This window comes from Salmo salar, chromosome 12 (genome assembly GCF_965601325.2).
Source record: "Salmo salar chromosome 12, fSalSal1, whole genome shotgun sequence".
NCBI lineage: Eukaryota > Metazoa > Chordata > Actinopteri > Salmoniformes > Salmonidae > Salmo > Salmo salar.
Genome location: NC_138302.1, coordinates 6,237,072 through 6,358,967, shown reverse-complemented (window position 1 = coordinate 6,358,967; position 121,896 = coordinate 6,237,072). Strand labels below are relative to the sequence as shown.

Below are 121,896 nucleotides of genomic sequence, written 5' to 3'. Positions count from 1 at the left end.
TCAGGCCATCAAGCCTACTACTGTTGTGTAGTACAGTATTTAAATTCTCTCATTAAAAAAATCTGCACTAAGCCATCAACACACGGTTCATTTGTACGTTTACATATAATATTACACTTCGATTAAACCCCCCCCCCAAAAAAATTGTTTTATTTTTATTATCACCTGCGTTACCCACTCCAATCAGCAGATGGCGATGTGCATATTTTAGGCGATGCTGCCAGTGTGACGTCTAATGTAGCGGACGGGACACTTCTTCAACAGGAACAACAGTTAGTCGGCCACCTCCGTAGCCGAAAACATTAAATGTTTTTAGGCTGTTTTGATGTACATTAGTCACTGTGTTTTAAACATACTTCTGTTTTGTCTACTTGCTGGTCCATTTAATGTATTATTTACGTTGTTTATCAGGTAGCTGGCTTCCCAAATTAGCTTTGCACTAGGCTAATCGCTAATGCTAAGTAGCTAGCTAGCTAACATCCCCGACCATGAGTTCACTAAACTACTCCACTCCTGCTAAAGAAGAGGGGGCCGTCACAGTTAAACAAGAAGTAGAGGATGAGGCTTATTACAGTGAAAGAAGAAGAGAAAGAAGTTACAGTGACAGAAGAGAAAGAAGCTTTTGAAGTGAAAGAGGAGGAGGATGTTACTGTTAAACAAGAGGAAGAAGGAGTTTTCGGAGTGAAGGAGGAGGGGGAGATTACTGTCACGTTGAAAGAGGAGGAGGAAGGAGAGGAAGAGGGGCAGATTACTTTCACGTTGAAAGAGGAGGGAGGAGGGGAAGAGGAGGGGCAGATTACTTTCACGTTGAAAGAAGAGAAGGAGGAGGAAGAGGGGCAGATTACTTTCACGTTGAAAGAAGAGGAGGAAGAGGAACAGATTACTTTCATGTTGAAAGAAGAGGAAGGAGAGGAAGAGGAGATGGGAGACCTGAGTAACACCAGTAAGTATGGTCTTAAAAACTGGGGCACAAACTCTTCAGTCCTTGAATATTGCTAGGTCACATGTTTGAAAACCAGCTATTGAAATGTAAAAGTTACTAATATTTATTTATAAACGTGGAAGTGCTTTATTGGAAAACCATAGGGTGAACAATCCTATGGGAAAACCTACCATGTGAACGGTTTCTAGATTTCTAGGTCACATTGTGAATGAGCTATTGAAATTAAGTGGTTTGTTAAACATTTTATTATATAAATGAAAATAGTGTGCAACACTGGACAGTTGAAATGAGGTTTCTAAATCATGTGGTGAAAGAGGTGATTCTCATGAAAAGTGTCTGTGGACATATTTCTCATTACCGTAACACTTGTTCAAGTTGCTGTAAAAACGTTTATTCACCCATGATGCACCGTCTAGTGGAGTAGTCCTTAGAGGAGCACACGTTATTTAACATTTTTCACTTATATGCGTTCAGAATGAGTCTTTTCTCAAAAAAAACCTTTATGACACTGAACCTTGTCAATACCAAAATGACAAAAAAGCTCAAATTTTAGAAAAACTTAGAGAACCATTACCTTACCAACATGGAGACATGAATGGGCTTTAGTGATGTGGTAAACACTTAGAGAACCATTACCTTACCAACATGGAGACATGAATGGGCTTTAGTGATGTGGTCAACACTTAGAGAACCATTACCTTACCAACATGGAGACATGAATGGGCTTTAGTGATGTGGTCAACACTTAGAGGACCATTACCTTACCAACATGGAGACATGAATGGGCTTTAGTGATGTGGTAAACACTTAGAGAACCATTACCTTACCAACATGGAGACATGAATGGGCTTTAGTGATGTGGTCAACACTTAGAGAACCATTACCTTACCAACATGGAGACATGAATGGGCTTTAGTGATGTGGTAAACACTTAGAGAACCATTACCTTACCAACATGGAGACATGAATGGGCTTTAGTGATGTGGTAAACACTTAGAGAACCATTACCTTACCAACATGGAGACATGAATGGGCTTTAGTGATGTGGTAAACACTTAGAGAACCATTACCTTACCAACATGGAGACATGAATGGGCTTTAGTGATGTGGTAAACACTTAGAGAACCATTACCTTACCAACATGGAGACATGAATGGGCTTTAGTGATGTGGTAAACACTTAGAGAACCATTACCTTACCAACATGGAGACATGAATGGGCTTTAGTGATGTGGTCAACACTTAGAGGACCATTACCAACATGGAGACATGAATGGGCTTTAGTGATGTGGTAAACACTTAGAGAACCATTACCTTACCAACATGGAGACATGAATGGGCTTTAGTGATGTGGTCAACACTTAGAGACCCATTACCTTACCAACATGGAGACATGAATGGGCTTTAGTGATGTGGTCAACACTTAGAGAACCATTACCTTACCAACATGGAGACATGAATGGGCTTTAGTGATGTGGTAAACACTTAGAGAACCATTACCTTACCAACATGGAGACATGAATGGGCTTTAGTGATGTGGTAAACACTTAGAGAACCATTACCTTACCAACATGGAGACATGAATGGGCTTTAGTGATGTGGTCAACACTTAGAGGACCATTACCTTACCAACATGGAGACATGAATGGGCTTTAGTGATGTGGTAAACACTTAGAGAACCATTACCTTACCAACATGGAGACATGAATGGGCTTTAGTGATGTGGTCAACACTTAGAGAACCATTACCTTACCAACATGGAGACATGAATGGGCTTTAGTGATGTGGTCAACACTTAGAGAACCATTACCTTACCAACATGGAGACATGAATGGGCTTTAGTGATGTGGTAAACACTTAGAGAACCATTACCTAACCAACATGGAGACATGAATGGGCTTTAGTGATGTGGTAAACACTTAGAGAACCATTACCTTACCAACATGGAGACATGAATGGGCTTTAGTGATGTGGTAAACACTTAGAGAACCATTACCTTACCAACATGGAGACATGAATGGGCTTTAGTGATGTGGTAAACACTTAGAGACCCTTTACCTTACCAACATGGAGACATGAATGGGCTTTAGTGATGTGGTCAACACTTAGAGACCCATTACCTTACCAACATGGAGACATGAATGGGCTTTAGTGATGTGGTAAACACTTAGAGGACCATTACCTTACCAACATGGAGACATGAATGGGCTTTAGTGATGTGGTAAACACTTAGAGAACCATTACCTTACCAACATGGAGACATGAATGGGCTTTAGTGATGTGGTAAACACTTAGAGAACCATTACCTTACCAACATGGAGACATGAATGGGCTTTAGTGATGTGGTAAACACTTAGAGACCCATTACCTTACCAACATGGAGACATGAATGGGCTTGAGTGATGTGGTAAACAGTTTGCTGACTCATGTCTGTCTCCTATTACTTCCAGATGAAGCTAAGGGCCTCTCATTACTAAAACACACATTTCTCTTTACCGCATCATTTTTAGGCCCGTTTCGGTAATGACAACCTTCATTTCAGTAATGATAATAAGCTAATTCTAATGTATCGTCAATGGGTGTGCTGTGCTGGTAACTTTCATTATTTACTAGGACCACTGCTTTCACCGATTGTATAGATTATTTTGTAAACCAAGAGTTATCTGATTAAGTAGGGGTTGTCAATAAATATGGGTGTAAAAACCCTATTTAATTAACATAAAGCCACAGTCTGGAGTTTGTGTTTCAGCAAAGAGCAACACTGCCACTTAAAGAAGGATATCCCCCCATTTTGACACGTGCACCTGTTATAACACTTACCTATAGTGTTGTTAGATATCCCACCTGTTATAACACTTACCTATAGTGTTGTTAGATATCCCACCTGTTATAACACTTACCTATAGTGTTGTTAGATATCCCACCTGTTATAACACCTACCTATAGTGTTGTTAGATATCCCACCTGTTATAACACTTACCTATAGTGTTGTTAGATAACCCACCTGTTATAACACCTACCTATAGTGTTGTTAGATATCCCACCTGTTATAACACCTACCTATAGTGTTGTTAGATATCCCACCTGTTGTAACACCTACCTATAGTGTTGTTAGATATCCCACCTGTTATAACACCTACCTATAGTGTTGTTAGATATCCCACCTGTTATAACACCTACCTATAGTGTTGTTAGATATCCCACCTGTTATAACACCTACCTATAGTGTTGTTAGATATCCCAGTTGTTGATCCATATCCCACATATTTAGATACTTAAACGGCATATCATGTTATGCCATTTTCCCTGTGAATCCTTTTCAACATAGAAATACATATACAATACCTTAGAACTACACTTATCCACGTCTGATAGAGATCAGTACAGTTTGATGATGTATTGGGTTACTGAATCTCTGATAGAGATCAGTACAGTTTGATGATGTATTGGGTTACTGAATCTCTGATAGAGATCAGTACAGTTTGATGATGTATTGGGTTACTGAATCTCTGATAGAGATCAGTACAGTTTGATGATGTGTTGGGTTACTGAATCTCTGATAGAGATCAGTACAGTTTGATGATGTATTGGGTTACTGTCACGGTTGTCGAAAGGAGAAGCCGACCAAAGTGCAGTGTGTGTGTGTCGTTCCACATTTTATTTTCACTGTGAAACTATGCGATACATAAACAATAAACTGAAGTAACAAAACAACAAACCGTGACACAGAGGTGAAACATACACTACTCCAAAATAATTTCCCACAAACCCAGGTGGAAAAAAACCCTACTTAAGTATGATCTCCAATTAGAGACAACGAGGACCAGCTGCCTCTAATTGGAGATCATGCCAAACAAAACCAACATAGAAATACAAAACTAGAACATGAACATAGAAATACAAAACATAGAAAAACACCCGCTGTCACGCCCTGACCTACTCTACCATAGAAAATAACATCTTACTAAGGTCAGGACGTGACAGTTACTGAATCTCTGATAGAGATCAGTACAGTTTGATGATGTATTGGGTTACTGAATCTATAATGAGCCTTTAGCTGATCAGTGGGCAATAGCCGGCCCCCTACCAAGATGGGCTGGCCCCCCCTACCAAGATGGGCTGGCCCCCCTACCAAGATGGGCTGGCCCCCCTACCAAGATGGGCCAGCCCAGCCAGCCTGAGTTCATGCAAACTCAGATTCAAAGTCAAACGCAGCATCAGCAAAGAGACCTGTAGACATGACATCATCTATTATTATAGAGCTCTGCTCAGCCTATAAACATGACATTATCTATTATTATAGAGCTCTGCTCAGCCTGTAAACATGACATTATCTATTATTATAGAGCTCTGCTCAGCCTAAAAACATGACATTATCTATTATTATAGAGCTCTGCTCAGCCTATAAACATGACATTATCTATTATTATAGAGCTCTGCTCAGCCTGTAAACATCACAATATCTGTTAATATTGAGCTCTGCTCAGCCAATAAACATGACATTATCTATTATTATAGAGCTCTGCTCAGCCTGTAACATGACATTATCTATTATTATAGAGCTCTGCTCAGCCAATAAACATGACATTATCTATTATTATAGAGCTCTGCTCAGCCTATAAACATGACATTATCTATTATTATAGAGCTCTGCTCAGCCTGTAAACATGACCTTATCTATTATTATTATAGAGCTCTGCTCAGCCTGTAGACATGACATTATCTATTATTATAGAGCTCTGCTCAGCCTAAAGACATGACATGATCTATTATTATAGAGCTCTGCTCAGCCTAAAGACACGACATTATCTATTATTATAGAGCTCTGCTCAGCCTATAAACATGACATTATCTATTATTATAGAGCTCTGCTCAGCCTGTAGACATGACATTATCTATTATTATAGAGCTCTGCTCAGCCTAAAGACATGACATGATCTATTATTATAGAGCTCTGCTCAGCCTAAAGACATGACATTATCTATTATTATAGAGCTCTGCTCAGCCTAAAGACATGACATTATCTATTATTATAGAGCTCTGCTCAGCCTGTAGACATGACATGATCTATTATTATAGAGCTCTGTTCAGCCTATAAACATGACATTATCTATTATTATAGAGCTCTGCTCAGCCTGTAAACATGACATTATCTATTATAGAGCTCTGCTCAGCCTAAAGACATGACATTATCTAGAGAGCTCTGCTCAGCCTAAAGACATGACATTATCTATTATTATAGAGCTCTGCTCAGCCTAAAGACATGGCATTATCTATTATTATAGAGCTCTGCTCTGCATAAAAACATGACATTATCTATTATTATAGAGCTCTGCTCAGCCTAAAGACATGACATGATCTATTATTATAGAGCTCTGCTCAGCCTAAAGACATGACATTATCTATTATTATAGAGCTCTGCTCAGCCTAAAGACATGACATTATCTATAGAGCTCTACTCAGCCTAAAGACATGACATGATCTATTATTATAGAGCTCTGCTCAGCCTAAAGACATGACATTATCTATTATTATAGAGCTCTGCTCAGCCTAAATACATGACATTATCTATTACTATAGAGCTCTGCTCAGCCTAAAGACATGACATGATCTATTATTATAGAGCTCTGTTCAGCCTATAAACATGACATTATCTATTATTATAGAGCTCTGCTCTGCACAAAAACATGACATTATCTATTATTATAGAGCTCTGCTCAGCCTAAAGACATGACATTATCTATAGAGCTCTGCTCAGCCTAAAGACATGACATTATCCATTATTATAGAGCTCTGCTCAGCATAAAAACATGACATTATCTATTATTATAGAGCTCTGCTCAGCCTAAAGACATGGCATTATCTATTATTATAGAGCTCTGCTCTGCATAAAAACATGACATGATCTATTATTATAGAGCTCTGCTCAGCCTAAAGACATGATATTATCTATTATTATAGAGCTCTGCTCAGCCTATAAACATGACATTATCTATTACTATAGAGCTCTGTTCAGCCTAAAGACATGACATTATCTATTATTATAGAGCTCTGTTCAGCCTATAAACATGACATTATCTATTATTATAGAGCTCTGCTCTGCATAAAAACATGACATTATCTATTATTATAGAGCTCTGTTCAGCCTATAAACATGACATTATCTATTATTATAGAGCTCTGCTCAGCCTAAAGACATGACATTATCTATAGAGCTCTGCTCAGCCTAAAGACATGACATTATCTATTATTATAGAGCTCTGCTCAGCCTAAAGACATGACATTATCTATTATTATAGAGCTCTGCTCAGCCTAAAGACATGACATTATCTATTATTATAGAGCTCTGCTCAGCCTAAAGACATGACATTATCTATTATTATAGAGCTCTGCTCAGCCTCTAACCATGAAACAAAAATAGATTTGAAGCTCTACTGTTAGTGGTGATATGTAGCAGTGAAGCAGGGCTCCCTTGTAATAGATTAGATTTGAAGCTCTACTGTTAGTGGTGATAAGTGGCAGTGAAGCAGGGCTCCCTTGTAATAGATTAGATTTGAAGCTCTACTGTTAGTGGTGATATGTAGCAGTGAAGCAGGGCTCCCTTGTAATAGATTAGATTTGAAGCTGTGCTGTTAGTGGTGATAAGTGGCAGTGAAGCAGGGCTCCCTTGTAATAGATTAGATTTGAAGCTTTACTGTTAGTGGTGATAAGTGGCAGTGAAGCAGGGCTCCCTTGTAATAGATTAGATTTGAAGCTCTACTGTTAGTGGTGATATGTAGCAGTGAAGCAGGGCTCCCTTGTAATAGATTAGATTTGAAGCTCTACTGTTAGTGGTGATATGTAGCAGTGAAGCAGGGCTCCCTTGTAATAGATTAGATTTGAAGCTCTACTGTTAGTGGTGATATGTGGCAGTGAAGCAGGGCTCCCTTGTAATAGATTAGATTTGAAGCTCTACTGTTAGTGGTGATATGTAGCAGTGAAGCAGGGCTCCCTTGTAATAGATTAGATTTGAAGCTCTACTGTTAGTGGTGATATGTAGCAGTGAAGCAGGGCTCCCTTGTAATAGATTAGATTTGAAGCTCTACTGTTAGTGGTGATAAGTGGCAGTGAAGCAGGGCTCCCTTGTAATAGATTAGATTTGAAGCTTTACTGTTAGTGGTGATAAGTGGCAGTGAAGCAGGGCTCCCTTGTAATAGATTAGATTTGAAGCTGTGCTGTTAGTGGTTATAAGTGGCAGTGAAGCAGGGCTCCCTTGTAATAGATCTGTATCTCAATGGGTCTCCCCACTAAAATAAAGGTGAAATAAAACAAACAATATGTTTTCTTTATTATTATTTCGCACTTGTTGCAAATATCTCAATGCCCGATTGTTTGAAAAAATTATTCTTCGACAATATTGAAGTACTGTATGTGAACACTACTACTCAAACACCAAAAAAACGGCACAGATTGGCCCATAGGTGGCACTGTAAGAAGCATTCAAAGTAGAAGGTTCAGCCCGCCACCCTGTTTGACGTACAACCTAGAACCTTGGTACAAGTGTTTCTCATCATAGTGAACGTATTTGCCTCATGAGCCTATGACCTCCGCCATATCTTCTCATGAACCAAACATCTGATCGACGCCAAACTCAAAGTCCATTAACCATTAACTCAAATCATGTCCGTCTCTCGTACGTTTGAGTAAAGATAAACAACAAATAAAAAATATCTCTAAAGATTAAATAAAATTCCATCTTTGTTAAAAATAAAAATAATTGTCTTCAATTAAACTGTAATAACTCCACTTCTCTCTATCAACTTGAAAACTTGAAGTGTTTTGATCGTTACATGTCCACAAGGGAGGAGGTATAATATGTATAATACTTCCATGCTGCTGTCTCTTTCAGCCTGGACCTCGCTTTGTTCACGGGGGGCTTTGTCATTCTGAAACAAGGAAAGAGCCTTCATCAAACTGTTGCCACGAAGTTTGAAGCACAGAATTGGCCCAGCATCGTCCGGGTTAGGGGAGGGTTTAGCCAGCCGGGATGTTCTTGTCCCATCGCGCTCTAGCGACTCCTTGTGGTGGGCAGGGCGCATGCACGCTGATGCCGTCGCCAGTTGTACAGTGTTTCCTCTGACACATTGGTGCGGCTGGCTTCCGGGTTAAGCGAGCAGTGTGTCAAGAAGCAGTGTGGCTTGGCAGGGTCATGTTTTCGGAGGACGCATGACTCTCGACCTTCGTCTCTCCTGAGTCCGTACGGGAGTTGCAGCGATGGGACAAGACTGTAACTACCAATTGGAAATCACTAAATACGGGACAAAAAGGGGGTAAAAATATTTATAAATACTATTTCCCTTCAAGGGGCCCGAACCATGAAAAGCAGACCATTATGCCTTCTTCATCAAACCTTACAGTTGGCCCTATGCTTTGGGGCAGGTAGCGTTCTCCTGTCATCTGCCAAACCCAGATTTGTCTGTTGGACTGCCAGATGGTGAAGCGTGATTCATCCCTCCAGAGAACGCATTTCCACTGCTCCAGAGTCCAATGGTGGCGAGCTTTACACCACTCCAGCCGACGGCATTGCGCATGTTGATTTTAGGCTTGTCTGCGGCTGCTCGGCCATGGAAACCCATTTCATGAAGCTTCCAACTAACAGTTCTTGTGCTGATGTTGCTTTCAGAGGCAGTTTGGAACTCAGTAGTGAGTGTTGCAGCTGAGGACAGACTATTTTTACACGCTACGTGCTTCAGCACTCGGCGGTCTCGTTCTGTGAGTTTGTGTGGCCTACCACTTTGCGGCTGAGCCGTTGTTGCTCCTAGACGTTTCCCCTTCACAATAACAGTACTTACAGTTGACCGGGGCAGCTCTAGCAGGGCAGAAATTTGATGAACTGACTTGTTGGAAAGGTGGCATCCTATGACGTTGCCATGTTGAAAGTCACTGAGCTCTTCAGTAAGGCCATTCTACTGCCAATGTTTGTCTATGGAGATTGCATGGCTGTGTGCTCGATTTTATACACCTGCCAGCAACGGGTGTGGCTGAAATAGCTGAATCCACTCATTTGAATGGGTGTCCACATACTGCTGTATATATAATGTATATTTATTATTATGATGAACATAAGTGTTTTTTAAATATTGGAAATATTCTGAAAACTTGACCTCAAATGTTCTGAACTCAGGTTATGGAGGGATCTAGTCTGGCTTAAAACTCATAGGAAGTAGGATTGCATAAATCTGGTAACTTTCCATGAATTCCCTGGTTTTCCAGAAAACCCGGTCAGAAGATTCTCGGATTCAGGAGGGAATAAGTACACATAGTAAGTAGTACTATATAGTCAATATCAGCATACACGTGTAATAGTAGGTATTACTATATAGTACACGTGTAATAGTAGGTATTACTATATAGTACACATGTAATAGTAGGCATTACTATATAGCACACGTGTAATAGTAGGTAGTACTATATAGCACACGTGTAATAGTAGGTAGTACTATATAGCACACGTGTAATAGTAGGTAGTACTATATAGCACACGTGAAATAGTAGGTAGTACTATATAGCACACGTGAAATAGTAGGTATTACTATATTGCACACGTGTAATAGTAGGTATTACTATATTGCACACGTGTAATAGTAGGTATTACTATATAGCACACGTGTAATAGTAGGTATTACTATATAGTACACGTGTAATAGTAGGTATTACTGTGTAGCACACGTGTAATAGTAGGTATTACTATGTAGTACAATCCCATTTTAAAGTTAATAGATGTAGTCAATATCAGCATAGAATATGAAAAAATAAAATAAACTATATTTCCCAAGAGCCCTCCCCAGGTTGCAGCTAATATAAACCTTCCCCTCCCACCAAAAAGAGAATAGGAGTGATTTATATTGTACTTTACAACAATCTCTTTCTCGTAGACTCCATCTGTTCTGCATCCAGCTGCAGGGCTGTGACATGACAAGAACAAATGGCCCATCCACAGGGCTCCCTCTATTCTAATAGACCATCCACAAGGCTCCCTGTATTCTAATGGCCCATCCGCAGGGCTCCCTATATTCTAATAGACCATCCACAAGGCTCCCTGTATTCTAATGGCCCATCCGCAGGGCTCCCTATATTCTAATAGACCATCCACAAGGCTCCCTGTATTCTAATGGCCCATCCGCAGGGCTCCCTATATTCTAACAGACCATCCACAAGGCTCCCTGTATTCTAATGGCCCATCCGCAGGGCTCCCTATATTCTAATGGCCCATCCACAAGGCTCCCTATATTCTAATGGCCCATCCACAGGGCTCCCTCTATTCTTGTCCCATAATCTAAATGTCAAATCTAGTCTACTGGACTAGAAAAGGAGGAAAATAGACCGAACAAAACCAATTATGGTGAAATACAAATAAATACATGTAAAACCTAATAATGTTTGTCCAGTCGCTGTTTGATAGGGACATAGTATAAACAATTCAACAGATCATGATTTGGTCATTACTGTTCAGTTCCCTGGGATATTCTGTTAGTGAGTCTAGGCGGGTCAAAAGAAAATAACAATGACTGATCCCGGCCCACAAACAGACAGGGGTTGGATAGAAATAAGAATTCAGGAGTGAAGGAAGGAAAGAGAGGAAGCTCCTCTCCCTGTAGGCTTTACAGACGCTCCCCACGGACACAGGGGTTCGATAGAAATAAGAATTCAGGAGTGAAGGAAGGAAAGAGAGGAAGCTCCTCTCCCTGTAGGCTTTACAGACGCTCCCCACGGACACAGGGGTTCGATATAAATAAGAATTCAGGAGTGAAGGAAGGAAAGAGAGGAAGCTCCTCTCCCTGTAGGCTTTACAGACGCTCCCCACGGACACAGGGGTTCGATATAAATAAGAATTCAGGAGTGAAGGAAGGAAAGAGAGGAAGCTCCTCTCCCTGTAGGCTTTACAGACGCTCCCCACGGACACAGGGGTTCGATATAAATAAGAATTCAGGAGTGAAGGAAGGAAAGAGAGGAAGCTCCTCTCCCTGTAGGCTTTACAGACGCTCCCCACGGACACAGGGGTTCGATATAAATAAGAATTCAGGAGTGAAGGAAGGAAAGAGAGGAAGCTCCTCTCCCTGTAGGCTTTACAGACGCTCCCCACGGACACAGGGGTTCGATATAAATAAGAATTCAGGAGTGAATGAAGCAGCCATTTGCTATCACATATGAAAATAAATGGTCTTTTGGAGTGAAATAATGTCTTGCTTGGTTCTGTTTATATGCGCTAGTGCATGAGAACGGGCAAGGCACAATCAGAAAGATGGCGTTATGCCCAGGAATGTAACCGAGGGTGGGAAAAGAAACGTTGTAGTCACTCCACAATACTAACCTAAATGACAGAGTGAAAGGGAAGCCTGTACAGAATCAAAATATTCCAAAACATGCATGCTGTTTGCAATAAGGAACTAAAGTAAAGAAAGAAGTTAACTTTATGTTTGGGGAAAATCCAACACAACACATCAATGAGTACCACATATGTTCAAGGTGGTGGCTGCATCATGTTATGGGTATGCTTGTCACCTGCAAGGACTAAGTATAAAAAGAAACCGAATAGTTCTAAGTACAGGCAAAATCCTGGAGGAAAACTGAGAAACAAATTCACCTTTCAGCAGGACAATAACCCAATACACAAGGCCAGATATACAGTGCATTCGTAAAGTATTCAGACCCCTTGACTTTTTCAAAATGTTGTTTTATGTTACTGCCTTATTCTAAAATTGATTCAATAGTTTTTTATCTTGATCTTAACCTCTAGGCTACCTATCGCCCATTAAACCACATAGGAAGGTTTCATTCAGGGCTCTGTTTAGTATTTAACTAAATACTTTGTCTTTAGCAGGAGAGCGACCAGACTCTCACTCTGACAGCGGGGAGAGTCATTCAGGGGAACCAGACCCAGAGACGTCCAAACCAGCGAGACGACACCACTGCTCCCAGTGTGGAAAAAGTTTTAACCGATCACAACACCTAAAATTACATGAGAGAACACACACAGGAGAAAAGCCTTACCACTGTTTCCAGTGTGGAAAGAGTTTTAGTCAGTTAGGGAGCCTGAAAGGTCATAAGAGAACACACACAGGAGAAAAGCCTTACCACTGTTCCCAGTGTGGAAAGAGTTTTAGTCAGTTAGGGAGCCTGAAAAGTCATAAGCGAATACACTCTGGAGAGAAGCCTTACCACTGCTCCAAATGTGGAAAGACATTTACATGGTTAGTGGGCCTGAAAATGCATGAGAGGACACACACAGGAGAGAGGCCTTACCACTGTTCCCACTGTGGAAAGAGTTTTAGGTTGTTAGGGATTCTGAAACTGCATGAAAAAGCACACACACGAGAGAAGTCTTACCCCTGTTCCCATTGTGGAAAGAGTTTTAGGTGGTTAGGGACCCTGAAAACGCATGAACGAATACACACACAAAAAAAGGAAAAGCTCTACCAATGTTCGCTGTGTGGAATGAGTTTTTCCCAGTTAGAAGCCTTGAATAGGCATGACAGGACACACACACGTGAGGATAAGCCCTACCACTGCTCCCAGTGTGGAAAGAGATTTAACTGGTTAAGGCAGCTGAATAAGCATGAAAGAATACATACACAGGAGGAGAAGACATACCACTGCTCTCATTGTGGAAAGACATTTTCCCAATCAGAGGACCTGAAATCACATGAGAGAATAGAGAGGCTGTGTTCTGATTTGTGTTTTTGACTCATAATTTGTGTTTTTGTTTCATCCTCATGAAATCAAATTGTATATATGAAACCAGAATAAGGTTCCTGTTGTTGTTTTTTCATTTAGAGACATGATCATGTCTAATATCAGATGTCTATTGGGTTTTGATGATGAGCTTTGATTGATTGGATACAAGTATAAACCCTCTGTTGTTCATCATATGCTTTTCATATTGCAAAATGTACATAGTTATGTAAGTAAGTAGCTGTCACATAGAGTAGGCCAGAAGGCTAAACTGGAAAACCTAACCTCTATCAAAATAAAAAAGATGGCAGACCCGCAAACGTTCTTCTGTGCTTATTTACATAGTGATTCCGGAAAAGTAACAGTACTGCCATTCAAAGTATACCTGCTAGGGACAGCTAAAAACAATGCTGCCCCCCATCCACAGCTCAATCCAAAATGCCTCTTCAATGAACTGAAAGAGAGGCTCCTTTTGTAGGGGTAGACCCTCCCATCAGAACAATTAACACTCATTAATTAAGCACTTACCTATTCAAACCTATATTTTCCATTCAACCAAACATACTAAAGTATATACATTGCAACACATTTTTTTATGAAACAATATCCCAATATAACATTTACAAAATCATAACACTACTGACATGGTGTCTTTTAATATGCCCCTTTACATTAACGAGCCATTCGGGACAGGCACTACAAAGTCAGCCCGATTCCCTTAGCTCGGGTCCTTATCCAGCATACCCGGAAGCTACAGCGTTGGAGAGAGAGAGAGGAACAGAACAAACAAACAAACAAACAACGTGCTCATCCCTAACATCGATTTGTATAATAAACGTTGCTTCAATTAAACATGAATGCTTATCTGTATACTCTTTATACCATAACCGGTTACCGACGGGAGGTAAGTGTAAAATGTATGTACTAAGATAGGGACGTTAACTGGTGTGTCGACCCACATTATTAACGTAGCTGATAACGGAGCAGGGAGGCGCGCTGAGTGTGTGTGTGTGTGTGTGTGTGTGTGTGTGTGTGTGTTCGTGTACCAAATGCTGCCTGCGGCCAGTGATGGACTTCTCCGTCACAGTAGCCTTGCACAAGCCTTTGTATTTGTATTTATTATGGATCCCCACTACTCTTCCTGGGGTCCAGCAAAATTAAGGCAGTTCTACATGTTTAAAACATTACAATACATTTATAACAGATGTCTTAACATATTAAGTGTGTGCCCTCAGGCCCCTACCCCACTACTACATATCTATAACACAAAATCCATGTGTACATGTGTATATGTAACCGATGTGAAATGGCTGGTTAGTTAGCGGTGGTGCGCGCTAATAGCGTTCCAATCGGTGACGTCACTCGCTCTGCGACCTTAAGTAGTTGTTCCCCTTGTGCGACAAGTGCCGCGGCTTTTGTGGCGCGATGGGTAACGATGCTTCGTGAGTGTCAGTTGTTGATGTGTGCAAGGGTCCCTGGTTCGAGCCCAGGTTGTGGCGAAGAGAGGGACGGAACCAACACTGTTACATATAGTGTATGTTATTGTGTGTTTGTATGCATGGGTCTATGTTTGTGTTGCTTTACAGTCCCCGCTGTTTCATAAGGTCTTTTTTTAATCTGTTTTTTAATCGAATTTGACTGATTACATCAGTTATTACCTGATGTGGAATAGAGTTCCATGTAGTCATGGCTCTATGTAGTACTGTGCGTCTCCCATAGTCTGTTCTGGACTTGGGGACTGTGAAGAGACCTCTGGTGTCATGTCTTGTGCAATAGATGTCCGAGCTGTGTGCCTGTAGTTTAGACAGACAGCTCGGCGCATTCAACAAGTCAATACCTCTCATAAATACAAGTAGTGATGTAGTCAATCTCTCCTCCACTTTGAGCCAGGAGAGATTTACATGTATATTATTAATGTTAGCTCTCTGTGTACATCCAAGGGCCAGCCGTGCTGCCCTGTTCTGAGACAACTGTAATTTCCTGATTCCCTCCTCTTTGTGGCACCTGACCACACGACTGAACAGTCGTCCAGGTGCGACAAAACTAGGGCCTGTAGGACCTGCCTTGTTGATAGTGTTGTTAAGAAGGCAGAGTAACGCTTTATTATGGACAGACTTCTCCCCATCTTAGCTACTGTTGTATCAATATGTTTTGACCATGACAGTTTACAATCCAGGGTTACTCCAAGCAGTTTAGTCACCTCAACCTGCTCAATTTCAACATTATTCATTACAAGGTTTAGTTGAGGTTTAGGGTTTAGTGAATGATTTGTCCCAAATAAAATGCTTTTAGTTTTAGAAATATTTAGGACTAACTTATTCCACCCATTCTGAAACTAACTGCAGCTCTTTGTTAAGTGTTGCTGTCATTTCAGTCGCTGTAGTAGCTGACATGTAGAGTGTTGAGTCATCCTCATACATAGACACACTGGCTTTACTCAAAGCCATAAAACATATGTTTTTCCAGCAACAGACTATGATCGATAATGTCAAAATCCGTACTGAAGTCTAACAAAACAGCTCCCCCCCCCAATCTTTTTATCATCAATTTCTCTCAGCCAATCATCAGTCATTTGTGTACATGCTGTGCTTGTTGAATGTTTTTCCCTATAAGCGTGCTGAAAGTCTGTTGTCTATTTGTTAACAGGAAAATAGCATTGTATCTGGTCAAACACAATTTTTTCCAAAACTTTACTAAGGGTTGGTAACAGGCTGATTGGTTGGCTACTTCAGCCTGTTAAGGGGGCTTTACTATTCTTAGGTAGGGTAATAACGTTTGCTTCCCTCCAGGCCTGAGGGAACACACTTTCTAGTAGGCTTAAAATGAAGACAAGGCAAATAGGAGTGCAATATTGTCCGCTATTATCCCCCTGGCTTGTCTGACCCAGAACGGCTCATAGGAGCAGAAGCCTATCTCCTGTTTCTGTAGTGTGAGGCAGCTTGATGTACAAGTTCTTCCCCTGGACAGGATGCTAGTCTATTAACTTATTATATAGATTCATCAAATTTAGCCTTTGTTGAGTCTTACCTTAACCTCTTCCTAGGGAGTTTTTCCTAGCCACCGTGCTAGGAACATCTGCGTTGCTTGCTGTTTGGGGATTTAGGCTGGGATTCTGTATAACACTTTGTGACATCAGTTGACGTAAAAAGGGCTTTATAAATAAATGTGATTGATTGATTGAATAGTATTTTGTAAATGACTTGGAGATTGGGAAATGAATTTGATAAAATTTGATTGGATACCTAATTTGCATGTTGTTAATTTAATTTGATTACGTGATTTGAATATTGCTAATTGAATTTTACTACATAATTTCAATATTGCTAATTTAATTTGATTACGTGATTTGAATATTGCTAATTTAATTTGATTACGTGATTTGAATATTGCTAATTTAATTTGATTACGTTATTTGAATATCGCTAATTTAATTTGACCACATGATTTGGATATTGCTAATTGAATTTGACTACCTAATTTGAATATTACTAAATGTGAATGATTAAATGGATGAATAGTAGCATTTCTTGATTCTAAGCTTAACGTCTCTATTTGTTCCCTCAACATGGTGGGATCGTCTGTTTCTGTCTTTAGTCTACCCTCGTCTGTTGCTGTCTCTGTCTTGTCTGTTTCTGTCTCTCTCCATCTACCTTCTTCTGTTGCTGTCTCTGTCTTGTCTGTTTCTGTCTCTCTCCATCTACCCTTTTCTGTTGCTGTCGCTGATCAACCCATCTCTTTTCTCTCTCCATCTACCCTCTTCTGTCACTTTCTCTGTCTTGTCTGTTGCTGTCTCAGGCTCTCGTTTGTTACTGTCTCCTTCTGTTATGACCTGTTCTGTTCTCCTGGTGTCTCTCTCCGTCATATCTAATTCTTCTGTTGCTGTCTTGTCTGGTGTCTCTCTCCATCCCCTATTCTTCTCTCTGTCTTGTCTGATGTCTCTCTCCACCCCGTATTCTTCTGTTGCTGTACCTGCGTCTGCATTCAGAAAGTATTCAGACTCCTTCACTTTTCCCACATTTGTTACAGCCTTATTCATTTTTTTATTGTTTATTTTACCCACTTTTTCTCCCCAATTTCGTGATATCCAATTACTATCTTGTTTCATCGCTGCAACTCCCAAATGGGCTCGAGAGAGGCGAAGGTCCTCCGAAACATGACCCGCCAAACCGCGCTCCTTAACACCCGCCTGCTTAACCCGGAAGCCAGCTGCACCAATGTGTCGGAGGAAACACTGTTCAACTGACAACCGTAGTCAGCCTGTAGGAGCCCAGCCCGCCACAAGGAGTGGGATGAGCCAAGTAATGCACCCCCGGTCAAACCCTCCCCTTTGTGCTCCGCCCTATGTTACTCCCTGTCACGGCCAGTTGTGACACAGCCTGGGAACGAACCCGGGTCTGTAGTGACGCCTCAAGCACTGTGATGCAGTCCCATAGACCGCTGCGCCACTCAGGAGGCCCACAGCCTTACTCTAAAATTGATTAAATCGTTTTTCCCCCCTCATCAATCTACACACAATAACCCATAATGACAAAGCAAAAACAGGTTTTTAGAAATGGTTACAAATGTATATATACACAAAAAAAATGAAATATGACAGTATTCAGACCCTTTACTCAGCACTTTGTTGAAGCCCCTTTGGCAGCGATTACAGCCTCGAGTCTTCTTGGGTATGACGCTACAAGCTTGGCACACCTGTATTTGGGGAGTTTCTCCCATTGTTCTCTGCAGATCCTCTCAAGCTTTGTCAGGTTGGATGGGGAGCATCGCTGCACAGCTATTTTCAGGTCTCTCCAGAGACGTTTGATTGGGTTCAAGCCCAGGCTCTGGCTGGGCCACTCAAGGACATTCAGACTTCTCCTGAAGCCACTCCTGCTTTGTCTTGGCTGTGTGCTTAGGGTCGTTGTCCTGTTGGATGGTGAACCTTCACCTTAGTCTGAGGTCCTGAGTGCTCTGGAGCAGGTTTTCATCAAGGATCTCTCTGTACTTTGCTCCGTTCATCTTTCCCTCGATCCTGACTAGTCTCCCAATCCCTGCCGCTGAAAACATCCCCCTCGGCATGATGCTGCCACCACCATGCTTCACTGTAGGGATCGTATTGGCCAGGTGATGAGTGGTGCCTGGTTTTCTCCAGATGTGACACTTGGCATTCAGGCCACAGAGTTCAATCTTGGTTTCATTAGAATCAGAGAATCTTGTTTCTCATGTTCTGAGAGTCCTTTTGGAGCCTTTTGGCAATCTCCAAGCGGGCTGTCATGTGCCTTTTACTGAGGATTGGCTTCCGTCTGGTCACTCTACCATAAAAGCCTGATTATTGGAGTGCTGCAGAGATGGTTGTCCTTCTGGAAGGTTCTCCCATCTCCACAGAGGAACTCTGGAGCTCTGTCAGAGTGACCATCAGGTTCTTGGCCACCTCCCTGACTAAGGCCCTTCTCCCCATTGCCGGGCAGCCAGCTCTAGGAAGACTTGGTGGTTCCAAACTTCTTCCATTTAAGAGGGATGGAAGCCACTGTGTTCTTGGGGACCTTCAATGCTGCAGAAAGGTTTTTGTACCTTCCCCAGATCTGTGCCTCTACATAATCCTGTCTCTGGGCTCTACGGACAATTCCCTCGACCTCATGGCTTGGTTTTTGCTCTGACATGCACTGTCAACTGTGGGACCTTATACAGACAGGTGTGTGCTTTTCCAAATCATGTCCAATCAATTGAATTTACCACAGGTGGACTCCAACCAAGTTGTAGAAACATCTCAAGGATGATCAGCAGTGTAACAGGGGTCGTATAAAGGGGACCAAGGCGCGGCGTGTAGAGTGCTCATACTTATCATTAAAGTTAACACTTAAACAAAACAACAAAACGACAGCCAACAGTTTCGTCAGGTGATACTCACAAAACGGAAAACAACTACCCACAAAACCCCATAGACGAACCCCAACTTAAATATTATCTCCAATTAGAGACAACACGAACCAGCTGCCTCTAATTGGACATCATCCAAAACTCAACCTAGAAATAGAAAAACAAGAACAAAACATAGAAACAAAAAAACAGACTGCCCACCCATATCACACCCTGACCTAACTAACCAGAGAAAAAACAGCTCTCATAGGTCAGAGCGTGACAAGCAGCTTGTGCTAGGGACAATAAAAAGCCACTCTAAAATGTGCAGTTTTGTCTCACAACACAATGCCACATGCCTCAAGTTTTGAGGGAGTGTGCAATTGGCATGCTGACTGCAGGAATGTCCACTGGAGCTGTTGCCAGAGAATGTAATGTTAATTTCTCTACCATTTCTTGTTTTAAATAATTTGGCAGTACGTCCAATCGGCCTCATAACCACAGACCACGTGTAACCACGCCAGCCCAGGACCTCCACATCCAGCTTCTTCACCTGCGGGATTGTCTGAGACCAGCCACCCGGACAGTTGATGAAACTGAGGAGTATTTCTGTCCGTAATGAAGCCCTTTTTTGGGGAAAAACTCATTCTGAATGGGTGGGCCTATGCCCTCCCAGGCCCACCCATGGCTGCGCCCCTGCCCAGTTATGTGAAATCTATAGATTAGGTCCTAATTAATTTATTTGCATTGACTGATTTCCTTATTTGAACTTTAACTCAGTACAATTGTTGCATGTTGCGTTTATATTTTTGTTCAGTATAGAAGTGTTCAGAAACATCTTCTATTCTCACAATAAAATTACAATAAAAGTGACTCCAATATGTTATTCACCATTTTTAAGGCCTATTGGGCAAAATATACTGCTCAAAAAAATAAAGGGAACACTTAAACAACACATCCTAGATCTGAATGAAATAAATAATCTTATTAAATACTTTTTTCTTTACATAGTTGAATGTGCTGACAATAAAATCACACAAAAATAATCAATGGAAATCCAATTTATCAACCCATGGAAGTCTGGATTTGGAGTCGCACTCAAAATTAAAGTGGAAAACCACACTACAGGCTGATCCAACTTTGATGTAATGTCCTTAAAACAAGTCAAAATGAGGCTCAGTAGTGTGTGTGGCCTCCACGTGCCTGTATGACCTCCCTACAACGCCTGGGCATGCTCCTGATGAGGTGGCGGATGGTCTCCTGAGGGATCTCCTCCCAGACCTGGACTAAAGCATCCGCCAACTCCTGGACAGTCTGTGGTGCAACGTGGCGTTGGTGGATGGAGCGAGACATGATGTCCCAGATGTGCTCAATTGGATTCAGGTCTGGGGAACGGGCGGGCCAGTCCATAGCATCAATGCCTTCCTCTTGCAGGAACTGCTGACACACTCCAGCCACATGAGGTCTAGCATTGTCTTGCATTAGGAGGAACCCAGGGCCGACCGCACCAGCATATGGTCTCACAAGGGGTCTGAGGATCTCATCTCGGTACCTAATGGCAGTCAGGCTACCTCTGGCGAGCACATGGAGGGCTGTGCGGCCCCCCAAAGAAATGCCACCCCACACCATGACTGACCCACCGCCAAACCGGTCATGCTGGAGGATGTTGCAGGCAGCAGAACGTTCTCCACGGCTTCTCCAGACTCTGTCACGTCTGTCACGTGCTCAGTCTGAACCTGCTTTCATCTGTGAAGAGCACAGGGCGCCAGTGGCGAATTTGCCAATCTTGGTTTTCTCTGGCAAATGCCAAACGTCCTGCACGGTTTTGGGCTGTAAGCACAACCCCCACCTGTGGACGTCGGGCCCTCATACCACCCTCATGGAGTCTGTTTCTGACAGTTTGAGCAGACACATGCACATTTGTGGCCTGCTGGAGGTCATTTTGCAGGGCTCTGGCAGTGCTTCTCCTGCTCCTCCTTGCACAAAGGCGGAGGTAGCGGTCCTGCTGCTGGGTTGTTGACCTCCTACGGCCTCCTCCACGTCTCCTGATGTACTGGCCTGTCTCCTGGTAGCGCCTCCATGCTCTGGACACCGCTGACAGACACAGCAAACCTTCTTGCCACAGCTCGCATTGATGTGCCATCCTGGATGAGCTGCACTACCTGAGCCACTTGTGTGGGTTGTAGACTCCGTCTCATGCTACCACTAGAGTGAAAGCACCGCCAGCATTCAAAAGTGACCAAAACATCAGCCAGGAAGCATAGGAACTGAGAAGTGGTCTGTGGTCCCCACCTTCAGAACCACTCCTTTATTGGGGGTGTCTTGCTAATTGCCTATAATTTCCACCTGTTGTCTATTCCATTTGCACAACAGCATGTGAAATTTATTGTCAATCAGTGTTGCTTCCTAAGTGGACAGTTTGATTTCACAGAAGTGTGATTGACTTGGAGTTACATTGTGTTGTTTAAGTGTTCCCTTTATTTTTTTGAGCAGTGTATAATCCAAAACACAACCAAAACAAACTGCAAATACATCCAACACGTTTTTTTTTTACTCAAATGCTTGATGTGGTCAGTGACAGAGGAATATGGTACCAGACATGAATACATCATAAATGAATTTGTCCTCATGACTTCACATGGACTAGATCCATAGAATGCCCTCATTTTATTTTAAACGGTAAAACAGATAAACATTCTTTAAATAAAAGGTGCCATTCTGTAATTTAGCTTCCCTGTCGAAATACACATGGAGGTGAATGTATCAAACTCTGGCGGTTTGCGTATGTGTTAATCAAGTGCTATTTGCATTTGCTCTGTTTACATTTGCATATGTTACCTTACATAATGTGGCTTTTTTAGAGGAGTATCAATAAGATGGCTAACTTTGATAAAGGACCCCAAATAACTACTGATTTTCTGGTTCATTACTAAACGTTTTTGGTTGAGTCAATTTCAAACTTGTATTTTTATTTTTTCCCCCTCAGAATATTTAGGCAAGTAAGCTGGCTAAATCATTGACCCTGCTTTGTTCTGTATGCCTCAGGTCTAAGTGTGTTAACTTTATTAGGATCCCCATTAGCTATTGCAGCAGCAACTCATCCTGGGATACACATAAAACAAATAAATACATGAGAGTTTACACAAGTTATAGACAACAACAACATAAGATATTACATTACAAATAAAAAATGATGTGATTGCGTAGAGAAAAGTACTGGTAAGAAGTAAGAGAACATGCTATCTGGTTGTTTTGCAATGACTTACGACAGAATAAAAAATGTAGTGAATATTTGTCTTATCTTCGTTTCTCACTCCAGTCAGCAGATGGCGACTTAAGTCTTTCAGTTGAGGCCTCTTGCGTGACGTCTAATCTAGTGGACGGGAAAGGACACTTCAATAACAACACGGTTACTGATTCAACCATCTCGCTAGCCAACATAAAACCGACGTATTTACGTTTCTTTGGCAATTCTTTCGTATATGAATCTCGGTGTTTTAAACACAATTATGTTTACGTATCTACTGGTTTACTTCAAAGTAATTTGCTTGTTAACTCTGCAAAAAACGTGTTAAGTTTGATACTGAGCCTAGCACTAGGCTTGTCGCTAATGCTAACGTCCCTGACCATGAGCTCTCTAAGCTACTCCCCTCCTGCTAAAGAAGAGGAGTTCTGCTGGTCGGAGAAAGAAGCTCTGGGGCTGAACATTGTCGTGAAAGAAGAGGAGAATATTACAGTGAAAGAAGAGAAAGAACCCTTTGCAGTGAAAGTGGAAGAGGAGGCTATCTCAAAAGAGGAGGAGGAGACAGAAGACCTGGTTAACATCAGTGAGTACTGGTTTAAAAACGGGGCAAAAACTCAACACTTGTTGAACTAATCTGTGTGTTTTATAAAATCCGCAGATGGAACCATTGAATTCAGACATTAAAACCAGGGACGTAGCGGACCGTAAGCACTGTTTCAACCCCTTTTTATTTGCGAAATTGCGTTTTACATACCTTTTTTATTTTGTTAACTGGCGTTTACCCACTTATTGCGTTCCCAGTGTTGATCAGAGCTCAGAACGTTTATATTCTTGATCTGAGTTCTTATCGCGTCTGCCTCTTAGCCATTGAGTGGAATCATGAACAGTTGTTTGTTCGTTATGTTTGACTACGCCCCCCCCGGATTTGCCTTGTTAGCAGCATGTTGCGTTTCTTTTACGCCTGCTACGTTCGTTTTTGCAGGGATGGGTATAATTTGTGGTACATTCCAACAGGAATCTGTTCCAAAAACGTTGTAAATAACAAGGTTGCCAAAAAAACAGCTCATACAAAGTTGTATAGTGGCAGAATAGGATACCGGGTAAGGAGTTTATTCCGAAAAATGTCTGTCCTCACTCTTGTAGCCTACGGACAAACATTAAGAATAAACTACGTGGTGAGTTGATGCCTATTCGGCAGCTAGTTAGTTAGCTAGGTGAATTATTCATGCTACTTTGTATGTGGCGTTTGTTGGCAACCTTGTACTTTACGAAGTTTTTGGAACATATTCCTGTTGTGACGTTCCACAAATTATACCCACCCGTTTAGATCTCGCCTGTCCTGGGACAATTCGAGGGCCACTGAGATGTGAAACAAACTACCCCAGCTCGGAGTCGGGCTCAGCAGACCAACGGCATGTGGCTATACAAGTAGGCAACTAGACACCGCTGCTGACAGACTAGTGGGTTTCCGAGATTCTGGATATAAAGTACTTTTTTTTCTATTGGACACAAAATAATCTGAAACACAACCAAAACAAACAGCAAATGCATCCAACAAGTTTGTAGAATCACAAGCTTAATGTAGTCATTGCGTGCTAGGAATATGGGAACAAATACTTATTAAAATAAGTAGGTGCCAGGCACACCGGTTTGTGTCAAGAACTGCAACGCGGCTGGGTTTTTCACTCTCAGCAGTTTCCAGTGTGTATCAAGAATGGTACAACACCCAAAGGACATTCAGCCAACTTGACACAACTGTGGGAAACATTGGCGTCAACATGGACCGGCATCCCTGTGGAACGCTTTTGACACCTTGCAGAGTCCCATGCCCCGACAAATTGAAGCTGTTCTGGGGGCAGAAGTGGGTGCAACTCAATATTAGGAAGGTGTTCTTAATGTTTTGTACACTCAGTGTATGTTGCCCTAAGAGTTGTGAGAAGTTGGTAGAATCTTATTCCAAGTGATTCACAGCTGTAATGGCCCCCAAAGGTGCATCTACCAAGTATTAACTCAGGGGGGTGGAGAATAAAATCCAATTGTGATATTAGAATGTTTTAATTTTTTAATTTTCAATCAGCAACATGTTAAAAAGGTTAAAGAGGATGTAGCCCTGTAATACTGTTGAGATTGTCTAGCAGATTTAAGTCAAAACTGTAACTATGGAACATTCACTGTCTTCTTGGTTAGCAACTCCAGTGAAGATTTGGGCTTTAGTGTTGTAGGATATTGTCCTGCTGAAAGGTGAATTCCTCTCCCTGTCTCTGGTGTAAAGCAGACTGAAGCAGGTTTTCCTCTAGGAGTTTGTCTGTGCTTAGCTCGATCCCCATTTATTTTCATCCTGAAAAATCCAGAAAAACTCCCTAGTCTTTGCCAGGTGTCAGACATACACATAGCATGATGCAGCCACCACCATGCTTGAAAAATAATGAGGCGGTGGTTACTCAGTGATGTGCTGTTGGATTTTACCCAAACATAAGGCTTTGTATTTAGGCCAAAAAGTGTAACTTATTATGTGATTTGTTAAGCTACATTGTACTTATAAACAAACGGACTGAATACTTATGCAACAACTATTTCTAGAATGTTCTTTTCACTTTGACATTATGGAGTATCTGTGTAGATCAATGACAAAACAAATTGCAATTGCATCTGTTTCAATCCCACTTTGTTGCGCAAGAAAATTTGGAAAAAGACATTCGAAGGGGTGTAGATTTTCTATAGGCACTGTAAAATGGGCCACCAGCAAAACAATATCAAGGAAACAAAATGCAGCCTATAACATGACTGAATTTTATGAAATGTTGCAAAGACTGGCCTGAGGTGAGTGAGGGATCTAGTCCAGATTAAACCTAATAGGAAGACAGTTTTATTTAATGGAGGTTTCATTCAGGTCTCTGTTTAACCAAATACTCTGTCTTTGGCAGGAGAGAGACCAGACTCTGACAGCGAGAAGAGTCCTTTAGGGGAACCAGACCCAGAGACGCCCAAACCAGCAGGACCACACCACTGCTCTCAATGTGGAAACAGTTTTTCTACGTTAGGGAACCTAAAACGTCATGAGATGGCACACACAGGAGAGAAGCCTTTCCAATGTTCCCAGTGTGATAAGAGTTTTACCCAGATAGGGAGCCTGAAAAGGCATGAAGGAATACACAAAGAAGGGAGGAAGACCTACCACTGCTCTCAGTGTGGAAAGAGATTTACTCAGTTAGGGAGCCTGAAAACACACAAGACAATACACACAGGAGAGAAGCCTTTTCAATGTTCCCAGTGTGATCATAGTTTTACCCAGATAGGAAACCTGAATAGGCATGAAGGAATACACACAGGAAAAAAGCCCTACCAATGCTCCAAGTGTGACAAGAGATTTTTACGATCACAGTACCTAAAATCACATGAGATGACACACACACAGGAAAAGTCTTTCCACTGCTCCCACTGTGGAAAGAGTTTTACTCAGTTACGGAGCTTGAAAAGACATGAGGACACACAAATGAGAGAAGCCCTACCACTGATCCCACTGTGGAAATAGTTTTACTCAGTTAGGGAGCCTGAAAATGCATAAGAGAAGACACTCTGGAGGAAAGACATACCACTGCTCTCATTGTGGAAAGACATTTTCCCAGTCAGAGGACCAGAAGTCACATGAGAGAATAGAGAGGCTGTGTTCTGACTTATGTTTTTGACTGAGAATTTGTGTTTTTGGTTATGCCACATTAAATCCTATTGTTTATAATAAATCAGAGTCTATTCCCTTATGCAATTTATGTTCCTTTAACTCCCCTGAGTGCCTCTGTCAATTCAACAGCTATTGTATGCAGCAATCATGTGCCTATAAACCAGAATTATACTATTAACACTGAGACGGTTTGCCCTCGTAGGAAGTCCACTGTGTGCATATCACCCTGCACTAACATTAATAACATGAGCATGTCTACTTCTCAAATCAAATTTTATTTGTCACATACACGTGTTTAGTAGATGTTATTGCGGTTGAAATTGGCGAAATGCTTGTAACAATTCGAATCTGAGAAAAGTGCTAGAAATAGTCCACGTTAACACGTGTAGCCTTAGAAACAAGGGTCATGAAATCAGTAAGTCACTAGTAACAGATAACATTCATATACTATCTCTGAAACTCACTTAGAGCATAGCTTTGATGAACCAATGGTAGCAATACATGATTACAACCTCTATAGAAGAGACAGAAATTCCAATGTTTATACTCAGTCATATTCCTGTTAAGCTCAGAGAGGATCGGATGTCAAATGCTGTGGAAGTACTATGGCTCCAGGTTCACCTGCCTCACCTAAAGCCCATTCTTGTGGGAAGTTGTTATAGACCACCAAGTGCTAACAGTCAGTATCTGGATAACGTGTGAAATGCTTGGTAATGTATGTGATGTCAACAGAGGTATATTTTCTGGGTGGCTAAATATTTACTGGTTTTCATCAAGCTGTTCACTCAAGAAAACGCTTCCAACTGTAACTAGTGCCTGCATCCTGGTTCAGGTTATCAGTCAACCTGCCAGGGTATTTACAAACAGCACAGTAATGAAATCATCCACATGTATTGATCACATCTTTACTAATGCTGCAGAAATCTGCTTTAAAGCAGTATCCAAATCCATCGGATGTAGTGATCAAAATATAGGAGCCATATGTAGGAAAACTAGAGGCTGGGCCTAACATAGTGTATAAGAGGTAATACAAGAGGTTTTGTAGTGATTCCTATGTTGATGATGTAAATAATATTTGTTGGTCCGTGGTGTGTAATGAGGAGCAACCAGACGCTGCCCTTGACACATTTATGACATTTCATATCCCAGTTACTAATAAGCATGCACCCATTAAGAAAACGACTGTAAAAACTGTCCAAACCTTGTGGATTGATGAGGAATTGAAAAATGGTATGATTGAGAAGGATGATGCAAAAGGAATGGAAAATAAGTCTGGCTGCACAGCCAATTGGCAAACCTATTGTAAATTGAGAAGTCATGTGACTAAAACTGTACTATGTACTACTGTACTACTGTGAAGAAACTGTACTATGAAACAAAGATAAATGGGTCCCGTTTTAAATGACCTACAGCTTATAAAGGGTTCATAAATCCTTCATAAACACTACATGAATGTGTCACAAAGCATCTAGAACCTTATTTCATGCTTTATAAAGGGTTCATAAATGTGGCATAACTGTGTGACATAACCACCAATGTCAAAATGTGACATAACCCACTATGTGAAATATGACATAAACCAATGCTTTATAAATGTCGGCATTAAGCACCAATTAATAAAGGCTTTATAAATCATATTAAATTGAGGCTTCATAAAGCATGTATAACCCTTGTCATGCATCTTGGTAGAGCATTGCAACACCAGGATAGTGGGTTAGATTTCCGGGACCACCCATATGTAAAAATGTATGCACGCATGACAGTAAATCGCTTTGGATTAAACCATCTGCTAAATTGTATATACAGTGGGGGAAAAAAGTATTTGATCCCCTGCTGATTTTGTACGTTTGCCCACTGACAAAGAAATGATCAGTCTATAATTTTAATGGTAGGTTTATTTGCACAGTGAGAGACAGAATAACAACAAAAAAATCCAGAAAAACGCATGTTAGAAATGTTAGAAATTGATTTGCATTTTAATGAGGGAAATAAGTATTTGACCCCCTCTCAATCAGAAAGATTTCTGGCTCCCAGGTGTCTTTTATACAGGTAACGAGCTGAGATTAGGAGCACACTCTTAAAGGGAGTGTAAGATCCATGCAAGATCTCACCTTGTGGAGTTGCACTGATCATGAGAACGGTGAGGAATCAGCCCAGAACTACACGGGAGTGTCTTGTCAATGATCTCAAGGCAGCTGGGACCATAGTCACCAAGAAAACAATTGGTAACACACAACGCCGTGAAGGACTGAAATCCTGCAGCGCCCGCAAGGTCCCCCTGCTCCAGAAAGCACATATACATGCCCGTCTGAAGTTTGACAATGAACATCTGAATGATTCAGAGGACAACTGGGTGAAAGTGTTGTGGTCAGATGACTACAACACAAATGGAGCTCTTTGACATCAACTCAACTCGCCGTGTTTGGAGGAGGAGGAATGCTGCCTATGACCCCAATAACACCATCTCCACCGTCAAACATGGAGATGGAAACATTATGCTTTGGGGGTCAAATACTTATTTCCCTCATTAAAATGCAAATCAATTTATGACATTTTTGACATGCGTTGTTCTGGATTTTTTTGTTGTTATTCCGTCTCTCACTGTTCAAATAAACCTACCATTAAAATTATAGACTGATCATTTCTTTGTCAGTGGGCAAACATACAAAATAAGCAGGGGCTCAAATACTTTTTTCCCTCACTGTATGTACATTATGAATTAATGCTAGAATAGTAATTGTTTACACAGCACACTTTATAGAGACAAAATAAGACAGAAAGCAAAATCAAATACTGTGAAACCAGAGAAATCTGTCTCTCTGTGCTTGATTTCTCTGTTTTCACTGTATTTGACCTGTCAGGTGGATGGATTATCTTGGCAAAGGAGAAAATGTTTTTTTATGACATTGTTGGCCAGAATAAACAATGCAGTGAATATTTTTCTAAACTGCGTTACCCACTCCAATCAGCAGATGACGTTGAGAGATTCAGGTGACTGCTTCTTGGGTGACGCATAATCTAGTGGACGGGACTTCAACAACAAAGCTGCTTATTTAACCACTTCGGTATCTTGCTAGCCAACAGAAAAGCGAAACATTGAAGCGCTTTAGCCCATTTTGGATATATTACTCTGTGTTTTAAACACAATTCTGTTTACGTATCTAGTAACGTTAGTTAACCTAAACGTATTTGACAATTTGTTGAAATTGATAGTCAAACTAGCACTAAGCTAGTCGCTAATGCTAACTAGCTAGCTAGCTAGCTAGCTAGCTAACATCCCCGAACATGAGCTCAGTAAGCTTCTCCTCTGGTAAAGAAGAGGAGGTCTGTTGGACGGAGAAAGAAGCTCTGGGGCTGAACATTGTCGTGAAAGAGGAAGAGGGGGATATTACAGTGAAAGGAGAGGAAGGGGCTTTCAAAATGATAAAAGAGGAAGAAGAGGAGGAGGATGTTACAGTGAAAGAGGAGAAAGAAACGTTTGGCGTGAAAGAGGAAGAGTGGATAGAGACTGTTATTGTGGAAGAGGAGGATGTAGAAGCTTTCAGAATTAAAAAGGAGGAAGAGGAGGATATCACATTGAAAGAACCGTTTGGAGTGAAAGAAGAGGAGGAGGTAGAAGCTTTCAGGATCAAAAAGGAAGAAGAGGAGGAGGATATTATATTGAAAAAAGAGGAAGAGCCTTCTAGAGTGAAAGAGGATGAGGAAAGAGAGGAGGAGGAGACTGAACAAGATCTGATGATCACCAGTGAGTATATCTGCTTTTATCAAAATAAAAGTCCTGCACTTGTGCCATATGTGCACAAAAAAGTAATAACTTTTATTTTGAAAGCAGAGAGAAAGTGGGTCTGGAACGTTTGGAAAGTCTGTTTTAATAATACGTTCCGTTAGCTATTTTGTCTCAAATTCTTCCCGTTTGAAAGACCAATCGTCCAGCTCACCAACTCAGTAAGTTAAAATGTAATTTTATTTCACTTCTGGCTTCTGACTGTTCAGTTTTTTTGTGCAACGCAATTGCGAGCAACGCTGGTGTAAATACACCAGCATTGCTAAAAGCAGCTACAGTGAGAACCGTCTTTAAAACAGGGGCACCAACACTGCAGTTGTTCAACTAATGTGTCGTTTTGAAGAGTTATTCAACTGAAATCCTACACTTGAATGTGTTGTTCAGTACTGTAAAAAAAATGTTAAAGGGGCAATCTGCCTTTGGTACATGCTTTTTTAAAACTTTTACATTAACGAAGTGGCTGCGTTTCCAGATTCTCTTGGAGCCTCTTACAGATAGCTAGAACAACCAAATCTTCTGCTTCTACTCTTCAGTAGAGTAGAGTTCCGTAGAGTTCAGTTCAGTAGAGTAGAGCTCAGTAGAGTAGAGTTCAGTAGAGTTCAGTAGAGTAGAGCTCAGTAGAGTAGAGTTCAGTAGAGTTCAGTAGAGTAGAGCTCAGTAGAGTTCAGTAGAGTAGAGTAGAGCTCAGTAGAGTAGAGTAGAGTTCAGTAGAGTAGAGCTCAGTAGAGTTTAGTATAGTGCAGTAAAGTACAGTGAAGTAAAATACAGTAAATTAAACAGGTACTCTAGTGTGCTCTGCTATACTGTATTTCAACGTCCATGGATGTCTGGTGTCCGTCGGTGCTCAGTGGGTGAGAGGGCTGGTTACAGTAAATGGAAATAAAAGGCTTGATTTTTTTTTTTTTGGTAACAGAATGATAACTTTTATTCACTAAATAATTCATAAACACAATCGAATATCAGTTAAAACACTATGTTATTGTTTGGTCTACTTTTACTTGTTACTTATGTGAACTTATATTATCCACCCTCCTCAAAATATTTTAATGATATGTTTGTTTTTAGTGACAAAATGACAAGGCACTGCCACTACTTTCTTAAAGACGTGCTCCGGAACTTTGGTGACTACTAAGCGTTTTCTAAACCTTCCTCTTTGAGCCGGATGTGTCGATGTGTAGTTCATACATGCATAATCTATGAGAAGAATCAATATCTTACCTCAATTAGCCACGAAAATTCCTAGTTTAAAATTGACAGTTGTGCTGCGCCATTTTCCCTACATTTCCCCCCACGTGGGCCAGCCCCCTAGCAATTCAAGTTCAACAAATGAGCTTCAGCCCCCCACCATATGAGTGATGGCTAGCAAGAGGCTCATCATGCACCCACAGCAGAGCAAAAAGAGAGTAATATCGTGGTGCACAAATCTACATGTGACGTAGTACGTGATTTTCATGGACCACTTTTGGCTAGTGAGCACTACTTTAAGAAAAAAGTATTCAAAAGTAAAGGAGAATATCTTTAAACGTACATAAGGAAAATAAAGTATCTGAAACTAAGTATAATAGTTGGCAGGGGAATTTACTTCAACATGATTGTTTTGATGCAGCCTGTTTCCAATACCTTTTCAGGCTGTTTCCAATCCCTTTTCAACTTGTTTCCAATCCCTTTTCAACTTGTTTCCAATCCCTTTTCAACTTGTTTCCAATCCCTTTTCAGCTAGTTTCCAATCCCTTTTCAGACTGTTTCTAATCCCTTTTCAGACTGTTTCTAATCCCTTTTCAGACTGTTTCTAATCCCTTTTCAGACTGTTTCCAATCCATTTTCAGACTCTTTCTAAGACCCCTTCTACATCTGTTTATTTCTGGTAGATATTTTTGAAGACTGTTTTGATGCAGGCCTATTTCTAATACCGTTTCAAACTAATTCTGGTAGATGTTTTATAAGGCTGTTTGACCAGAAATGTTTCCTTATGCCACAAATGATTTGCATAACAACAGTGAAGTTCAATAGTGTTTTCAATTAGTGTTTATTCAGGTCTCTCTGTTTAAATAAACCTTCCGTTTGTCTTTGGCAGGAGAAAGATCAGACTCAGAGGAACCAGAGCCAGAGACGTCCAAACCAGCAAAACGACACGACTGCTCCCACTGCGGGAAGAGTTTTACCAAGTTAGGGAACCTGAAAAGACATGAGAGAACGCACACTGGAGCAAAGCCTCATCACTGCTCCCAGTGTGGGAAGAGTTTTACCCAGTTAGGGAACCTAAAAATACATGAGAGAATACACACAGGAGAGAAGCCTTACGAATGCTCTCAGTGTGGAATGAGTTTTACCAAGTTAGGGTACCTGAAATCACATGAGAGAACACACACAGGAGAGAAGCCTTTCCACTGCTCACTGTGCGGAAAGAGTTTCACAGAGTTAGGCAACATGAAAAGGCATGAGCGGACACACACAGGCGAGAAGCCTCATCACTGTTCTCAGTGTGGAAAGACTTTTACCGAGTTAGGGAGCCTGAAAATACACAAGAGAATACACACAGGGGAGAAGCCTTTCCACTGCTCCCTTTGTGGAAAGAGTTTTACCGAGTTAAGCAACCTGAAAAAACATGAGCGGACACACACGGGAGATAAGCCTTTCCACTGCTCCCTGTGTGGAAAGAGTTTTACAGAGTTAGGGAGTCTAAAAATGCACAAGAGAATACACACAGGTGAGAAGCCTCATCACTGTTCTCAGTGTGGAAAGAGTTTTACCAAGTTAGGGAACCTGAAAATGCATGAGAGAATACACACAGGAGAGAAGCCTTACCAATGCTCCCTGTGCGTAAAGAGTTTTACCTCATTAAGGCAATTGAAAGAACATGAAAGAATCCACACCATAGAGAAACGTTAGCAATGCTCCTAGTGTGAAGTCATATTTATTTACTCAGTTTTATGTACTTTTTGTGCTCCCTGAAAATTGAGACCTGCCACTTTGCCACATTGTTAATTCCTTGCCTTTTCTCGGTGATATAATGACACTGTATTTTAAACCTACAATATGTAACTTTTTGGGCAAACCTGACACACATTCACACAGAAATATGAGTTATAGATCTGTTAGTCTCATTGAAAGAAAGTCCAAGAAGCTGTAGATCTGTTCCATGTGCGCAATTTCTATGCTTCCCTGTTCTGAAGTTTAGTTTTTGTTTCTTTTACTTTAGGTTTTGTACACCAGCTTCAAAACAGCTGAACAATATTGGGTTGTGTAAAATATATTTCACAGTGGTTTAGATAGTACAATGACTCTCTACACAATGACTGCTTGTTTTGTCACAAGCTGAAATTAGGTGAACTGCTAGAATTTAGGAGCCAGGAAATGGTGGAGCGATTTCTGCATAGTTTATCTTTAAGTTGATATGAGTGTGAATACATTGAAGCAGCATATCAACTTGACATCATGTTTTAGGTTACACTGGGGAGTAGAAGAATATTTTACCGTGGCTAATTATGTATATAACTTATTATTTCACATGGGGGAGATTTGGGAAGCTAAAAGACTAGCTTGCTTGCTGTCAACTAGCTGCTGTCAGAATAACCCACAGCCTACTGGCACAAAACGAGGTAAGAACAAAACAAACCATTCATTACAAATAACTATTATTTAAATATGCAGTTGGTTTTCTTTCAAATTAGCTTCCAGTGGTGAATGATGGGCTTCTGAGTGGCGCAGTAGAATAAGGCACTGCATCTCAGTGCTAGAGGCGTCACTACAGACATCCTGGTTCGATTCCAGGCTGTATCACAGCGGTCTAAGGCACTGCATCTCAGTGCTAGAGGTGTCACAACAGACACCCTGGTTCGATTCCAGGCTGTATCACAGAGCTCTAAGCCACTGCATCTCAGTGCTAGAGGCTTCACTACAATCCCTGGTTCCATTCCAGGCTGTATCACAGTGGTCTAAGTCACTGCATCTCAGCGCTAGAGGCGTCACTACAGACCATGGTTCGATTCCAGTCTGTATCACAACCGGCCGTGATTGGGAATCCCTTAGGGCGGCACACAAATGGCCCAGCGTCGTCCAGGTTTGGTCGGTGTGGGCCGTCGTTGTAAATAAGAATTTGTTCTTCACTGACTTGCCTAGTTAAATAAAGGTTAAATATAAAAAATTATGGCTCAAGTGATTCTTCTTTTCCTCAAAAGGTGAAGACAACAACATGGAAATCTCTGCTGTCGCCCTCTAGTGAGTCTAGAAATGCGTTGACCGGTGTGTTACAGTATCATTACCAAAAGGTTGTTGGTCTGTTGCTCCAAAAATTCAACTCCAACCAAGCACATGCACTTAGATCTTGGCACGTGAAGCTTGTAGCTTTAGTGACTACCCCGGCTCATACCTGGCTGGAAACATGGGACCCGCTTCGCAAAACACACGTGACCGTCCTCCCTCAAGCGTCTTTACCGGTCGCACCACTCAAAAAGCAATTGCTGCGCAAACATGGACACTTAAGGCTGTGATACATACTCTCTGTAAAGAAATGATAATTTTCCAACTCTGGCTTTGTGTGTGCGTGTGAGTGTGTCATTCCTCGAGCACTACAGATAATCAAGTGCTATCTGTTATTTTCTGCATTGGTGGCTCACTGATTATTTGTATCTTGCAGAGTGACTTTAAGGCAATAGTATGTTCACATCTAACAGTGTGACTTTAAAGGGGAAATTTGCTACATCCAACTTCAAACTTTTAAATGAATGATATATTACCCTTTGACTCGTTATGCCTAATGAGCTTAGTTCAACTGTCGTACCCCATCAGAACCCAACATATAAGCCTGTTTAACTCCAGTTTTTTTTACCAAAACAGGGGTGGGGTACGCCTTGTTATTGTTTGAACAGCAGATTGCCCCTGTAAAGTAATAGTATGCTCTCATCTAGATAAAAACTCTGGAGGTGAAAAAGAACAAAAAACAGAGGATGTTTTAACACATTACCTTTTATAAAAGGGTTTATTAATAACAGGGTTTATTATAACAGGGTTTATCACAACAGGGTTTATTAATAACAGGGTTTATTATAACAGGGTTTATCACAACAGGGTTTACTATGACAGGGTTTATCACTAACAGGGTTTATTATAACAGGGTTTATCACAACAGGGTTTACTATGACAGGGTTTATTATAACATGGTTTATCATAACAGGGTTTACTATGACAGGGTTTATTATAACCCATTATGATAACCCTTATCATAATGTACATATTCATATTCAGCTTCTACATCTGCGTAGAGGAAATTATCTGTAAGAAGTAACAGAAAACTGGTTATTTACCAATTACTTGTTTACATTGTTTTGCCAGAATGTTTTGTTCAACTGCGTTACCCACTCCAGTCAGCAGATGGCGATGTGAGGGTTTCAGGTGATTCCTCATGCGTGACGTATAATCTAGTGGACGGGACGTTTCTTCAGCAACAATTTAGTCACCTCGGTAGCCAAAATTAAAAACGAAACATCGAAGCTCTTTATGCCATTTTTGTGTATATTAACCTGTGTTTTAAACACACTGTTTGTGTATTTACTAGTTACTCCATTTACGTTATTAGCTAGCTGGATAAATAACACTAAGCTAGTCGCTAATGCTAACTAGCTAGCTAGCTAAGGTCTTCGACCATGAGTTCACGAAGCTACTCTCCTCCTGCTACAGAAGAGGAGGTCTGCTGGACGGAGAAAGAATCTCTCGTGAAAGAGGAGAATGAAGAAGAGGCTGTCACAGTTAAAAAAGAAGTAGAGGTTAAGGCTGTTACAGTGAAAGAGGAGGAAGACGTTACAGTGAAAGAAGAGGAAGAAGCACTCAGAGTGAAACAGGAGGATGTTACTGTGAAAGAAGAGTGCAAGAAAGAGGAGGAGATGACTGTCACGGTGAAAGAAAAAGAAGACGTTTTTGTAGTGAAGGAGGAGGCAGATAATACTGTCACATTAGAAGAAGAGAAGACAGGAGATCTGGTTAATACTAGTAAGTAGTATTTTAAAAACGGCACAAAGTCTGCAGTTGTTGAACTATGTGGTGTTAAAGGGTCATTCTCCTGAAGCTATGTATTTCAATATGTTGTTTTGTGCCATTTTGTCACCAACAAAACGTCACAATGGATCAAATGTATCCTATTATATTAGATTTACTTTTCAGACTTTTCTACACTAGACTTGGTTTCCAGCTGTTGTACAGCTTGTATTGGTGTCAGGTTATTAAGAGAACTGATCTGGATTAAACCTCATAGGGAGACTATTTTATAATGTGGAGGTTTCGTTCAGGGTGATATTCATTAGTGCACACTGTAGCAAAAGGGTTTTGCATCGGGAATCAAAAACAAGGTTTTCTTATGGGACAAGTTCCACTAAGGGAACGGGGGAGACCTAGTCAGTTGTACAACTGAATGCATTCAACTGCAATGTGTCTTCCGCATTTTTTTGATTTTTTATAAAATATATTTCACCTTTATTTAACCAGGTAGGCAAGTTGAGAACAAGTTCTCATTTACAATTGCGACCTGGCCAAGATAAAGCAAAGCAGTTCGACACATATAACAACACAGAGTTACACATGGAGTAAAACAAACATACAGTCAATAATACAGTAGAAAAATAAGTCTATATACAAAGTGAGCAAATGAGGTGAGATAAGGGAGGTAAAGGCAAAAAAAAGGCCATGGTGGCGAAGTAAATACAATATAGCAAGTAAAACACTGGAATGGTAGATTTACAGTGGAAGAAAGTGCAAGTAGAAATAGAAATAATGGGGTGCAAAGGTGCAAATAAACAAATAAATACAGTAGGGGAAGAGGTAGTTGTTTTGGCTAAATTATAGATGGGCTATGTACAGGTGCAGTAATCTGTGAGCTGCTCTGACAGCTGGTGCTTAAAGCTAGTGAGGGAGATAAGTGTTTCCACTTTCAGAGATTTTTGTAGTTCGTTCCAGTCATTGGCAGCAGAGAACTGGAAGGAGAGGCGGCCGAAGGAGGAATTGGCTTTGGGGGTGACCAGACAGATATACCTGCTGGAACGATTGCTATAGGTGGGTGCTGCTATGGTGACCAGCGAGCTGAGATAAGGGGGGACTTTACCTAGCAGGGTCTTGTAGATGACCTGGAGCCAGTGGGTTTGGCGACAGGTATGAAGCGAGGTCCAGCCAACGAGAGCGTACAGGTTGCAGTGGTGGGTAGTATATGGGGCTTTGGTGACAAAACGGATGGCACTGTGATAGACTGCATCCAATTTATTGAGTAGGGTATTGGAGGCTATTTTGTAAATGACATCGCCGAAGTCGAGGATCGGTAGGATGGTCAGGTTTACAAGGGTATGTTAGGCAGCATGAGTGAAGGATGCTTTGTTGCGAAATAGGAAGCCAATTCTAGATTTAACTTTGGATTGGAGATGTTTGATGTGAGTCTGGAAGGAGAGTTTACAGTCTAGCCAGACACCTATGTATTTATAGTTGTCCACATATTCTAAGTCAGAACTGTCCAGAGTAGTGATGCTGGACGGGCGGGCGGGTGCGGGCAGCGATAGGTTGAAGAGCATACATTTCGTTTTACTAGCGTTTAAGAGCAGTTGGAGGCCACGGAAGGAGTGTTGTATGGCATTGAAGCTTGTTTGGAGGTTTGTTAACACAATGTCCAAAGAAGGGCCAGATGTATGCAGAATGGTGTCGTCTGCGTAGAGGTGGATCAGAGACTCACCAGCAGCAAGAGCGACATCATTGATGTATACAGAGAAGAGAGTCGGCCCAAGAATTGAACCCTGTGGCACCCCCATAGAGACTGACAGATTTTTACCTTGTCAGCTCGAGGATTTTCAATCCAGCAACCTTTCGGATACTGGCCCAACACTTCTACCCGCCAAGCTACCTGCTAGTCGTCTCTCTTCATTTTGGCCTGTTTTCTCGTGCTAGTGAAGAGAAGTTACATGCAGCTATGTAGGCAAGCCTGTACAGCGTATCAAACAAGCTATATGTAGCCTGTACAGCGTATCAAACAAGCGTGTCCTAGACAGGCAGTTAATAGAGATTTAATGCATTTTCAAGTTCATAACTTTGCATTCTCCTCAAACAATAGCATGGTACTCTTTCACTGTAATAGTTACTGTAAATTGGACAGTGCAGTTAGATTAACAAGAATTTAAGCTTTCTGCCAATATCAGATATGTCTATGTCCTGGGAAATGTTCTTGTTACTTAGAACCTCATGCTAATCACATTAGCCTACGTTAGTTCAACCGTCCAGAGGGGGGGATACTGATCCCGTAGAGGTTAATGTTCTTTTTTCATCATCATTGCAAACAGGAGGTAGACTCCTGGCTAAATGGCAGCTAGACTCCTGGCTAAATGGCAGCTAGACTCCTGGCTAAATGGCAGCTAGACTCCTGGCTAAATGGCAGCTAGACTCCTGGCTAAATGGCAGCTAGACTCCTGGCTAAATGGCAGCTAGACTCCTGGCTAACTGCTAGCTAGACTCCTGGCTAACTGCTAGCTAGACTCCTGGCTAAATGGCAGCTAGACTCCTGGCTAAATGGCAGCTAGACTCCTGGCTAAATGGCAGCTAGACTCCTGGCTAAATGGCAGCATAACTATAAAGATTACATCATCACACAAAACGCAGATTATTTTTTGACCCAATGCATTATGTACACTGCGTCTTGCTTGTGCTACGTCAATATCAAATCAAATGTATTTATATAGCCCTTCTCACATCAGCTGATATCTCAAAGTGCTGTACAGAAACCCAGCCTAAAACCCCAAACAGCAAGCAATGCAGGTGTAGAAGCACGGTGGCTAGGAAAAACTCCCTAGAAAGGCCAAAACCTAGGAAGAAACCTATAGAGGAACCAGGCTATGAGGGGTGGCCAGTCCTCTTCTGGCTGTGCCGGGTGGAGATTATAACAGAACATGGCCAAGATGTTCAAATGTTCATAAATGACCAGCATGGTCAAATAATAATAATCACAGTAGTTGTCGAGGGTGCAACAAGTCAGCACCTCAAGAGTAAATGTCAGTTGGCTTTTCATAGCCGATCATTGAGAGTATCTCTACCGCTCCTGCTGTCTCTAGAGAGTTGAAAACAGCAGGTCTGGGACAGGTAGCACGTCCGGTGAACAGGTCAGGGTTCCATAGCCGCAGGCAGAAGAGTTGAAACTGGAGCAGCAGCACGGCCAGGTGGACTGGGGACAGCAAGGAGTCATCATGCCAGGTAGTCCTGAGGCATGGGCCTAGGGCACAGGTCCTCAGAGAGAGAGAAAGAAAGAGAGAAAGAGAGAATTAGAGAGAGCATACTTAAATTCACAAAGGACACCGGATAAGACAGGAGAAATACTCCAGATATAACAGACTGACCCTAGCCCCCCGACACATAAACTACTTCAGCATAAATACTGGAGGCTGAGACAGGAGGGGTCAGGAGACACTGTGGCCCCATCCGATGATACCCCCGGACAGGGCCAAACAGGAAGGATATAACCCCACCCACTTTGCCAAAGCACAGCCCCCACACCACTACAGGGATATCTTCAACCACCAACTTACCATCCTGAGACAAGGCCGAGTATAGCCCACAAAGATCTCCGCCACGGCACAACTCAAGAGAGAGAAAGACAGGCGCCAACCCAGACAGGAAGACCACGTCAGTGACTCAACCCACTCAAGTGACGCACCCCTCCTAGGGACGGCATGGAAGAACACCAATAAGCCAGTGACTCAGCCCCTGTAATAGGGTTAGAGGCAGAGAATCCCAGTGGAGAGAGGGGAACCGGCCAGGCACAGACAGCAAGGGCGGTTCGTTGCTCCAGAGCCTTTCCGTTCACCTTCACACTCCTGGGCCAGACTACACTCAATCATAGGACCTACTGAAGAGATGAGTCTTCAGTAAAGACTTAAAGGTTGAGACCGAGTCTGCATCTCTCACATGGGTAGGCAGACCATTCCATAAAAATGGAGCTCTATAGGAGAAAGCCCTGCCTCCAGCTGTTTGCTTAGAAATTCTAGGGACAATTAGGAGGCCTGCATCTTGTGACCGTAGCGTACGTGTAGGTATGTACGGCAGCACCAAATCGGAAAGATAGGCAGGAGCAAGCCCATGTAATGTTTTGTAGGTTAGCAGTAAAATCTTGAAATCAGCCCTTGCCTTAACAGGAAGCCAGTGTAGGGAGGCTAGCACTGGAGTAATATGATCACATTTTTTGGTTCTAGTCAGGATTCTAGCAGCCGTATTTAGCACTAACTGAAGTTTATTTAGTAGAGTTTAGGAAAGTAGAGCATTGCAGTAGTCCAACCTAGAAGTAACAAAAGCATGGATTCATTTTTCTGCATAATTTTTGGACAGAAAGTTTCTGATTTTTTCAATGTTACGTAGATGGAAAAAAGCTGTGCTTGAAACAGTCTTGATATGTTCTTCAAAAGAAAATATCCGTTACAACAGACAGATTAGGTTGTAGCTTCCAAAATATATATATATTTTTGGAATGTTTGTTCAAATCGCACGAGGGTTTTTATTTCAGCTGTTCAGAAAATACAGTATCAGGTAGAAACATAATTAAAAAAAATATTTAACCTTTATTTAACTAGGCAAGTCAGTTAAGAACACATTTTTATTTACATTGACGGCCTAGGAACAGTTGGTTAACTGCCTTGTTCATGGGCAGAACGACAGATTTTTACCTTGTCAGCTCGGGGATTCGATCTAGCAACCTTTCGGTTACTGGCTCAATGCTCTAACCACTAGGCTACCTGCCGATCATCATATTGATCAAATTGGTTGAGAGTTCAGAAGAGGGTAAAGAGAGAAACATGAATGTGTGTTATTTATAACATGGGCAGAACGTGATTTGGATCCTTAGTTTTAACAAGTGCATTTTCAGCGGGGCGGGGCGGCGGTGAAAACTCTGTATTTGTAGCCTCTGCCTAAACTAAATACTCTGTTTGTCTTTGGCAGGAGAGAGACCAGACTCAGAGGAAACAGAGCCAGAGACGTCCAAACCAGCAAGACGAAACCCCTGTTCCCACCTCAGGAAGAGTTTTACCAAGTTAGGGAACCTAAAGATACATAAGAGAATACACTCTGGAGAGAAGCCTCACCACTGCTCCCACTGCGGGAAGAGTTTTACCCAGTTAGGGAGTCTGAAAAGACATAAGAAAACATACACAGGGGAGAAGCCATATCACTGCTCTCAATGTGTCTTTGGAGTGAAAGAGGAGGGGGAGGTGACTGTCACAGTGAAAGAAGAGGAAGATGTTTTTGGAGTTGAGGAAGGAGAGATTACTGTCACATTAGAAGAAGAGGAAGAGACTGGAGATCTGATTAACACCAGTGAGTTCTATCTTAAACAGGGGCACAAACTCTGCTGTTGTTGAACCGATGTCTCTGAATATCTCTGTCTGTAGTGCTTTAACCAATCTAAATACTGGAGAGAGCAAAAAAATTATAATTACATGATTTGAGCTCTACATGACGTGATAAAACATGATTCGTTTTTCAAATCTCAATGGTGTCTTTACGTCCTTAGTTTTTTAGTTATAAGGTAAGACAGACTGATCTGATTGAAATCTCAATGGTGTTGTTAGCTCCTTCATATTTTAGCTATAAGGTAAGACAGACTGATCTGATTTAAAATATCTATGATACCACATCATATAACCTGTTATTACCACCAACTCATGTCTGATTTCAGGACATTTGGGTGAAATCTTGTCTTTCACTTTCTTTTCAAAATGATAAAGGGGAATCAAGACAACGAAGGATCATTTTTATTTGGATTAAAGGACCAGTGCAGTCAAAAACATGATTTGTCTGTGTTTTTATCTTTATTTCCACACGGAGGTGAGAATAATATTGTGAAATGGTGAAAAGGATGATAATGCCATGTGTGTAAGAGCTGTTTGAAAAGACTGCCTGAAATTTCAGCCTGTTTTAGTGGGCTTGAGTTTTAGCCTGCCTGGTGACATCAGGGATGTAATATGTGAGAGTTTTGTTTGTTTTGATTCATCTTGTTGGTCTCCATTGGACAGTTTAGCTTGAGTTGAAGGGAGGTGATATGTGAGAGTTGTTAGCTTTGATTCACCTTGTTGTGTTGGCTTTGATTCATCTTGTTGTGTTAGCTTTGATTCATTTTGATGTGTTAGCTTTGATTCATCTTGTTGTGTTGGCTTTGATTCATCTTGTTGTGTTGGCTGTGATTCATCTTGTTGTGTTGGCTTTGATTCATCTTGTTGTGTTGGCTTTGATTCATCTTGTTGTGTTGGCTTTGACTCATCTTGTGTGTATTGTATTAATATTATTATCTTACATTGTTGTATTAAATTGTGTTCATGTTCAACAGGGCTCCCTTGTAAATGAGTTGACACCTGGTCTTAATGGTGACCCACCCTTTTATTAATAAAAACAAATATGAGTTAATTGACCAATAAGAAAGATTTCTAAACGTCTCTGCCAATAACAGCTAGTTTTCCATTTTCCCCACCCCGCTCAGACCACTCCCAGACACTCATAGATACACTCTTGTTTGAGAAATTGCTCTTTTGCTAAGAAGCAAATGTTTTTAAAAAATTTTTTACATTTTAATTTAAAACAATCACAGTAAGGTACTCACTGTTACCCAGAAATGATTTGATATTGAGATAAAACAGCTGCATTGGACCTTTAAACAATCTAAAAAACTAACATCAGGTTATGAGTGATCTAGTCTGGATTAAACCAGAGAGATGGCCAGTTTTATCATGTGGAGGTTTCATTTAGGGTCGTATTTCTCCAAATATTTCGCAGCAATCCTGTTCTCTGTTTAACGAGATACTCTGTTTGTCTTTGGCAGGAGAGAGACCAGACTCTCCCTCTGACAACGGGGAGAGTCCTTCAGGGGAACCAGACCAGGAGACCCCAAAACCAGTGAGACCACACCAGTGTTCCCACTGTGGAAAGAGTTTTAAGTGGGTATATTACCTGAAAGAACATGAAAGAATACACACAGGAGAAAAGCCGTTCCAATATTCCCAGTGTGGAAAGAAATCTACCCAGTTAAGGAGCCAGAAAATACATGAGAGAATACACTCTGGAGAGGAGCCTCACAAATGCACTCAATGTGGAAAGACATTTAACCGGTTAGGTAACCTGAAGTCACATGAGCGAACACACACTAGAGAGAAGCCTTACAACTGTTCCCAGTGTGAAAATGTATTTTTCTCATCAGGAGACCTGATAAAGCATGAAAGAACACACTCAAAAAAGAGGCCCAACCAATGTTCCCAGTGTGGAAAAAGATTTACTCAGCTAGGGAACCTGAAATCACACGAGAGAGCACATTCTTTAGAGAGGGCTTACCAATGCTCTCAGTGTGGAAAGAGGTTTATCAAATCATCACATCTGAAAGATCATAAGAGAATACACACAGGAGAGAAACCATTCCAATGCTTCCAGTGTGTAAAGAGTTTTAGCCAGGTAGGGAACCTGAACATTCATGAGAGGACACACACTGGAGAAAAACCTTTCCAATGCTGTCAGTGTGGGAAAAGCTTTACCCACTTAGGTCACCTTAAAACACATGAGAGGACACACACAGGAAAGAAGCCTTTCCAATGCTCACAGTGTGAAAAGAGTTTTAGCCAGTTAGGGAACCTGAAAAGGCATGAGATGTCACACACTGGAGAAAAACCATTCCAATGCTTCCAGTGTTGCAAGAGTTTTACTCGTTTAGGGACCCTGAAAATTCATAAGAGAATACACTCTGGAGAGAAGCTTTACCATTGCTCCCACTGTGGATTTAAATTTACCTGGTTAAGGCAACTAAAAGAGCATGAAAGAATCCACACCTGAGAGAAACATTATAAAATCACATTTTATTTGTCACGTTCTACAGGTGTAGTAGATCTTCCCATGAAATACTGACTTACCAGCCCTTAACCAACAATGCACAGTAAGAAAATGTTGCTAAATAAACTAAAGGAAAAATAATAACACAAAATAACAAGGCTATATACAAGAGTACCAGTACTGAGTCAATATGCAGGGGTACAAGGAAGTTGAGGTAATTGTGGTAATATGTACATATAGGTAGAGGTAAAGTGACAGTGGATAGATAGATAGATAAACAGAGTAGCAGCAGCATGTGTGAAGGAATGTGTGTGTGTGGCATCAATATACACGTGTTTTGTTTGTGTCCATGTGTGTTGGAGTGTCAGTGCAGTACAGTGGGGGAAAAAAGTATTTGATCCCCTGCTGATTTTGTACGTTTGCCCACTGACAAAGAAAGGATCAGTCTATAATTTTAATGGTAGGTTTATTTGAACAGTGAGAGACAGAATAACAACAAAAATATCCAGAAAAATGAATGTCAGAAATGTTTATAAATTGATTTGCATTTTAATGAGGGAAATAAGTATTTGACCCCCTCTCAATCAGAAAGATTTCTGGCTCCCAGGTGTCTTTTATACAGGTAACGAGCTGAGATCAGGAGCACACTCTTAAAGGGAGTGCTCCTAACCGCAGCTTGTTACCTGTAACAAAAAGACGCCTGTCCACAGAAGCAATCAATCAATCAGATTCCAAACTCTCCACCATGGCCAAGACCAAAGAGCTCTCCAAGGATGTCAGGGACACGATTGTAGACCTACACAAGGCTGGAATGGGCTACAAGACCATCGCCAAGCAGCTTGGTGAGAAGGTGACAACAGTTGGTGTGATTATTCGCAAATGGAAGAAACACAAAATAACTGTCAATATTCCTCGGCCTGGGGCTCCATGCAAGATCTCACCTCGTGGAGTTGCAATGATCATGAGAATGGTGAGGAATCAGCCCAGAATTACACGGGGGGATCTTATCAATGATCTCAAGGCAGCTGGGACCATAGTCACCAAGAAAACAATTGGTAACACACTATGCCGCGAAGGACTGAAATCCTGCAGCGCCCGCAAGGTCCCTCTGCTCAAGAATACATATACATGCCCGTCTGAAGTTTGCCAATGAACATCTGAATGATTCAGAGGACAACTGGTGAAAGTGTTGTGGTCAGATGAGACCAAAATGGAGCTCTTTGACATCAACTCAACTCGTCGTGTTTGGAGGAGGAGGAATGCTGCCTATGACCCCAAGAACACCATCCCCACCGTCAAACATGGAGGTGGAAACATGCTTTGGGGGTGTTTTTCTGCTAAGGGGACAGGACAACTTCACCGCATCAAAGGGACGATGGACGGGGGCCATGTACCGTGAAATCTTGAGTGAGAACCTCCTTCCCTCAGCCAGGGCACTGAAAATGGGTCGTGGATGGGTATTCCAGCATGACAATGACCCAAAACACACGGCCAAGGCAACAAAGGAGTGGCTCAAGAAGAAGCACATTAAGGTCCTGGAGTGGCCTAGCCAGTCTCCAGACCTTAATCCCATAGACAATCTGTGGAGGGAGCTGAAGGTTCGAGTTGCCAAACGTCAGCCTCGAAACCTTAATGACTTGGAGAAGATCTGCAAAGAGGAGTGGGACAAAATCCCTCCTGAGATGTGCGGAAACCTGATAGCCAACTACAAGAAACGTCTGATCTCTGTGATTGCCAACAAGGGTTTTGCCACCAAGTAATAAGTCATGTTTTGCAGAGGGGTCAAATACTTATTTCCCTCATTAAAATGCTAATCATTTTATAACATTTTTGACATGCGTTTTTCTGGATTTTTTTGTTGTTATTCTGTCTCTCACTGTTCAAATAAACCTGCTATTAAAATTATAGACTGATCATTTCTTTGTAAGTGGGCAAACGTACAAAATCAGCAGGGGATCATATACTTTTTTCCCTCATTGTATGTGTGAGTGTGTGGTTAGAGTCCAGTGTGTGGTTAGAGTCCAGTGTGTGGTTAGAGTCCAGTGTGTGGGTAGAGTCCAGTGTGTGGTTTAGAGTCCAGTGTGTGGTTTAGAGTCCAGTGTGTGAGTAGAGTCCAGTGTGTGGGTAGAGTACATCCAGCCTGTGGAAGAGAGTCAGTGTAGAGTAATATGACTAAAATAGGAGGGTCAATGCCAGTAGTAATTTGATTAAACTCCCAGACTCAAAATTCAATGTGCATGTTTTTATTTTATTTCAACACATGGACTGAATATAGAGTATGACAGGTTTAATGTATACGCTCTGTGATTAAATGGTCCTTTTTTAAACTCTGGCTGTGTCTGTACATGTGTATCTGTATGTCATAGGAGGTTGGTGGCACCTTAATTGAGGAGGAGGGGCTTATAGTAATGACTGGAGTGGAATCGGTGGAATGGTATCAAATACAGCCAACACATGGTTTCCAGGTGTTTGATGCCGTTCCATTTGCTCCGTTCCAGACATTATTATGAGCCGTCCTCCCATCAGCAGCCTCCTGTGCTTTGTGTGTCATTCCTGGAGCACTACAGAGGGGTGATGGAACACATAGAGGAGTGATGGAGCACATAGAGGAGTTTGGAACCTCCTGGAACACTACAGAGGGGTGATGGAACACATAGAGGAGTTTAGAAGTTCCTGGAGCACTACAGAGGGGTGATGGAGCACTACAGAGGGGTGATGGAACACAGAGGAGTTTGGAATCTCCTGGAACACTACAGAGGGGTGATGGAGCACATAGAGGCGTTTGGAAGCTCCTGGAACACTACAGAGGGGTGATGGAGCACATAGAGGAGTTTGGAAGCTCCTGGAGCACTACATAGGGGTGATGGAACACTACAGAGGGGTGATGGAGCACATAGGTGAGTTTGGATGCTCCTGGAACACTACAGAGGGGTGATGGAACACAGAGGAGTTTAGAAGCTCCTGGAACACTACAGAGGGATGATGGAGCACATAGAGGAGTTTGGAACCTCCTGGAACACTACAGAGGGGTGATGGAACACTACAGAGGGGTTTGGAACACAGAGGAGTTTGGAAGCTCACTCTGGTCAACTGAGTTGAAGTCGCGGTAACCATTAACACAAAGGTGGCTCAACTTTAAACTATCGCGTGCACTGGTCAGTTAAGCAAGAGGTGGGGAGTATGGGATATAGGAGAGAGGAAGTTGTTTAGAGTAGATACGGTTTGGTCATACGGGTCTGAGCGCAGTAGATATGGTTTGGTCATACAGGTCTGAACGCAGTAGATACGGTTTGGTCATACGGGTCTGAACGCAGTAGATACGGTTTGGTTATACGGGTCTGAACGCAGTAGATACGGTTTGGTTATACGGGTCTGAACGCAGTAGATACGGTTTGGTTATACGGGTCTGAACGCAGTAGATACGGTTTGGTTATACGGGTCTGAACGCAGTGGATACGGTTTGGTTATACGGGTCTGAACGCAGTGGATACGGTTTGGTTATACGGGTCTGAACGCAGTAGATACGGTTTGGTTATACGGGTCTGAACGCAGTAGATATGGTTTGGTTATACGGGTCTGAACGCCACGTTGTGGATGATAGGGAGACAGGAAACAGGTCTGTGGGGATGAGAGTTTAGTGGAGGAAAACGGTGGCGTGTGTGTTGATATTTTGTGAACTGTGATGTAGATAGGAAGAGACTGGACGGGTTGGGGTGGTGTAGTGGAGGGAGGGAAAGTGGTGTCTAGGGCTTTAGAGGGTTAGAGAGGCTAGTTGGGGTTTGGGTGGTGTAGTGGAGGGAGGGAAGTGGTGTCTAGGGCTTTATTAGAGAGGCTAGTTGGGGTTTGGGTGGTGTAGTGGATGGAGGGAAGTGGTGTCTATCCCTCATTAACATTGAGGAATATACAGTATATATATTCTACAAACCCTACTGAGTATTCTCTACAATACTTTTGCTGCGGCACCCGCAATATGTTTTGCTTTATAAAGACAGTACGAAATATGGCCATTTATGTGTGGCCATTTATTTGACCTTGGAACATGGTTTAAAATGTTACAAATGTTACAAATATAAATAATTGTTAATGTTAAGACAATTACTTATCATATGTAATTAATAAATACAGGTCATTGACACCTTTCCACTATTACGTGTGGGACATTTATTTAGAAAATCTTCCAAAATTCCGTGACCCGGAAGTACTTTTTTGTGTTGCTGACGGGACGCTGATCTTGTTATCAACCACGGTAGCTTGCTAGCCAATATAGCTAAAACGTTAAAGCACAGACACTTTCGGTGTGTATTAGCCACTGTTTTAAACACACTTGTGTCGTATAGCTAGCTAATTGTCGCATTTAATTTAATTTTACGTTGCTAGTAGTCAGCTAGCTGGCTGGTTAAATTAGCAGTAGCACTTGACTTGTCATTAATGCTAACTAGCTAGCTAACATCCCCGACCATGAGTTCACTAAGCTACTCTCCCCCTGCTGAAGAAGAGGTCTGCTGGACGGTGAAAGAGGAGATGGAAGAGGAGGCTGTCACCGTCAAAAGAGAAGTAGCGGGTGAGGCTGTTACAGTGAAAGAAGAGGAAGAAGCTTTCAGAGTGAAACAGGAGGAAGCGAAAGAGCAGGATGCAGATGTTGGAGTGGAGGGGGAGATCACTGTCACATTGGATGAGGAAGACGTTTTTGGAGTGAAGGAAGAGAAGACTGGAAATCTGATTAACACCAGTGAGTACCATCTTAAAAACAATTCTGCAGTTGTTGAACTAATGTCTGGTTTTTAAAAGAGCATTCTACACTTGAATATGTTGCTCTGTACTTTAGGAATTCTTAAAGCTACAAAAAGAATGGGGTCAACCAACAAAACGTTAATGGATTAAATTACATTACATTATATTGTTCCAAATCTCTTTCTGTAGTGCTTTGCTCTGTCTTTACTCTATACTCGACAACCCATGAGTAAATTATATATTTTTTAAAACATGTTTTGAAGCGCTACAATCATTAGTGTTTTTATAATCTCAATGGGGTCATTAGGTCCTTCATTGTTTTAATATAAGGTAAGATTTAAAATATCTATGATACCACATCATATAACCTGTTATTACCACCAACTCATGTCTGATTTGCAAATGATGAAGAAAACAGAATCAAGATGAGGATTATTTTGATCTGGATGAAATGTTGTAAAAGGAACTGGCCACCAGTTATTTAATTGAAGCAACAAGGCACGACAACCTGTGGATTATCGTGAGTAACACTAAGGGCTGTTCTTAGGCATGTTGCGAAGCGGAGTGCCGGGAAACAGCCCTAAACACCGTGTTATTCATGATCATTTACAGGTTTGAGTAAAATGGTTATTATTATCTTGCATGGGATAAGAATGTCTATTTTTTTTCTTCTAGTGGAGATACAGTTGATGAATTACCTGGCTGGGCTGTGGGACAGTGGAGATACAGTTGATGCATTACCTGGCTGGGCTGTGGGACAGTGGAGATACAGTTGATGCATTACCTGGCTGGGCTGTGGGACAGTGGAGATACAGTTGATGCATTACCTGGCTGGGCTGTGGGACAGTGGAGATACAGTTGATGCATTACCTGGCTGGGCTGTGGGACAGTGGAGATACAGTTGATCCATTACCTGGCTGGGCTGTGGGACAGTGGAGATACAGTTGATGCATTACCTGGCTGGTAGGGTTGCACATTTTGGGGAAAATTCAGAGGGGGAAACTTTCCGTGGGAATTAACGGGAATTAACTGGAATATATGAAAATTAATATTAATACCATTTAAATGTAGATGTCTTTTTGCATTTGATATAGTTACCATATCATATGGAGACAGAAACATAAACCTTTTACCTTATCATAAGTAGACATAATTGCAAATTATTAAATCCTTCCAAAAGAAATTTAAAAAACAATTTAGTTACGAATTGAACTTTAAGTAAATGAGTTGACTCTTCACATGGGATGATTTCACTGAACAACAAAAGAAAGGGAATATTGAATGATCCCCAATGATCCATCGCATCTCCCAAAAACGTTTTCAACAATCATCTGTAAAATTATAGTCTAGAAACTAAAGCTTTGGTTGTCTTCCTCTCAGGCTTCCGTGTCTTCTCCCTGGACCTCCTCAATGTCCACCTCTTGAACATCAGACTCTGAGGCCTCATCTTCACTGTCACTTTCCAACCTTGTTGAGGATGACTCGTTGTCAGGCTCAAAAAGCCTAAAATTTGCCCGGATGGCCACCAATTTTTCAACCCTTGTATTGGTCGGCCTGTTGCATGCTTTGGTGTGTGTTCCCAAACAAGGACCAGTTGCGCTCTGAGGCGGCTGATGTTGGTGGGATTTGGAGGGTGGTGGAGGCAACAGGGGAAAGAGTCTCAGATCCACAAAGTCCCTTCCACCAGGTGGCTGATGAGATATGTTGGCACGACTGCCATATTGCATCTCCATCCCAAAGCCCTTGCTTAGAAGTGTACTTCGCCAGACTGCCAAGAACCTTGTCTTCATCCAGGCCAAGGTGATGAGACACGGTAGTGATGACACCATAGGCCTTGTTGATCTCTGCACCAGACAGGATGCTCTTGCCAGCATACTTGGGGTCCGAAATGTACGCTGCGGCGTGTATGGGCTTCTGGCAGAAGTCTTCACGTTTTTTAATGTATTTCAGAACTGCAGTTTCCTCTGCTTGGAGCAACAGTGAAGTGGGCAGGGCAGTACAGATTTCTTCTCTTACATCTGCAAGCAGTCTGAACATCAGACAGGATGGCATTGTCTCCCTCAGTCTGTGCAATGGCTACTGCTATAGGTTTCAGGAGTTTCAGGCTGCTTACCACTCTCCCAAAATACATAATCCAGGAGGATCCTCTTGATGGGGCTGTCCATATCGGCAGACTGTGATATGGCCATTTCTTGGAGAGACTCCTTCCCCTCCAGGAGACTGTCAAACATGATGACAACACCAACCCAACGGGTGTTGCTAGGCAGCTTCAATGTGGTGCTCTTATTCTTCCCACTTTGCTTGTTGAGGTAGATTGCTGCTATAACTTGATGACACTTCACATTTTTTCATTTTAGTCATTTAGCAGACGCTCTTATCCAGAGCGACTTACAGTAGTGAATGCATACATTTCATACATTCTTTTTTTTTAATGTGCTGGCCCCCCGTGGGAATCGAACCCACAACCCTGGCGTTGCAAACACCATGCGTTGCAAACACCATGCTCTACCAACTGAGCTACAGGGAAGGCTATATACAATTCACATACCTAACCATTTCCTTGGCTCTCTTGTAGAGTGTATCCATTGTTTTCAGTGCCATGATGTCTTTGAGGAGCAGATTCAATGCATGAGTAGCACAGTCAATGGGTGTGATGTGAGGGTAGGACTCCTCCACTTTAGACCAAGCAGCCTTTGTGTTCACAGCATTGTCTGTCACCAGTGCAAATACCTTCTGTGGTCCAAGGTCATTGATGACTGCCTTCAGCTCATCTGCAATGTAGAGACCGGTGTGTCTGTTGTCCCTTGTGTCTGTGCTCTTGTAGAATACTGGTTGCGTGGTGGAGATGATGTAGTTAATTATTCCTTGCCCACAAACATTCAACCACCCATCAGAGATGATTGCAATACAGTCTGCTTTCTCTATCATTTGCTTGACCTTCACTTGAACTCTGCATCCAGTAAATGAGTAGAAAAGGCATGGCTGGTTGGAGGGGTGTATGCTGGGCGAAGAACATTCAGAAATCTCTTCCTATACACATTGCCTGTGTGCATCAGAGAACCAGTTGCATACACAGCTTGAGCAAGACATTCATCGGCATTTCTCTGACTACATTCCTACATTGAGTCAAAAAACTTCTGATTCCAGGAGGACCATGAGCTGTTGCTACCGATAAGGTGTCTGATTAATCATTTTCACCTCGAATAGAAGTAGAGGGACTTTTGTCAGAGGTTGCTTGTTGTGAGCGCTGAGGGAACTTCATGCACTTGGCCAGATGATTTTGCATCATTGCTGCATTCTTCACATATGATTTGGCGCAGTATTTGCAAATGTACACAGCCTTTCCTTCTACATTAGCTGCAGTGAATTGTCTGCACACATCAGATGGTGCCCGTGACATTTTCCTGTATAGATTAGAAAAAAAGAGTAAAAATAAATATATATATATATATATTATATATATATATATATATATATATATATATATACACAATTCCATGTATATATATACACACACAATTCCATGTATATATATATACACACAATTCCATGTACAGATAAATAGTTAAGCAGTTAGATTAAACAACTCCTTTGTAAGATAAATGTTTTAAAATGAAACATGTATGGAAACAGGTGAGTTAACACTCCTCAGTTAGCTCAAGCAAGCTAAAACCCACATGGTAGCAAAAACTAACTAGCAGAAATTAACAAGTTATAAATGATTTAAACACACTTTGCTGTAGGCTACTATTTACTAGTTAACAAAAAAATCATGTATGTCATATACAATATATTCACCCCACCCAGTATTGTAATCAATACTTACCAGAAAGCATGTAGTCCTTGGCTCAGACAGTGTAGTAGTGTTGGTTCAATAGCATCTCATTAGTGTGCAAGATCTTGAGAATCAGCTGTACATGTGGTGGAAGAATGCTGTGCATGCAGAGGGTTGCAATTCCATTGAATTAGGGATAGTTTAACCAAAATATGCCACAAGACCTAGAATTGCCTTATGTGTATCCCACAAAAAAGGTTCACTGTTATAAGCTAACTTTTTTGATGAATTTAAGCAAAATTCCCAGGCTTAACTACCCATGGAAAATTTCTGGAAAGTTTCCGACCCTTTGCAACCCTACTGGCTGGGCTGTGGGACAGTGGAGATAAAGTTGATGAATTACCTTGCTGGGCTGTGGGACAGTGGATGTACATGGATAATTCAAATGGAACTGTTATTATTGTAAATAACTAACACCTGTCAACCAATCAGCCCCCAGGATCCAAACTAATGATTTTATGTTGAAGGATCTAGTCTGGATTAAACCTCATAGGAAGACAGTTTAATCATGTGGAGATTTTATTCAGGTCTCGCTGTTTAACCAAATACTCCGTTTTTTCTTTGACAGGAGCGATATCAGACTGTCACTCTGACAGAGGAAAGAGTCCTTCAGGAGAACCAGATCCAGAGACATCCAAACCAGTGAGGCGACACCACTGCTCACAGTGTGGAAAGATATTTTTCAGGTTAAAGCACCTGAAAGAACATAAGAGAACGCACACAGGGGAGAAGCCTTATCATTGCTCCCAGTGTGGAATGGGTTTTGGACACTTAGGGTATCTAAAAGTGCATGAAAGAACACACTCTGTAGAGAGGCCTTTTCAATGCTCTCTGTGTGGCCAGAGATTTGTCCAGTCATCACATCTGAAAGAGCATGAGAGAACACACACCGGAGATAAGCCTTTCCAATGTTCTCAGTGTAAAAAGAGTTATAACAAGTTAGGCAACCTGAAAATGCATGCGAGAATACACACAGGAGAGAAGCCTTTCCACTGCTCCCTGTGTGAAAAGAGTTTTACCTATTTAGGGATACTGAAAAAGCATGAAATGACACACACACGAGAGAAGCCTTTCCAATGCTCCCAATGTGGAAAGAGTTTGACAGAACACACACAGGAGGGGAGAAGACCTAACGTTGTTAAGACCAGTTAAGTCCCCGGAATAACCACCTCCAAAATTATTAACACCCTTGATAAAGATGTGTTTAAGATCAACAATACAAGTACTGAGCTGAATATTTTATGCTGACATTTTTGGGGGGAAATTGTGTTTTATACAAATACAATTGCTCAGAGAAAAATATTTTTTTTAACAAAAAAATAATAATTTAGCTTTCATTTATTGGCACCCGTAAAGATTCTTGTTTATTAAATAAAATAAAAAATAAAATCTATATTAACATTGTGATGGGACATTTTTCTCTCTGTGTAGATTAATGCTGCTCTGTAATTACATGTCTTGGTTTGGTTCATGCGAGTGACTGACTGTAGATGGGAGTAAACCATAAGAAATTTAGCAGTACGGCCCAGAACATTGTTCTGTGGGACAAAAGGAGTATCTCAGCCTCATGAGGTATCAGTAAGTCACATGCAGGAACCAACATTAATAATGAATAATGTAAATCATGCTGATATGACTTGATTGTGTAGCAGTATATAAGGACTGAAAGGGAATGCCCTTTTCATCAAGCTTGGATTGAGTTTGTGAACCTCTCCGGGCCGTGATAATAAAGAGTGATTCGTTTAAAATTGACTTCAGGCATCCCTAGTGTTGAATTTCCACCACAACATTAAACTTTTTTTTTTATAGTTCATGTCTTCCTGTGTCACTGGGGTATAAAAGTTATGTAACACATGTAAAAATTAATCTGCCATCACATTGACGTGAGTCATTTAGCAGATGCTTTTATCCAGAGCCACTTACAGTAGTGAGTGCATGGGGAAGGACAAATAGCTAAAACGAAAAGAGACAAATGTTTGTTGACCTTCATAAATCAGGCAATGTGCAAAAAAACAATAGCTAGGGCAATAATGAAGAAGTTTAAAACCACTGGAACAGTGGTAAACTTGCCTGGTAGAGGACACAAGTGTATCTTATCTCCACACACACTGAGGAGTATGGTTCAGGAAGGGCCACAGTTGAAGAATTCCAGAACTTGGTCATCTCGGGGTCACCAAGTCTCTGAATCTCCCATTAGAATTAGAATTCCAGAATTTGGTCATCTTGGGGTCACAAAGTCTCAATCTCCCATTAGAATTAGAATTCCAGAACTTGGTCATCTTGGTGTCACCAAGTCTCTGAATCTCCAATTAGAATTACAGAACTTGGTCATCTTGGGGTCATCAAGTCTCAATCTCCAATTAGAATTAGAATTCCAGAACTTGGTCATCTCGGGGTCACCAAGTCTCTGAATCTCCCATTAGAATTAGAATTCCAGAACTTGGTCATCTTGGGGTCTCTGAATCTCCAATTAGATGCCACCTACATGCCAGTAGGCTCTTGAGGAGTTGCCAGAAAAAAACTGCATTTAGTGAGAGTAACCAACACATGTAAACACCTGGAGCTAAACAGCGTTGGGTTTGGCCCTTGGATTGAAAAAAGGTAATATGGTGATATGAAACAAAGATGGAGGTCTTTGGCTAGACACACTAGCGGTAGGTTTGCATCGAAAGATAGATGAACGAGCAGTAAAGAACCTCAAATCTACTGTAAAATATGGTAGGGGATATTTGATGTTACGGGGCTGTTCCGCTTCCACTGGTCCTAAGGCCTTTGTTACGGTCAACAGCATCATGAATTCTACCAAGTACCAGGAAATGTTTGGCCAAAATCTGGTTTCCTCTGACAGGAGGCTGAAACTTGGCTTCAAATGGATCATCCAGATAGACAATTTTTATTTTATTTAACTAGGCAAGTCAGTTAAGAACAAATTCTTATTTATAATGACGGCTTAGGAACAGTGGGTTAACTGCCTTGTTCAGGGGCAGAACGACCGATTTTTATCTTGTCAGCTCGGGGATTCGATCTAGCAACGCTCTAACCGCTAGGCTGCCTGCCGCTCCAAGCACACATCAAAATCCACATAGATAGAAATGGTTCATTGACTACAAACCAACATTTTGCAATGGCCATCTCAGTCTCCGGAACGAACCCCATTGAGAACCTGTGGTTTGAATTGAAGAGGGCAGTCCATAGGCGCAGACCGACGGATATCAAGGTTCTGGTTGACGTCTGTATGGAGGCATGGTCTAAGATCCATCTACAATCTCATGAAACATTTATTATAATTCAAAGAAAATGGCTTAGTGCCGTTATTCTCGCAAGGGGAGGTGCCCATAATATTGATGATGATGGTTGTCATTAGCATCATCGCTAACAGCTACACATAGTGGTAGAAAAAACGCACACACTCATGATGGGCATTTCTGTGGCATTTCCTCTTCAGAAAGTTGAAGGAAAATACTAAATAATTTAGGTAAATTTAACGACGACTTGCGGGAAGTGGGTTCAGCACAAATGTTGAACAAAACATTTATAGAAATTATACCACCACCCAAAAGGGCACTTTAGAGACTAGAAGGGTAAAGGGGCATGTGCTCTACACAGGTAGAGTCCTATCTGTCCATGTTGCCTTATGCAAAGTGGACACTGCTTCATGTGGCAACACCAACACTCACCTAAATAGCCCATATGCCACTGGGTGAGAGAAGTTTTCATTGTTTTTGGGCAGCATTATGTGAGGGTTTATTATTATAAGGCAAATACTTTTTCACGCCACTGTCCAAATAGTTTAATATCATTGCAGTGTTAGAGAGCAGGGCACTGTCCATATAAACTCAGCAAAAAATAAAATGTCCTCTCACTGTCAACTGCATTTATTTTCACCAAACTTAACATGTGTAAATATTTGTATAAACATAACAAGATTCAACAACTGAGACATAAACTGAACAGAAATGGAATAATGTGTCCCTGAACAAAGGGGGGGTCAAAATCAAAAGTAGCAGTCAGTATCTGGTGTGGCCACCAGCTGCATTAAGTACTGGAGTGCATCTCCTCCTCATGGACTGCACCAGATTTGCCAGTTCTTGCTGTGAGATGTTACCCCACATTTCCACCAAGGCACCTGCAAGTTCCTGGACATTTCTGGTGGGAATGGCCCTAGCCCTCACCCTCCGATGCAACAGGTCCCAGACCTGCTCAATGGGATTGAGATCCGGGCTCTTCGCTGGCCATGGCAGAACACTGACATTCCTGTCTTGCAAGAAATCACGCACAGAATGAGTAGTATGGCTGGTGGCATTGTCATGCTGGAGGGTCATGTCAAGATGAGCCTGCAGGAAGGGTACCACATGAGGGAGGAGGATGTCTTCCCTGTAACGCACAGCGTTGGGATTGCCTGCAATGACAACAAGCTCAGTCCGATGATGCTGTGACACACCGCCCCAGACCATGACGGACCCTCCACCTCCAAATCGATCCCGCTCCAGAGTACAGGCCTCGGTGTAACACTCATTCCTTCGACGATAAACGCGAATCCGACCATCACCCCTGGTGAGACAAAACCGCTACTCGTCAGTGAAGAGCACTTTTTGCCAGTCCTGTCTGGTCCAGCGATGGTGGGTTTGTGCCCATAGGCGACGTTGTTGCCGGTGATATCTGGTGAGGACCTGCCTTACAACAGGCCTACAAGCCCTCAGTCCAACCTCTCTCAGCCTATTGCGGACAGTCTGAGCACTGATGGAGGGATTGTAAGTTCCTGGTGTAACTCGGGCAGTTGTTGTTGCCATCCTGTACCTGTCCCGCACGTGTGATGTTCGGATGTACCGATCTTGTGCAGGTGTTGTTACACATGGTCTGCCACTGCAAGGATGATCAGCTGTCCATCCTGTCTCCCTGTAGCGCTGTCTTAGGGGTCTCACAGTACAGACATTGCAATTTATTGCCCTGGCCACATCTGCAGTCCTCATGCCTCCTTGCAGCATGCCTAAGGCACGTTCACGCAGATGAGCACGGACCCTGGGCATCTTTCTTTTGGTGTTTTTCAGTCAGTAGAAAGGCCTCTTTAGTGTCCTAAGTTTTCATAACTGTGACCTTAATTGCCTACCGTCTGTAAGCTGTTAGTGTCTTAACGACCGTTCCACAGGTGCATGTTCATTAATTGTTTGTTTATGGTTTATTGAACAAGCATGGGAAACAGTGTTTAAACCCTTTACAATGAAGATCTGTGAAGTTATTTGGATTTTTACGAATTATCTTTCAAAGACTGGGTCCTGAAAAGGGGACGTTTCTTTTTTTGCTGAGTTTAGATATATATAATGAACAGACTAGGTCTACACTGCTCCTACATGGTGTAACAATACATCATGTAGATGTATATAATGAACAGACTAGATCTATACTGCTCCTACATGGTGTAACAATACATCATGTAGATGTATTTAATGAACAGACTAGGTCTATACTGCTCCTACATGGTGTAACAATACATCATGTAGATGTATATAATGAAAAGACTAGGTCTATACTGCTCCTACATGGTGTAACAATACATCATGTAGATGTATATAATGAACAGACTAGGTCTATACTGCTCCAACATGGTGTAACAATACATCATGTAGATGTATATAATGAACAGACTAGGTCTATACTGCTCCAACATGGTGTAACAATACATCATGTAGATGTATATAATGAACAGACTAGGTCTATACTGCTCCTACATGGTGTAACAATACATCATGTACACTACCAGTCAAAAGTTTGGACACACCTACTCATTCCAAGGTTTTTCTTTACAGGGTTTTTCAAATCTATGAAATCACACATATGGAATCATGTATTAACCAAAAATGTGCTAAACAAATCTAAATATATTTTATATTTGAGATTCTTCAAAGTAGCCACCCTTCACCTTGATGACAGCTTTGCACACTCTTATATAGAGCAAATGTGTAAAAACTCACTCCTCAGCCTGAACTGGTCCCCTCTTGAGCCAAGGAATTGCTAGCTTTGCTTTGCGGTCGACTGGTAAGATGACTCAGGAGGGTGGTCACGTGTGCTATCAAGGCAGAGAAGTCCTGGGTTTGATCCTCGGTGTGAGCCAAATCAGGACGAAGTGGTGCGCTACTCGCTAAGCAAGCAGCGTGGCGACCATTACATTTACACATTTCACTTACACATCCACAAATTTACTGAATGAAAGAAAACGACTAAATTCAACTATAGAATCAAGAAATGCAAGTTATACTAATCTATTGAATACTTTACATTACATATCCAAATCATATAACGAGCAGGTTTATACCTGTATCAGATCAAAGGTAATAATTAAAACAAAATACATTCTGATTTGAGGTAAAATAAAAATAGGCACATTTTTTGGGCAAGCATATATACACTGAGAATACAAAACATTAAGAACACCTGAGATAGACTGACCAGGTGAATCCAGGTGAAAACTTTGATCCCTTATTGAGCTCACTTGTTAAATCCACTTCAATCAGTTTAGATGAAATGGAGGAGACAGGTTAACGAAAACATTTTAAACCTGGTTTGTGTGTGTGTGCCATTCAGAGGGTGAATGGGCAAGACAAAATATTTAATTGCCTTTGAACTGGGTATAGTAGTAGGTGCCAGGCTGGGTTTTTCAAGCTCAACAGTATCCCATGTGTATCAAATAATGGTCCACTACCCAAAGGACATCCAGCCAACTTGACACAACTATGGGAAGCATTGGACTCAACATAGGCCAGCATCCCTGTAGAAGGCTTTCAACATCTTGTAGTCCATGCCCCGATGAATGGAGGCTGTTCTGAGGGCAAAATGGGGGGGGGGGGGGGGGGGGTGCAACTCAATATTAGGAAGGTGATCCTAATGTTTGGTGTACTCAGTGTACAATATGATTTCATGTGGCTTGAAGAAAAAACACATTCTAAGTCAAAAACACAAGTCGGAACACAGCCTCTCTATTCTCTCATGTGATTTCAGGTCCTCTGACTGGGAAAATGTCTTTCCGCAATTAGAGCAGTGGTATGTCTTCTCCTCCTCCTCCTTCCCCTCCTGTGTATTTGTATGTTTATCTCGATGTATTCTCACATGCAATTTCAGGTTCTTTGAACCAGTAAATCTCTTTCCACACTGGGAGCACTGGAAGGGCTTTTCTCCCGTGTGTATTCTCTCATGTGATTTCAGGTTCCCTAACTGGTTATAAGTCATTCCACATTGGGAGCATTGGTAAGGCTTCTCTCCGGAGTGTATTCTCTTGTGTGTTTTCAGGTACCCCAACGTAGTAAATCTCTTTCCACACTGAGAGCATTGGCAGGTCTTCCTCCCTACTAGGTGTATTTCCTCATGCTTATTCAGGTACCTTAACCATGTAAAACTCTTTCCACACTTGGAACATTTGAAAGGCCTTTCTGCAGTGTGTGTCCTCTCATGCTGTTTCAGGTTCCCTAACATGGTAAATCTCTTTCCACACTGGGAGCATTGGTAGGGCTTCTCCCCTGTGTGTGTTCTCTTATGGTGTCTAAGGTGCCCTAACCACCAAAAACTCTTTCCACAGTGGGAGCAGTGATGTTGTCTTGCTGGTTTGGGCGTCTCGGAGTCTGGTGCCACTGAAGAACTCTTCCCACTGTCAGAGTTAGAATCTGGTCTCTCTCCTGCCAAAGACAAACAGAGTATTTAGCTAAATACTAAACAGAGACCTGAATAAGACCTCCACATGGTAAAACGGTCTTCCTATAAGGTTTAATCTAGACTAGATCCCTCAATAAAATACTGAGTATTTAGTTAAACAGAGACCTGAATGAAACCTCCACATGAAAAAATGGTCTTCCTATGAGGTTTAATCCAGACTGGTAATAACCTGAGGCCAGTTTTCATTTATTTATTTTTTACTTGGTGGCCAATATAATACAAATAATAATAACACTCTAGAACCTTACTTTCAAAAGGCAGGTTTTTAGCTGATTGACCTTTGACCATGTGATCTCTGTTCTAGGACCACTACCCATGTTTTAGTACTTAGAAATGAAATTATTGTGAACCGAAAACATTATTATATTGAAATTGTTACATGATTTGTCATTTAGAAGACACTCTAATCCAGATAAAGTAGGGTTAAGTACCTTGCTCAAGGTCACATTGACATATTTTTCACCTAATTGGCTCGGGGATTCGAACCAGCAACCTTTCGGTTACTAGCCCAACACTCTTAACCTGAAGCGAATGATGGACAAGACTCTATCCAGGACGCTATATGTAATGTTCCACTCCATCCACAGCGACTGATGGACAAGACTCTGTCCAGGACTCTATATTTAATGTTCCACTCCATCCACAGCGACTGATGGACAAGACTCTGTCCAGGACTCTATATTTAATGTTCCCCTACATCCACAGCAACTGATGTAGCAGACTCTGCCAGGACTCTATATTTAATGTTCCACTCCATCCACAGTGACTGATGGACAAGACTCTGTCCTGGACTCTATATTTAATGTTCCACTCCATCCACAGCGACTGATGGACAAGACTCTGTCCAGGACTCTATATTTAATGTTCCACTCCATCCACAGCGACTGATGGACAAGACTCTGTCCTGGACTCTATATTTAATGTTCCACTCCATCCACAGCAACTGATGGACAAGACTCTGTTCAGGACTCTATATATAGGCCATATATCATTCATTTAAAAGTCAAAAGACGCATGTATCAAACCCATTTTGTTGGTGGCCTCCACTCTTTGCATCTTTAACAATCTCTACAGTACCATCAATACTTTGTCATGACGTTGGCCTCTTTTGGTACAGGGAGGACAGTTGACCCCCTCCCCTTTTGCACCATCCCCCAACCTACCTTCCCCCACCCAGTCCCTGTGTGAAGGAGTGGTAAAATTCCAGGAGAGTCTCTGGCCACATGGCCCATAGAGAGACACAGGAAATTCTTCCAACTCACAGAATTGGGGAGCCAAGCGACATTTGTGTTCTGGAGAAGGTATGGAAGATTGGTGAAGAATCCAGCTACGAACTGGTCCGCTTGGTACAATTTTGTGATACTCAGAAGAGACAATATAGCCATATTACCATAAAACTGTTTATATAATAGCCTCAGCTTGAGACTTGCATCATAATGGTTGTATAAAATGTATTAATAAGGATAAAGCTATTTGTAATACATTGAGATGCTATGTACTGATGTTAATGTGATAGAATTGGATTTCTGTACCAAGCTTCACTCAGCCATCGGCACGCCCCCAAGGGACACAGACAGGACCAGGCGTCATTTGACAAGCCTGTTCAAGGGTGACTATAAAACTATACCCTGAGCTACATTTCTCCAGACCAGGCCTCCACTCCATGGCCAATAGGTTTTACCATCCAATTCCTCTACTGAAAGTGAACTATACCACATGGTTAACTTTTAGACTATTGATACTGACAGAATAAGAACAAGTCTTTGATATTAATTATTAGTCTGCAGCTAAGTAAATTATATCATCGAACGCGAAGACCAACGAAACATCCATCCTATAACGACATTAATGAATGTCGCTTTGAAAGATCCATTCTAACCGAGAGAGAGAGAGAGAGAGAGAGAGAGAGAGAGAACTCTCCATCAGAACGACGCTCGAACAAGGATCCCGACGACACATGAGCGTAAATATATATTGATTGCAATTGTTCCCGAATGAGCGAGCCTTCAATTGTTAATATTAATGAACTCTGTGTACCTTCTCAGCTGACCGTTTATGACCCATTGTCTAACAGACCAGCCATGCCTGTTAGCCATTAGGGCACATTACTATACCAATCCTTTGTGACGATAATTACTGTTTGTATGTTTTCTGTTAATTACTTAGTGTAGTAAATAAATGATTTTAAGACAATTGATGTATGGATGATTTTAGTAAAGACTGGGTTCGTGCAGATACAACAATTTACGACGTTTGGAATGAGACTGGACTCGAGGTAAAATACACCATTAAACCAGAAGATAATCGGCCTATATTCTAATATAGGAAAATTATAACTTTGTAATCTGAATATTCTCCTTGGTGCCCCGATCTCCTAGTTAATTACAATTAAACGATTAATCAGTTTAATCGCGTGATAATAATTACAGGGAGTTAATTGATAAACATGTCTTCAGTTTAATGGTACCCCAAAGACACGACAACTTTAAACTATTTATTTGAAGTTTTTCTATACATTGTAATATTTGTAGCTACTTTTTAAGTAAATACCTGCAGTCAACAATGTGTTAGGAGATAAAGCAGATCACGTACCTCATGTCACCTGTCACGTTTTTTTACATTATGAAGCTTAGTTCCTCAGAACAGTTGAGCCAGTCAGGTGTTTGTTTGTAAATACCAAGGGAGAAACCTGGGACTGGTGTGTCCAGCTGTGTATTGACAGGGGTCCCATTTAATATATAGAATGATCAGGGACGTGCAACTATAGTGCAACACATTTGGCGGAAAATAGCTTAATTTCCATCAGATGACAACAGTTCGTACTATTTGGCTGGCAGCCACACAAGTAAATGAGCTTACAATGAAAAAGCAAGGTAGTTTTAGCAAAACGATACGTGGCCATCATATTTCTAATGTTTAGCATAGAGAGAATGTAGCCAGCTACATTTCCTAATGTTTTGCTTGAAGTTAATCTGGCATTTGACCTGAGAAAAGTCGCTCCACATCAGTCAGCCGTCTGCTGATAGATGAGAATTCAGGAACTGGCGTTCTGAGTGGAGAAGTGCAACTGAAGCACCAAATGTGTCTGATGCCAAAATGACAATAACAAGCATTTTAGATCTGTGTTCACAAAACGCAGCAAGATAATAATTCTTATGCTTTCTCTTTTTCTGTGTGGAAAATGAAGAATTCTGCGTTAACGCAAAACCCCTAAGTTTAACTTGCTAGTTATCTAAGTACGTTACTTAATTAATAAGGTGATGGGGCATCATATTGTGTAAGCTTTCTGCCGTGTTTGAGAAATCAAAGCCATTTGAATTAGTTATCTGTATAGCTGCCACTAGCATCTTTTGATTTCCTTGCATTTTTTTCCCTCCTCTCCGTTCTAAGCCCGTCTGCTCCTCCCCCATCTTCTCAGAGCAGGGGGGCCCGTTGCCCTAGCGACTCCAGACTCCACACAGACACTGTGTGTACACATGCTGCTTCAGAGCCAGTAATGTTCTTCCTTCAGACAAGCATGCATCAAAACATTGTTCATTTGGACATTGCCTCTCGTTCACGTTCACTTGTAAATGTCCAAACACAATTCTGTAGCTCCTATCTATATCAAGTATAACTTCATGAGCTAGATTGCCTGTGTAACAGTATCGCTTCCGTCCCTCTCCTCGCCCCTACCTGGGCTCGAACCAGGGACCCTCTGCACACATCGACAACAGCCACCCTCGAAGCATCGTTACCCATCGCTCCACAAAAGCCGCGGCCCTTGCAGAGCAAGGGGAACAACTACTTCAAGGTCTCAGAGCGAGTGACGTCACCGATTGAAATGCTATTAGCGCGCACCCCTCTAACTAGCTAGGCATTTCACATCGGTTACACTTGTCTTTGCAATTTGTTTATTTCTGTTTGCACTCGTTAGCATATTTAGCTAGCAGCCTCCATGGAAATTCGCTATTACTTGTGCTACATTTGTTAGCATTCTGGTAGAAGACATTCAATGGTATTTTTTGCGTTTTTTGGCACCCCCTTGCGTACTATGCCAGTAATACTGTAAATCCTAGGATGAGAGAAGGACGGTTTGACGGGATGAGAATCAGGATACTAACCCTAAAGAATGTATTACTATTTATTTAACTTTTATTTAACTAGGCAAGTCAGTTAAGAACAAATTCTTATTTACAATGACGACCTACCCTGACCAAACCCGAACGACGCTGGGCCAATTGTGCGCCACCCTATTAGGACCCCCAATCACGGCCAGTTGTGATACAGCCTGGAATCGAACCATGGTATCTGTAGTGACACCTCTACCACTGAGATGCAGTGCCTTAGACCGCTGTGCCACTCGGGAGCCCCCAAATGAATAGCCAAGTGAGTACAGGAAACAGTTTAATAGATTAAACAACAGGGTCGTTCCATATGACTGAAGTGATTTTTTAAGTGCACCCCTCTAGATTTGAATGGAACCTTCCAACCGTTTGTCCCCCATGGTAGAAGAGGTCAGGAAGTTATTTTTTTGACCTGAATGCCAAAATATTCAGGAGATCGAAGTGCTCAAAGTTGCAGCATTTTGCATACACAACCCCACCCGTGAGACATCCATGTCTTCATCACTGAAAAATATAAAAGGTTGAGTTTGATATCATGGTATGTGTAGAACCTCACTAGAATGCCTGCCCCTTTAAAACTACACTTTGGTTCAATAACTGCAGACAAGAGCTTGTGCCCCTGTTTTTAAGATCGTACTTACTGGTATCAATCAGATCTTCAGTCTCAAGCTCCTCCTCCACTCCCAAGACATCTTCCTCTTTTATTGAGATATCCTCCTCTTCCTCATCCACTCTAAAAGGTTCTTCCTCTTCTTTCACTATAACTTCTTCTTTCAATGTAATAGCCTCCTCTTCCTCCTTCATTATTTTGAAATCTTCCTCCTCTTCTTTCACTGTGACAGCCTCCTTCTCCTTCTTCACTCCAAACACGGCATCTTCTTCTTCACCTTCCTGTCCTTTCACTGTAAAATCCTCCTCTTCTTCTTCTTCTTTTACGATAATGTTCAGCCCCAGAGCTTCTTTATCCGGCCAGCTGACCTCTTCTTCTTTAGAAGTGAGGGAGTAGCTTAGTGAGGTCATGGTCGGGGATGTTAGCTAGGTAGATAGCATTAGCAACTAACCTAAGGTTAATTCTAACTTAGCAAGCCACCTACCCGACAAACAACGTAACAGCTTCCTCTTCCTTCTCTTTCACGGGAGCTTCTTTCTCCGTCCAACAGACCTCCTCTTCTTTAGAAGGTGGGGGAGTAGCTTAGTGAGCTCATGGTCGGGGATGTTAGCTAGCTAGATAGCATTAGATGTTTAGCATTAGCTAAGATAGCTAGCTAACTATGTGGAATAAAACAGGTTAACACGTAGACATGCGCGTGTGTTAAAAAAAACTGTGTCTAATATATACAGAACGTTTCTCGAATTCGACAATGTTTAGCAAGTTGCCCAAGTTCACCCTTACCAGGCTTGTTTTGAACAAAAAAGCGTACCGTCCGTCCACTGGTTTATACGTCACACAGCATCCCCCGACATAACATACACACGTTGCCATCTGCTGACTGGAGTGGGTAATGCAGCTGAGGTAAAAAAATATTCACTATTCAACCAAACCAAATAATACATAGATTCGACCCATTTAAAACAAGCAGATATGCTTTCCAAACATGCCAGAAGGCATCTAAAACGATGTAGTTAGAAGCTCTGGTTGGGTGCTATCAACTACTGTCTGTGATGAACTGGTACTCTCTTTTCTTAAAATCACAAGCAGTTTCCTTTACACACTTTAATTAATACTTTGCCATCCTCTGGGAATATATTACATATTGTTGTATTAGGTTTTCACCCAAATAAATTCAATTCAATTCAAAGCTGAGTGATGGCGAGGCATAAATGTTGGGTCCAGTGTACATTTATGAATGTATCTGCAACATACAGTATGTCGTATAATATTACCTAGGTCTACCTTTATAAATGTTTAGTCCAGTGTACCTGTAAAATGTCATATCATATTACCTAGGTCTACCTTTATAAACGTTTAGTCCAGTGTACCTGTAACATGTCATATTACCTAGGTCTACCTTTATAAACGTTTAGTCCAGTGTACCTGTAACATGTCATATCATATTACCTAGGTCTACCTTTATAAACGTTTAGTCCAGTGTACCTGTAACATGTCATATCATATTACCTAGGTCTACCTTTATAAATGTTTAGTCCAGTGTACCTGTAACATGTCATATTACCTTGGTCTACCTTTATAAACGTTTAGTCCAGTGTACCTGTAACATATCATATTACCTAGGTCTACCTTTATAAATGTTTAGTCCAGTGTACCTGTAACATATCATATTACCTAGGTCTACCTTTATAAACATTTAGTCCAGTGTACCTGTAACATGTCATATCATATTACCTAGGTCTACCTTTATAAACGTTTAGTCCAGTGTACCTGTAACATATCATATTACCTAGGTCTACCTTTATAAACATTTAGTCCAGTGTACCTGTAACATGTCATATAAAGTTACCTAGGTCTACCTTTATAAATGTTTAGTCCAGTGTACCTGTAACATGTCATATCATATTACCTAGGTCTACCTTTATAAACGTTTAGTCCAGTGTACCTGTAACATATCATATTACCTAGGTCTACCTTTATAAATGTTTAGTCCAGTGTACCTGTAACATGTCAGATAATATTACCTAGGTCTACCTTTATAAACGTTTAGTCCAGTGTAGCTGTAACATGTCAGATAATATTACCTAGGTCAAGCGTCACATCTGGAGGAAACCTGGCACCATCCCTACGGTGAAGCATGGTGGTGGCAGCATCATGCTGTGGGGGTGTTTTTCAGCAGCAGGGACTGGGAGACTAGTCAGGATCTAGGCAAAGCTGAACGGAGCAAAGTACAGAGAGATCCTTGATGAAAACCTGCTCCAGAGCGCTCAGGGCCTCAGACTTCGCTACACCAGCAATAACATCTGATAAACACGTGTATGTGACCAATTCAATTTGATTTGATTTGAAAGTACTGAATAAAGGGTCTGAATACTTATGTAAATGTGATATGTTTTTTATTTTTTATAAATTCGCAAAAATTTCTAAAATCCTGCTTTTGCTTTGTTATTATGGTATGGAGTGTAGATTGATGAGGGGGAAAAAACAACTTAATACATTTTTGGAAAAGGCTGTAACCTAACAAAATGTGGAAAAAGTCAAAGGGTCTGAATACTTTCCGAAGGCCCTGTATTTAACATTATTAATATGACCAGTGATTCCATGTCTATGTATATAGATAGGGCAGCAGCCTCTAAGGTGCAGGGTTGAGTAACCAGGTGGTTGCCGGCTAGTATATGTATGTATATAACATGTCTCCGATCCATTGGCCTAAATAGCGCCCTATCAAATAAATATGTGCTTTGATGTATGACACTACATACCAAAAACAGGACACGTCAAAGTAAAATGGACAATATGGAATGAAGGCTACCTACTGTTCGGTAGTTTCACTCCGTGGACTAAATTGTCATGATAATCAGTGTTTTCAAGTTTGTATTCGTACATTTTGGACGAGCTGATCCTAGCGAGGTAGAAGGAAATATTTCTGTATTTCCCGCTACGTTGTTTTTTCTTTTTTGCGAACAGGCTCAAGATAACTACTTATGAACTTGGGGAATGGATCTTCAGAGCTTAAATAACCCCCAAAACCATCTTAAGCTTTTGTCAGGATCTGAGGGGTATAATATGAAGCAAGCTAGATCTACTCAGGCTTACTGTATAAAACTAGCCAGCTTCAGTTAGCTTCACATTCTAGCTCAGGCTATATCCGTATTATGAAGGTGGATATTGATAGTGCACCAGCTGCTTACTCAAGCCTGTTGTAGCTTGTAAGTGATAGTGCACTCGCTGCTTACTCAAGCCTGTCAGAATCCTGATCTGTTTCACCTGTCCTTGTGCTTGTCAGCACCCCCCTCCAGAAATCACCCATCTTCCCATTTATCCCCTGTGTATTTATACCTGTGTTCTCTGTCTGTTTGTTGCCAGTTCGTCTTGTTCGTTCAAGCTTACCAGCATTTTTCCTGTCATCTCCTATCAATTTCCAGCCTCTCTTTCTCATCCTCTTGGTTTTTGACCTTTGCCTGTCCTGACCCTGTACCCGCCCGCCTGACCATGAGCCTGCCTGCCGTCCTGTACCTTTGCTCCACCTCTGGATTACTGAACTCTGCCTGTCCCTGACCCTGAGTCTGCCTGCCGTCCTGTACCTTCACCTTACCCTGGATTATCGACCCCTGCCTGCCTTGACCTGTCTTTGCCTGCCCCTGTTGTTACAATAAACATTGTTACGTTGACAGTCTGCATCTGGGTCTTACCTTGATTCCTGATAAAGCCTGTTGTAGCTTATAAGTGATGGTGCACCCGCTGCTTATTCAAGCCTGTTCTAGCTAGGCTTGTAAGTGTTTATGTCGCACATGGCTAGTGGAACACCGACAGACAATGCCGAACCATCAATCCATGGAGGAGTCCCCCTTACGAAAAAATATTGCAGTAAGAGTACATTATAATTGCAGTATGCAGCAAATAATGCATCCAAAATAACACAGTGGACTGCCAATTACTGCAGTTTCCAAACTGCAACCTTTGTTTGTCAGGGCAGTACCACATATTAATTTGTGCTGAAATCCAAATGAAGGAAAAGTTATCTTGCAAACTCAGCAGGCTGCTGTGAAGTAGGCATCTTTATTTTATTACATTGTTACTTGTCATTAATGTGATCTTTGGTGTGCTTATCAATGCACAAGCACCTTTTTCACCACTCCTATCAATAAAATAGTTATTTATTCATACTAAAGTTTTACTGTGTGTGAAAACATGTAATGTGATCAGTATTTTAATATTTAAAAAATAAGCAATTTGATCTATAAAATATTTAAATCAGTCTTCCTCAAATTAAATGGGACAAGGACGCAATCTTTGCGAGAGGGAGGAAATCCGATTTTCATTGGTCCTCAACTCGCAGCTCAGACACTTGATTCAGCATAAGTGGAGTTAGTCCTGAGGTAGCCTGCCCCAGACCAGGTTAGTTCTGAAGGATTCCTTACAATAGCAATCTACCTGGTTTAAAGGTGAGCCACATTCGTGTGACTGGTTATCCCGAGTTGAACTCTGAGTTAACCACTAAGTTACCTCGCTAACTCCTCAAACCTAATTCATAGTATAGGTTTCAGGAGTAAAAACTCCAATATAACTGCATGTTTTACAGAATAATAAGAATTATTTTTTTAATCGATTGAGATATAGCTTATATGAAGTCTAGCTACTTCTGAAGCACATGCTGTGCCCTAGAAATTAGTTTATTAGAAATACAAAAAATATTGAGGCAAATAAGTAATTTGTGTAATATTACGTTTAAACATGATGTAAAAGCACTATTTTCCTATTGAGATGCATGGAACATTGAACACGGTCTCTTTAAGAACGTTTGTGACGACCACACGCTAGAGATGTCATTCACTGCTATGATCTCCCGAAGAAGTTATCCCGTTTCCAATCTTTCTGTGCCCCCAAATGTTTTAATGTACTAATAAAGTTAACAGGTTGCTACCTACCTAGCTAATGAGGTAAGAAACATGACTAAACAACATGTAAAAGAAAATGGTTAACAGCCCGCAAGTAGTTTTAGAACAGCAAACGACATGGTTTATGAATGGAAAATGCGCCCCCCAATACGTGAAATGAGCAGTTTTCGCTGTAGTAATGGTTCAAGCATGACGCTAATGAATCTGTACTCAGGAAACAAGAGTACAGCAAAGCCTTATCATTACAAAAAGTATTTATCTGGGTGATATTTTTTTCTAGGCGCACTGGTGCTCCCGTATTAAAATTCCAGGTCGCACAGGAAAATATTAAGGAGCATGTGCGACTGAAACGGTGGGGGTGGGGGTGATATTTATTGTCTCTTTTAGGGTGGTGGAACACTAGGACCTGGCCTGTTTTCCTCTACGCAGACTTACACCCGAGGGGTATACAACAACAGCAGGATCAATGAGTTAGCCAGCTATCTTTTCTTTTTTTGAAAAGAGAAGCTTGAAATGGGCATGGTCTGAAAAACGCATATCTAAGTTGAGATTTTTGAAAGAACCAGGAAATCCATAGTTATTTCTGGTTCTTTATAAAAGTTAGATGGCTACCTTATTGATCCTGCCTTGCAGTACACACATCTCAATATGAATATGTACATTATGGATAAATACTGTTGGAATAAGAATTGTACGTTTTTCTCAGTCTGTACATTTGTTTATTTTTCACATACATATACAATGCAAACACAAGAGGAAATATATCACATTTAAATAGCACTTGATTAACACAGAGAATATACACAAATCCAGAGTTCTAAAAAGTTATAATTTAATTAAAAAGCATTACAACTGACCTACTCTATATTGAAACAGATATACTCAATTCATGTTAAAAAACATTGAGTTCACTTTGTACAATTTGATTTCATGTGGCATACACAAAAATATGAGACAAGTGTTGGAGCACTGTATCTGTTAACTCATTAATTAACTGATGTATTTATGTTAAATATCTCTTTCCACACTGGGAGCAGTGGTAAGGCATTTCCCCTGTGTCTGTTACCTCGTGGTCTTTCAGGTTCCCTAACTGGGTAAATATCTTTCCAAGATATATTTCTCTGCAATGTGGATTCTTTCAAGGCTTCTCTGCGGAGTGTGTCAGCTCATGTTTTTTCAGGTATCTTGACTGTGTGAAACTCTTTCCACACTGGGAACAGGGGTGAGGCTTCTCTTTTATGTGCGTCCACTCATGTGTTTTCAGGCCCCATAACTGGATAAAACTCTTTCCACACAGGGAGCAGTGGAAATGCTTCTCTCCTTTGTGTAATATCTTATGTTTTGTCAGGCCCCCTAACTGAGTAAAACTCTTTCCACACAGGGAGCAGTGGAAGGGCTTTTCTCCTGTGTGAATTCTCTCATGTGTTTTCAGGTGCCCCAACCGGGTAAAACTCTTTCCACAATGTGAGCAGTGGAAGGGCTTTTCTCCTCTATGCATGCTCTCATGTCCTTTCAGGCTCCCTAAATGGGTAAAACGCTTTCCACAAAGTGAACAGTTGAAGGGCTTTTCTCCTGTGTGCATTCTCTCATGTTCTTTCAGGCTCCCTAATTGGGTAAAACTCTTTCCACAATCGGAGCAGCAGAAAGGCTTCTCTCCTCTGTGCCTTCTCTCATCCATTTGCAGGTGCCATAACCGGGTAAAACTCTTTCCACACTGGGAGCAGTGGAAAGGCTTTTCTCCTGTGTGTATCATCTCATGTCTTTTCAGGCTAAATAACCTGGTAAAACTCTTTCCACACTGGGAGCAGTGGTAAGTCTCCTCTCCTGCGTGTATTCCTTCATGCCTTTTCAAGGACCCTAACCGGGTAAAACTCTTTCCACACTGGGAGCAGTGGTGTTGTCTTCCTGGTTTGGACATCTCTGGCCCCTCTGAGTCTGGTCTTTCACCTGCCAAAGAAAAATAGAATGTGTATTTAAAAGAGAGACCTGAATGAAACCTCCATATGATACAACTGTCTTCCTATAAGGTTGAATCCTAATCACATCCCTCAATAACCTGTGGCCAGTTTTCAAACAATTCATAATTTAAAAAAAAGTCTTATAGCAGAGCACTATAATCATAGATATTGAGGCCTACTGTATTTAAATCAATGTCATAAGCTGCATTTGATCCACTGGTAATACTGTTTTGTTGGTGACCCACTCTTTGATGGTAAACACATCTTACATTGTAGCTTTAAAGGGACACTGCGAGATTCTGGCAACGTGTTAGGGCAATGACTGGAAGTCTACAGGTATGCTAGCGGATGCTAGTTAGCATTGGCTAGTGAAACTACCTCTAACTTCCTTCATACTGCACGGCAAAGACATACAAATTATATCCACGAGTTCATCTGACGCTGGGTATGTACAGTGCCTTCAGAGAGTATTCATACCCCTTGACTTATTCCACATTTTGTTGTGTTACAGCCTGAATACAAAATTGATTAAATAAAACATTGTAATTCATCTACACACGATACCCCATAATGACATCACAATACCCCATAATGCCCCCACAATACCCCATATTAACATCACAATACCCCATAATGACAATGTGAAAACATGTTAAAAAAAAATAAAAAAAAAATAAAAAAAAACTAAGTTAGATTATAAATATTGCACTTGTTTTTGCATGGATTCTGCAAATATTTCTTGTCCCGGAATCCTGCTTAAAGGGGAAGTTGACCCACAAACACTTCTGGGTCCTTTACAACACGTGCCTGGCTGTTTGTCAGGATCCCAGGCAGTTTTTAGGTACATTGTTTGAGTATGTAGATCTCTTAATTCCATTTTTGTACTTTAGATGTGTGTATTGTTTTGAATTGTTTGATCTATTTTTTATTTAACCTTTATTTATACAGGTTTTTCTCATTGAGATAAAATCTATTTTTCAAGAGAGACCCGGTCCAATAGCAGCAAGGGGAACAAAGTTTCAGACAAAACAACTTACATACACTAACACAACATTAAACAAAACTATAGACACACATACAGTACAACAATTACATATTACGTCAAAAAAACACAAATGTCTTGACTAAAAAAACAGCGGTCCTAAAGACAGTTACACTCTTCTATGATATTTACATCGATCAAGTGTTTAAACTCCACCAACGAGACTAGATCATCACATTTTAAAATGTTCAGGAGAGAATTCCAGGACCACGGAGCTGAGCAACAAACTATTTCCACCATGACCTGTCCTAATTCTTGGTACTGTTAATCGCAAATGAGAATGGGACCGTAATTGATATTTAATTACCAGCCTGATTAAAAAAAGAACAGCGTTAAAATGGCATTTTACCCCGTATGGCCTTATAAATCAGTGTATACCAGAGTTAAAGTCTACGCAGGGTCAATGACGACCAGTTAACAGCGCTGTAGAGATCACAATGATGTGTTAGACGTTTTTGATTTGTAATGAACCTGAGGGCCACATGATACACTGAATCAAGTGCTCTCAGGGTAGTGGTTGAGGTCTACATATAAATAACATCGCTAAAATCTAAAACCGCCAGTAATGTACATCGTACCAGCTCCTTCCTGGCCTCCAGAGAAAAACAAGCCTTATGCCGGTAATAAAAACCTATTCTCAGCTTGAGCTTCCTTATCAAGTTCTCCACATGAACAGAACATTTTGGGGCGGCAGGTAGCCTAGTGGTTAGAGCGTTGGGCCAGTAACTGAAAGGTTGCTAGATCGAATCCCCAAGCTGACAAGGTAAAAATCTGTCGTTCTGCCCCTGAACAAGGCAGTTAACCCACACACTAAAATATTTGTACACTGACTTGTAGCAATGTAGCAATGACAAGATTAGTAACATGCCTGGCATTTGAAAATACTATGCATTTTGTTTTACCCGAATTCAGAACCTGACTGTCTAGAACCCCATTGGTCGAGCAGGCTGTAATGCGGCGGGAAGATAAAACAGGTCAAAGACCCAAACTTCAAAGTTGACCCACCAGACCTACCTCCCAACATCACCCCGGGGGACACCAACCACCAGACCAACATCTCCCCGGGTGACACCAGACCTACCTCCCAACATCACCCCGGGGACACCAGACCAACATTACCCCGGGGGACACCAGACATACCTCCCAACATCGCTCCCCGGGGGACACCAGACCTACCTCCCAACATCACCCCGGGGGACACCAACCACCAGACCAACATCTCCCCAGGTGACACCAGACCTACCTCCCAACATCACCCCGGGGACACCAGACCAACATTACCACGGGGGACACCAGACATACCTCCCAACATCACTCCCCGGAGGACACCAGACCTACCTCCCAACATCGCTCCCCGGGGGACACCAGACCTACCCCCCAACATCACCCCGGGGACACCAGACCAACATCACCCCGGGGGACACCAGACATACCTCCCAACATCGCCCCGAGGGACACCAGACCTACCTCCCAACATCGCCCCGAGGGACACCAGACCTACCTCCCAACATCGCCCCGAGGGACACCAGACCTACCTCCCAACATCGCCCCGAGGGACACCAGACCTACCTCCCAACATCGCCCCGGGGGACACCAGACCTACCTCCCAACATCGCCCCGGGGGACACCAGACCTACCTCCCAACATCGGCCCGGGGGACACCAGACCTACCTCCCAACATCGCCCCGCGGGACACCAGACCTACCTCCCAACATCACCCCGCCTCATGGCCATAGACATCAGAATGGATAGAATGGGATTGGAACCTCTAACCCTGGTCAACTCATGGGTACACTTGCAATGGCTGCCTGGTGTTGTCATCAAATCAAAGTTTATTTGTCACATGCTTCATAAACAACAGGTGTAGATTAACAGTGAAACGCTTCCTTTCAGGCCCTTCCCGACAATGAGAAGAGAAAGAAAATAGAGAAGTAAAACACATAATAATAAATACACAACGAGTAACGATAACATGGCTGTATACACAGAGTACCAGTACTGAGTTGATGTGTAGGGGTACTAGGTAATAACATGGCTGTAAACACAGAGTACCAGTACTGAGTTGATGTGTAGGGGTACTAGGTAATAACATGGCTGTAAACACAGGGGTACCAGTACTGAGTTGATGTGTAGGGGTACTAGGTAATAACATGGCTGTATACACAGAGTACCAGTACTGAGTTGATGTGTAGGGGTACTAGGTAATAACATGGCTGTAAACACAGGGGTAACAGTACTGAGTTGATGTGTAGGGGTACTAGGTAATAACATGGCTGTAAACACAGGGGTACCAGTACTGAGTTGATGTGTAGGGGTACTAGGTAATAACATGGCTGTAAACACAGGGGTAACAGTACTGAGTTGATGTGTAGGGGTACTAGGTAATAACATGGCTGTATACACAGAGTACCAGTACTGAGTTGATGTGTAGGGGTACTAGGTAATAACATGGCTGTATACACAGAGTACCAGTACTGAGTTGATGTGTAGGGGTACTAGGTAATAACATGGCTGTATACACAGAGTACCAGTACTGAGTTGATGTGTAGGGGTACTAGGTAATAACATGGCTGTAACACAGAGTACCAGTACTGAGTTGTGTGTAGGGGTACTAGGTAATAACATGGCTGTAACACAGGTACCAGTACTGAGTTGATGTGTAGGGGTACTAGGTAATAACATGGCTGTATACACAGAGTACCAGTACTGAGTTGATGTGTAGGGGTACTAGGTAATAACATGGCTGTAAACACAGGGGTAACAGTACTGAGTTGATGTGTAGGGGTACTAGGTAATAACATGGCTGTAAACACAGGGGTAACAGTACTGAGTTGATGTGTAGGGGTACTAGGTAATAACATGGCTGTATACACAGAGTACCAGTACTGAGTTGATGTGTAGGGGTACTAGGTAATAACATGGCTGTAAACACAGAGTACCAGTACTGAGTTGATGTGTAGGGGTACTAGGTAATAACATGGCTGACCAGTACTGAGTTGATGTGTAGGGGTACTAGGTAATAACATGGCTGTATACACAGAGGGTACACAGTACTGAGTTGATGTGTAGGGGTACTAGGTAATAACATGGCTGTATACACAGAGTACCAGTACTGAGTTGATGTGTAGGGGTACTAGGTAATAACATGGCTGTATACACAGGGGTACACAGTACTGAGTTGATGTGTAGGGGTACTAGGTAATAACATGGCTGTAAACACAGGGGTAACAGTACTGAGTTGATGTGTAGGGGTACTAGGTAATAACATGGCTGTATACACAGAGTACCAGTACTGAGTTGATGTGTAGGGGTACTAGGTAATAACATGGCTGTAAACACAGGGGTAACAGTACTGACGTTGATGTGTAGGGGTACTAGGTAATAACATGGCTGTATACACAGAGTACCAGTACTGAGTTGATGTGTAGGGGTACTAGGTAATAACATGGCTGTAAACACAGGGGTAACAGTACTGAGTTGATGTGTAGGGGTACTAGGTAATAACATGGCTGTAAACACAGGGGTAACAGTACTGAGTTGATGTGTAGGGGTACTAGGTAATAACATGGATGTAAACACAGGGGTAACAGTAGTGAGTTGATGTGTAGGGGTACTAGGTAATAACATGGCTGTATACACAGAGTACCAGTACTGAGTTGATGTGTAGGGGTACTAGGTAATAACATGGCTGTATACACAGGGGTAACAGTACTGAGTTGATGTGTAGGGGTACTAGGTAATAACATGGCTGTATACACAGAGTACCAGTACTGAGTTGATGCGTAGGGGTACTAGGTAATGGAGGTAGATATGTACATATTACTAGGAATAAAGTGACAGATAATAAACAATAGCAGCAGTGTGTGTGATGCGAGTCAAAGTTAATGCAGATAGTCCAGGTAGCCATCTGGTTAATTATTTAGCAGTCTTATGGCTTGGGGGTAGAAGCTGTTCAGGGTCCTTTTGGTTCCAGACTTCACACATCGGTACCTCTTGCCGTACGTGATACAATCATTTCCATGGTAATGTAGAATGTTCATTCAAATGATGCTAACAGATGTGGCTCTTGAAATGGAATGTCGTTTTTGTAATGTCAGTTGAGTTGATTCAACAAATCACAGCACAGACTGATGGGAACACTTCCTGCTTTTACTTCCTGCTTTGCTCTAATGGGAACACCCGTTCTGTTCAATGAGGGGATTTGATTTATCTGGCGCCCAGTGAGGCTTGTTTTACAACCTGGTGAAGTTCTGGAACTGGGCTGCCTCCCAGGTCTGAGCCAGCACATGGAGCAATGAGGAGGATTCTGTGGGAAGATCTCAATTGCATACTCCTCACGTCGCCTCTGCTCATCTCCTTCTCAAAACACACATTGGATGAGAGACAGAGGTCCTCTGGATTTCACATCCAATGGGTTTTGAGAAGGAGAGAGGACACAAAGACTATGCAATTGGGATCTTCCCTGCGTTTTACATAAACCCCACAGTTCTCAAACATTGTACCTAGAGATCTACCGTCCTGTAGGTTCTCAATCCAACCCTAATCAAGCCCAGCTGTTGGAGTCAAAATCTACCAGATGGTTGCTCTCTAGGTACATGTTTGTAAATCCCTGGTCTAACTAATGCTGTGTGACACTGTGAATTGCTTAGTAACTGTGTAATTGTTGTTTTATAATAACATTCAATTGTTCATATTTTTTTTAACTACAATGTTATTTCTTGAAAATGTTATTCGTGTAAGACGGTATGAGCCTCAGCTTCCTGGAATCCAATGTAGCTGCTGTTGTGGTCAGGGTAGTTAGATATAACTGCTGCCACCAAAAGCTGGGATGACCCATCGTTGGCCTTGACCTAGATGTTCTCCCCTCAGCATCCACTCCAGGGTGAGGACCGGTCGTTGGCCTTGACCTAAATATTCTCCCCTCAGCATCCACTCCAGGGTGAGGACCGGTCGTTGGCCTTGACCTAAATGTTCTCCCCTCAGCATCCACTCCAGGGTGAGGACCGGTCGTTGGCCTTGAGCTAAATGTTCTCCCCTCAGCATCCACTCCAGGGTGAGGACCGGTCGTTGGCCTTGACCTAGATGTTCTCCCCTCAGCATCCACTCCAGGGTGAGGACCGGTCGTTGGCCTTGACCTAGATGTTCTCCCCTCAGCATCCACTCCAGGGTGAGGACCCGTCGTTGGCCTTGACCTAGATGTTCTGCTGCATCGTCAGTCTGATATTCTACCTCCTCCATTATCGTAATAAACTGGTCCCATTGTTGGTAGAGGTAGACATCTCGTGCAACTGCACCACCAGTCACCGTGCGTTCTGTGTGGCGTAAAGGTGGTCTAGAGTTTTCCCCCTCTGGTTGCACATTTAACATGCTGGTAGAAATTAGGTGAAACGGATTTAAGTTTCCCTACATTAAAGTCCCCGCCCACTAGGATCGCCGTCTCTGGATGAGCTTTTTCCTGTTTTCTTATGGCCTTATACAGTTTGTTGCACCATCCCTTCGGTGAAGCATGGTGGTTAGACCTGAAAATAACTGCCAGCAACGCTCCCCATTCAACCTGACAGAGCTTGAGAGGATCTGCAGAGAAGAATGGGAGAAACAAGTGTGCCAAGCTTGTCGCGTCATACCCACTTAGACTCGAGGCTGTAATCGCTGCCAAAGGTGCTTCAACAAAGTACTGAGTAAAGGGTCTGAAAAGTTATGTAAATGTAATATTAGTTTATTTTTAAAACATTTGCAAAAATTTCTAAAAACCTGTTTTTGCTTTGTAATTATGGGGTATTGTGTGTAGATTGAGGGGGGAAAAAAACAATTACATTTTAGAATAAGGCTGTAATGTAACAAAATGTGCATAAAGTCAAGGGGTCTGAATATTTACTTTCCGAATGCACTGTACATGTTTAGCTTAGATGTGCTCCATTTAAACAGCGGACCAAATTATTCAACTCAGTTTCTCCTTCAAGCACCATCTCTCAATCCGTCCTGTGTGTCGTGCGGCAGCATCACAGTAGTGGAAACCAAGATTGTTCTCAGGGCAGGCCTGGTTGTAGCTAAATATGTCCGAGTCGCATCGGGACAGTTTTAGCATTTTAGCTAACCTAATTCTACTAACCTGCCACGTTAATTATCCTAACCTTAACCTAATTCTACTAACCTGCCACGTTATTTGCACAAACCTACCATGTTAATTATCCTAATTCTACTAACGTGCCACGTTATTTGCGCTATCCTGCAACGTGAATTATCCTAACCTGCTACGAAGGTCACTTATGCTAGTCAAAACCGGCAGACGTGCCATAAGAACAGTCTTGGTTTCCACTAATGCGCCACAGCGCTCTAGGCAGAGACCCCGTTTATAGCTCAGTGGCAGAGACACTGCAAATTGAACTCGGTGAAATACTCCTAAATTGATAGTGCAGTTTCTTTAGTCAATTTTACAGCAGCTACTTCACATGCAAGGGACAGAGCGCAGGCTTTTTTTGCGCCTTTCTCAAATCATCAATAACCTCTAGTCGCATCATGCAGCCCATATATCTTCGGATTTCTAAGACATTCTAAGGTTTGTGTCATTCACAAATAGTTGAGAAATGACTGGAAATCTAGCATCTATGACCTGTTTCAAATGATCCCTTTTACACTCAACATAGTCACTTCATATGCACACTCTCGCTCCGGAATGGGAAAAATATCCTTTCTATTTAGCCAAGTTAAATTATATCCTTCTTATTATAAAATAGTAACAGGAAACAGAGGTTTGGGCACCGCTGACCTAGAATCACTTGGAGTCAGGTTACCGATGTCACTAATACATGAAACAGACATTACAATTCCCGTTTTAAAGTTCCCTGATTTTAAAATGAGTATTTCTGTTAATCATTTAAAAATGTCATTGATTCTTATCCACATGTGGTATAGACATTGTTACCTTCCCACAAGACAAACTGAAAATGTCTCTCACAAACAAGGGAACTAACAAAGAAACTCACTGGGACAACCAAAACCAAAGAGGTGGGGTTGTAGAAGGGGTTCTGAAAGACATCCATGAAAGTTGACACGCAACTAGAAAATGTGCCATAAACAATTCCCACCATGGATGCCCACTGAGGAGAGCCAAACGAAAAGACAAGCCCCCACCAACTTAAGATAGGGAGTAAACAGAAAGCAGAGCTATATGAAACAGGGAAGACACCGGATAAAAGGCTTGGTTTCAGAACTTAAACAGGGAGAGCCAACAAAAGTCATTACTCTCTCAACATCTCTCATGCCAACTGATGAACAGGCCAGCAGGTCTTAAGTATCACCTGGACCAGCACAGGTGAAACACCTTCCGACTAGCGAGATGACAAGCCAGTACGGGTGAAACGCCTTCTGACTAATGAGATGACAAGCCAGCACGGGTGAAACGCCTTCTGACTAATGAGATGACAAGCCAGTACGGGTGAAACGCCTTCCGACTAGCGAGATGACAAGCCAGTACGGGTGAAACGCCTTCTGACTAATGAGATGACAAGCCAGTACGGGTGAAACGCCTTCTGACTAGCGAGATGACAAGCCAGTACGGGTGAAACGCCTTCTGACTAGCGAGATGACAAGCCAGTACGGGTGAAACGCCTTCTGACTAGCGAGATGACAAGCCAGTACGGGTGAAACGCCTTCTCACTAGCAAGATGACAAGCCAGTACGGGTGAAACGCCTTCCGACTAGCGAGATGACAAGCCAGTACGGGTGAAACGCCTTCCGACTAGCGAGATGACAAGCCAGTACGGGTGAAACGCCTTCTGACTAGCGAGATGACAAGCCAGTACGGGTGAAACGCCATCTGACTAGCGAGATGACAAGCCAGCACGGGTGAAACGCCTTCTGACTAATGAGATGACAAGCCAGTACGGGTGAAACGCCTTCTGACTAGCGAGATGACAAGCCAGTACGGGTGAAACGCCTTCTGACTAATGCGATGGATGACAAGCCAGTACGGGTGAAACGCCTTCTGACTAGCGAGATGACAAGCCAGTACGGGTGAAACGCCTTCTGACTAGCGAGATGACAAGCCAGTACGGGTGAAACGCCATCTGACTAGCGAGATGACAAGCCAGTACGGGTGAAACGCCTTCTGACTAGCGAGATGACAAGCCAGTACGGGTGAAACGCCTTCTGACTAGCGAGATGACAAGCCAGTACGGGTGAAACGCCTTCTGACTAATGCGATGACAAGCCAGTATGGGTGAAACGCCTTCCGACTAGCGAGATGACAAGCCAGCACTGTTGAAACTAGAGGTCGACCGATTAATCGGAATGGCCGATTAATTAGGTCGATTTCAAGTGTTCATAACAAATCGGTAATCGGTATTTTTGGACACCAATTATGCAGCAGTTTGGGCCGCCTGACTCGTTGCGAACTGTGTTTAGACTATTTCTTCCTAACAAAGACAGCCAACTTCGCCAAACGGGGGATGATTTAACAAAAGTGCATTTGCGAAAAAAGCACAATCGTTGCACGACTGTACCTAACCATAAACATCAATGCCTTTCTTAAAATCAATACACAGAAGTATATATCTTTAAACCTGCATATTTAGCTAAAAGAAATCCAGGTTACCAGGTGAAATTGTGTGACTTCTCTTGCGTTCATTGCACGCAGAGTCAGGGTATATGCAACAGTTTGGGCTGCCTGGCTCGTTGCGAACTAATTTGCCTGGATTTTACGTAATTATGACATAACATTGAAGGTTGTGCAATGTAACAGGAATATTTAGACTTAGGGATGCCACCCGTTAGATAAAATACGGAACGGTTCCGTATTTCACTGAAATAATAAACGTTTTGTTTTCGAGATGATAGTTTCCGGATTTTACCATATTAATGACCTAAGGCTCGTATATCTGTGTGTTTATTATATTATAATTAAGTCTAAGTCTAACACCTGACTAGCGAGATGACAAGCCAGTACGGGTGAAACGCCTTCTGACTAACGAGATGCCACCAATCAGTGCACAATCACTTTAGCAAAAAGCAGTTTGTGAGTAGTTTCAAAACTAATGAGCTGCTATACAACAGTGAATACACTGACCACAGAACTGTAACAGAAGCAGATTGTAGTCTAATCCACACACCACTGTTCTTACTTGAATCTGAATCTCCCTCTTCTTCTCCTCTCACAGTTCCACTCAGACCCGGTGTTTTCCTGCAGTCGACCAGCTGCACAGACACCCTCTTCAGACCCCACAGTAAGGCAGCAGTGGGAGAGGCACGACCTGGGGACCCTGGGAGAGGGAAAGACATGTCCTGGAAACCACAAAAATAAACAATCAATTTAGGGTGGGAAACACTCTCCTACCTTGATTCCTCTCCTTCTCTGGACTATAAATGCATTGAAGGAGAAAGTCCATGAGGAACCTCAGATCAGAAACACTCCTACCTTGATTCCTTGGTTCCTCATTCTCTGGACCTCCTGCTATAAATGCATTAGAGGAGAAAGTCCAATCAGAATCACCTGTATTTGCCAGAAACATTCACATATATCAGTATTTGAATGAACCTCAAATATTCTCCTCCAATGCATTAATAGAAGGAGGTCCAGGAACCAAGGAAGGACTGTTGAGAACCAGAAACACTTTGTGACTGGGATGTACTCACACCACACCCCCTCTGCTCTGGGGTGTGGCACTCTGGAGCCGACTCTGCTTTCAGCCTGTTGCTAGGAAACCAATCCTTGTCTTTCACGTCCCATTCGTTGTCGCAGTGAATAGAATCCTCATCACCACCAAACTGTCTGGGATTCACGGGTACCACAGTAGATACATCCTGTACCTTTCTGATGTCCTCCTCCACTGTAGAGCCCTGGGAGGGCCAGAAAACTGCATATTGCCTCGTTTTTGGATCTGTAAAAGGGAAGAGGTTTGACTACCGGTAAAAACAAAGGGTGTAGCTTGCTCTCTACCATCATGATTTCAGACATATCACTCATCCTAGGATCTTCCCTCTGGAGAGCAATAGACAAGCGAACTCTGAATACAAACTAAAGGAAAATAAGTAAATAAGCTTTTAAAAAAAGTACAAAAAAATTATGAGGTCAATAGAATAAGCCCAATAATGACAACAACAACAACAAACTAAACAAAAAAAAACACGTCTTAATACGCTGTGATCAAAATAAATACAAAATAATCATGTTTTTGAAAGCTTATTTAAGACTGCACCCCAGACATGTATGTGGGGTGTATTGAATGTTATAATGGCAGGATGAAATTGGAGTTGATGCTTGAAGTCAATGTTTTCTACTGGTTATGCTCTTTTCAGTCTACCGACACATGTATATATTTTTTTTTACAATTTAAAACCAGCAACGCATAGTTTTCCCCCTGTTTTTTTAAGACAATACTCACCAGTGTTAATCGGATCTTCTGTCTCCTCCTCTTTCACTCCAAAAGGTTCTCTTCTTTCAATGTTATGGACTCCTCCTTCCCTCCAAAAGGCTCTTCTTTCAATGTGATAGAGGAAGCCATCTCCTTTTTCATTCTGAAAGCTTCTACCCTCTTCCACTGTGACAGCCTGTATTCCCTCTTCCTCTTTCACAACAAACGGTATTTCCCCTCCTATCCCCGTGATAGCCTCCTCTTCCTCCTTTTTAATTCGAAATGCTTCTTCCATTCCTATCACTGTAATATCCTCCTCTTCTTCTTCTTTCACAACAATGTTCATCCCCAGAGCTGCTTTCTCCGTCCAGCAGACCTCTTCATTAGCAGGAGGAGAGTAGCTTTGTGAGCTCATTGTCAGGGATGTTAGCTAGCTAGCTATCATTAGCGACTACCCTAGTGCTAGGCTCGGTAACACATTTGCAAATTTAACACGCAAATTACGTTTAAATGAAATAGTAGATACTTTAACAGAACTGTGTTTAAATCACTGGGATGGATTTGTGTAGCTACACAAACATGGTGTACAGAGCTTCAATGTTTCTATTTCTTGTCGGTTAGCAAGCTACCGAGGTGGTTGAGCGGTGTTGTTGAAGAAGCGTCCAAAGCAGTCGGTCGTCACTAGTTACCACAGCCACAAAGTCATAAACCCCAAACATTTCTACAATTTATCTTCTTCAAATTTGATTTCAACCTTAACCCTAACCACATTGCTAACCTTATGCCGAACCCTAAATGAACACCAAAAATAAAATGTTTGATTTCATGAATTTTTCGATATAGCCAATTTTGACTTTGTGGCTGTGGTAACTAGTGGAAACCCGTGTGTCCACTACATCGTACGTCACGCGAGAAGCATCACCTGAAAAACTCACTTCGCCATCTGCTGACTGGAGTGGGTAACGCAGTTTATAAAAAGATTCACTACATCGTTTTTTTCTGGCAAACATTATCATTACAAATAACTCCAAATAAGGAAATGTGTCTTCCTCTTTTTGAACCTGTTGGACTGTATATGTTGAGGGTTTCCTTCATGTGTTCATCTCCCAGTAATCGAAAGGTTGCAAGTTCAAATCCCCGAGCTGACAAGGTAAAAATCTGTCGTTCTGCCCCTGAACAAGGCAGTTAACCCACTGTTCCTAGGCCGCCATTGAATATAAGAATTTGTTCTTAACTGACCTACTTAAAAAAGACACAGATGACAGACAGGTAGGATCCAGGTGAGGTGGTTTAATGCTGATTCACACAGAGCAGGAACAGCACAGTGATGGGCTAAGGTGGTTTAATGCTGATTCACACAGAGCAGGAACAGCACAGTGATGGGCTAAGGTGGTTTAATGCTGATTCACACAGAGCAGGAACAGCACAGTGATGGGCTAAGGTGGTTTAATGCTGATTCACACAGAGCAGGAACAGCACAGTGATGGGCTAAGGTGGTTTAATGCTGATTCACACAGAGCAGGAACAGCACAGTGATGGGCTAAGGTGGTTTAATGCTGATTCACATGGAATAGCACAGTGATGGGCTAAGGTGGTTTAATGCTGATTCACACAGAGCAGGAACAGCACAGTGATGGGCTAAGGTGGTTTAATGCTGATTCACACAGAGCAGGAACAGCACAGTGATGGGCTAAGGTGGTTTAATGCTGATTCACATGGAGCAGGAACAGCACAGTGATGGGCTAAGGTGGTTTAATGCTGATTCACATGGAGCACGGAGGGCAGGGGGCTGACCGGGCACAGTGATGGGCTAAGGTGGTTTAATGCTGATTCACATGGAGCAGGACCAGCACAGTGATAGGCTAAGGTGGTTTAATGCTGATTCACACAGAGCAGGAACAGCACAGTGATGGGCTAAGGTGGTTTAATGCTGATTCACACAGAGCAGGAACAGCACAGTGTATGGGCTAAGGCACTAATGGCTTGACAATTGTTTTAACCAAGAGTATGTATGGTTCTGAAAGTAAAATGGGACTTCACTAGTTTGGACAATACAGCCTGACAACGTGGCTGTGACTACACTAGTTTGGAAGATACAGCCTGACAACATGGCTGTGACTTCACTAGTTTGGAAGATACAGCCTGACAACATGGCTGTGACTACACTAGTTTGGACGATACAGCCTGACAACATGGCTGTGACTACACTAGTTTGGACAATACAGCCTGACAACATGGCTGTGACGTTACTAATGAAAGATTAACGAGATGCTGCCACACAGCAGTAGAAGCAGCAGTCATCTTCACCCAACTGAATAAACATCAAGGGTTTTTCTTTATTTTTTATATTGTAGAATAATAGTGAAGACATCAAAACTATGAAATAACACATTTGGAATCATGAAGTAACCAAAAAAGTATCATCACAGCGCTTGATGGTTTTTGCGACTAAACTTGAAGAAACTTTCAAAGTTCTTGACATTTCCCGGATTGACTGACCTTTATGTCTTAAAGTAATGATGGACTGTTGTTTCTCTTTGCTAATTTGAGCTGTTCTTGCCATAATACGGACTTGGTCTTTTACCAAATAGGGCCATCTTCTGTATACCACCCCTACCTTGCCACAACACAACTGATTGGCTCAAACGCTATAAGAAGGAAAGAAATTCCACAAATTAACTTTTAATTGAAATGCATTCCAGGTGACTAGCTCATGAAGCTGGTTGAGAGAATGCCAAAAGCGTGCAAAGTTGTCAATCAAGGCAAAGGATGGCTACTTTGAAGAATCTGAGATATATTTTGATTTGTTAAACACTTCTTTGGTTAATACATGATTCCATGTGTGTTATTTCATAGTTTTGAAGTCTTCACTATTATTCTACAATGTAGAAAATAGTAAAAATAAAGAAAAACCCTGGAATGACTGGTACTGTACATATTAAAATATTTGGGGGATTGGAAATTATGCAGACAATTACATTGATTGAAGCTTCAATCTATCTGCAATATTAAAGCTGATCTACCACCCCCCAAAAAATGTATACAAAAATAAACATAAATCATCAGTGGGTCACCAACTTAAATGTAAAGAATGGAGCCAATGCATCACATGTAAATATCACTTGATTATCAGAGGGGTGTATTATGACATCAGATAGAACTACTCAGACATTCCAAATATCACTTGATTATCAGAGGGATGTGTTATGACATCAGATAGAACTACTCAGACATTCCAAATCAGGCTTCATCCATATCATGAAGGTGGATATTGATCAAACACCTGCTGCTAATTCAAACCAGGCCACTGGGCACAGACGTCAGTTCAACATCTAGTTTCTATTTACATTTGTTTGAGTTGTCAACTAAAGTGAATTCAACATGAAAACAACAAAAACGTCACTCGCTATTGGATTTAGTTTGCAAAGTAGGTGAAAAAAAGACCTTATGTTGATGGCTTTTTGGAAATTCAGTTTTCCACATTGATCTAACGTCATCTCATGGATTTTTTTATTGTTGTTGAAATGTGGAAACAACGTTCATATAACCAGTTTTGCCCCGTGGGAGGCTTGTAAATACCCCAGGGAAGTCTAATGATGAACTCTTCATTGAGACAATGATGTTTGCTGCTTGCCTATGGCATAAACAAAAAACATTCTCAATCAAAAATGTAAGAGGAGCACACAATGCATGTTTTGTCAGATTCTCATGACTTTTAATTGACTGTGATGAGGAATGTCTTCCCACAGTCTGAGCATTGGTAAGGCTTCTCCCCTGTAAGTATGTCTTCCCACAGTCTGAGCATTGGTAAGGCTTCTCCCCTGTAAGTATTTGCTCATGAGCTTTCAGGTTTCCTAACAAGGCAAAACTCTTTCCACACTGGAAGCAGTAATGAAGCTCATGTCCTATGTGTGTCCTCTCATGTGTTTTCATGTTCTTTAACTGGGTAAAACTCTATCCACACTAGGAGCAGTGGTAAGACTTCTATCCTGTGTGTCCCCTCTCATGTCTGTTCAGGCCCCCTAACCGGTTAAAACTATTTCCACACTGAGAGCAGTGATGAGGTTTCACCCCTGTGTGTGAAATGACTTTTCAGGTTAGATAACCGGTAAAACTCTTTCCACACTGTGAGCAGTGGTAAGGCTTTTCTCCTGTATGTATTCTCTCATGTTCTTTTCGGGATCCTAACCGGTTAAAACTCTTTCCACACTGGGAGCAGTGGAGTTGTCTTTGTGCTTTGGATATTTCTGGCTTTGGTTTCTCCGAATCTGGCCTTTTCCTGCCAAATAAAAAAGTATTTATTTCAAGAGAGACCTCAACAAAATCTCCACATGGTACAAGCTTCTTGCTATGAGTTTGAATCCTAATCAGTTCCCTCAATAACCTGAGGCTAGTTTCAACATTTCATCATATAAAAAAAAAAAGATTTTAAAAACAAGTGACGTTGTAGAGCTCCAACTCTAATCTTGCTGTTTTTAGGCTGAGCAGAGCTCTATAATAATAGATCATGTCATGTTTATAGGCTGAGCAGAGCTCTATAATAATAGATCATGTCATGTTTATAGGCTGAGCAGAGCTCTATAATAATAGATAATGTCATGTTTTTAGGCTGAGCAGAGCTTTATAATAATAGATAATGAGAACTACAGTATTTCAATCAATGACATTGGCTACATTTGATACATTGTTAATAATGTTTTGGTGGCCCACTGATGGTAAACATCTTACAGTGTGGCTTTAAAACCTCAAGACTACAGTGCCCAAATTCAGGCACTAGATTTCATGGTAATTAGTGATATGTTTACATGACTTATTTTATTAATTTCCCATTAATTCATTTTACATTAATACTTATGTAAATGTATCAGTACTTTTATTTTGTATACATTTGCAACAATGTCTAAATACCTGTTTTTGCGGTCATTATGGGGTATTGTGTGTAGATTGCTGAGGGAAAAAATGATTAAATCAATTTTAGAATAAGGCTGTAACGTAACAAAATGTGGAAAAAGTGAAGGGGTTTGAATACTTTCTGAAGCCACTGTATAGGTGCTCTACAGTAGGGTTGGGCAATATGGCTAAAATATCATATCACTGTATTTTTTTGAATTTTTGACGTATGACGGTATTTTATGTATATGAATAATACAAATTCGAAATGTTCTTTATGAGTAGTGTGTGACCCTGGGGTAGCAACACATTTATTCTAAGTGATTTCAAATGGGTCTTTATCCATTCTGATAGTTTTATACTGTTCAATTAGAACATCAATTTCTGCATTTCCTGCACTCATTTGAGATCATGCCACGTAGGGCTGCACATTGCTGGCAAACATTCTAGGACTTATTTTTAACTAAATGTTGCAATTGCGATTTAACTTGCTATTTAGATCAAAACACTTGGGTGAACTGTTGGAATTATGGAAATAGAATGATTATATTTAGAATACAATAGTGGGCAATACAGTGATGGTAAAATAATGATTATTCTAATTCTGCACTTTGAATACAATTCTGTTTGACATGACAACGAATGAAAATGCCAGGGAGGAGCTTTTGTGACAGGGTAGGAACCTAAGTGTTGGTCAGTGTTTTCTAGGGGACCCTATAATCTACATTAAATGTTTTCTCTTAGCTACTTCATGTAGCTAACATATTAATCGTTGGCTATTCTTCTTTGATTTAGAAGCTACTGTTGCACAAACATGATGATTTAGGTCTACACCATCACTGGTATCAAGCTGTATAGCTAGCTACGTTTACTCTGACTCAGTACATTCATTGGCTAGCTGGCTAACTAGCGAATAGCGGCTAACACGATTTACTGACGACTTGCCAAGACAAGACAAACTAGCTGTTTGCAGATGTAACACAAACTAATAGTGTAATTATAGAACGCTAGTGGATTTGTATTAAGAAGCAAAGTGGAAACAGCATCGTTGTCATCAATATTGTTGCATGTGCTGCATTGACCAGGCAGACTGAACTCAAGCGTCTCGTGGTCGAGGAACAACAAATGTGTGCCTTGAGTGACTGGGCGGGGCTAGGTCTGTGTGGAAAGTGGCATGGAGAGAGAGATTTTTGTAGATGACTCAAGTAACGGAAGTAAATTATAGAAATGGACGCTTCTATTCAGCCACAAGAGCTTTAGTGAGGTCGGCCACTGATGTTGGGCGATTAGGCCTGCCTTTGCAGTAGTGGTTGAGAGCAGGGCTCTGTGCAGGCCAGTCAAGTTCTTCCACACCGATTTTGACAAACCATTTCTGTATGGACCTCGCTTTGTGCATAGGGACATTGTCATGCTGAAACCAGAAAGGGCTGTTGCCACAAAACTGAAATCACAAAATTATCTAGAATGTCATTGTATGCTGTAGCGTTAAGATTTCCCTTCCCTGGAACTAAGGGGCCCAGCCCGAACCATGAAAAACAGCCCCAGACCATTATTCCTCCTCCACCTAACTTTAAAGTTGGTACTATGCATTGGGGCAGGTAGCATTCTCCTGTCATCCGCCAAACCAAGATTTTCCCATCGTACTCCCAGATGGTGAAGCGTGATTCATCACTCCAGAGAATGCGTCTCCACCGCTCTGGAGTCCAAAGGAGGCAAGCTTTCCACCAATCCAGCCGACGCTTAGCATTGCGCATGGTGAACTTAGGCTTGGCTGCGGCTGCTCGACCATTGAAACCCATTTCACAAAGCTCCCAGACAAACAGTTCTTGTGCTGACGTTGCTTCTAGAGGCAGTTTGGAACTCAGTAGTGAGTGTTGCAGCCGAGGACAGAGGATTTTTACGAGTTATGCGCTTCAGCACTGTTGTTGCTCCTAGACGTTTCCCCTTCACAATAACAGCACTTACAGTCAACATTTTACAAACTGACTTGTTGGAAAGGTGGCATCCTATGACGTTGAAAGTCACTGAACTCTTCAGTAAGGCCATTCTACTGCCATTGTTTGTCTATGGAGATTGCATAGCTGTGTACTCGATTTTATAAAACTGTCAGCAACGGGTGTGGCTGAAATAGCCGAATCCACTAATTTGAAGGGGCGTCCACATACTTTTGTTGAGAGAGGACTAATGACTTGTAAAGGGCATAGGGCTAGACCCACTCCTTTCAGGTTGATGAAGTGAAAAAATCCATATCCACTCATTTGAAGGGGCGTCCACATACTTTTGTATATCTACAGTATTTGTAGGATGCTTACTTTGAATAACTAATGTGTAATATAAAAATATATACAGTTGAAGTCGGAAGTTTACATACACTTATGTTGGTGTCATTAAACCTTGTTTTTCAACCACTCCACACATTTCTTGTTAACAAACTATAGTTTTGGCAAGTCGGTTAGGACATCTACTTTGTGCATGACACAAGTAATTTTTTAAACAATTGTTTACAGAGAGATTATTTCACTTATAATTCACTGTATCACAATTCCAGTGGGTCAGAAGTTTACATACACTAAGTTGACTGAGCCTTTAAACAGCTTGGAAAATTACAGAAAATTATGTCATGGCTTTAGAAGCTTCTGAAAGGCTAATTGACAACATTTGAGTCACCTGTGAATGTATTTGAGGCCTACCTTCAAACTCAGTGCCTATTTGCTTGACATCATGGGAAAATCAAAGGAAATCAGCCAAGACCTGAGAAAAATTATTGTAGACCTCCACAAGTCTGGTTCATCCTTGGGAGCAATTTCCAAACGACTGAAGGTACCACGTTCATTCTGTACAAACAATAGTACGCAAGTATAAACACCACGGGACCACGCAGCCATCATACCGCTCAGGAAGGAGACACATTCTGTCTCCTAAAGATGAACGTACTTTGGTGCGAAAAGTGCAAATCAATCCCAGAACAAGAGCAAAGGACCTTGTGAAGATGCTGGAGGAAACAGGTACAAAAGTATCTATATCCACAGTAACACGAGTCCCCTATATCGACATAACCTGAAAGGCCGCTCAGCAAGGAAGAAGCCACTGCTCCAAAACCACCATAAAAAAGCCAGACTACGGTTTGCAACTGCACATGGGGACAAAGACCGTACTTTTTGGAGAAATGTCCTCTGGTCTGATGAAACAAAAATAGAACTGTTTGGCCATAATGACCATTGTTATGTTTGGAGGAAAAAGGGGGAGGCTTGCAAGCCAAAGAACACCATCCCAACCATGAAGCACGGGGGTGGCAGCATCATGTCGTGGGGGTGCTTTGCTGCGGAAGGGACTGGTGCACTTCACAAAATATATGGCATCATGAGGATGGAAAATTACGTGGATATATTGAAGCAACATCTCAAGACATCAGTCAGGAAGTTAAAGCTTGGTCGCAAATGAGTCTTCCAAATGGACAATGACCCCAAGCATACTTCCAAAGTTGTGGAAAAATGGCTTAAGGACAACAAAGTCAAGGTATTGGAGTGGCCATCACAAAGTCCTGACCTCAATCCTACCGAAAAATTTGTGGGCAGAACTGAAAAAGCGTGTGCGAGCAAGGAGACCTACATCCTGACTCAGTTACACCAGCTCTGTCAGGAGGAATGGGCCAAAATTCACCCAACTTATTGTGGGAAGCTTGTGGAAGGCTACCCGAAACGTTTGACCCAAGTTAAACAATTTAAAGGCAATGCTAGCAAATACTAATTGAGTGTATGTAAACTTCTGACCCACTGGGAATGTGATGAAATAAATAAAAGCTGAAATAAATCATTCTCTCTACTATTATTCTGACATTTCACATTCTTAAAATAAAGTGGTGATCCTAACTGACCTAAGACAGGGAATTTTTACTAGGATTAAATGTCAGGAATTGTGAAAAACTGAGTTTAAATGTGTATGTAAACATCCGACTTCAACTGTACATATATATATATATATATATATATATATATATTTAAAGCATCAGTGAGGAAATGTGTAACATTTTGGCCTTACCCAGTCCTCCTTTAAGAAATTGTTGTGTTTAATCTATAGATGCTACAGTCCTCCTCTAAGACTCCATAATGTTTCATCATTCGATACTACAGTCCTCCTTTAAGACTCCATCATGTTTCATCATTAGATGCTACAGTCCTCCTTTAAGACTCCATAATGTTTCATCATTAGATGCTACAGTCCTCCTTTAAGACTCCATAATGTTTCATCATTAGATGCTACAGTCCTCCTTTAAGACTCCATAATGTTTCATCATTAGATGCTACAGTCCTTCTTCAAGACTATATAGACCTTAACATGATGCATTACAGATCTCTTGAACAGAGATGCCTTTGAACAATGTCCATGATGTAGCCATGCCTCTGGTGGAGTGAGTCATCAAGCGTTCGGGAGGTGGCAGACCCTTGCTATTATAAGCTACAATAGCCTCCACTACCGAATGGGATAAACACGGGTGAGAAATGGGCCTCCCTGAGTGGGGAGGTGCCCAACAGACAAAGAGCTTGATTGCTCTATTAGAGCTCTGGTCCTGTCCATGTAAACTCAGCAAAAAAATTCAACGTCCTCTCACTGCGTTTATTTTCAGCAAACTTAACATGTGTAAATATTTGTATAAACATAAGATTCAACAACTGAGACATAAACTGAACAAGTTCCACAGACATGTGACTAACAGAAATTTAATAATGTGTCCCTGAACAAAGGGGGGGGTCAAAATCAAAAGTAGCATTCAGTATCTGCTGTGGCCACCAGCTGCATTAAGTACTGCAGTGCATCTCCTCCTCATGGACTGCACCAGATTTGCCAGTTCTTGCTGTGAGATGTTACCCCACTCTTCCAGCAAGGCACCTGCAAGTTCCCGGGAATTTCTGGGGGGGATGGTCCTAGCCCTCACCCTCCGATCCAACAGGTCCCAGACGTGCTCAATGGGATTGAGATCCGGGCTCTTCGCTGACCATGGCAGAACCCTGACATTCCTGTCTTGCAGGAAATCACGCACAGAACGAGCAGTATGGCTGGTGGCATTGTCATGCTGGAGGGTCATGTCAGGATGAGACTGCAGGAAGGGTACCACATGAGGGAGGAGGATGTCTTCCCTGTAACGCACAGCGTTGAGATTGCCTGCAATGACAACGAGCTCAGTCCGATGATGCTGTGACACACCGCCCAAGACCATGACGTACCCTCCACCGGAGTAAAGCTCATTCTTTTTGGCGATAAACACGAATCTGACCATCACCCCTGGTGAGACTCGTCAGTGAAGAGCACTTTTTGCCAATCCTTTCTGGTCCAGCGAAGGTGGGTTTGTGCCCACAGGAGACATTGTTGCCGGTGATGTCTGGTGAGGACCTGCTTTACAACAGGCCGACAAGCCCTCAGTCCAGCTTCTCTCAGCCTATTGCAGACAGCCTGAGCACTGATGGAGGGATTGTGCATTCCTGGTGTAACTCGGGCACTTGTTGTTGCCATCCTGTACCTGTCCCGCAGGTGTGATGCTCGGATGTACCGATCCTGTGCAGATGTTGTTACATGTGGCCTGCCACTACGAGGACGATCAGCTGTCCGTCCTGTCTCCCTGTAGCGTTGTCTTAGGCGTCTCACAGTACGGACATTACAATTTATTGCCCTGGCCACATCTGCAGTCCTCATGCCTCCTTGCTGCATGCCTAAGGCACAGTCACGCAGATGAGCAGGGACCCTGGGCATCTTTCTTTTGGTGTTTTTCAGTGTCAGTAGAAAGGCCTCTTAAGTGTCCTAAGTTTTCTTAACTGTGACCTTAATTGCCTACCGTCTGTAAGCTGTTAGTGTCTTAACGACCGTTCCACAGGTGCATGTTCATTAATTGTTTGTGGTTCATTGAACAAGCATGGGAAACAGTGTTTAAACCCTTTACAATGAAGATCTGTGAAGTTATTTGGATTTTTACAAATTATCTTTGAAAGACAGGGTCCTGAAAAAGGGACGTTTCTTTTTTTGCTGAGTTTAGTAACCAAAAAAGTGTTAAACAAATCAAAATATATTTTATATTTGAGATTCTTCAAAGTAGCCACCCTTTGCACACTCTTGGCTTGTGGATGATTCCCCAGTAGCTTGTGAAGGATTCCCCAGTAGCTTGTGAAGGATTCCCCAGTAGCTTGTGAAGGATTCCCCAGTAGCTTGTGGAGGATTCCCCAGTAGCTTGTGGAGGATTCCCCAGTAGCTTGTGGATGATTCCTCAGTAGCTTGTGAAGGATTCCCCGGTAGCTTGTGGAAGATTCCCCAGTAGCTTGTGAAGGATTCCCCGGTAGCTTGTGGATGATTCCTCAGTAGCTTGTGGAGGATTCCCCAGTAGCTTGTGGAGGATTCCCCAGTAGCTTCTCTTCTCTCCCTCTCTATTTCTCTCTCCTCTCTTTTCTTCTCTCACTCTCTCTATTGTCGAGAACTTTTCTGTAATTCAATATGATTTTTGTTTGTCTATCTTGTGTCTTTGTCTACATGTTTACAACAAGCAATGAGAAGATATCAGAACAGAAACGTTGGGGAATAATAACAATGTACGGGGTACATTTGTATTGTAGTGAAGCCGTCTCTATAGTAATGCAAGGTCTCTTTCATAATCATGTGAAACGTCAATTACTGTGGAAATGCTGGGATGTGTTTTTCTATGAAAATGAAGTTTAATGTAACTATGATGTTGATACGGATTACAATCATCATCCTGAATATTAAGGCTACACTCCATGTTACACACACAGACACTCAACCCTGCAAACTGGCTGGGTTATTCTTTATTTAGACATCACACATTATAGTCTTACTCTAATCCAGACATCGTACACACTCTCACTAAATCACATCCAGTATCATACACATCAACCTACACAGATCTACTACACACATAATATCTTGACTCAATTTTCTAACATCTGTGGCACAGGCAAACAAAACCAAACAAATGTTGCTCGAACCTGTTTCTTGACTTCTAAACATCAGACATTTGAAATCTCTATTTTTGACCATCATAATACCCTTTATGGCAGTAACTTTACAAGCACTAATTATGGTCCATTTAGACTGAGTATAGTATATAGTTACAGTAAGGGCTACAATAAGTATAGCCAGTTATAACTGTAACGGCTTAAGAGATTATAGGAAAAGATCAGTCTTTACATGGCTGAAAGAAAAGGAATATAACATATACTATTTACAGGAAACTCAATCTACATCCTGAGATGAAGTTGCGTGGCAAAAGAAACGGGGTGGTGAAAAAATGTTCTGTCATGGACAAAGGAACTCAAAAGGTGTGATGATATTAATTATCAAAAATGTCGATCCGAATGTGTAAACAGTCAAGAATGATTCGCAAGGAAGGTGGCTCCTTTTGAATATGAAAGTGGATGAAAAAAAGAGATTTGGCTCATTAATCTATATGGTCCAAATCAGGATGATCCATACTTCTTCAAAAATATTTATACCAATTTATTGAACTTACAGGCAACAAACGATCCAATCATTATGGTGGGACACTATAACACAGTGTTAAGTACCTCAATTGACCGTAAAGGAAATCACTCTACAAACTATCATCCCCGTGCCGTTACGAAGATCACAAATATTATGAACTCCTTAGAAATAGTGGATATTTAGAGACTATAAATCCCTGACCTATTGCGATATACATGGAGACTTAAACAAGCTAGTCGTCATAGAGAATGCTGCAGCAATTTCGAATCACACATTAGGAATGTGACAAATATAGCTTTTTACCACCTGAGGAACATTGCCAAGGTGCGGCCATTTCTTTCTTAGGCTGATACAGAGAGATTCATCCATGCTTTTATTACAAGCAGGCTTGACTACTGTAATGCTCTCCTGTCTGATCTACCCAAGAAAGCCATTGGTCAACTGCAAAACATACAGAATGTTGCAGCACGGGTACTGACTAGACCAGTCAATCTTTCGTTTTTTATCCTCTTATGTTTGTTGTGTAGTAAATATTTCAGTTTTTGTTTTCATAGTTTTTTCCTGTGAAGCCCATTGTGTTGCATTCCATTACTGAAATGTATAAAATGTATAAATATAGCTTGGTTTGATTATGTGAATTTAGGTAATGTGATCGGGAAAATATAGTTCCACAATGGGAAGAGGTTCTCTAACTGCGTAAAAAAAATTCCCCACTGGGACCAATTGTGTGGTTTATCCCCTGTGTGTGTAATTGTATGTTTTCTTCTCCTGTGTGTTTCCTTTTATGTAATTTTAGGTCATGCGATCGTGAATATCTCTTTCCACACAGGGCACAATGGTAAAGCTTCTCCCCTGTGTGTGTCCTCTCATGCTCCTTCATGTTATCTAACGACCTAAAGAATTTTCCACAGTGGGAACAGGGGTAAGGCTTCTCTCCAGTGTGTATTTTCTTATGTTTGTTCAGGTTCCCTAAATACAAAAAACACTTTCCACACTGGGAGCAACTATGTGGTTTTTCTCCTGTGTGTGTCAGCTCGTGCGATTTTAGGTCATGTGATCGTAAAAAACTATTTCCACATTGAGAGCAATGGTACGATTTCTCCCTTGTGTGTGTCCTCTGGTGCTTTTTTAGGTCAGATGATGTTGAAAATCTCTTTCCACAATTGGAGCAGTGGTAAGGCTTTTCTCCTGCGTGTGTCCTCTCGTGCGTTTTAAGGTTTGGTGATCTTGAAAATCTCTCTCCACACTGGGAGCAGTGGTAAGGCTTTTCTCCTGTGTGTTTCCTCTCATGCTCTTTTAGGTTCCCTAACTTGGTAAAATCCTTTCCACACAGGGCACAATGGTAAGGTTTCTCCCCTGTGTGTGTCCTTTCATGCGCTTTCAGGTTATCTGAAGACCTAAAATTCTTTCCACAATGGGAACAGGGGTAAGGCTTCTCTCCAGAGTGTATTCTCTTATGTTTGTTCAGGTTCCCTATATGGGAAAAACTCTTTCCACACTGGGAGCATTCGTAAGGCTTTTCTCCTGTGTGTTTCCTCTCATGCTCTTTTAGGTTCCTTAACTTGGTAAAATCCTTCCCACATAGAGTGCAATGGTAAGGTTTCTCCCCTGTGTGTGTCCTTTCATGCGCTTTCAGGTTATCTGAAGACCTAAAATTCTTTCCACAATGGGAACAGGGGTAAGGCTTCTCTCCAGAGTGTATTCTCTTATGTTTGTTCAGGTTCCCTAAATGGGAAAAAAGCTTTCCACACTGGGAACAATTGTGTGGTTTTTCCCCTGTGTGTGTCCTCTCATGTGATTTTAGGTCATGTGCTCGTGAGAATCTATTTCCACACTGGGAGCATTGGAAGGGCTTTTCTCCTGTGTGTTTCCTTTCATGCTCTTTCAGCTTCCATAACCACTTAAAACTCATATTACACTGGAAGCAGTGGTGTCGCATCGCTGGCTTGGGCGTCTCAGTGTCTGGTTCCCCTGAAGGACTCTTTCTGCTGTCAGATTGAGAGTCTGGTCTCTCCCCTGTCAAAGACAAACAAAGTATTTAGTTAAACAGAGAGACCTGAATGAAACCTCCATTATAAAACTGTTTTCCTATGAGGTTTAATCCAGACTAGAGCCCTCATTATGAAACGCAACATTTGGATCCTGAATGCTGATTGGTTGATAGCTGTTAGTTATTCACGTTAATCCCGGGTAATGCCTGTTAACAGTTCCATTTGAATTATTCCTACACATACACTGTCCCACAGCCCTGCCAGGACATTTATAAACTAATCTCCACTGTCTCACAGCCCTGCCAGGCCATTTATAAACTAATCTCCACTGTCCCACAGCCCTGCCAGGCAATTCATCAACTAATGTCCACTACAAAGACTCATTTAGACATTATTACCCCATTCTTACAGACTAGCATTTGGTTTACAACAGAAGGGATTTGTAAAAATCGTGCTATTTGCCTCTCCAACCTCGGCAATTGTTACACATTTTGTATGTAAAAGAAAATATGTATAGAACTTATTTTGGTGACTCATTATTAAACAGCAATGTATGGAACATGTTTATATATTTATGTGTAATCTCTTTAATTACTATAATGACACCTAGTGGCTAATTGTTGGTTTGCTACTAGAATGGTACATAAGGGGTTAACCACTTATGTACCATTCTATCCCCATCTTCACCCCTTATGTACCATTCTATCCCCATCTTCACCCCTTATGTACCATTCTAACCACATCTTAACCACTTATGTACCATTCTAACCACATCTTAACCACTTATGTACCATTCTAGCCCCATTTTAACTTAGCCCGTTATGTACCATTCTTGCCCCATCTTAACTTAACCACCCTAGTCCCTTATGTACCAATCTAGCCCCTTCTTACCATCAATATAAATTGGAACCTGTTTCACTATCAATAACAACTGGGACCTGTTTTACCATCAATATCAACTACAACCTGTTTTACCATCAACTTCAATTACAACCTGTTTTACCATCAATATCAATTACAACCTGTTTTACCATCAACATCAATTACAACCTGTTTTACCATCAATATCAATTACAACCTGTTTTACCATCAATATCAATTACAACCTGTTTTACCATCAATATCAACTACAACCTGTTTTACCATCAACTTCAATTACAACCTGTTTTACCATCAATATCAATTACAACCTGTTTTACCATCAACATCAATTACAACCTGTTTTACCATCAACATCAATTACAACCTGTTTTACCATCAATATCAATTACAACCTGTTTTACCATCAATATCAATTACAACCTGTTTTACCATCAATATCAATTACAACCTGTTTTACCATCAACTTCAATTACAACCTGTTTTACCATCAACTTCAATTACAACCTGTTTTACCATCAACATCAATTACAACCTGTTTTACCATCAATATCAATTACAACCTGTTTTACCATCAATATCAATTACAACCTGTTTTACCATCAATATCAACTGGAACCTGTTTTACCATCAATATCAATTACAACCTGTTTTACCATCAATATCAATTACAACCTGTTTTACCATCAATATCAACTGGGACCGGTCTGTTTACTATCAATATATATATTTTTTTATTTAAAAAAAAATTATTTCACCTTTTTTTTTTAAAGTCAGTTAAGAACAAATTCTGATTTACAATGACGGCCTAGGAACAGTAGGTTAACTGCCTTGCTCAGGAGCCTTTACCTTGTCAGCTCAGGGACTCGATCAAGCAAGCTTTCGGTTACTGGCCCAACACTCTAACCACTAGGCTAACTGTCACTCCTACAATATCAACTGGGACTGGTCTGTGTTTACCATCATTATCAACTGGGACCGGTCTGTGTTTACCATCATTATCAACTGGAACCGGTCTGTGTTTACCATCATTATCAACTGGGACCGGTCTGTGTTTACCATCATTATCAACTGGGACCGGTCTGTGTTTACCATCATTATCAACTGGGATCGGTCTGTGTTTACCATCATTATCAACTGGGACCGGTCTGTGTTTACCATCATTATCAACTGGGACCGGTCTGTGTTTACCATCATTATCAACTGGGACCGGTCTGTGTTTACCATCATTATCAACTGGAACCGGTCTGTGTTTACCATCATTATCAACTGGGACCGGTCTGTGTTTACCATTATTACCAACTGGGACCGGTCTGTGTTTACCATTATTATCAACTGGGACCGGTCTGTGTTTAGCATTATTACCAACTGGGACCGGTCTGTGTTTACCATCATTATCAACTGGAACCGGTCTGTGTTTACCATCATTATCATTATCACTGGGACCGGTCTGTGTTTACCATCATTATCATCTGGAACCGGTCTGTGTTTACCATCATTATCATTATCAACTGGGACCGGTCTGTGTTTACCATCATTATCAACTGGAACCGGTCTGTGTTTACCATCATTATCAATACTGGGACCGGTCTGTGTTTACCATCATTATCAACTGGAACCGGTCTGTGTTTACACATCATTATCAACTGGGACCGGTCTGTGTTTACCATCATTATCAACTGGGACCGGTCTGTGTTTACCATCATTATCAACTGGGACCGGTCTGTGTTTACACATCATTATCAACTGGGACCGGTCTGTGTTTACCATCATTATCAACTGGGACCGGTCTGTGTTTACACAGTCATTATCAACTGGGACCGGTCTGTGTTTACCATCATTATCAACTGGGACCGGTCTGTGTTTACCATCATTTCATTATCAACTGGGACCGGTCTGTGTTTACCATCATTATCAACTGGGACCGGTCTGTGTTTACCAATCATTATCAACTGGGACCGGTCTGTGTTTACCATCATTATCAACTGGGACCGGTCTGTGTTTACCATCATTATCAACTGGGACCGGTCTGTGTTTACCATCATTATCAACTGGGACCGGTCTGTGTTTACCATCATTATCAACTGGGACCGGTCTGTGTTTACCATCATTATCAACTGGGACCGGTCTGTGTTTACCATCATTATCATCTGGGACCGGTCTGTGTTTACCATCATTATCAACTGGGACCGGTCTGTGTTTACCATCATTATCATTATCATCTGGGACCGGTCTGTGTTTACCATCATTATCAACAGCTGGGACCGGTCTGTGTTTACCATCAGGTATACATCTGTTGTACCATTCGGCGAATGTGACTAATACATTGATCTTTAGCCATGTCAACACATAACGCGGATCTCTGCCCTGCCATAGGGATCGTGAACGAATGACCGAGCCAGTGAGACAAACTTTTTTAAACCAGCCTAGTGAAATCAAGCATCAGCACTATTAGGAATATAATTATTATACAAGCAATTAATAGAGCAACAGTAAATAACAATAGTGAGATATATACAGTGTAACCAGTACAGAGTCGATGTGCCGGGTAGCTTTAGTGTAGGTTATGTACAGCGGCAGAGTTGATCAGTGACTATAGCATTTAGTTGATAACAACAAGGGTAGAAGAATGTTCGCAGCTGATAACAACCGATGTTGGCTGTGTAGAATGAACAACCAGTGTGATTGGCTAGAAACTATAGAATGAACAACCAGTATGATTGGCTAGAAACTATAGAATGAACAACCAGTGTGATTGGCTAGAAACTATAGAATGAACAACCAGTGTGATTGGCTAGAAACTATAGAATGAACAACCAGTGTGATTGGCTAGAAACTATAGAATGAACAACCAGTGTGATTGGCTAGAAACTATAGAATGAACAACCAGTGTGATTGTCTCTTAAACTCAGAAATAGAACTAACAACTGGTTAGAGCCATTCTCATATCAGAAAGAACATTTATTAGTAGATCTTTGGTTGTTGTTATTGAATAGAATGTTGAATAGAATGTATTTAAAGTATATACAATTAATATATAACTGCTTATTGTGTATAACATTGAATGGAAACAGAATATCCCTTTATTTGTCATGACTGACTTCAAGCTTTTTATTATTGTCATATAGCAATAACCCCCACCTGTGAGGTCTAAGTCCATAAAATGGACTGCTCTCAACAGCCTCTTTCCACATGCTACCAACCCAACAGATGTGTCTTGGACAGCCTCTTTCCACATGCTACCAACCCAACAGATGTGTCTTGGACAGCCTCTTTCCACATGCTACCAACCCAACAGATGTGTCTTGGACAGCCTCTTTCCACATGCTACCAACCCAACAGATGGGTTTTGGACAGCCTCTTTCCACATGCTACCAACCCAACATATGGGTTTTGGACAGCCTCTTTCCACATGCTACCAACCCAACAGATGTGTCTTGGACAGCCTCTTTCCACATGCTACCAACCCAACAGATGTGTCTTGGACAGCCTCTTTCCACATGCTACCAACCCAACATATGGGTTTTGGACAGCCTCTTTCCACATGCTACCAACCCAACAGATGTGTATTGGACAGCCTCTTTCCACATGCTACCAACTAGAGGTCGGACCGATTATGATTTTTCAACGCCGGATACCGATTATTGGATGACCAAAAAAGCCGATACCGATTAATCAGCCGATTTGTATTTATTTATTTATTTGTAATAATGACAATTACAACAATACTGAATGAACACTTATTTTAACTTAATATAATACATAAATAACAATCTATTTAGTCTCAAATAAATAATGAAACATGTTCAATTTGGTTTAAATAATGCAAAAACAAAGTGTTGGAGAAGAAAGTAAAAGTGCAATATGTGCCATGTAAAAAAGCTAACGTTTAAGTTCCTTGCTCAGAACATGAGAACATATGAAAGCTGGTGGTTCCTTTTAACATGAGTCTTCAATATTCCCAGGTAAGATGTTTTAGGTTGTAGTTATTATAGGAATTATAGGACTATTTCTCTCTATACCATTTGTATTTCATACACCTTTGACTATTGGATGTTCTTATAGGCACTTTAGCATTGCCAGTGTAACAGTATAGCTTTTGTCCCTCTCCTCATTCCTACCTTCCTGCTTGAACCAGGAACACATCGACAACAGCGCACCCTCGAAGCATTGTCACCCATCGCTCCACAAAAGCCCCGCGGCTTGCAGAGCAAGGGGAACAACTACTTCAAGGTCTCAGAGCGAGTGACGTCACCGATTGAAAAGCTATTAGCGCGCACCCGGCTAACTAGCTAGCCATTTCACATAAGTTACACCAGACTAATCTCGGGAGTTGATAGGCTTGAAGTCATAAACAGCTCAATGCTTGAAGCACAGCGAAGAGCTGCTGGCAAATGCACAAAAGTGTTGTTTGAATGAAGGCTTACGAGCCTGCTGCTGCCTACCACCTCTCAGTCAGACTGCTCTATCAAATATCAAATCATAAACTTAATTATAACATAATAACACACAGAAATACGAGCCTTAGGTCATTAATATGGTCAAATCCGGAAACGATCATTTCGAAAACAAAACGTTTATTCTTTCAGTGAAATACGGAACCGTTCCGTATTTTATCTAACGGGTGGCATCCCTAAGTCTAAATATTGCTGTTACATTGTACAACCTTCAATGTTATGTCATAGAATTATGTACAATTCTGGCAAATTAATTACGGTCTTTGTTAGGAATAAATGGACTTCACACAGTTCGCAACGAGGCAGGCGGCCCAAACTGCTGCATATACCCTGACTGCTTGCACGGAACGCAAGAGAAGTGACACAATTTCCCTAGTTAAAAGAAATTCATGTTAGCAGGCAATATTAACTAAATATGCATGTTTAAAAATATATACTTGTGTATTGATTTTAAAGAAAGGCATTGATGTTTATGGTTAGGTACATTGGTGCAACGACAGTGCTTTTTTCGCGAATGCGCTTGTTAAATCATCACCCGTTTGGCGAAGTAGGCTGTGATTCGATGAGAAATGAACAGGCACCGCATCCATTATATGCAACGCAGGACACGCTAGATAAACTAGTAATATCATCAACCATGTGTAGTTAACTAGTGATTATGTTAAGATTGATTGTTTTTTATAAATGTAATGCTAGCTAGCAACTAACCTTGGCTTCTTGCTGCACTCGCGTAACAGGTAGTCAGCCTGCCACGCAGGAGGCTCCTCGTGGAGTGCAATGTAAGGCAGGTGGTTAGAGCGTTGGACTAGTAACCGGAAGGTTGAAAGATCGAATCCCCGAGCTGACAAGGTAAAAATCTGTCGTTCTGCCCCTGAACAAGGCAGTTAACCCACGGTTCCTAGGCCGTCATTGAAAATAAGAATTTGTTCTTAACTGACTTGCCTAAAAAGGTAAAAAAATATAAAAAATGTAATAAAAAAAAAATCGGCCACAATCGGTGTCCAAAAATGCCAATTACCGATTGTTATGAAAACTTGAAATCGGCCATTCCGACCTCTACTACCAACCCAACATATGGGTTTTGGACAGCCTCTTTTGAAATGCTACCAACCCAACAGATGGGTCTTTCAGGGGTCGATAGGGGACTAAAACTAGTCCTTGTGCATAGAGTTGTATGTGTTGCTAAGCTTTTAAATCAATGGTTTCTGTAAGATTGATGCACGAGTGCGTCAAAATACTATTAAGGATTTTAAATAACCTGTGGTAATGATTTTTTTTAATACATTTCATCCAGATCAAAATGATCCTTCCTTGTCTTGAGTCTGTCCTCTTCATCATTTGAAGTCACACATGAGTTGATTTTTGCTTTTATGTGACGCCAAGAAAGGCACTACAGAAAGAGATACTCAGATGTTTACAAATGTTAACGTTTTGTTGGCCGCCCCCATCTCTATTATTAAAGTGTAAAACTTCAGTAGAATGCCCCTTTAAAACCACACATCAGTTCAACAACTGCAGAGTTTGTACCCCTGTTTTTAAGATATTACTCACTGTTGTTAATCAGATCTCCTGTCTCCTCCTCTTCTTCTTCTTCCAATGTGACAGTAATCTCCCCCACTTCCTTCATTCCAAAAATGTCTTCCTCTTCTTTCACTGTGACAGTCACCTCCTCTTTCTCTTCCTCCTCTTTTACTGTAACATCCTCCTCTTTCACTCTGAACGCGTCTTCCTCTTCTTTCACTGAAACGTCTTTCTCTTCTTCTTTCACTGTAACAGCCTCAATCTCTGCTTCTTTTTTTACTGTGACATCCTCCTCTTCCTTCTCCTCTTTCACGACAATGTTCAGCCCCAGAGTTTCTTTCTCCGTCCAGCAGATCCCCTCTTTAGAAGTGGGGGAGTCGTTTAGTGAGCTCATGGTCGGGATGTTAGCTAGATCGCTAGTTAGCATTAGTGACAAGACTAGCACTACTGCTAATTTACTCAGCCAGTTAGCTAACAACAACGTAAATATTAAATTAAATTGGGTAACTAGCAAGGAGATACGACAAGTTTGTTTAAAACACTGTGGCTAATATACACCGAAAGCGTTTAAAGAGCTTGAATGTTTTCGGCTATGTTGGCTAGAAGCTACCGAGGTGGACAACTCGCCGATTTGTTGTTGAAGCGTCCCGTCCATTAGATTATACGTCACACTGGCAGCATTGCCTGAAACAGGCACGTCGCCATCTGCTGGTTGGGAGGGTAACAGTCAATGGAAATGTTTATTTTATTTTGAGACAAAAAGTAGATTTTTCATTTATTTATTTCATTATATAATAGAGAAGCATGTGTTGATTAGTGAATATCTTTAATGAGTGAGAATTTAAAACACCCTACCATACTACTGTACATCTGCATTTAGGAAATCAATCAAACAAACAGATAATATCCCAATAAGGTAGCTAGGTCCAAACTGTTCCTACACGGTGTAACAGTACTGAGTAGGTCCAAACTGCTCCTACACGGTGTAACAGTACTGAGTAGGTCCAAACTGCTCCTACACGGTGTAACAGTACTGAGTAGGTCCAAACTGCTCCTACACGGTGTAACAGTACTGAGTAGGTCCAAACTGCTCCTACACAGTGTAACAGTACTGAGTAGGTCCAAACAGTTCCTACACGGTGTAACAGTACTGAGTAGGTCCAAACTGCTCCTACACGGTGTAACAGTACTGAGTAGGTCCAAACTGCTCCTACATGGTGTAACAATACATCATGTAAACTCAGCAAAAAAAGAAATGTCCCTTTTTCAGGACCCTGTCTTTCAAAGATAATTCATAAAAATCCAAATAACTTCACAGATCTTCATTGTAAAGGGTTTAAACATTGTTTCCCATGCTTGTTCAATGAACCATAAACAATTAATGAACATGCACCTGTGGAACAGTCGTTAAGACACTAACAGCTTACAATTACAAGGCAATTAAGGTCACAGTTATGAAAACTTAGGACACAAAAGAGGCCTTTCTACGGACTCTGAAAAACACCAGAATAAAGATGCCCAAGGTCCCTGCTCATCTGGGTGAATGTGCCTTAGGAATGCTGCAAGGAGGGCAATAAATTGCAATGTCCGTACTGTGAGACACCTAAGACAGCTCTACAGGGAGACAGGATGGACAGCTGATCGTCCTCGCAGTGGCAGACCACGTGTAACAACACCTGCACAGGATCGGTACATCCGAACATCACACCTGCGGGACAGGTATAGGATGGAAACAACAAGTGCCCGAGTTACACCAGGAAGGCACAATCCCCCCATCAGTGCTCCGACTATCCGCAATAGCCTGAGAGAGGTTGGACTGAGTGCTTGCAGGCCTGTTGTAAAGGCAGGTCCTCACCAGACATCACCAGCAACAACGTCGCCTATGGGTACAAACCCATTGTCGCTGGACCAGACAGGACTGGCAAAAAGTGCTCTTCACTGATGAGTCACGGTTTTGTCTCACCAGGGGTGATGGTCGGATTCGCGTTTATCGTCGAAGGAATGAGTGTTACACCGAGGCCTGTACTCTGGAGCGGGATTGATTTGGAGGTGGAGGGTCTGTCATGGTCTGGGGCGGTTTGTCACAGCGTCATCGGACTGAGCTTGTTGTAATTGCAGGCAATCCCAACGCTGTGCGTTACAGGGAAGACATCCTCCTCCCTCATGTGGTACTCTTCCTGCAGTCTCATCCTGACATGACCCTCATGACAATGCCACCAGCCATACTGCTCGTTCTGTGCTTGATTTCCCGCAAGACAGGAATGTCAGTGTTCTGCCATGGCCAGTGAAGAGCCCGGATCTCAATCCCATTGAGCATGTCTGGGACCTGTTGGATCGGAGGGTGAGGGCTAGGACCATCCCCCCCAGAAATGCCCGGGAACTTCCAGGTGCCTTGGTGGAAGAGTGGGGTAACATATCACAGCAAGAACTGGCAAATCTGGTGCAGTCCATGAGGAGGAGATGCACTGCAGTACTTATTGCAGCTGGTGGCCACACCAGATACTGACTGTTACTTTTGATTTTGACCCCCCCTTTGTTCAGGGACACATTATTCCATTTCTGTTAGTCACATGTCTGTGGAACTTGTTCAGTTTATGTCTCAGTTGTTGAATCGTGTCATGATCACAGAAACACATTGAATAACACATTCATAAAATGGCTGAACAAACAGTCCAAAAATAAACCATAATTCCATTTGTTTTTGAAACCGTTTCCTGGTTACCTTCAAACGCTAGAGACCGAAGTTGGCACATTGGTGGTATCATCTTCGGTAGAGCAAGACGGGAAACACCATCGTGTTTGTGAGAGTCTCATCCTTCCACAGAGTGGTCATATTAGTTTGTAGGCCTAACCGTTCGCTAAAGATGTTTTCTATGAGAAGATAGAAAAATCGATCTTATACAGATGGATTTTGATGTCAATCAACTCTTAAAAATCAAGAAATGCTAAAGTGATTCCATACTATGAAACTAGTCCAGTGGAGTTTAACCTCTCTCCCTCTCTCTCCCTGTAGTTCTGTACTGAAACAGCTGCAAAAACGTGACTCGCGACGTTGCTGGATGCAGGCCTAGCTCTGCTACTTCGCCAGCTAATTCATGATTCAGAAATCCGCGAAGTGTGGACAAATTCGTTGTTTTATTGAAAGCGTGTGGCAGACTGAGTTATTTTTTTGTCCAAAGTACTATTGGTTTTGAGTCAGGAAATGTGAACTTTTCCACCTAAAACATTTGCGGTTATTTTATATCGTTATTTTATGTAGCCGACTGCTACAGCAGTGGAGATGGGGATCAACTGTGCACTCTTGAGGGGAATCCCTGCTACGTAGAAAACATTACCTCCTTATTCATAGAGAAGTGAAGCCAGCATTACCCTGAGCTCTCGAGTGGCACAGTAGTCTGAGGCACTGCATTTCAGTGCAAGAGGGGTCACTACAGTACCTGGTTATGAATCCAGGCTGTATTACATCCGGCCGTGATTGGGAGTCCAATAGGGCGGACGCACAATTGTCCCAGCGTCGTTCTGTTCTTAAAGGTTAAATATATATATATTTTAAAATACACATTAGTTATACAGAGTAAACAACCTACAAGTTCAGTAGATATACAAAAGTATGTGGACGCCCCTTCAAATTAGTGGATTTTGATTTTTTTTCACCTCATCAACCTGAAAGGGGTGGGTCTAGCCCTTTAAATGCCCTTTACAAGTCATTAGTTCTCTCTCAACAAAAGTATGTGGACGCCCCTTCAAATTAGTCGATTCGGCTATTTCAGCCACACCCGTTGCTGACAGTTATATAACCATGCAATCTCCATAGACAAGCAATGACAGTAGAATGGCCTTACTGAAAAGCTCAGTGACTTTCAACGTCATTGGATACCACCTTTCCAACAAGTCAGTTCGTAAAATGTCTGCCCTGCTAGAGCTGCCCCGGTCAACTGTAAGTGCTGTTATTGTGAAGTGGAAACTTGTAGGAGCAACAACAGCTCAGCTGTGAAGTGGTAGGCCACACAATCTCACAGAACAGGACCGCCAAGTGCGTAAAAATCCTCTGTCCTCGGCTGCAACACTCACTACTGAGTTCCAAACTACCTCTAGAAGCAACGTCAGCACAATAACTATTTGTCTGAGAGCTTTGTGAAATGGGTTTCCATGGCCGAGCAGCTGCAGCCAAGCCTAAGATCACCATGCGCAATGCTAAGCGTCGGCTGGAATGGTGGAAAGCTCGCCTCCTTTGGACTACAGAGCAGTGGAAATGCGTTCTCTGGAGTGATGAATCACGCTTCACCATCTGGCAGCACAATGGACAAATCTGGGTTTGGCCAGAATGCTACCTGCTCGAAGGCATAATGCCAACTGTAAAGTTTGGTGGAGGAGCAATAATGGTCTGGGGCTGTTTTTTATGGTTCGGGCTGGGCCCCTTAGTTCCAGTGAAGGGAAATCTTAACGCTACTGCATACAATGACATTCTAGATGATTTTGTGATTTCAATTTTGTAGCAACAGTTTGGGGAATGCCCTTTCCTGTTTCAGCATGACAATGTCCCTGTGCACAAAGCGAGGTCCATAGAGAAATGGTTTGTCGAGATCGGTGTGGAAAAACTTGACTGACCTGCACAGAGCCCTGCCCTCAACCCCATCGAACACCTTTGGGATGAATTGGAATGCCTGCTGTGAGCCAGGCCTAATCGCCCAACATCAGTGGCTGACCTCACTAAAGCTCTTGTGGCTGAATAGAAGCAAGCCCCCACCCCCCCAGCAATGTTCCAACATCTAGTGGAAAGTCTTCCCAGAAGGGTGGAGGTTGTTATAGCAGCAATTCCATATTAATGCCATTGATTTTGGAATGAGATGTTGGACAAGCAGGTGTCCACATACAACCTCTATGAGTGGGACCGTTAGGGGGTTTGTTTTCACATTTGCCCAAAACAGTTGATTACTGCTGCTTCTACTGCTGTGTGGCAGCATCTCGTTGATCTTTCATTGGTGACGTCACAGCCATGTTGTCAGGCTGTATCTTCCAAACTAGTGAAGTCACAGCCATGTTGTCAGGCTGTATCTTCCAAACTAGTGAAGTCCCATTTTACTTTCAGAACCATACATACTCTTGGTTAAAACAATTGTCAAGCCATTAGTGCCTTAGCCCATACACTGTGCTGTTTCTGCTCTGTGTGAATCAGCATTAAACCACCTTAGCCCATCACTGCTGTTCCTGCTCTGTGTGAATCAGCATTAAACCACCTTAGCCCATCACTGTGCTGGTCCTGCTCCATGTGAATCAGCATTAAACCACCTTAGCCCATCACTGTGCTGTTCCTGTTCCATGTGAATCAGCATTAAACCACCTTAGCCCATCACTGTGCTGGTCCTGCTCCATGTGAATCAGCATTAAACCACCTTAGCCCATCACTGTGCTGTTCCTGCTCTGTGTGAATCAGCATTAAACCACCTTAGCCCATCACTGTGCTGTTCCATGTGAATCAGCATTAAACCACCTTAGCCCATCACTGTGCTGTTCTTGCTCTGTGTGAATCAGCATTAAACCACCTTAGCCCATCACTGTGCTGTTCCTGCTCTGTGTGAATCAGCATTAAACCACCTTAGCCCATCACTGTGCTATTCCATGTGAATCAGCATTAAACCACCTTAGCCCATCACTGTGCTGTTCCTGCTCTGTGTGAATCAGCATTAAACCACCTTAGCCCATCACTGTGCTGTTCCTGCTCCATGTGAAACAGCATTAAACCACTTTAGCCCATCACTGTGCTGTTCCTGCTCTGTGTGAATCAGCATTAAACCACCTTAGCCCATCACTGTGCTGTTCCATGTGAAACAGCATTAAACCACCTTAGCCCATCACTGTGCTGGTCCTGCTCCATGTGAATCAGCATTAAACCACCTTAGCCCATCACTGTGCTGTTCCTGCTCTGTGTGAATCAGCATTAAACCACCTTAGCCCATAACTGCTGTTCCTGCTCTGTGTGAATCAGCATTAAACCACCTTAGCCCATCACTGTGCTGGTCCTGCTCCATGTGAATCAGCATTAAACCACCTTAGCCCATCACTGTGCTGTTCCTGTTCCATGTGAATCAGCATTAAACCACATTAGCCCATCACTGTGCTGGTCCTGCTCCATGTGAATCAGCATTAAACCACCTTAGCCCATCACTGTGCTGGTCCTGCTCCATGTGAATCAGCATTAAACCACCTTAGCCCATCACTTTGCTGTTCCTGCTCTGTGTGAATCAGCATTAAACCACCTTAGCCCATAACTGCTGTTCCTGCTCTGTGTGAATCAGCATTAAACCACCTTAGCCCATCACTGTGCTGTTCCATGTGAATCAGCATTAAACCACCTTAGCCCATCACTGTGCTGTTCCTGCTCTGTGTGAATCAGCATTAAACCACCTTAGCCCATCACTGTGCTGTTCCTTGTGAATCAGCATTAAACCACCTTAGCCCATCACTGTGCTGTTCCTGCTCTCTGTGAATCAGCATTAAACCACCTTAGCCCATCACTGTGCTGTTCCATGTGAATCAGCATTAAACCACCTTAGCCCATCACTGTGCTGTTCCTGCTCTGTGTGAATCAGCATTAAACCACCTTAGCCCATCACTGTGCTGTTCCTGCTCTGTGTGAATCAGCATTAAACCACCTTAGCCCATCACTGTGCTGTTCCATGTGAATCAGCATTAAACCACCTTAGCCCATCACTGTGCTGTTCCTGCTCTCTGTGAATCAGCATTAAACCACCTTAGCCCATCACTGTGCTGTTCCATGTGAATCAGCATTAAACCACCCCCAACTGGATCCTACCTGTCTGTCATCTGTGTCCTTACAAGCACCTGGGAGATGAGCACATGAAGGAAACCCTCAACATATACAGTCCAACAGGTCGTCCACTTCAAAAAGAGAAAACATCATATTTGCTTATTTGGAATGACGTAAAGTAGTCAGAGATTGTAACAAACTCTGTTTCACGTTAACATGACTTACTCGGGATATGTTGTCAGAGTCAGTACAGCCACCCGGTTTCTTAATGCATCGCGCTGACAGAAACAAACATCTCTCTGGTAAGAAGAAGTGTGGGGGTGTATGCCTTATGATTAACGACTCATGGTGTAATCATAACAACATACAGAAACTCAAGTCCTTTTGTTCACCTGACCTAGAATTCCTTACAATTGTATTTATTTATTTCACCTTTATTTAACCAGGTAGGCAAGTTGAGAACAAGTTCTCATTTACAATTGCGACCTGGCCAAGATAAAGCAAAGCAGTTTGACACATACAACAACACAGAGTTACACGTGGAGTAAAACAAACATACAGTCAATAATATCATAGAAAAATAAGTCTATATACAAAGTGAGCAAATGAGGTGAGATAAGGGAGGTAAAGGCAAAAAAGGCCATGGTGACAAGGTAAATACAATATAGCAAGTAAAACACTGGAATGGTAGATTTGCAGTGGAAGAAAGTGCAAAGTAGAAATATAAATAATGGAGTGCAAAGGAGCAAAAAATAAATAACAATATGGGGATGAGGATGTTGGGTGGACTATTTACAGATGGGCTATGTACAGGTGCAATGATCTGTAAGCTGCTCTGACAGCTGATGCTTAAAGTTAGTGGAGGAGATATGAGTCTCCAACTTCAGTGATTTTTTTTCAATTCGTCCCAGTCATTGGCAGCAGAGAACTGGAAGGAAAGGCGGCCAAATGAGGAATTGGCTTTGGGGGTGACCAGTGAATTATACCTGCTGGAGCACGTGCTACGGGTGGATGCTGCTATGGTGACCAGTGAGCTGAGATAAGGTGGGGCTTTACCTAGCAAAGACTTATAGATGACCTGGAGCCAGTGGGTTTGGCAACGAAAATGAAGCTAGGGCCAGCCAACGAGAGCATACAGGTCGCAGTGGTGGGTAGTATATGGGGCTTTGGTGACAAAACGGCTGGCACTGTGATAGACTGCATCCAATTTGCTGAGTAGAGTGTTGGTGGCTATTTTGTAAATGACATCACCGAAGTTGAAGATCGGTAGGATAGTCAGTTTTACGAGGGTATGTTTGGCAGCATTAGTGAAGGATGCTTTGTTGCGAAATAGGAAGCTGATTCTAGATGTAATTTTGGATTGGAGATGCTTAATGTAAGTCTGGAAGGAGAGTTTACAGTCTAACCAGATACCTAGGTATTTGTAGTTGTCCACATATTCTAAGTCAGAACCGTCCAGAGTAGTGATGCTGGACAGGCGGGCAGGTGCAGGCAGCGATCGGTTGAAGAGCATGCATTTAGTTTTACTTGCATTTAAGAGCAGTTAGAGACCATGGAAGGGGAGTTGTATGGCATTGAAGCTCGTCTGGAGGTTAGTTAACACAATGTCCAAAGAAGGGCCAGAAGTATACAGAATGGTGTCGTCTGCGTAGAGGTGGATCAGAGAATCACCAGCAGCAAGAGCGACATAATTGATGTATACAGAGAAAAGAGTCGGCCTGAGAATTGAACTCTGTGGCACCCCCATAGAGACTGCCAGAGGTCTCGACAACAGGCCCTCCGATTTGACACACTGAAATCTGTCTGAGAAGTAGTTGTTGAAACAGGCGAGCCAGTCATTTGAGAAACCAAGGCTGTTGAGTCTGCCGATAAGAATGCGGTGATTGACAGAGTCGAAAGCCTTGGCCAGGTCAATGAATACGGCTGCACAGTAATGTATTTTATCGATGGGGGTTATGATATCGTTTAGGACCTTGAGCATGGCTGAGATGCATCCATGACCAGCTCGGAAACCAGATTGCATAGCGAAGAAGGTAAGGTAGGATTCGAAATGGTCGGTGATCTGTTTGTTAACTTGGCTTTCGAAGACCTTAGAAAGGCATGGTAGGATAGATATAGGTTTGTAACAGTTTGGGTCTAGAGTGCCTCCCCCTTTGAAGAGAGGGATGACCCAGCTTCCAATCTTTGGGGATCTCAGACGATACGAGAGGTTGAACAGGCTAGTAATAGGGGTTACAACAATTGTGTCGGATAATTTTAGAAAGAGAGGGTCCAGATTGTCTAGCCCAGCTGATTTGTAGGGGTCCAGATTTTGCTATCTGGATTTGGGTGAAGGAGAAATGGGGGAGGCTTGGGCAAGTTGCTGCGGGGTGCAGAGCTGTTGACCAGGGTAGGGATAGCCAGGTCGAAAGCATGGCCAGCCGTAGAAAAATGCTTATTGAAATTCTCAATTATCGTGGATTTATTGGTGGTGACAGTGTTTCATAGCCTCAGTGCAGTGGGCAGCTGGGAGGAGGTGCTCTTATTCTCCATGGACTTTATAGTGTCCCAGAACTTTTTGGAGTTTGTGCTACAGGATTCAAATTTCTGTTTGAAAAAGCTAGCCTTTGATTTCCTAACTGCCTGTGAATATTAGTTCCTAACTGTGCTGGTCAAGGGCAGTCAGGTCTGGAGTGAACCAAGGGCTATATCATTTTTTGAATGGGGCATGCTTATTTAAGATGGTGAGGAAAGCACGTTTAAAGAATAACCAGGCATCCTCTACTGATGGAATGAGGTCAATATCCTTCCAGGATACCCGGGCCAGGTCGATTAGGAAGGCCTGCTCGCTGAAGTGTTTTAGGGAGCGTTTGACAGTGATGAGGGGTGGTTGTTTGACCGCGGACCCATTACGAACGCAGGCAATGGGGCAGTGACCGCTGAGATCCTGGTTGAAGATAGCAGAGGTGTATTCAGAGGACAGGTTGGTCAGGATGATATCTATGAGGGTGCCCGAGTTTACAGATTTGGGGTTGTACCTGGTAGGTTCCATGATCATTTGCGTGAGATTGAGGGCATCTAGCTTAGATTGTAGGACGTCCGGGGTGTTAATCATATCCCAGTTTAGGTCACCTAACAGTACAAACTCTGAGGATAAATGGGGGGCAATTAATTCACATATGGTGTCCAGGGCATAGCTGGGGGCTGAGGGGGTCTGTAACAAGTGGCAACAGTGAGAGACTTATTTCTGGAAAGGTGTATTTTTAAAAGTAGAAGCTGGCAAGATGGCAGCATTCACGCAAAACTGAAAGCGCGAACCACTGCTTGTAATCATGGCAAGGCGACTGGAAACATGACCGAATACAAACAGTGCAGCTATTCCCTCCGCAAGGCAACCAAACAAGCAAAGCGTCAGTATAGAGACAAAGTAGAGTAGCAATTCAACAGCTCAAACATGAGACGTATGTGGCGGGGTCTACAGTCAATCATGGATTACAAAAAGAAAACCAGCCCCGTCGCAGACATCGACGTCTTGCTCCCAGACAAATTAAACAACTTCTTTGCTCGCTTTGAGGACAATACAGTGCCACTGACACGGCCCGCTACCAAAGCCTGTGGGCTCTCCTTCTCCGTGGCCAATGTGAGTAAAACATTTAAACGTGTTAACCCTCTCAAGGCTGCCAACCCAGATAGCATCCCTAGCCGCGTCCTCAGAGCATGCGCAGACCAGCTGGCTGGTGTGTTTACGGACATATTCAATCAATCCCTATCCCAGTCTGTTGCCCCCACATGCTTCAAGATGGCCACTATTGTTCTTGTTCCCAAGAAAGCTAAGGTAACTGAACTAAATGACTATCGCCAAGTTGCACTCACTTCTGTCATCATGAAAAGCTTTGAGAGACTAGTCAAGGAGCATATCACCTCCACCCTACCTGATACCCTAGACCCATATCAATTTGCTTACCACCCCAATAGGTCCACTGACAATGCAATCGCCATCACACTGCCCTATCCCATCTGGACAAGAGGAATACCTATGTAAGAATGCTGGTCATTGACTACAACTCAGCATTTTTTACCACAGTACCCTCCAAACTCGTCAATAAGCTCGAGTCCCTGGGTCTCAACCCTGGCCTATGCATCTGGGTCCTGGACTTTCTGATGGCCGCCCCCAGGTGGTGAAGGTAGGAAACAACATCTCCACCCCCGCTGACACTGGGGCCCTACAAGGGTGTGTTCTCCACCCTCTCCTGTACTCCCTGTTCACCCATGACTGCGTGGCCATGCACGCTTCCAACTCAATCATCAAGTTTGCAGACGACACTACAGTGGTAGGCTTGATTACCAACAACAATGAGACGGCCTACAGGGAGGAGGCGAGGGCCCTTGGAGTGTGGTGTCAGGAAAATGACCTCTCACTCAACGTCAACAAAACAAAGGAGATGATCTTGGACTTCAGGAAACAGCATAGGGAGCCCCCAACCCCCCCCCCCCCCCTCCACATTGACGGGACAGTAGTGGAAAAGGGGGAATGTTTTAAGTTCCTCGGCATACACATCATGGACAAACTGAAATGGTCCACCCACATAGACAGCGTGGTGAAGAAGGCGCAATAGCGCCTCTTCAACCTCAGGAGGCAGAAGAAATTTGGCTTGTCATCTAAAACACTCACAAACTTTTACAGATGCACAATCGAGAGCATCCTGTCGGGCTGGTATCACCGCCTGGTACGGCAACTGCACCGCCCTTAACCGCAAGGCTCTCCAGAGGGTAGTGCGGTCTGCACAACACATCACCGGAGGCAAACTACCTGCCCTCCAGGACACCTACACCACCCGATGTCACAGGGAGGTCAAAAAGATCATCAAGGACAACAACCACCCGAGCCACTGCCTGTTCACCCCGCTATCATGCAGAAGGCGAGGTCAGTACAGGTGCATCAAAGCTGGGACCGAGAGACAGAAAAACAGCTTCTATCTCAAGGCCATCAGACTGTTAAACAGCCATCACTAATATAGAGAGGCTGCTGTCAACAACAGTCTCTGGCCACTTCAATAAATGGACTTAATGGAGGTATCATTAGTCACTTTAAATAACGCCACTTTAATAATGTTTACATATCCTACATCACTCATCTCATATGTATATTTATTTTTTTAAATTTTTTTATTTCACCTTTATTTAACCAGGTAGGCAAGTTGAGAACAAGTTCTCATTTACAATTGCGACCTGGCCAAAGATAAAGCAAAGCAGTTCGACAACATACAAAAACACAGAGTTACACATGGAGTAAAACAACATACAATCAATGATGCAGTAGAAGAAAAATAAATAAAAAATAAATAAATAAAAAAAAAAAAATAATAATAATAATAATAAAATAAGACTATATACAATGTGAGCAAATGATGTGAGATAAGGGAGGTAAAGGCAAAAAAATGCCATGGTGGCAAAATAAATAAAGTATAGCAAGAAAAACACTGGAATGGTAGATTTGTAGTTTGAAGAAAGTTCAGAGATAAAATATAAATAATATGGTGCAAAGGAGCAAAATAAATAAAATAAATAAATACACTAGGGGAAGAGGTAGTAGTTTGGGCAAAATTATAGATGGGCTATGTACAGGTGCAGTGATCTGTGAGCTGCTCTGACAGCTGGTGCTTAAAGCTAGTGAGGGAGATAAGTGTTTCCAGTTTCAGAGATTTTTGTAGTTCGTTCCAGTCATTGGCAGCAGAGAACTGGAAGGAGAGACGACCAAAGGAGGAGTTGGCTTTAGGGGTGACCAGAGAGATATACCTGCTGGAGCGCGTGCTACAGGTGGGTGCTGCTATGGTGACCAGTGAGCGGAGATAAGGGGGGACTTTACCTAGCAGGGTCTTGTAGATGACCTGGAGCCAATGTGTTTGGCAACGATTATGAAGCGAAGGCCAGCCAACGAGAGCGTACAGGTCGCAGTGGTGGGTAGTATATGGGGCTTTGGTGACAAAACGGATGGCACTGTGATAGACTGCATCCAGCTTGTTGAGTAGGGTATTGGAAGCTATTTTGTAAATGACATCGCCGAAGTCGAGGATTGGTAGGATGGTCAGTTTTACGAGGGTATGTTTGGCAGCATGAGTGAAGGATGCTTTGTTGCGAAATAGGAAGCCAATTTGAGATTTCACTTTGGATTGGAGATGATTGATGTGAGTCTGGAAGGAGAGTTTACAGTCTAACCAGACACCTAGGTATTTGTAGTTGTCCACAAATTCTAAGTTAGAACCGTCCAGAGAAGTGATGCTGGACAGGCGGGCAGGTGCAGGCAGCGATCGGTTGAAGAGCATGCATTTAGTTTTACTTGTGTTTAGGAGCAGTTGGAGACCACGGAAGGAGAGTTGAATGGCATTGAAGCTCGTCTGGAGGGTTGTTAACACAGTGTCCAAAGAAGGGCCAGAAGTGTACAGAATGGTGTCGTCTGCGTAGAGGTGGATCAGAGATTCACCAGCAGCAAGAGCGACATCATTTATGTATACAGAGAAAAGAGTTGGCCCAAGAATTGAACCCTGTGGTACCCCCATAGAGACTGCCAGAGGTCCAGACAGTAGGCCCTCCGATTTGACACACTGAACTCTGTCAGAGAAGTAGTTGGTGAACCAGGCGACGCAATCGTTTGAGAAACCAAGGCTACTGAGTCTGCCGATGAGGATGTGGTGATTAACAGAGTCAAAAGCTTTGGCCAGGTCAATGAATACGGCAGCACAGTATTGTTTCTTATCGATGGCGGTTACGATGTCGTTTAGGACCTTGAGCGTGGCTGAGGTGCACCCATGACCAGCTCTGAAACCAGATTGCATAGCGGAGAGGGTGCGGTGGGATTCGAAATGGTCGGTAATCTGTTTGTTGACTTGGCTTTCGAAGATCTTAGAAAGGCAGGGTAGGATGGATATAGGTCTGTAGCAATTTGGGTCAAGAGTGTCACCTCCTTTGAAGAGGGGGATGACAGCAGCTGCTTTCCAATCTATGGGAATCTCAGACGACACGAAAGAGAGGTTGAACAGGCTAGCAATAGGGGTTGCAATAATTTCGGCAGATAATTTTAGAAAGAAAGGGTCCAGATTGTCAAGCCCAGCTGATTTGTAGGGGTCCAGATTTTTTCAGCTCTTTCAGAACATCAGCTGAATGGATTTGGGAGAAGGAGAAATGGGGGAGGCTTGGGCGAGTAGCTGTGGGGGGTGCAGTGCTGTTGAATGCAGTAGGGGTAGTTAGGTGGAAAGCATGGCCAGCCGTAGAAAAATGCTTATTGAAATTCTCAATTATAGTGGGCTTATCGGTGGTGACAGAGTTTCCTATCATCAGTGCAGTGGGCAGTTGGGAGGAGGTGTTCTTATTCTCCATGGACTTTACAATGTCCCAGAACTTTTTAGAGTTGGAGTTGCACGAAGCGAATTTCTGTTTGAAAAAGCTAGCCTTGGCGTTTCTAACTGCCTGTGTGTATTGGTTTCTAACTTCCCTAAAAAGTTGCATATCGCGGGGGCAGTTCGATGCTAATGCAGAACGCCACAGGATATTTTTGTGTTGGTTAAGGGCAGTCAGGTCTGGGGAGAACCAAGGGCTATATCTGTTCCTGGTTCTAAATTTCTTGAAAGGGGCATGCTTATTTAAGATGGAGAGGAAGGCATTTTTAAAAAATAACCAGGCATCCTCTACTGACGGGATGAGGTCAATATCCTTCCAGGATACCAGGGCCAGGTCGAATAGAAAGGCTTGCTCGTTGAAATGTTTCAGGGAGCGTTTGACAGTGATGAGTGGAGGTCGTTTGTCCGCTGACCCATTACGGGTGCAGGCAATGAGGCAGTGATCGCTGAGATCTTGGTTGAAAACAGCAGAGGTGTATTTAGAGGGCACGTTGGTTAGGATGATATCTACGAGGGTACCAGTGTTTGCGGCTTTGGGGTTGTACCTGGTGGGTTCATTAATAATTTGTGTGAGATTGAGGGCATCAAGCTTGGATTGTAGGATGGCTGGGGTGTTAAGCATGTCCCAGTTTAGGTCACCTAGTAGCACGAGCTCTGAAGATAGATGGGGGGCAATCAGTTCACATATGGTGTCCAGAGCACAACTAGGGGCCGAGGGGGGTCTATAGCAGGCGGCAACGGTGAGAGACTTGTTTTTGGAGAGGTGGATTTTTAAAAGTAGAAGTTCAAATTGTTTGGGTACAGACCTGGATAGCAGGACAGAACTCTGCAGGCTATCTCTGCAGTAGATTGCAACACCGCCCCCTTTGGTCGTTCTATCTTGTCTGAAAACGTTGTAGTTAGGGATGAAGATTTCAGAGTTTTTGGTGGACTTCCTAAGCCAAGATTCAGACACAGCTAGGACATCCGGGTTGGCAGAGTGTGCTAAAGCAGTGAATAAAACAAACTTAGGGAGGAGGCTTCTAATGTTAACATGCATGAAACCAAGGTTATTACGGTTACAGAAGTCATCAAAAGAGAGCGCCTGGGGAGTAGGAGTGGAGCCAGGCACTGCAGGGCCTGGATTCACCTCTACATCCCCAGAGGAGCAGAGAAGAATAAGTATGAGGGTACGGCTAAAAGCTATAAGAATTGGTCGTCTGTGACGTCCAGAAGAGAGAGAAAAAGGAGCAGGTATATACTGCTCTATACCATCTACTGCATCTTGCCTATGCCACACGGCCAACGCTCATCCATATATTTATATGTACATATTCTTCTTCATCCCTTACATTTGTGTGTAAAAGGTAGTTGTTGTGAATTTGTTACATTGTTTGTTAGATATTACTGCATTGTCGGAACTAGAAGCACAAGCATTTCTCTACACTCGCATTAACATCTGCTAACCATGTGTATGTGACCAATAACATCTGCTAACCATGTGTATGTGACCATTAAACAGCTGCTAACCATGTGTATGTGACCAATAACATCTGCTAACCATGTGTATGTGACCATTAACAGCTGCTAACCATGTGTATGTGACCAATACAATTTGATTTGATGTAGTGAATCTTTTTATAAACTGCGTTACCCACGCCAGTCAGCAGATGGCGAAGTGAGTTTTTCAGGTGATGCTTCTCCCGTTTCCACTAGTTACCACAGCCACAAAGTCAAAATTGGCTATATCGAAAAATGTATGAAAAGAAAACATTTTCTTTTTGGTCTTCATTTAGGGTTCGGCATAAGGTTACCAGTGTGTTTAGGGTTAAGGTTGAAATCAAATTTGAAGAAGATAAATTGTTGAAATGGGTGGGGTTTTTGACTTTGTGGCTGTGGTAACTAGTGACGACCGACTGCTTTGGACGCTTCTGGAACGACACGGTTCAACCACCTCGGTAGCTTGCTAACCGACAAGAAATACAAACATAAGCTCTGTACACCATGTTTGTGTAGCTACACAAATCCATCCCAGTGATTTAAACACAGTTCTGTTAAAGTATCTACTATTTCATTTAAACGTAATTTGCGTGTTAAATTTGCAAATGTGTTACCGAGCCTAGCACTAGGGTAGTCGCTAATGATAGCTAGCTAGCTAACATCCCTGACAATGAGCTCACAAAGCTACTCTCCTCCTGCTAATGAAGAGGTCTGCTGGACGGAGAAAGCAGCTCTGGGGATGAACATTGTTGTGAAAGAAGAAGAAGAGGAGGATATTACAGTGATAGGAATGGAAGAAGCGTTTCGAATTAAAAAGGAGGAAGAGGAGGAGGGGATAGAGGCTTTTCACAGTGAAAGAGGAAGAGGGGATAGAGGTTGTCATAGTGGAAGAAGGGGAGGTAGATGCTTTCAGAATTAAAAATGAGATAGAGGAGGATATCACATTGAAAGAAGAAGAACCTTTTGTAGTGAAAGAGGAGGAGACTGAAGATCCGATTAACACCAGTGAGTATTGTCTTAACGGGACACGCTATGCAGTGAGTATGTCTTAACGGGACACGCTATGCAGTTGAACCAGGGTGTGGTTTTAAAGGGCCATTCTACTGACCTCGTAAACAAACAAAAAAGAGTACTTTTTAAAATGTGGATTTATGTTTTTGGTTTAGTTTGTATTCAGAGTTCGCTCGTCTATTGCTCTCCAACTGAAGGTCCTAGGATGATAAGTGATATGTTTGGAATCAGATGAGAGAGAGCAAGCTATAACCTTTGTTTTTACCGGTAGTCAAACTCTCTTCCCTTTTACAGATCCAAAAACGAGGCAATATGCAGTTTTCTGGCCCTCCCAGGGCTCTACAGTGGAGGAGGACATCAGAAAGGTACAGGATGTATCTACTGTGGTACCCGTGAATCCCAGACAGTTTGGTGGTGATGAGGATTCTATTCACTGCGACAACGAATGGGACGTGAAAGACAAGGATTGGTTTCCTAGCAACAGGCTGAAAGCAGAGTCGGCTCCAGAGTGCCACACCCCAGAGCAGAGGGGGTGTGGTGTGAGTACATCCCAGTCACAAAGTGTTTCTGGTTCTCAACAGTCCTTCCTTGGTTCCTGGACCTCCTTCTATTAATGCATTGGAGGAGAATATTTGAGGTTCATTCAAATACTGATATATGTGAATGTTTCTGGCAAATACAGGTGATTCTGATTGGACTTTCTCCTCTAATGCATTTATAGCAGGAGGTCCAGAGAATGAGGAACCAAGGAATCAAGGTAGGAGTGTTTCTGATCTGAGGTTCCTCATCGGGACTTTCTCCTTC

The 121,896-nt window shown here is 42.1% G+C and overlaps 9 protein-coding genes across 12 annotated transcripts in view; 6 read left to right on the top strand and 3 right to left on the bottom strand.

The window, feature by feature from the left end:
- Positions 1–242: 242 nt before the first annotated feature.
- On the top strand, positions 243–13,973 carry LOC123725379 (uncharacterized). 2 transcript variants are annotated; one of them, XM_045690535.2, is made up of 2 exons: positions 243–943; positions 12,803–13,973. In XM_045690535.2, exons 1-2 carry the CDS (start codon positions 559–561, stop codon positions 13,663–13,665), a joined length of 1,248 nt encoding a protein of 415 aa, XP_045546491.2. In that variant the 5' UTR covers positions 243–558; the 3' UTR covers positions 13,666–13,973. The 2 variants fall into 2 exon arrangements, with proteins under 2 accessions (XP_045546491.2, XP_045546490.2); XM_045690534.2 differs by having other exon boundaries at positions 12,800–13,973.
- Positions 13,974–29,448: 15,475 nt separating this feature from the next.
- Positions 29,449–34,478, top strand: LOC106564487 (uncharacterized). Its single transcript, XM_014130604.3, has 2 exons — positions 29,449–30,156; positions 32,270–34,478. The coding sequence occupies exons 1-2, from the start codon at positions 29,697–29,699 to the stop codon at positions 33,082–33,084; spliced, it is 1,275 nt and encodes a 424-aa protein (XP_013986079.1). The 5' UTR covers positions 29,449–29,696; the 3' UTR covers positions 33,085–34,478.
- Positions 34,479–35,610: 1,132 nt separating this feature from the next.
- On the top strand, positions 35,611–42,603 carry LOC106564484 (uncharacterized). Its single transcript, XM_014130599.3, has 2 exons — positions 35,611–36,180; positions 41,143–42,603. Exons 1-2 carry the CDS (start codon positions 35,838–35,840, stop codon positions 41,559–41,561), a joined length of 762 nt encoding a protein of 253 aa, XP_013986074.2. The 5' UTR covers positions 35,611–35,837; the 3' UTR covers positions 41,562–42,603.
- Positions 42,604–42,876: 273 nt separating this feature from the next.
- Positions 42,877–44,504, top strand: LOC145859344 (uncharacterized). Its single transcript, XM_082958395.1, has 2 exons — positions 42,877–42,880; positions 43,016–44,504. Exons 1-2 carry the CDS (start codon positions 42,877–42,879, stop codon positions 44,011–44,013), a joined length of 1,002 nt encoding a protein of 333 aa, XP_082814521.1. The 3' UTR covers positions 44,014–44,504.
- A 3,713-nt stretch (positions 44,505–48,217) lies between these two features.
- On the top strand, positions 48,218–54,380 carry LOC123731693 (uncharacterized). Of its 2 annotated transcripts, none has more exons than XR_014379562.1 (2): positions 48,218–48,739; positions 53,145–54,380. XR_014379562.1 is itself a non-coding variant. In XM_045711100.2 (2 exons), the coding sequence occupies exons 1-2, from the start codon at positions 48,469–48,471 to the stop codon at positions 49,515–49,517; spliced, it is 372 nt and encodes a 123-aa protein (XP_045567056.1). In that variant the 5' UTR covers positions 48,218–48,468; the 3' UTR covers positions 49,518–54,380. The 2 variants fall into 2 exon arrangements, 1 of the variants encoding a protein (XP_045567056.1); XM_045711100.2 differs by having other exon boundaries at positions 49,417–54,380.
- Positions 54,381–56,436: 2,056 nt separating this feature from the next.
- On the bottom strand, positions 56,437–65,932 carry LOC106596815 (uncharacterized). Its single transcript, XM_014188078.3, has 2 exons — positions 65,025–65,932; positions 56,437–60,240 (listed from the first exon to the last, which is right to left on the bottom strand). The coding sequence occupies exons 1-2, from the start codon at positions 65,401–65,403 to the stop codon at positions 59,519–59,521; spliced, it is 1,101 nt and encodes a 366-aa protein (XP_014043553.2). The 5' UTR covers positions 65,404–65,932; the 3' UTR covers positions 56,437–59,518.
- A 4,769-nt stretch (positions 65,933–70,701) lies between these two features.
- LOC145859382 (uncharacterized) lies at positions 70,702–82,764 on the bottom strand. Its single transcript, XM_082958499.1, has 3 exons — positions 82,522–82,764; positions 82,011–82,170; positions 70,702–71,838 (listed from the first exon to the last, which is right to left on the bottom strand). Exons 2-3 carry the CDS (start codon positions 82,165–82,167, stop codon positions 71,030–71,032), a joined length of 966 nt encoding a protein of 321 aa, XP_082814625.1. The 5' UTR covers positions 82,168–82,170; positions 82,522–82,764; the 3' UTR covers positions 70,702–71,029.
- A 12,039-nt stretch (positions 82,765–94,803) lies between these two features.
- LOC106596793 (uncharacterized) lies at positions 94,804–105,102 on the bottom strand. Its single transcript, XM_082958498.1, has 2 exons — positions 104,491–105,102; positions 94,804–97,628 (listed from the first exon to the last, which is right to left on the bottom strand). Exons 1-2 carry the CDS (start codon positions 104,885–104,887, stop codon positions 96,301–96,303), a joined length of 1,725 nt encoding a protein of 574 aa, XP_082814624.1. The 5' UTR covers positions 104,888–105,102; the 3' UTR covers positions 94,804–96,300.
- A 15,391-nt stretch (positions 105,103–120,493) lies between these two features.
- The window catches only part of LOC123725378 (uncharacterized), an 18,612-nt gene continuing 17,209 nt past the window's right edge, over positions 120,494–121,896 (top strand). The window contains exons 1-2 of one of the 2 annotated variants that reach the window (XM_045690528.2): positions 120,494–121,086; positions 121,387–121,457. The gene's annotated coding sequence lies outside the window, so the exon portion shown is untranslated. Of the gene's footprint in view, positions 121,087–121,386; positions 121,632–121,896 lie in introns of both variants that reach the window. The other variant, XM_045690527.2, reaches the window with a different exon arrangement.

Excerpts from the sequence above, each read along its gene's own strand:
- LOC123725379 (XM_045690534.2), top strand. The coding sequence starts at position 559 with ATGAGGCTTATTACAGTGAAAGAAGAAGAGAAAGAAGTTACAGTGACA. Across the intron at positions 944-12,799 it reads GGGAGACCTGAGTAACACCA|CAGGAGAGCGACCAGACTCT; the intron begins GTAAGTATGGTC and ends CTTTGTCTTTAG.
- LOC106564487 (XM_014130604.3), top strand. The coding sequence starts at position 29,697 with ATGAGCTCAGTAAGCTTCTCCTCTGGTAAAGAAGAGGAGGTCTGTTGG. Across the intron at positions 30,157-32,269 it reads ACAAGATCTGATGATCACCA|GAGAAAGATCAGACTCAGAG; the intron begins GTGAGTATATCT and ends TGTCTTTGGCAG.
- LOC106564484 (XM_014130599.3), top strand. The coding sequence starts at position 35,838 with ATGAGTTCACGAAGCTACTCTCCTCCTGCTACAGAAGAGGAGGTCTGC. Across the intron at positions 36,181-41,142 it reads AGGAGATCTGGTTAATACTA|GAGAGAGACCAGACTCAGAG; the intron begins GTAAGTAGTATT and ends TGTCTTTGGCAG.
- LOC123731693 (XM_045711100.2), top strand. The coding sequence starts at position 48,469 with ATGAGTTCACTAAGCTACTCTCCCCCTGCTGAAGAAGAGGTCTGCTGG. Across the intron at positions 48,740-49,416 it reads TGGAAATCTGATTAACACCA|TGGAGATACAGTTGATGAAT; the intron begins GTGAGTACCATC and ends TTTTTCTTCTAG.
- LOC106596815 (XM_014188078.3), bottom strand. The coding sequence starts at position 65,403 with ATGACCTCACTAAGCTACTCCCTCACTTCTAAAGAAGAAGAGGTCAGC. Across the intron at positions 60,241-65,024 it reads TGAAGATCTGATTGATACCA|GAGAGAGACCAGATTCTAAC; the intron begins GTAAGTACGATC and ends TGTCTTTGGCAG.
- LOC145859382 (XM_082958499.1), bottom strand. The coding sequence starts at position 82,167 with ATGTCTTTCCCTCTCCCAGGGTCCCCAGGTCGTGCCTCTCCCACTGCT. Across the intron at positions 71,839-82,010 it reads AGAGGGAGATTCAGATTCAA|GTGAAAGACCAGACTCAGAG; the intron begins GTAAGAACAGTG and ends TTTCTTTGGCAG.
- LOC106596793 (XM_082958498.1), bottom strand. The coding sequence starts at position 104,887 with ATGCTAACTAGCGATCTAGCTAACATCCCGACCATGAGCTCACTAAAC. Across the intron at positions 97,629-104,490 it reads AGGAGATCTGATTAACAACA|GGGAGAGACCAGACTCTCAA; the intron begins GTGAGTAATATC and ends TGTCTTTGACAG.